Source organism: Sorex araneus, chromosome 2, assembly GCF_027595985.1.
Source record: "Sorex araneus isolate mSorAra2 chromosome 2, mSorAra2.pri, whole genome shotgun sequence".
Taxonomy (NCBI): domain Eukaryota; kingdom Metazoa; phylum Chordata; class Mammalia; order Eulipotyphla; family Soricidae; genus Sorex; species Sorex araneus.
In genome coordinates, this window is record NC_073303.1 from 135,647,740 (window position 1) to 135,789,608 (window position 141,869).

General features: G+C 51.0%; 2 protein-coding genes across 2 annotated transcripts in view; both read left to right on the plus strand.

Moving 5' to 3' along the window:
- The first annotated feature begins 501 nt into the window (after positions 1-501).
- Positions 502-82,312, plus strand: HACD2 (3-hydroxyacyl-CoA dehydratase 2). The gene is made up of 7 exons (XM_055128382.1): positions 502-670; positions 3,387-3,504; positions 18,740-18,758; positions 49,043-49,131; positions 74,460-74,581; positions 76,887-77,065; positions 81,631-82,312. The coding sequence occupies exons 1-7, from the start codon at positions 567-569 to the stop codon at positions 81,711-81,713; spliced, it is 714 nt and encodes a 237-aa protein (XP_054984357.1). The 5' UTR covers positions 502-566; the 3' UTR covers positions 81,714-82,312.
- A 56,679-nt stretch (positions 82,313-138,991) lies between these two features.
- Positions 138,992-141,869, plus strand: part of ADCY5 (adenylate cyclase 5) — a 138,499-nt gene continuing 135,621 nt past the window's right edge. Inside the window, exon 1 of the mRNA XM_004606669.2 lies at positions 138,992-140,125. Within this exon, the coding sequence (XP_004606726.2) occupies positions 139,145-140,125 (981 nt within the window). The 5' untranslated portion in view covers positions 138,992-139,144. The remainder of the gene's footprint in view (positions 140,126-141,869) is intronic.

A 141,869-nucleotide genomic window follows, 5' to 3' on the forward strand; every position in this document is an offset into this window, starting at 1 on the left:
TGTGTGCTGCAGCCTGCTACACGCCCTGTAGTGCCTCCAGGCCTTCCCAAGGAACCGATGGGCCACATGGGTGGGTCCCCCCGGCTGCCCGCGGGCCCAGGTCAGGTCACCCACCGCCTCGGTGCAGCGGTCACCCAGGGTGAGCCTTGTCCAGGGGCAGGGCGCCGGGTTCTTGGCATAGGTCTAGGCGCCCAGGGCCGCAGGAGGGGCCCGCATGGGGGGGGGGAGGGCGCGGTGGGGTCGGCCCCACGGGACGCTGGGGACTCGGCAACTCCGGGGCAGCGACACGGCGGCCTGGGGCCAGACGCCCGCGGGGGCAGGGGGAGGGGGCGGCACGCTCGGGCCTGGCGGCCCCCGCCGGCCGGGCCGACCCAAGATGGCGGCGCGACCCCTGACCCGGCGGCCGCCAGCGGCGTCGCTGCCCTCTTCCAAGATGGCGGCGGCCGTGGGCGCGGCCCGGCTCCGCCCCGCCGTGCGGCCCGCCCCCCGCGTCCCCTCCCGGGGCCTCGCAGTGGCCAGCGCAGGCGGCGCGGCTCGCGCGGGGACAGCGGGCACCGGGCATCGACATGGCGGCTCCGGCGGCCACGGCGGCGGCGAAAGGCAGGAAGAGGGGCCCGGGGCCGCTGGCCACCGCGTACCTGGTCATCTACAACGTGGTGATGACGGCGGGGTGAGCGGGGCCGGGGCGCGGGGCCGAGGGGCGCGTGCGGGCGGCGGGGCCGGGGTCGCAGGGCTGAGGGGCGCGTGCGGGCGGCGGGGCCGGGGTCGCAGGGCCGAGGGGCCCGTGCAGGCGGCGGGGCCCGGCGCGGGTCCGAGGGGCGCGTGCAGGCGGCGGGGCGCACGCGGAGCCCGGGCCGCGGCCGGGAGCCCTGGTCCCGCGTGGCGCGTCCCCCTCCAGGCCATCCCCGACCCGGGGCTGCTGCAGTCTAGTGCCCACACTTAGGTGTGGAACCCCGAGAAATCTCCTCCTCGCTTCCCGTCTCCGTTTCCTTCCTCTCCCCCGGCTGCGGTGCTGATGAGTTGGGCTTGGTTATCTCTGAAGTTCCTCCAGCCCTGCAATTATTTAATGCCTCTGCCTGGGTGAGGATTACAGGATCAGAGGCTTGTTACCTGCGCTTCAATAGCGTTCATTTGTCATAGTTCCTTTCCCCCTAACATTTTATCAGGAAAAAATATTTGAACATGCAGAAGAGTGGAAAGAATTGTGTAATGAGCTTCCAGTCGCTTTTAGTTTTAACATAGGTAATAGAAAATTGGGTTGAAAATACAAATAGTAGGGTGCAAAAATCAAAATACACAGTAAGCGGACAGAACGGAAGTACAGCAGGTAGGGTGCTTGCATTCCGTGTAGCTGACCTGGGTTGGATTGCCAGCACCTCAGGGGGTGCCGGAACCCCAGGAGCAGTCCTGATCTCAGAGCCAGGAGTAAGCCTGAGCACCCCAGGTGTGGCCCCCAACCCAGATTACCAACAAGAGCTGCAATCAGCATCTTCCCCCATCTTTCTCTTTCACCCTGGGTCGCCTCTCCGGAGGCAGCTAACTTTGGTATCCTTCAGATGTAGGTAGGATCCTCCATGCTACCCATTCTCTCCCCACCTCTCAACCCCCGTATTAAATACAAATGCTATTGGCATTAGCATTTCACCTTTTTTTTCCTTCCACCAAAGTATATCTTAGAAGCCCCATCTACCTAATTGCTGTTTTAAAGAATGGCCAGTGCTGGAACCTAGACTTGCTTTATATCACAAAACTTGTTCGTAGATCTTTATGTCTGGTTTTGAGCCATACCTGATAATGTCCAGGGCGTATTCCTGGCTCTGTGCTCAGGGATCACTTCTGGAGGTGCTCGAGTGACCATATGTGGTCCTGGGGGTCAAACCAGGGTCAGCCGTGTGCAAGACAAGTACTTTATCGCCATATATTATATCTCTCTATGGCGCCATTAGGAGATCTTGGTCTAGGAGCATTTCTCTTGATTCTTGATTCACAGGCCAGCTTATAAAAGGCCTGAGAAATTTAATTTTCAGAAGCACTGTAGAACAGAAATGTAATTTTCATGGCATTGTGCCCAAGAGCTTCCCTGCATTAAGTTTTATATTGATCTGACTTTCCCTTTCTGAATTGATTTTGGGAATTCAACTGAAGTCCTGCCTACTCTTGGAAAAAAATTAATCCCAAACTTTTATTCTCACGTTGTTTACAGATTTATGGAGTGGCGGATGGCCACAGGGCACCCCAGTGGTGGTCAGAGGCTGTGTCCATCCTGCTCTTGGATAGAGCGTCTTTTTTTTTTTTTTTTTGGCTTTTTGGGTCACACCCAGTGATGCACAGGGGTTACTCCTGGCTCATGCATTCAAGAATTAACTCCTGGAGGTGCTCAGGGATGGGCACCCTGCTTTTAGTTTTAACATAGGTAATAGAAAATTGGGTTGAAAATACAAATAGTAGGGTGCAAAAATCAGAATACACAGTAAGCGGACAGAACGGAAGTACAGCAGGTAGGGTGCTTGCATTCCGTGTAGCTGACCTGGGTGGATTGCCAGCACCTCACGGGGTGCCCGAACCCCAGGAGCAGTCCTGACCTCAGAGCCAGCATCCTCATGTGAGATGCTGGGAATAGAACCTGGTTCGGGTGCGTGCAAGGCAAACGTCCTACCCACTGTGCTATTGCTCCAGCCCCTGGATAGAACTTCTTGAGTAGGGCTCTGGGGACCATGTGGTGGCCAGCATCTAGCCTGGGCTCCGGCCATTTGCAACTTAGAGGTGGTGGTTGCGGGAACAGTTTGGGCCATACTCAGATGCTACTCCTGGCTCAGTGCTCAGAGGTCACTCCTGGTGGCCTTCAGGGAACCATCGGTGGTGCCAGGATCAAAATGAGGCTGGCCCGTGCGAGACAGGCACCTTGACTCTCCTCGTACAATCTCTCTGGCCCCTGTTTTCAATTTTAAAGGATGGCTTGCAGGAATGTGTATGATCTTGCAAGATAACTTGCAGAAACAGTTTTCACATTCTCTCTACCTATTTATTATCTGTGACCCTTTGACTGTACAGACCACGTACATTTTTCCTTTAACTCCTTTTTATTTCTCTTCTCTTAGCGCTCCTGGTACCTCATTTAGCTGCCCTAGGACCAGTTGAACTTGTCCCCTTCCTTTTGGCTTGTTCTCAACAGGCCAGGCTGTGAAAAACAGCTGTGGGCGTGTAAGCTGCCACCGGGGTCTGCACAGGCTTGCTCAGGTGCTCTTGTGTAATGTTTGGCGCCTTACAGTGACCTATAGTCCATAAATCCAGGACACTGATTCTTTGGGTCACCTTTAGCAATATCTGTTGCCACATCCCTCTTAATGCCTTCGTTCTTTCTATTGACCACTGTCCCTTTGTCCCAGGTGGCTCGTTATTGCGGTTGGTCTGGTGAGGGCATACCTGGCCAAAGGGAGCTACCACAGCCTTTATTATTCCATCGAAAAGCCTTTGAAATTCTTCCAAACTGGAGCCTTATTGGAGGTAGGTCATGAGATTAGTTGTTACTGATTTCTATATTTTAAAAGAAGAGTTTGCTACTAAATCGTACTGAAAAGGATCATGACTCTTCCGATGTGCTTTAAGTTTTGAAAAGTCGCCTCATGTGTACTGTAATATCACTACCCAGACTGTCTTTTTGACATTTTGGATCCAGTGAAGTATGTCAGTGCATTACCTGAAATATGTTTCATGTTCAGCTTCTAGCGGAAATCAGCCAAAGGTTGGGGAGGTAGCTCAAAGGGCTGGAGGGAGGTGAGAGCCCCAGGTTTGGTCCTCAGCACTGTATGGTCCCCTAAACATCGAGCCAGGGGCAACCAACCTTAGAGGGAAATATTACATTATTTCAGTTCTGCTTTGGGGCAGAGATTGGGGTTCGAAATGGAAACACCCGAAATATGGTGGTGGGAAGGTGTATTGGGGGTGGGATTGGTGTCTAAATATTAAATGTAATCAAATATTGTGAACTACTTTATAAAAGGAAAAAAATAAAAAAACATTGAGCCAGGAATAGTTTCCAACACTACATGCCGTGTCCCCAACTTGCCCCCCTCAAGTCCTCCAAAATAAGTAAGAAAGTGAAACGTGCTCCTGTGGGATTTTTGAAGTTCTGGGGATGTGACAGGAGGCAGCTCCAAGGCTGGGTGGCAGTCTTCAAGATGCATGTGGGAGGCTGCACCGGCTACCCCGAGAACTCCAGGCCTTAACCTCAGCCACCCCCTGGGCTTCACACAGGCACGGCAAGTGCTCTAGCACTGAGCTCCCTGCTGGCCCTCAAGGGTCATCTTAAAGAGAGCATTAGCACCCTAGATGGTTTCAGGGCCTAGACATACAGTGGACACAGTGAAGTTAGTGGCTGTAGGAAGTCAGATGTGATAGAGAGCAGTAGAGTCTATCTAAATGCATACAAACTTTAACAATTTTGTTAACAGAAACACTGATTTCTTTGTGTTAAGAGTGATGTATATCAAGTCAATCCCCTGGGTAAGTGTATATTAGGACTTCTGACTTGTAAGTGACAAACCCGGTTGCAGCTCTTGTCAGCCCCCTCTGCCCACGAGGGTAGGGGATACGTAGACGTATACTAATACTTGCAGAGCAGGGACTTTGTGGGACCACAGCCAGCGGTCCTCGGGGCCACTCTGGCTGTGCCTTCCAGCCACGCGGCCTTGGCCTTGGTACTAGCTCTCTGGCCCTGAGCAGAGACTTGACCACTGAGCCACCTTCGGGCCACTGGATAACTGGAGTTAGCTGCTGTTGATGCACGTGGAGGAGAAACTTCTGAAACCAAAGGCTCCAGCTCAGAGCGAGCGCCTAGATTGGCGTTGTCATCAGCCTCCGTTTCCATTTCTTGTCTCTCTCTCTGACGTTGCTCTGCGACCCTCCTGTACACGGGGTCTCACGTGATGGGAACAGCAGAGAGTTGATTCTTCTCAGCATCAGTGTCTGGTCTAGGGAAGAATGCTGATCTCCTAACTGACCAGTCCTCCTGAACAGCAATGTCAGTTAGCCTACTCGAATGCTGAGTCCCTGGCCAGCAGACTGCGACTTGTTCATAGCAGAGGAGCTGAAGGGTGGTAACATGTATGAAACCCTATCAGCAACGGTACTGTAAACCACAGTGCACAAACTTACCTAATAATAAACAGAAAAAGGGCTGGAGCGATAGCACAGCGGGTAGGGCGGTTGCCTTGCATGCAGCCGACCTGGGTTCTATTCCCAGCATCCCATATGGTCCCCTGAGCACCGCCAGGGGTAATTCCTGAGTGCAGAGCCAGGAGTGACCCCTGTGCATCACTGGGTGTGACCCAAAAAGCAAAAAACAAACAAACAAACAAACAAACAAAAAACCGGAAAAAAGGGCCTCATAAAGGCAGGCTGGTGGTGGGAGGCAAATGGGGCAGGGGGGCATTGGCGAGGGAAGTGGACGCTGGCCATCAGTGTGGGAACAGTTTGTGCCTGAATCCCATTCATGAATAACTTTGTCATTTCAAGGTGACTGTGTTAAAAAAGAAGGAAAAGAAAAGGAGAAAGGGGGATAGCTGAGGCACATGAGACAACAGAGCTGTTAGGATTAAAGAAAGAGTTTAGGGATCGTGATTTACTGGACTGGTACTGAGAGGAATCTAAGCCTGCAGTATCCCAGCGCCATGCCCACCCCAACCAGAGTGTCATCTGCTCCCCCGGCCCTGCACTCTTTGATGAAAAGCCCTCAGGTTTCTGAGTTGATCTTATATTCATTTTTATCTCATTTTCCTTTGGGCACAGCCAATTATGATATTTGAAAGAATATTAAAGAAAAATCATCTACCTCCATGAAATAAATAACCTCTTGCCTTCCTTTTTTCTTCTTTTTCTTTGTAATTTATTATTTTTTAATTATTTTAAGTTCCATGGTCAATAATTCGGGCTGGAGTGATAGCACAGCGGGTAGGGCATTTGCCTTGCATGCAGCTGACTTGGGTTCGATTCCTCCGTCCCTCTTGGAGAGCCCGGCAAGCTACCAAGAGTATCCCGCCTGCACAGCAGTGCCTGGCAAGCTACCTGTGATGTATTCAATATGCCAAAAACAGTAACAACAAGTCTCACAATGGAGACGTTACTGGTGCCCGCTCGAGCAAGTCGATGAGCAACGGGATGACAGTAATACAGTGATCCAATAAACCCCCCCCGCCCTTCTTTTGGCGGGCCAGCCACCCCCCGGTGATGCTCACGGTTACTCCTGTACTCCTGGCAGTGCTCGGGATCGTATGAGATAATGGGGTTCACTGTGTGAAAGTATAACCCACCTGGTGTACTATCACTGCGGCCCCAAAATCCCCTCAGTTTTGAAAGTACAAGATTCCCCCTTTTTTTTGCCTATCAGAAGAAAGATTTCAGTTCTGTACCTGCCTACCTTTCAGGAGTGGGGAGGGTGGAAAGAGCTTTCAGCTGTGGCTGCCTCCCCCAGACAGAGGACAGCGGGAGGGCTTTTGCTTTCATGCGGCTCTAGTGACTCTTGCTTCCATCCCTGACTTTCTCTCCCTATTACACACTTTAGACTTTAAAGAGTTCTAACAGAAATTTGCAAAAGAGTTTTAAAAAAATACTTTGGGGAGTGTGTTTTGTTTCTCTTATCCCCACCAAGAACCAATTGAATGGCAAATGGTGGATTTTGAAAAAAAGATTGTGTCAAAGGAAGTGGTACTGCCAGGAGTGTGAGGAAAAGACGTTGTGAGGGCAGCTGAGAGAGGGAACTGCACTTTCCAGATGTTGTGAGGGTAGCAGCAGACTCAGTCTTTAGCAATGGAGCAGATTTATTAAAACTTATTTTTCTATGGTGTCATTTAAGACATTTTTCATTGCCTGACTAACGGACACAGTGTAATGATGTAATAATTACATCTGTGTGGAGTCGGTTAGTTACAGGAAGTGATCCTTGTGGAACGTACTAGTGCTGGGCTCTGTGTCCTGTTGGCAAGAGAGGAATGAGCCTGCCGAGCTCAGCTTTCAGTGGGTCTCCACATACCCAGTGTCATTCTTGGATAATTTCATGGGATTTTTGCTTAATAAAGGAAATCAGGGCTGAGAGCTAGACTGCCGGCCTGAACACGTGCTTTTCTGGGCCCGTCCTAGTACTGCATCGCCTCCCGAGATGGTGTGCTAAGGAGCGACCCCCCAGGTGTGGCTGAAGGAAGCCCGGGGGGAAAAGGAAACAGAGATTACTTGTTCTAGGGAGAGGTCAGGTTAACCATATAGAAATCCGAGGGACAAGGCTCTTTGTAGAACAAACAACAGAACTTTGGGTGAAAACAAAGTATTACTGGCGACTGAGACACAGTACAATAAAGATGATGTGGGGATGATTTATAAATTAACAAAAAGTAGAATACAGAAAAGTCTCATGGGTCAAGAGGTTAGTATGTGAATAAATAGCATTTGTGTTGAATTTTTTGTAATCCTAAGGGGCATTAAGGTAGGCAGTAAAAGTATATTTATTTTATTATTATTATTTTTTTGCTTTTTTGGTTTTTTTTTGCTTTTTAGGTCATACCCAGCAATGCACAGGGGTCACTTCTGGCTCTGCACTCAGGAATTACCCCTGGCAGTGCTCGGGGGACCGTATGGGATGCTGGGAATTGAACCCGGGTTGGCCGCGTGCAAGGCAAACACCCTACCCGCTGTGCTATCACTCCAGCCCCAGTATATTTATTTTAAATACCATTTATTTAGAATTTATTTAAAATAACCACTCATGGATAGGTAAAATATGGTCTCTATATACACGAAATGAATGAATTATTGATACATGTTGTAACATCAGTGAATCTTAAGAATAATTATGCTCCGGGAAGGAGCCAGACACAAAAAGATACATGATTTCATTGATGGGAAACATTCCAATAGGCAGATCCGTAGAGCCAGAAAGAATCTCTGTGGTCCCACCTGCTGATGAGAAGAGGATGGCAGGGCCCTTCTCCCTCTCGTGGTAGCTGCGGGAGTCAGTGGCGCTTCACGGCCCATATCTGCCGGGACGCAAGGCGGGCACTCTGGCCCCGCGCTATTCCTTCGGAGCCCAAGAGTTTCTTTTCTTCTTTCTTTCTCTTCTCCTTTTTAAAAAATGGCCACACCCAGCAGTGCTCATGTTCAGGCTACTCTGGGCTTGGTGCTCGGGGCTCATTCCCAGCACTGCTTGGGGGCCGTGAGGTGCTGGGGGTCGCACCCAACCTTCCTTCCTGACTCACCCCAGCCCAGGGATTCGCAAGCTGGTGCTGTATCATGGCACTGGAGAACTGGATAAGTGTTTGAGAGAATTTAAATCTCTAAATATGTCTAGTTAGCATAGGCCTGTATTTGTATCAATCACATCTCTAACTACTTGTGCGTGTGATAGATAGTGGAAAAGATTGCAGTGTGTTAAGGGGCACTCTGTGGGACTGTACTGAAACAGGCCTTCAACATACGTCATCTCCGTACATACTGACCGTCTCAGGATGCTTAATGGGCCACAGGACACACTTTCCTTCCTGTTCTCTTCTAGAGCCGTCTGTTGTTTGAAGTCACCTTAGTCCTCCCCACATCCCCCTCCCCCCCAAAGAAAACAAAGGAAGAAAAAAAGTGAAGAAAAGAAAGAGAGAAAGCAGTCTTGTGGCCAGGGATGTAGCTTAGTGGTAGAAAGTACACCATAAGCCGTGCCCAGGCTCGAATCGGACATAGCTCGCTGCATGCAAAGCACGCCCCTTTGAGTCCGTATTATCTCCTGGATCCAAACCCTTCCTGGGAATGGGGAGGAGGTCAGGATGGTAGCGAGGATAGAACCCCTCGGTTTCCACATGCAAAGCCTGTACTCCAGCCATTGAAGCTCTCTCCCAGCCCTCTCTTGATCTTGTAAGGAAATATGTAGGAAAATTGATTTTGGATATTTCTTTAAAATACAGAAAAGTCTTAAAACCATGGAAACAGATTCTAGATGGCTATGTTCTGTTTTATTAATATAGTACCGGCTTCAGCTACATTTTCCCACTTTTGGGCTATACCTGACACTGCTCGGGGCCACTGTCACTGTTGGTCTAGGAACCATGTGGTGCCAGGGTTCAATCCTGTGTGCGAACCATGTGCTCCACTTTGAGCCGTGGCCCAGGCCCCGACGTGCGTCCCTTAGAGGGAAGTCAGGTTTGGTGGACTTGCCCTGCTGTCTGATGTCCCTCTGTGGTACTGACCTTCGTGGAAGTGCGCTGATTCCCCAGTGCTAATAACCTTGAAGGGGAGCTTGCGCAGGTAAGCTTTTTGCATGCTTTGAGCCTCCTTTGTTCTGCGGACTTGATTTGAGGAACACCCTGTGAGAGCCCTCCCAAAAGCAGGCGAATCACCTCGGAGATGTGACAACCAAGCCCGGTCGAACAGCTTCAAAATCAGAGTGAGATTCAGAGAAAGCAGGACTTGGGTGCACTCGCCAAGTGTCACAGCAGGCGGGGAGGGGGCCTGGGGAGGCAGAGCCTGGGACACAGTCCCCCCTGCTTGCGAGTCTGGCAGAGAGAAGCGAGTTGGTACCTGGTCAGAGTGGAGAGAGAGCTAATAGCTGCAGGAAGCAAAGTGCTGATGGGGTTTGGCTTTTCTTTCTTTTCTTTTTTTTTTAAACAAACTAAAAATATCTGTGTGTCAGGGCAGGGAGGAGGCCACTGTGCGGAGGAAAGGTGCTGCTGGATGTTCAGGACAGGCAGGAGTTTCTGGTCAGAGAGACAGCAGGGGGTAGGGCACTTGCCTTTAACGCAGGTAACCCAGGTTTGATCCCTGCACCTATATGGTACCCTGAGCACCACCAGGAATGATCTCTGAGCACATGGCCAGGAGCCCTGAACACCACAGGGTGTGGCCCCAAAAACCAAAAGAGAGAGAGAGATAAGGCTCAGGAATCTCCAGAGTTCCCTGTTTGGAATGTCAAAGAGAACATACCGGGGGCTTGCCAGAAATATAGTAGAGTGGGTAAGGCACATGGCTAGTGTACATGTGACCCTGATTCTATCCCAGGCACCACACATGGTTCCCCCAAACACAGCTAGGAGTGACCCCCAGACACAGAGCCAGGGGGAAGCCCCTGAGCCGCACCTTGTGTGACCCCAACCCAACAGTAAAAGGACACATTACAAAACATGTGCTGGGCACGTGGGTGGCATGGCGAGTCGGAGCGGCAGGGTGAGAGCACGGCCCCCAGCCTCATGGCGGTGCGGTGGGGCCAGTCTGTCTGGAAAACAGATAGGAAGGCAGAGAGCCTTCAGGGTGAGGAGAGCCACTGCAGTGGAGCAGACTGGGATGTGTTTCCAGAAATAGGCAGCTCCTAGAAAACCAGTTTGCTCACTCAGTCTGTGAAGTTCCACATAGGAGCTTCATTGTCAAGAAAATTGCAATCCCTCTGCACCTGTGTTAAGTTTTGTGTTTGTGTTTTCAAGTTCTGTGCTGTGCCTCAGCTCCGTTTCCTGCCCCGTTGCTGTGCTGAGCGCCATTCACGCCCTGGGCAGGGCAGCCGAGGGTCTCATACGCGCGTGCCCAGATTTTGTCTGCCTGGCATGAAGGGGGAAGAAAGATAAACCTGACGTTAGGAGTTTTGTGTCACTTTAGATGCTAGACTATTCAGCTCATGAGATGAAAATAGCGAGGATAATTATGAAACACATGGAGCTGCTTTTGCTTCAGGAAAATCAGTGGAAAGTAAGCAACCTGCTGCTGCGCTGCAGATGTATTCCCGCCCAGCGTCTGAGAGAGTCTGGAGTTGAAGGGAACGCCACTTACCGGTTTATATGCTTTTAGATTATTTATTGCAGTGCTGGAGTGATAGCACAGTGGTAGGGCGTTCGCCTTTCACATGGCCGACCCGTGTTCGATTCCTCCGCTTCTCTCGTAGAGCCCGGCAAGCTACCGAGAGTATCGCGCTCACACAGAGAAGCCTGGCAAGCTACCCGTGGCGTATTGGATATGCCAAAAACAATAACAATAAGTCTCACAATGAGAGACGTTACTGGTGCCCGCTCGAACAAATCGATGAGCAACTGGATGACTGTGACAGTGACAGTGATTGCAGTGCTGAGGACTGAGCCTACCCTAATCAAGCCGGGCGTTCTTTTGCTGTTAACCCCCATCTCTGGCCGAGTCTGTGTTTTGATTCGTTTGGATTTGGGGCTACTCCCGGAGGTGCTTGAGGGCTCCTCCCAGCGTGGAGCGTGGGGGTTCCACCTGGACAGACCGAGTGGAGCTGGGGGTGAGACGCCCATTCTTTCAGTGTGTTAATATTCCTCTTCCTAAAGCATAAAATGATATAGCCAGTGCGTAGTAACACACTTTAAAATGAATGCAGGTACTGTAATTTAGATGTTTTGGTGCCACATGTGGCGAGGCTCAAGGCTACTCCTGGCTCTGTGCTAGGGATCATGGCTTGCAGGACTTCGGGGACCATATGGGGTGCTGGGGATTGAACCCAGGTTGGCTGCAGACATGGTAGGCGCTCCTCCTGCTGTCCTTCCACTCTGGCACTGATGTTTTGAAGGTGGAAGATGCAACTTAGATAGGTTATCTTTTTTTTGTTGTTTTTTGCTTTTGGGGTCACACCCGGCGATGCACAGGGTTACTCCTGGCTCTTCACTCAGGAATTACTACTGGCTGTCCTCAGGGGACCATATGGGATGCTGGGATTCGAACCCAGGTCGGCCGCGTGCAAGGCAGACGCCCTACCCGCTGTACTATTGCTCCAGCCCCTGGATAGGTTATCTTGATTTAAACTGAAGTACAGAATTTTGCATTTGCTGTCGGAATGCTTGGAAAAGCAAACAGAAATAGTAATAACTAGAGGTTAATTGAGTAAAGCCAAAATACATTTCTAATGTCTCACAATGGAGACATTACTGGTGCCCGCTCGAGCAAATCAATGAACAGTGGGATGACAGTGCTACATTTTTCTAATGCTTATGCAAGTAGACTTAATTTTATTATTCTGGAGGCAGTGGGCAATTTGAGCCATATGCAGCGGCTGTTAGAGGCTGTTTCTTGCTCCGTGATCAGGAGTGACCCTTGGTGGTGCTCAGGAGAAGTTATATGGTGCCCGGTCAGCCACATACCTGGAAGGGGAGTGCCTTAACCCCTGTACTCCTCTGGCCCATGACTTTAGATTTTAGTGAAATTAAAACCAGTAGTGGTAATCACTGATTTAAAGGAGAAAACCCAGCAGTCTGCTGCCTGCACAACACTGATCTCCTCTAACTAAGGGCCAGAGCAGCTTCGTGACCAAACATACAGGAAAGACAAGCTTCCCAGGAGAATATAGCCTTGCGATTTGCCTGTACAGGGATAGAGATGGGAAGTGTCATGCAGAGTGGAATGAGTCAGAGGGAGGGGGACAGACGCAGGATGATTGCACTCATCTGTCCGGTATAAAAATCAGAGTCTGAGACTATTAGCCAACGACGGAGGAGTGGGGGCCAGGAGGACTGGTCTGTGGTTGGAAGCTGGCCACAAGTGGGGATGGGGCAGTTAGGACAGAGAAGGGACCACTATGACAGGATAGTTGGAAATGATCTCTCTGGACGAGAACTGAGTGCTGACAGAGGTAAGGGGCTATACATGCACCCTTTCCATACCTATGTTGTGGACCATAATGGCCCCCGAAAGAATGGGGGTGCGGGGGAGAAAGACGTTGAAGGGGGGAAATGGGTGAAGGGATGAGTGTTGGAACATTGTGTGACTGAAACCCAATCATGAACAACTTTGTGACTGTATCTCATGGAGTCAATGAAAATTACATTAAAAAAAAAAAAGCGTAGGCCCATCCAGACCAGAATAAGATAGCATCTACTTCCAAGGGGCAACTCAGAGCTCCTGGGTAGAACAGCTTGTCATGCAGAGGGGACACAGGTGCTTGCTGTAGGCCAGGTCCTGGGTGAGTGATCGCCATGGAAAGGCAGACAGGAAGGCCGTTTCACGCCTGATAGGGGCTGGAGCACGCTCACAAGAACACTGAAGACAGATGTGGCTGCTATAAGAAATGGGCTTGCCATGGGTCCTTCCTCTGGGCTCCCTTCGTGATTTGCCATGGCTTGGGGGTTAGACAGTCTCCAGCTCTCCCCTGGTTTCAGATTCTGTAAGACATGAGTTTCCACTGTTGGCTTATGGAACTTCAGCAGATCGTGTGAATCAGCATGTCACAAAGCTGCATGTAACCGGGAAGTAAGATTGAATACGGAAAGAAGCGGTATGGAGGAAGTCCTCCCCATTTCCCTGTTTCCTCCCTTTGGGGGCTTTGTGCTCGGGGAGCACTCCTGACGCAGCTCAGAGTTTCCTATGTGGTTGTTGGAGACTGAACCCAGGTCGGTTGTGTGAAAGGCAAGTGCCTTAACCCCTGTATTTTCTCTCTGGCCTCCCATTTCCGTCAGGCCAGGCGGAAGCTCTGAGTACCACCAAATGTGGCCCATAAGACAAGCCAAAATGAAGATTTCAAAGATTTTGATTTTCCAAGGGCTGCTCCTGACTCTTCTTTGCTACCCCTACAAAAGGTTTCTGAAAGCAGGTTTGGACTGGAGTCATCGAGAGCGCCCAGTGGCCACTTATTCTGCCGGGCTGACCAGGCAGCGCCTGCGCTCTGCAGAGCCGGGAATCAGCCGAGTATCCCTGGACAGGGCCCTGAGCAGAAATAAACAAATCAGTAAATGCATGGACACCTTCTTTTGCTTGTTTATATGCTGAATATTTTGAACTAGCTCAACGATGTGGTGTAGGATTCTAAAATCCCCACCTGTGTGAGGCTTGTCTGATGCCACACATGAAGGCACGTGGGCCGGGTGGGCTTGCAGCCTCAGTGCAGGGCTGCTCAGTGGAGACCAGACAACGGGGCTATTGGTGGAAACTCAGGTGTGTGGGGGGCACTGAGTTGAGTGTGCCCCATTTTTCCCAATTTGCTGCCCAGAGGAGTCCTTCCCTCCCCTCAGAGAGACTAGCGTTACTCTGGAGAAGCTCCTTCTCCCAGCGCCGGGGGAGTGGGAGGGTGTCTTCCATAATAAGCGGGTCTAGTCTAGTCGTCTAGTGGCTGTGGGGAACCACGAAAGCCCGAGCTCGTGGCCGGGTGGGGGAGTCGGGGTTGCTCTGCCGGCTCCCGGCTCCCTCCTGGAGCACCGGACTGTTCCCCACTCCTGTACCCCAGTACTGGGAGACCCCCCCAGCCCACAAACAGAAAGACGAGTCTAAAGAAGAAAATGCACCTGGGCCAGAGGCGTGCACCCCAGCTGTTGTGTTCACGCTTTCTCGGGGCTGAGGCCGGGCTCTGCCGTGAGCCCTCTCCCCATGCCGCTTCTGGCCTCTGCGTCGCCTCTTTCTAGACCAGGCATGGTTGGGGCAGTTGCAGTCGAAGATGGAATGCTGGGGCTAGTGATAATGTCAGGGCTAAAATGCTTGCCCTTGGGGTATGGGGGGGCTTGTCTCGCAGGTAGCTGACCTGGGCTCCGTCCCCTGAGCCCCACCAGAAGTGATCCCAGAGTGTAGACCGAGCAGTAAGCTCTGAGTACTGCTGGACGTGGCCCCCAGTCCCAACAGACAGACAAGAAAGGGATCCTCTTCAAAGCTGACTAGTATGTATTAAGTTATAAGTGGTGGTGTTAGTTCCTATTGCAGTGTTGCTCTTATAAAATACTAGAAGTTTAGCAGGTCAACACAACACTGGCGTGTTTCAGTTCGCCCAAGTTTGGCTGGATTCAGTGAGGTTCTCTGTCCAGGGTCTCAGGGTGGCAGCCACCAGGCCCTTCTTTGGAGCCTGGCAGCAGAGTGTGGCTCAGCCCAGGCATCTACTCCTTGTGGCTGTATGCCTGGGCTCTCTATTCTTTTTGCTGGCCCTGGGTCACACCTGGCTCCTGGTGTGACCCAGTCTAGTCCGTGCTCTGTCTTCAGAGCCCGCAGTGGTGTGTGGGATCCTTCCTGTTCTCTGAGTAGCTCCTAAGCTCCCCTTTGCTGATGGAGGAGGCCCGCTCTTAGACTCACCTCTGTACCTTCAAACCAGCCCATTTGGACAAGAGAGGAGCTCAGCAGGACGAGTGCGTCTTCACATGCAGGAGGCCCACATTCGACCCCTGGACGCTGCCAGGAGCAACCCTGGGCACTGAGTCCGGAGCAGTCCCTGAGCACTGCCGGGTGTGGCCTCAGACAAAGTCCCTTAAGTTGTTGCTTGAATTGAATGAGCAGTTCCCTGAAGGACAAGAACCTCGCTTAGCCCTGGAACTGAGGTCTTAGGAAATCAGTCTTCCCCTAGAACGCTGTCTCCACGGGCGTCGTGAAGAGGAACCCTCGGAGGGAAGGGAGATGAGGCAGTCTCAAGAGATTGATGCCCCGCTCTCCCGCACCCGGGTGCTGTGGGGCGAGTTGTAGTGGGCGGGTCTCAGTGCGGTGGTGGTGGTGGTATTTCGGTGCCTCACGGGAGGGTAGTGATTCTCACTCAGACTTTCTTTCTTCAGGGTACTTAAAAAAAATGTATATGTATATATGTATATATATGTATATATACATATATACATATATATATACATACATATATATACATATATATATATATTGGCAAGGGGTGGTTCAAAAGCCGGAAGGTTTGTTTCCTAGAGCCCAGTGAGCTGTGAGGTTGCCGAGGCTCAGGCAGGTGCAGTGCTGGGGAGGAGAGCTTCCTGGGAACAGCCGCCAGCTGCCCTCCAGGCCTCACCAGAACCTGGGATTTTTATTGCTGTTGTTTCACGGCAGGGTTGCAACACTGTTCATATTTGAGGGACTGGGGGTCACACCCAGGTGCTCAGGGCTTACTCCTTGCTCTGCACTCAGGGATCACTCCTGGCGGGCGTGGGGTGCTGGGGTCTGCTGCATGTAAGGCTGTACTGTGCCTTGCCCCCGACAGTACTCAATTTGGGGGGTTGGCTGTGCCCAGTGACACCCCACTATCTCCAGGTGTCTGAGGCCACCTCCTGCCTACCTCTCCGACCATAAGTAACATGTTTGTATTAGTTCCCCTCCCCCCCACACACCCATCACTGCTGTTGCCCCGGCAAGGGTGCCCTGACCCCTGAGCTCTTTTAGGGTAGCATTGTCACATTTCACGGCTCTAAGTGCCACCTGCCCCCGCACATAGTCACTCAGGTCACACGCCAGAGCTCGCACAGCACCAGGCTGTTTGGGTTCCCGGGTCCCAGCCAGCAGCCCCAGGCCTCACGGTCCCCCCCAGGCTGAGTCAGTGTGACTCGGGCCCTGCGGGGTTTCCTTGGCCTTCTGGTCCAGGCCTTTCTGAGACCACTGCTCTTCAGTTTTATCCTTAAACTGTCCTCAGGCTGTACACAGCTACTTGATTGTCACATTCATTGGTAGTTTTCTTTTCTTTTCTTTTTTTGCTTGGGGGGCTTGGCCTTCTAATCCAGCTTCTGTTGCTCACTTGGCCTTTCACACACAGATTGTGGCCTCAGAGCAGACAGGTTGTGTGTGCCAATGGATTCCCAGAGGCAGGGAGAGCTTATTCTTATTTCAGTTTATTTTATCTGGAAATTTATTCTCATCTCTGTCTTGTAACCAAAGAAATCGTTTTGACATTGGGTTCAGTTCCTCTCGGAGAGCCCCGCAAGCTACTGAGTGTATCCCATCTGCACAGCAGAGCCTGGCAAGTTCCCCGTGGTGTATTCATATGCCAAAAACAGTAACAACAGGTCTTACAATGGAGACGTTACTGGTGCCCACTCAAGCAAATCAATGAGCAACGGGATGACAGTGCTACAGTGATACTTACAAATCAAGACCATTATTTGTGGTGATCTTTCTCTGCACCTGCCTGCTATATTTCCCTGAGATTCTCACAGCAGTGAGTGTCTTCCCAGGTGTCAGAGCTCAGCGGGCTGATCGTGTGCTCTTGGTGCTAGGGGCCTGGGGTCAGTGCCCAGGGGCACCTCCTTGACCTCCTCTGAGAGTGATGCGCCGGCGTGGAGCTGGGGGTCGCCACTGAGCGCTGATCGTGTGGCACAAACACACAGGAGTTCCTTCCTGTTCCCACGCCGTCTCCCACTCCTGCTGTTGCTGCGCCCCGTGTAGCCACGCCCCAGGCCGCGGGCTTGTGTCACTTATTCGGGGCACACTGCCTGGAGACCTCACCCGCAGTGCTGAGCCTTGTGCACTCAGCTGTGCCCGGGTCACTCTGGGCACGTGGGCAGGCGCTCTGCCCGAGTACCATCCGCTCCCCTGTCGCCTTCCTTGGTTCAGATGCTGTTCTGAGCCTCAGTCCTCATGTTCCTGCCCTTGTCCGAGGTGGTTTCTGATCCCCCCCTGCTGGGCCCCCACTCCTCAGCTCCAGCCTCCCCGCGCAAGGCACGTGTTCCGCTCACTAAGCCTTCATGGCCCTCCCTGTCTTCTGTTCGGATTTTAAACATCTGTCTTGGGTCCTGTTTGTGGTGCCCAGGGGCTACTCTTGGTTCCGTGCCCAGTGGGGGAACCGGGGTGGCACTGGGGTGGCACATGGAAGGCCTTGGCCCCCAGACTTATCTCTCTCCACCTGACAGTCTCATTTTGTTTGTTTGTTTGGGGCTGGGTCACCCCAGCTGTGCAATGGACTTCTCCTGGCCCTATGCTCTGGGCTCACTGCTGGCACAGATGAGGGCGTCTGAGGGGCCGGGGGGGCTGTATTCTGGCAGCTTCCTGTGGGGGGCTCTCTTCCGCTCCGTGACAAGTCGTGTTTTTAAGTCTCAGCTTACCATAGCCGGTCCCTTCAGCTTACTACATTCTGCTTACTATATTGTTTATATTCCAGAATATATTTTTAAAATTACTTCATTTGTTGACATTGCAGCTTTCAAAAAATTTTATGTAAGTAGTCGCCAGCTCTGAATTTCATTTTAGGATACTGAGGAGGCATTATAAAATACTGCATGTGCTTAAACAGAGGTTGGGACTACCAGGGCTTGGCCCTGTTCACAGGTGGAAAGAGTGAGTCCTCTAGGCATACTTTGTCCCTCTGCCCTCCCCCATGTCGTCTTTTTGATGAAGCCGTGCTTGGGGCTTTTTCTGGACTCTGCACTCAGGATCACTCCTGGCAGGGCTTAAGTGGTGCCGGGGACTAAACCTTGGTCTGCCTGTTGCATGGCAGAAGCTACAGTTTCTGTCCAGCCCCTTTAATCAAAACTCTTATGCCTCACTTTCTTTTTTCTTTCAATTGTCTTTTAGTTGTTTTGTTTTGGGACCACACCTGGCGAGGCTCAGGGGTTCCTTCTGGCTCTGCACTCAGGAATCACTTGTGGTGCTCAGGGGACCATATGGGATGCCGAGGATTGAACTTAGGTTGGCTGCCTGCAAGGCAAATGCCTTCCCCACTGTACTGTTGCTCTAGCACCCGGTATCTCACTTTCATTCCATCATTTACAGCCTCATAAAGTCTAGAAGCCCCAGGCAAAATATACTTGCAGCTCTTACAGGGTTTTTATAGTATAAAAGAAGTCCATGGTATTGACTAGCCTAATGGTTGAAATGCACTCCTTAGGAAATCTTCCACAGATACAAACTAAAAATGAGAAAACAACAGAAAAAAAAATTTCATTTTAGTAAATAGTCTGTAGCCAAGTTTTAAAATGGAATGTTTGCTTTTTAAATTCACACTGCTAGCAAACACAGCCCTTTTCTTACTGAAAGCTTGTTTATATGAGATAAAACTATAATGCTATTGATCCTTACTAATTCTCTTTTTCCCTTTTTTTCCCTCCAGATTTTACATTGTGCAGTAGGTAAGTGTGGAGTTCACCCCTCTCAACCCCAATGATGTGTACTGGGAAAGTTTATCAGCTAATCGTTAGATATAAAATTACACAAGTTTGTCTGGCTTTGCTTCTAAGGTTTCGATATCATTGATATTTTGATATCATTGCTGAACATCTGGTATCATTGCCAACACTGGTGCTCTTCCAGTTTAAAGGGGCCTCTCCCACTTCCCGTCCCAAGGGTGCAGGAGCACCAGCAGCTCCTAGAAGTGAGACTTGCTGTTCTGGCCCTCCTGGTGTACGGTTGTGCAACTGGCACCTTCTCTTCCCTCACCTTGGACATGGGGGACTGTGTTCCTGGATACGAGGCAGATGGGAAGGTGTGGGTATGATGATTCGGGCAGAGGTCAGGCATTCCCGCCAAGAGCACAGACCATGTGTTCTGTGGGGTAGGAAGTGGCCAGACCCTGCCAGGCCTCGAGCTCAGGCATAGTCTGCGACGCCTCCAGCCCTGAAGTTCCCTGGAATTCCGTGCTGGGAAGTCAGCAGACCCCTCCCGAGTACGCCTGCAGAGGCAGCTGGGCCTGAGGCCTCGTCTTTCAAAGGGAGGGTTTGCAGTTGGTAAAGGGGAGGGTGGTCTGGACCGCGAGGGTCTGGAATTGGCAAGCCACATGGAACCACAGCGGCCAGTCAGGTCAGTTCAGGGACCCAGTGGGCACTTGCTGTGGCGTGGGCTGGGCGTCGGGAGTTCTGACGGGAGACTTAGGCCTCAGGGGACACTGAGGTCCCATGGTGGGTCTGTGGCGTCTCAGGGCCACCTGCGCTGTTAAGGTAGCAAAGCAACCTTTTCCCAGTGCAAAGGAGGCCTGAGGTCAGCATGTTGAGAATCGTATATTTCTATGTTTATTGGGTGTGAGAGGATAGAATTTGTAGCTCTTGTTAGATTCTCAAGGGAGTTGCTGTGATCTAAAACACTCTTGCTTTTTTTTTTAACTTTTATTTTTATTAAGATGTGATTCACAAAGATGTTCATAATAGAATCATTTCAGGCATGTAATTTTCGAGCACCAGTCCCGCCCCACCAGTGTCCCCTTTGCTCCCCCAGTGTCCCCAGGTTCCCTCCCATCCGCCAGCCTGCCCCCCAGCACGCATGTAGCAAATTTATTTCGTACTATTTGCTCCAGCAAAGCTTAAAGGAAATGGAATTATCGGAAAATGAATCAAAGTTGATTTGTGAGGATTGATTGCTAAGTGATTTTAGCCAATATAAGTAAGACATTAATTCATTATTGAAAGTGTATACAATCTCTCACTGTGCGAGGAGCAAATACTGTTTCCTCACTCTAGCAGGGGACAACCATGTGCATGCGAGTGAGTGTCAGGCGCGCCCCCTCTGGGAGGTTCCACCTGTCCTGCAGACAGGTGTTTTAAGACCTGTAAAGACCTGCACAGCAGGAGAAAACACGCTCTCGAACCCGGGCAATGCCTTGAGCTGACACGTAAACCTCAGACGCCTTTCCTTTAAATCTTTTTTTTTTTTTTAATTTTTTGTTGAATCACCATGTGAAAAGTTACAAAGCTTTCAGGTTTATACAATGATCGGTTATACAATGATCAAACACCCATCCCTTCACCAGTGCACATGTTCCACCACCAAGAATCACAGTATACCTCCCCACTCCCCACCCCCTGCCTGTGTAGCTGATGATTTTCACTTTACTCTCTCTTTACTTTGATTACGTTCAATATTTCAACAGGAAACTTACTACTATTATTTGGAATTTTCCCCCAACAATCAGACCTGCCGAAAAGGCAGCAATTGATAATTTGTTTTCCATTGCTGAGAATGAAGAGCATATGAGGTTTTGGATTTCTGGTATTTTAGTAACTAAGTCCAGAGAAATTTCTGCCAGAAATTGCGTCATTACAAGCTCGTACCTCTGTTTAGTGGGCCTTATAAGATGGCGGTCGCCACGCCGCTGCCGGGGAAAGGAAAGGCCGAGAGAGAAAAACCTTTCCCCTCCTGGGGCAGCCTGGGGCCATAGTTCAGTTCACAGTCTAGAGGCATTTCTGCAAGAGGCTGCTGGTGCCGAAAGTAGTTAGTTGGCCTCTGGGATCATGGGCGTTCAGCAACAGAGGGGCCGCTCGTGTGCGGCCGGTCGGGTCACATCTGGGCAGAGACTCCTTTAAATCTTTTATCTGAAAACTTCAAGGTGGAAAGTTTTGTCCTTTTGTCTCTTTTTAAAAATGCGTTTGAAGCATGAATTTGCAGATTGAGGACACATGTGGCCAGAGAGAGAGTTCTGGAACGCTTTGAGGCTGTGTATGCAGGTGTACCCCGGTCTCCTTTTTTTTTTTTTTTTGCTTTTTGGGTCACAACCGGTGATGCACAGGGGTCACTCCTGGCTCTTCACTCAGGAATCACCCCTGGAGATGCTCCGGGGACCATATGGGATGCTGGGAATCGAACCCGGGTCGGCTGCTTGCAAGGCAAATGCCCTCCCCGCTGTGCAATCGCTCCAGCCCCTCACCCCAACCTCTTCTCCCCGCCTCGTCACTACGCTGCCTCTGAGAACGTCAGAGGTGACTGTGTTCCCGAGGCATGCATGGGCTCCTGCTGTGTTCTGGCTTGGGCCCTACCTGGTGGGCTCAGGGGCCACCCCAGCTCCCAAGCTGGGGGGGCCACATGTGGTGCTGGGGCAGAGCAGACCCCTGCCCTCCTGAGGACTCGCTCTCAGGGACTTTTCTTTTAGGGGCCACACCCATGGTGCTCAGGGGTCACACGGGGATCACCCAGGCCCGCCGTGCGCGGAGGCGAGCACCTGAGCCCTGTGCCGTCCCCGCCTCTGTTGCGTTGTAATCTCAGATACGCTGTCTGTTTCACTCTCGGGGAGGGGGACTGCCCTGCAGGCATATGCTGTCGCATGTGAGTTATATGTCATGTGGGGCATACATGCTGTATGTCATGTGTGAGAGTGAGCCTAGCTCCCGAGGATAAGGTTTAGGAAATGCCAACAGAGTGCCCGATGGGGTGTTGAGGACTCCCCTTGTCACAGCTGCCCCAGGTCCCTGCAGGAGACCCTAGAACTAACTTCCTGTTCTAGAACAAAGTTGGTGCCCTCTGTGACCTGCTTTCCCTTCTTGCGGGATACTCGAGTGCACATCCTGAAAAGGACGCTTGGGCCCTACCAGGTGCTGCTCAGGAGTCCACTGTTGGTGTGCTTGGGGGACAGAGGGTGGGCTGCACCCAGGCAGGTGCCACTGAGCCCTGTACTATCTCTGTCTGCCTGTCTCTCTCTTTCTCCCTCTCTTTCTCTCTCCCTCTCTCCCCCCTCCTCTCTCTCTCTCTCTCTCTATATATATATATATGTGTGTGTGTGTGTGTGTGTGTGTGTGTGTGTATATGCATTTTGCCACTAAGCTATATTTTTTCCAGGCCTTAAAATGTTTTTGAAGCAGACCCTTTCCACTCTCATTCCCTGCTTTGCAAGACAGTTCCTCTCCCTCTCTTCTGCCGTGTTTGGGAGGGACTTTTCCCTTTGTGCTCATTTGTACTCCATCCCAGCAGCTGGCTTCTCTCCCCGGCCAGTCCCCCGCCCCTAACTCAGACTTGGATCAGCATCCGCCCTGCTGAGCTGGAGGATGCCTTCGCAGTGTGCAGCTCGTTCTTTGTTTTATTGAATCGCCACTAGATACAGTTACAAAGATGTTTGTGATTGGGTTTCAGTCATACAGTGTTCCAACGCCCACCCTTCACCAGTGTGATTTCCCAGCACCAGTGTCCCCAGATTTCCTCCAGTGCAACCCCCATGGCAGACAAGCTCCCTCCCCACCTCTCTGGCACACGCCCCCTCCCCGCTTTTCCTTTGGGTCTTCCAGTTCGCGGCACAGGCCTGAAAGGCATCTTGTACACCCCTTTGCCGTGCTTCAGCATGTGGAAGGGTCCCTCGGACATGCCGTGGCTCAGTGCCATGGTCCGGGAGGGCGTGGAACCTGTGTCGGAAGCTGCGAGTCCATGTTTCCCACCGGCCTCAGAGCTTCCCGGAAGTCAGTTGGCATCTTTCCTGCTCAGACCCTTCCTTCGAGGCCTCGAGCCCCTTCAGTACCTGCACCCTGACTGCGTCCTGCCATCCTTCCCTTTGCCCTGCCCAAGCAGCCTCAGCTCCTCGGGGTCATGCTCTGCCCACCCCTGCCTCGGGGTTGAGCCCAGGCCGCCACCCTGCCGTGCCGGGCCTCCTGTGTCCCTCTGCCAGCGGACCCCACAGCTGCCTGCTCCTCACTTTCCTGTCAAACCCCGAACCTCCCCTTATTGCTGACCCTTCCCAGTGTCCAGTAGTTGGCGCCTGTCCCTGTGTCCACAGTGATGCTGCCAGGTTGTTCTCTGGTTCAGTGCACGCAGGTGCCAGGGGCGGGGTCCAAGCCTCAGGCCTGTGCTGCAGTTGTAGAGCAGAGATTCTCTTACCCCCCGCCCCTGCTGCACCTTTCCCTGTCCTTTCTCAGCAGTGGCACTCAGCAGGGCACGCCGCACTGCTGGACATGGAGCTCGCCTTTTCGGGTGTTCCCTGGGGCAGAGCTGTGGGCATCATCTACTGCAGAGGCTGGCGGGCATTGGTACACGGGCATCCGTGGGGATTGAACTCGCAGCCTAGGACAGAGACTGGGGCTCCTGAGCCAGCCCCACGCGCCTCCCTGCGCTCTGTCCCCGGCCCTGGGCAGTGCGGGGCACTTAGCGGACACGGGATCACCAGCTTACAGTTTGTACGAGTCCCCAAACTTGCTTCACAGTGTTTTCAGGTTCTTCCGGGGGGGGGGGGCGTAATGGTGGGGAGGGAATATTAGTCGTGAGAGAGAAGCTGAATGCCCTGAACAAACACGATGACCTCCTGGCACCTGTGCTGCAAACCGTAATGCACAAAAGGGAAAGGGGAGAGAGAGCACGAAGGGAAGTGTCCCCAGGGAGGGAGGCTGGGGGTGGAGGGGTGGAGGAAGGGAAACGGGGGCCATTGGTGGTGGGAAATGTGCACAGGTGGAGGGACGGGTGCTGGATCATTGTATGACTGAAACCCAATCATGAACAGCTTTGTAACAGTCTATCTCATGGATATTCAATTTTTAAAAATTTTTTAGAAAATAAGATGTGGGGGCTGGAGCAATAGCACAGTGGGTAGGGCGTTTGCCTTGCACGCAGCCAACCCGGGTTCGATTCCCAGCATCCCATATGGTTCCCTGAGCTCCGTCAGGAGTAATTCCTGAGTGCAGAGCCAGGAATAACCCCTGTGCGTTGCCGGGTGTGACCCAAAAAGAAAAAAAAAAAAAAGAAAATGTGGAGTTCATGCCCAATTCAGTCAACATAATCAATGGCTGAATAAATAGCAGTACTCATTTTAGCATTAGGCTTAAGTGAATCCTGCCTCCCCCTGCTCCCCCCACCACGCACGCTCACAGGTACACACACACACCAAACACACATGCACCCGCCAGCTTATTTACTTTTGGATTGGAATGCTGGTTGATTTTCCTGTGACTTTCTGGGTTTTGCAGTCTGGGCTGGCTTTGTTTCAGATTGATTTATTGATCCCCTGCTGCCTGCCGCTTCCCTTCCCTTACCGGCACTGCTGTTGGGATGCATGGATTGTTTGTGGGGTGCCACCCTTTCCCCCTTATCGTGGTGCTTCCGCAGGACTCACGCTTCCTGGCCGCGGTGGTGGTGCCACGGTGCGTCAGCAGGGGAGGGCCCAGAGGGTGCAGAGAGCAGAGCTGCCAGAGTCCTTGCCATGCATGTGATTCTGCCAGGACTTGAACTCGCTGCCCTGTGCTCCGGGGAGCGTGCTCTGAGCCCTGAGCTCTCCTCCCAGCTGTTTGCAGGTCTCTCCAGCCTGGGCTGTGACTGGCCCAGGACTCCTAGGAAGTGGTGTTTGTGCCACTTGGTGGCTCTGTCTGCAGAGGGTGGGGTCAGTGGCCCTTTGCCTCAGGGGCTACTGTGGAGAGGAAGCGGCGCTGAGTGTGGATACACCTGGTGCTGTGCCGGGAGGGCAGTCTTGGGGAGGGCCAGCCAGCGACGTGGCAGCTAGTGCCTTGCGGTGCTTTGGGTTTGGGTGCTCGGGGATCACTCCCACCAATGTGCTCAAGGGGCAGATGTGGTGCAGGGGATCGGACTGGGGTCGGCTGGAGGTCAGGCAGGTGAGCCTGGTGGCTGTCACCTACCAACGAGTGTCATCTCAGAGCACAGTGAAGGCTTCGTCCTGCCCCAGCGTCCTGTTCGGTGGGTAGAGGGCATAACTCTCGCTCTTCCTGTCTTGCCTTTGCTCGAGGGACACTGTGGGTGCTAAGGGTTATCAGGGCCGCCTCTGGGTGTATGTCAGAGCTGCCTTCTGTTCAGGGTTGTGACGGCAGCAGCAGAACCGGTCCCCGGAGCGGGCCTGTGAGGGCTGCGCGAGGCCCCCCAGCTCGGCCCTGCTCCCCGTGTGTGGGATAGTTTCCATTCTGGGAAGGGTTCTGTTCTCTGTGTGAGCCTGCTCTGGGACACGTCCTTTACACGACTACAGGAAGAGTTGTCGTCTGTGACTCCCCTGGTAGTGTGTGTTGGCAGGAGCGTTATCAGCGTTCCTGGCTTGGGCTTAGAGAGATGTGGAGGGCGTGGGTGGGGGGTCTCCTTGTGGGGTCAGAGGTGCAGGCGGAGAGGCTGGTCTGGAAGCTTGGCAAGGTGATGTTTGAGTGCTGGCAGAATCCTACTTTGTTTTGGTTTTGGTTTGCCTTTTGGCCCCTGATGGTGCTCAGGGGTCACTCCTGGTGGGGCCCCGGGGTCCCAGGTATGGTGCTGGGGGTGGCACCCCATCCGGCTGCGTGGAGGGCAGCATCCTGCCCGCTGCACTCTTCCTCCAGCCCCGGCACTAGCAGACTCTTCATCTCCTTCCAGTAGACGGAACTTTCCGGAAGGGCTCTTCCTGTTGCTCCTGTGGGCAGGAGGCTGTGGTGAGGCTCGTGTCGGCGCAGAGGGTGACGCTGCAGACACCAGGGGATGCCGCCAGAGAGCCTGGACTGTGCTTGCCCGTGCGCGTGGGGCCCGGCTCTCTCTCCTCTGCTGGCGCTGCCCGGTTAGGCAGTGCACGGCCACCTCCGCCCCAGCAGCACGTGTTTGCACACTGCTTTTATCACAGATACGTTGAAATGGGGGGGGGGGGGCATGGTTCGGGAGACAACACAGTCCCCTCCCCCCAGACAGTTCTGCCTCACGACACAGACCTGGGAGTTCTCTCCCGCAGACAGCAGCCCCCTCTCTGTCGTTGAGAGGGGGAGGATTTGATTGTAAGGGAATCGCGGTTACTTACAGGACAGCGGCCCTGCCTGTCGCAGCAGGGCGAGCCTGGAGGGCGTGTTCTGCAGGGAAGGGTCTTTCCTGCTCGCCCGGCCACGCTGGTCTGTCACCCCCTGGGCTGGGTCTCGTTAGAAAGATGAACTTTCCAAACAGTGAAGGAGAGCAAGAAGTCTCAGAAACACCAACGCCTAGTCTGGCTTCGGTAGCACAGACAGAACGTGACAAAAGAATAAGTTGTCGTTGCCACAGGACAGTTTTATGTCCTCTGGTTGTTGTCAGTGTCTCATCACTTATGCTGGGACTCTCCCCTGTCCTCACTTGCGTTCACCAATGGGAACCTCTCCCCAGGGACCATTTGGGATGCTGGGGATTGAACCTGGGTCAGCCATGTGCAAGGCAAACACCCTAACTGCTTGTATTTGAGTTAATCTTAGAAGTACATGTTACAAAATGCACAGTTGCACCGGCCCCTTGAAGGGCATCTCTGAGAAGGGCCGCTTTCCCGCAGGCTGCCAGTGCCCAGCCTTGTGGCTTCTGCCCCCGCCCCCCTTCCTAGGATCAAATAGGGGACCAAATCCTAGCTGCCTGGGTGCAGTGGGGAGCTAAGGCGGCCAAAGACAACCTTCGCCTTCTTGCAGCCCACTTCTGTGGTTCAGGTCAGTGGGCTTGGCCCCCACCCTCACTCGGAGCCCTGTGTGGGGCCGTTGGCCGGCTCCAGCTGCCCTCTCCCGATGGGCCAGCAGCGCCCCCCAGACCTGCCCGGCTGCTCGCGCATCCTGCTGCCTCCCGGCAGAAGTTGCCTCGGAGAGGAAGGGAAGAGGGTTTTGGCACTCTGCATCTGCTCCTGACTCCCCAAGACTCAGTCCTGTTCTCTGAATAGACCCTGCTCTTTCACACCCCCGTAGTTCTGTACCAGCAGTTTCCTTTGCCGGGAACATCGAGGCCTGTGAAGTCGCTCCCTGCTCTGTGCGAGTGTGCGCGATGCAGGGAGCATCACGGCCTGGGTGCGTGCTCGGCGCCCATGGGCCCGAGCGGGCGGGGGGGCCGGGCAACCCAGGACTCAGCACTGGCACTGAGCATGTGCTAGGCTGCAGCCCCACGATCACTGCATCATACAGTCCGGGCTGGGTTCTGTGCCCAGCTGGGTTCCCCCACCCGACCCTCCTTGCTGGGAGATTGGGGTTTTAAAGTGGCCTGTTGGAGCAATACCACTCTTGGGAATATATCCCGGAGAGGCAAACAGGTATAGTAGAGATGGCATCTGCATTTTTATGTTCATTGCAGCACTGTTTACAATGACCAGAGTCTGGGAAAAACCAGAGTGCCCCAAAACAGATGGCTGGTTAAAGAAACTCTGGTACATATACGCAATGGAATATGTACAGCTATGTAGCTGTCAGAAAACATGAAGTCATGAAATTTGCATGTAAATGGATCAACATGGAAAGTATCATGCTGAGTGAAATGAGTCAGAAAGAAAGAGACAGACATAGAAAGATTGCACTCATATGTGGAATATAATATAATTGAGAAGTACAAGTTGGCAGTGATGCAATTTCTGGCAGATATTTTTCTGGACTTAGTTACTAAAATACTAAAATACAGAAACCCAAAACCGTGAGGCCGCTAAGTGCAGTCACTCAACCTCATACGTCTTCATCCTCAGCAATGGAAAACAAATTATCAAATACTTCCTTTTCAGCAGGTCCGACTTTGGGGGGAGACTCTCCAAACAAAAATAGTGAGTTTTGTTGAAATATTGAATGCAATCAAAGTGAAAGTAAAGTGAAATTTATCAGTTACACAGGCGGGGGGTGGGGAGGGAGGCTAGGGGTGTGGGGGAACGGGGTGGAGCTATACTGTGATTCTTGGTGGTGGAATATGTGCACTGGTGAAGGGATGGGTATTCGAGTATTGTATAATAGAGACTTAAACCTGAAAACTCTAACTTCCCACATGGTGACTCAATAAAAAAAATTTTTTAAAATAATAAAAATAAAGTGGCCTGTTGGTAATAGAGCATCCTTGCTGGGGGTGGTACTGCCCCGCTCCGTGGCCCATCAGGAAGCAAGGCTGAGAAACCCAGCACAGCGTTGGGAGCACGCTGTGACAGGTCAGTTGCCTTCCCTGGGGGCGTCAGGGGCTGGACCCTGCCTGGGTGAGACACAAACTGTGCACGTACCGAGGAGGCTGTGTGGGTGCGTGGAGGGAGCTTGTTTCAGGGACAGTCACTGCAGGAAGTACTCTTCTTCCTCTCCCTTTCGTGCATGTTGAGAGCAAAGCACAAAGCAGAGTTTGGGATGAGGTGCACACATGCATGTGGCTTTCCTAGAGCATGCACTTACCCGAGGTTGTCACTAGGTGGCACCCTTGTACCTCGAACCAGATTTTTCTCCAAGAAAGTTTTAGGACTTGAGTGAGGTTGGTTAATAAAAATAGCAGCACACCAGTAGCTGAAACGGAAGAATCAGTAAGTTCATCTGAGAGGAGAGGTAGATACTTTTTGGTCCCTCTGATGAGTTGATTATTAATATTTAAGGTAATGAAAAGATAGAACTTCTCATTTTAACCTTGAAGCACATTGTCGTGTGTGTGTATGTGTGTGTGTGTGTGTATGTGTGTGTACACGTGTATTTCTCCGCCTCTCCTGCCTTATCCCCGGGCTGGTTATTTTACTCAGGGTCTTCTACATGCAAGGCAAATCTTTCCCACGATCTCTGTTTGCTTAATTAAAAGCTGGAGGCAGGGCTGTGAGGAAGCTTACCGGCGGGGCCCCGTAAGGCGTGCTGGAGCCTGGGTTGGCCCCTGCACTGTGCAGGACCCTGAAGATCACTGGGGCAGCCCCTGCACACTTTGGCTGCGACCCGCAAACCGAAAGGAAAACAAGGCTTGACCTAGACCATGTGTCCCAAGTTCTTTGCTGGAACCATTTGTGACCGCCTGAACTTGGTGAACCTTTGTTGATGCTATTGATTTGCCTCTAAAGCAAGAGCACTCAGATGCAGCTGGACATGCCACCCAGAGCTGAGAGGACTTTGCTTCACCAAAAGTCTCAGACTTTAATTCTTGGTTAGCCAAAGGGTTATTTGATTCACCGGGCTGGAGAGACAGCTCTCCGTACCAGGGACCACTGGGTGGCCCCCAGGTAATGATTTGATTGGTTGGGTTTTTTTTTAATTTTATTTTTTATTGAATCACTGAGGTACAGTTACAAAGTTTTCATATTTGATCCACCACCAAACCCCCGCATACCCCCCTCCTACTCCCCCTCTGCCTGTGTGGCAGACATTTTTCACTTTACTCTTTCCTTGCTTTGATTACATTCAATTTTCAACAGGGATCTCACTATCGTTATTTGGAGGTTTTCCTCAAACAGACATGTTGCATGGCATCAAAAGATTGTATGTTTTCATTTTTCAGAAAAGGTTGCTCGGTTCAGAGCTGTCCCAGTCCCGCATCCCGGAGCCGTGCTAGTTGCTGCTCATTGTCGCCAGGGCTCCATCTGGAGAAGGTGTACTGGCCATACCTCCTCCGTCTGGATGCCCGGTGTTGCTGGCCCGGTCTCAGGTCCGGAGCATTCTCCGGCCGCGTTGCTTACAGAACGCCCGGCTTCTTCTCTGTTGAATGTGGCAAGATGGTGCCGAGGGTGGGTCGAGGACATGACTTCCGGCAGCCGGGGCGACCTGGAGGCTGGGCTGGCACCGCCCCACTCCAGTGTGGAGGGCTTTTTCTCTCTTAAAAGTTTTCCCTCTACTATTTTTTTACAGGGTGTGGGGGTCGGGGGTGTCTCACACTTGTGGTGGCACTCACACCCTTACCGCACAGATTCCGCCCTGCGTGGTGGCACGGGCAGGGCGGGGACCCCAGGAGGCAGGGCTGCTGCTGCAGCTGCACTTGGCAGGAGTGTGCTGGGGCGAAGGCAGGCATCGCGCCTCCCCCAGGCCTGACGTAGGGCCCTGTGGCAGGAGCGATGCTGGAGTGAGGCACTAATAGAGGGCTAATAGAGGGCCGGGAGCATCTGTGTGACAGCGGCGTGCTCTGTAGAGGGTTCCGCACATCTCCCGGGGATGCTTCTCTTTTCCTTATCATTCATAGTGAACAGCAGGCTTATTTTTTTTTTAATTTACTTTGGCTTACATTACTATTAATAATGGTTTTTCGTAGACCCCGACACCTCCCTCTCCCCCAGCCCAGTTATGTGGATAAGTTCTCCCATTATTAAACATCGGTCTTTTTTTAATCCATATCTTTGTATAACTTGGGAACTCATTTATTTTTAACTCGGGAGGGTTTTTTTCTAACCCTCTTTTTTTTCTGGTGGCGTTGGGAATCAAATCCAAAGACTCACATGTACAAGGCAGGTGCTGTACCACCAGGCCACTCTGTGTGTGTGTGTGTGTGTCCCAGACACCTCTCCTTTTTATTTTGAAGAGTATCCTGTTGCATGCATTTGCCAGTTTATTTATCCAGCCACTGGTTTTCTGGGTTTTTTGGATCACACCCAGCGGTGCTCTGGGCCGACTCCTAGCTCTGTGCTTGGGCTCACTCCTGGCAGGCCGTGGAGGGCCACGTGGGGTGCTGGGCGTGGGACCCCAGCTGGCTGTGTGCTGTCTCTTTGTCAGCAGGAGCCGGAACTCCAGGGCGGCCTCCCAGGGCTGACTGAGGTGCTGGCTGACTCAGTGGCCCTGCCAGCAGTCGCAGGTTGGCTCTCTGGTCCTGGTTCGAGTCAGTCAGGCCGCCCCGCAGAGCTCTGAGGCTGTGAGTGCCTGAGTTCCCCCGGGTCAACCTTGCGCACGGCAGGCGCCTCAGCCTCTGTGCCTTCTCTCTAACCCGGAAGTGGTGTTTAGCCTGTGGGTTTTAGTCTTTCTCTTTTCTTTTTTTCCTTCCCTTTTGGGCTACCCTGGCTCTGCATTCAGGAATTACCGGGGACCATATGGGATGCTGGTAATTGAACCCGGGTCAGCCACATGCAAGGCAAGTGCCCTCCCCACTGTGCTATCTACACTGGCCCTGTAGCCTTTCTAATTTATGTACAGTCTTGTCACGTGTTTCATTTTTTGCTTCTTGGATGACAAATGTTATTGTATATATTTCATATATCTTATTTATCATCTGTTTATCTTGATGGGGTATCAAATATTTGATATCTGGTATTTGATATTATACCCGCTTTTTGTTTGTTTGGGGCCGTACCTGGTGGAGTTTTTGGATCTAGCCTGCTCTGTATTTGGGGGCTGCTCTGTTTGTTGCCTGGGGCCATCACTCCCAGCATGCCACAGGGAACCCTGTGGGGCCGAGGACTGAGCTTGGTGTCCTTCCTCTCTGTCTGTCTGTCTGTCTGTCTGTCTGTCTGTCTGTCTGTCTCTCTCTCTCTCTCTCTCTCTCTCTCTCTCTCTCTCTCTCTCTCTCTCTCTCTCTCTCCCCCCCACACACACACACATGTGTATGTACAGTATAGTTGTTATTGTTGTTGGTCCACACCCAGTGGTGTGATGTCCAGGAGTTGCTCCTGGTTCTGCACTCAAGAATCTCTCCCGGTGGTGCTTGGGGAGTGGTGCTTGGGGACCATATAGGCTGTAAGGGATCAGGGTAGACTGCATGCAAGGCAAACACCCTGTCCACTATACTCGCTCTCTGGCCGCTATAAAAAAATATTTTTTTTCTCAGTGAAAAATTTACTTAGAGAAATATGATGGCAGGCTGGAGGAGGGGGGAGAGAGAGGAGAGAGAGAGAGAGATTGAGAGAGAGATCCCTTAGGTGGTGCTCCAGGGACCACTGGGATGCCAGAGATTGGATCTGGGTTGGCTGTGTGTGCGCCCAGTGCCCTACCTGCCGTTCTAGTGCTCCCATCCCCATTTTAGGGTTCTTTGTCTTTGAGGTTTGCTTTGGTTTCTGGGTCACTCGGCGGTCCTCATTCCCCTGACCCCAAAAGAGCCCCCACTATGTCATCGGGCTACACTTGCATGTTACAGGGATGAAAGTGATACAGTGATACAGTGAAGGGCCAGAGTGATAGCACAGGGGGTCCGGTGCTTGTCCTTAATACCCTGGCTCTGGCCCACTCTAATGCTGCTTTCTGGGGTCTGCTCCCCGCCTTCCCCCAGTACCACTTTCCCCACGTGGGCGATGCCACATCCTACCCACAGGGGGCGCTGGAGTGACGGTGAAGGGCAGTGGTGGCGGTTGGTGCATGGCTGCCCGTCCCCGTCTCTCTGGGTCAGGAACTCAGGAGCAGCCCCGCCGGGTGGTTCCGGTCTGACATGGTCAAGCGTGACCACAGCTCAGGGTCTGGCTTGCAGGTGGCTCGTGTCAGGGGACCACAACCGATGCCAGTGATTGAATTGGGGTCACCGTATTAAGGACAAGCACCGGACCCCCTATGCTATCACTCTGGCCCTTCACTATATCACTGTATCACTTTCATCCCTGTAACATTCAAGTGTAGCCCGATGACATAGTGGGGGCTCTTTTGGGGTCAGGGGAATGAGGACCGTCATTGTTACTATTTTTTGCATATCGAGTATGCCACGGGTAGTTTGCCAGGCTCTGCTGACTCTGGCCCTTATTCTGATTTTTTGTAGCGTTAGGTATCACATTGTGTTCATGTTAGCTTCTATGGTTTTGATCCACAAAGTGACCTGGCATCAATTTATGACACTTCTGTTCTTCTCTCCACCCCATCCCCACCCAACAGCATCTGACTTTTCCCTACAATTATGTAGGGCTGGAGAGATAGCACAGTGGTAAGGCACTGGCTTTGCATGCAGCTGGTCCCGTTTGATCCTCAGTAGCCCAGATGGTCCCAGAATGATCCCTGAGTGCATGCGGGAGTAAGCTGTGGCACTGCCAGGCGTGGCCCCAAACCAAAGACAAAACAAAGTAATAATTTGTGTAAGGGGGAACGGGTTACCACCATTGCAATGCTTTTAAAAAAGATTGATTTATTAAAGAGTAACAAACTATGATAGTGACGTATCTCAGTAAACACTGTGTTTCTATCTGATAGTTCTTGACCCGGCATTGAATCTCCACATTTTTTCTCCATAAAGATGTTTTTAAGTAATGTGCATGGATACCACATGTTTGGTTGAAAAGGGAAGCAGATTATTTTTGTTTCTGTTTTTGAACAGAAAATACTATTATGTTTTTTTGAGACATGAACTCTTTTATAGGTGATTCAGAAGATTTCCAAATTTCACTGTCTTACTAGCCTTTATGATTTGAAACATTAGCCTTTTGAGATTTGAAAGCATCATTAGAATAGCTTTCTTTTGTTTTTGTTTTCATTTATTTATACTTGGGTTTTCTGGACCAAAGAACCTAGCGGTGCTTAGGGATTACTCCCGGCAGACTCAAGAGTACCAAGTATGGTGTAGGGGGTCAAACCCAGTGCCCTGCCCACTCTGTTTTCTCTCTGGCCGCTGTTTTGGGGTTTTGAGCGACATCTGGAGGTGCCTGGAGACTGCTCCTCACTCTGTGCTCAGGGTCACTCCCAGTATCTTGGGGAACCATGTAGTCCCAGGAATTGAACCCAGGCCTCTGCAGTCAAAGCAGGAGTGTGGTTCAGCCTTTTCTCTCTCTCTCTCTCTCTCTCTCTCTCTCTCTCTCTCTCTCTCTCTCTCTCTCTCTCTCTCTCTCTCTCTCTCACTCTCTCTCACTTTCTTGCTCTCTCTTGCTCTCTCTCACTCTCTCTCTCTCTCGGTCACACCCGGCAATGCTCAGGGGTTACTCCTGACTCTATACTCAGGAATTACTCCCTGCAGTGCTTGGGGGACCATATGGGATGCCGGGATTGAACCTGGGTCAGCTGCATGCAAGACAAACACCCTACCTGCTGTACCGTCACTCTGGCCCAAGTGATTCGGCCTTTGCATGTCTCCCTGGCTCCAAAATAGCTTCCTTTGTGGGGAGTGGGGCATACACCCAATGGTGCTCAGGGCTACTCCTGACTCAGTGTTTGGGGTCACACTGGAGGTACCCAGGGGACCGTGCAGTGCTAGGGATCAAACCCAAGACTTCTGTATGCAAAGCATGCACTTCATCTTAACCCAATAGCTTCTTTTTAAATGTTACCTAATCCTACACTCTGGTGTGCTTTGACCTCCTAAATCCAAGCTAATTCCCACTAGATACTGGGTTAATTTCCTCAACTGTAAAGGAATGTCTGAGTTGATTGTGTTTGGCTGTGCATGCTGGAATTCAGAGCTTCAACTCAGCAGGGCCTTCGTTTCCCCATATACTCGGGAATGTCTCTCTGCTTGCCATCGTCCGAATGGGATTGTCCTTTGCTCCCGTGGGTAGAGGACTGTTGGAAGTGTCACATGTCACCTCCAGGCAGAAGGGGCTTTCCAGCAGGGCGTTCACGAAACTCAGCTTACTTTGCCGTAATTCAGAGGGAGCATCCTCTGGCTGCAGGGGCCCCAAGGAAGCTCGGGCTGGTGCAGGGCACACTGCTGCCCCACGGGAGACTTGAGCGAACGCGGGACCCGTGCACAGGGAGTGACTGGCACAGAGTCTGGGTGATTCGAGCAGCCTCCAGGCAGCCCCCCGGCAGCAGGTGCTGGCACTGGATTCCAGTGTTAGCTTCTCGGGATTCTCCGAGTGGGCATGAGAGGCAGAGACACGGATTCCCGGTCATGAATCTCAGCAAGCACTTCAGGGGCCTTTGTCCTCCCCCCCAAGGTCCACGGAATTATGGAGATTGAAATAAGCTGTCATAACTGGTCACAGTTCAGAGTCCCCCACCCTCCAAAGAAGAATGTTGGCCACTGTGTGTGAAACCCATTACCGGGGGCCGAGAGGCAGCAGAGAGCAGAGGGCTGGCCTGACTCGGCTGCAGCAGCCACGCTCACCTTTGCAGGCCTCGGACCCTGCCGGGCAGCCCTGAGCACTGCCGGCCTGGCCCAGTCCTCGCCTCCGGCCCTGGTGGTGAGTGGCATCTGCGCCTCCGGTGCAGTGAGTGGTTCAGTGGCTTGGGAGGCCGCACTGCACGCCTAGCTGCGCAGGCCCTGTGTGACCCCAGGACCCCAGCCCTGCGCCACCGGGCCCTCGCACTGAGCCACTGGCCTGCACTGCCCTGCACCACTGGGTGGACAGCCCCCAGATTTTACCCGTTTAAAAATATTTTTAATTTACTTTGGTTTTGGGCTCTACCTGGTGGTGGTGCTCAGGGCTTCCTCCTGACTGCTCCATTCACTCCTGCAGGCCCATTGAGTGAAAAGCCTTATTTCTACTTTGTTTTTGTCTTTGCTTTGGGGCCACACAGCAGTGCTCAGGGGTGACTCCTGACTCTGTGCTCAGGACTAACTCCTGGCGGTGCTCTAGGGACCCTGTGGGATACCGGGGATCAACCCCAGGTCAGCATGTGCAGGCAAGCACCCTGCCTGCTGTGCTGTTGCCCCAGGCCTTATTTTGAAAGTAATCTGTGTGAAATTATTTCCTGCACATTTAAAACCTCGATCAGAGGGCCTGGAGAGTCCAGCACGCAGGGTATTTCCTTGCACGTGGCCAAACTGAGTCCAGTTTCCAGCACCCCACGGACCCCCAGCTGATGATCCCTGAGCACAGAGTCAGGAGGAAGCCCTCAGCACTTCAGGCGTGGCCCCCAAACAGACAAAATTCCCTCCAATACTAAATTCAAAGGCCTTTTGTGGGGGAGGGATGGGTGCTGAGGACAAGCCTTGGGTCACCTGTGTAAAGCCTCCTAGTCCGGCCGCCCAGAGCGATTGTTCTTACCAGGGTGCTGTATACTTATGTGCATATATAGTGTTTATATATAATGGATAACGATTTTAGGATTGTGGTGTTGCATTTTGGTTTTGGGTTTTTTTTTTGCTTTTTGGGTCACACCCAGCGATGCTCAGGGGTTACTCCTGGCTTTGCACTCAGGAACTACTCCTGGCGGTGCTTGGGGGACCATATGGGATGCCGGGGATCGAACCCGGGTCGGCCGCGTGCAAGGCAAACGCCCTACCCGCTGTGCTATCGCTCCGGCCCCTGGTGTTGCATTTTGGGATTGCATGAATAAATACATTCACTGAGATACCACTTGACATAAATTATTGGAAAACTTTAGATAAATAACTCCATTTCAACCATGAAAGGTAATAAAAGTTATGTAATTTTTATTATTCATAGCTGAATAATTTTAAAGTAATATTTCATAGTTTGACAGAGTTTGATTTTGATTTATCTTCTACCGAGAAACAAAGAGCTTTTCACTCAGGGCCTGGGCTCTCCTCGCTCTTCGGAGGCCACTTGTTTATTTTAGGGGATCACAGTTGTCATCAGATCAGAGAAATAGCGGGTGATTGATAGGAAAATAGAGCGTTTTTTACAGTGACCATTTAAAGTGCTGTGTAGGTGGGGTCTTTTTGTACCTGAACATTCATTTGCCTATCATTTTCATCCTGCAGATGTATTCCACCTCTTTAGTTAAATTTAGCCGAGGAATTGTTCGGTTCAGGTTATAATTGCTCTTTCTCCGCGCTTCACTTCCCAGCCCCTGCAATGCCTTGACAAGCCTCACTCCCGCTGTGAGGGTCTGTGAGGGCGCGTCGGCAGGCAGCTGCCGTGTTCTGCAGGCCTCCTTGTCGGGGCTGCCCGCACCTGCTGGGCCCTGCCCTGGCCAGGCCCTCGCTGGCCTCCCCCTCAGATGGCTCGCCCAGAGTGGGGGTCTGCCACCTCGAATGGTTCTCAGGACGTGGCGTGGTGGCTCAGGTTCAGGCAGCAAGGCTTTGCTGCAAGAGAGTAGTAGTGCATCTGTGTGTGTGCATGCATGTGTGCGTGTGCTTTGATTTGGGGGCCATACCTGCTGGTGCCAGGGGGCGTCACTCCTGGCGGGGCTCAGAGGACCATTTTGGCCCCAGAGCTTCCTTCTTGCCCGGGTCAGTTTTCCGAATAATATTTTGGCGTTCCAAGGGTTTAACCTGGGCTGGCTGCATGCAGAGTAAGTGTCCTCCAGCCCCTTTCCTTCAAGAGCACCAGATGTTATATAACGCTTCCCACTTAGTGCCACTTTCACATTACCAGCCTCTTAACATAAGTACAGCAGTGAAGTTCATTTTTATAAGAAAGGGGGGAATGCCCCTTAACTCTGCAGCTCCAGCAGGCCATTGTGTTATTTCATCTTTGCAGGGATGATCTATCTATATGCATATGGAATTTTAAAAATTATTTTTATCACCAGTGTCTGTTATTTGTATTCTTGGGTTTTTTTTTTCCTTTAATAGAATTGTTTTTATATAAATAATCTCCAGGGTGGTCTTTGGGTGGGGCTGGGTGATTCTCTCGAGGGGGCGCGGTGAGCAGGCTGGGAGGAGAGTGGCAGTGAGGAGTCTGCCATGCAGCCATGGACCCTCCCCGGCTTCAGAGCACCCCGCAGTGCTAGGGCTTGCTCCTGGCGGGGCTGGGGGTTGACCTGGGTCAGCCACATGCCGGGCCAGGGCCCTCTCTGCTGTCCCTCAGGTTTTAGAGTAGTATGTTGGCTTTCTAGAATCCTTTTCAAAGAAAACCCTCGGAAGTTTGTGCAGGGTTGGAGATGGTGTTTTTCTGCTCCGCGTGGGGTATTTTTCAGTAGTTCTTTTCGAGGGACAGAGAGATAGTAAGCGGGTTAGGGCATTCACTCGTGTTGCATCCCACTCGTGCCCACACCATCTTTGGGCCGAGGGACAGCACAGCCGTGAAGGGACTTGGGGCTGGCAGCCTCAAATCTGAGCTGCGCACCATCTCCCGGGGGTGAACTGCCCCAGCTCAGCCTTCATGATGCCGCAGGCACTCCACGTGCCTCCTGCCCAGGCAGGTGAGACATCCCCAGCTCCAGCTGGTGCCAGGCCTGTACTGGCTCGGCTGTGTGGCGCCACACACAGGTTGTGGTCCCTCCCGCCTGGTAGCAGCGACCGTAGGACCTCGCTGGCCACTCTCTAGCTTTGTTTCAGCTCAGCCTGCAGAGTCCCCGACAGCCACCCTCCTCCTGAGGCCACTCTTCGGCCTGGCCCTTCTTGCTCAGTGCTTTTGGTGGCTCGCTTGAATTAGGGACGCTTGACAGGGACGCTGACCCTCAGACAGGAGGGCCTGGCCTCCACCCCGAGATAGCTCTTCTCACTTGTCCCTCTCGCTCTTGCCGTGGCAGATGAGCTTCATTAAGGAAAATCAATCGGTGGCAGTTTTGAGGAGAAAATTCAGACCTGAGGACAAGTCACAGTAGTCTATAATTGTGAGTGTGCGTGCGTGCGTGTGTGTGTGTGTGTGCGCGCGTGCGCGTGTCTTGCCCCATGGAACCTTTATGCACATGAAAAATGCCCTCTGTCACTGAACTGCTGCCGTGATTTAAACACAAGGGCCAGTGCTTCTCGTTGCTTTATCCAGCCTTTTCTTCTCTCAGAACGAGAGCCGTGATCTTCTGACCCGGCCAGGCCCAGATGCAGTCCTGGTGGGCCCTGATTCTCTCGCACACTCATCCGCAGGGAGTGTGCTGCTTTTGTTTTTATCCTGAACTCGTGCATGCTGCTGTGTGATGTGGCTCCATCACTGTCTTTCTTCTTTGTAGTGCTCACTTGGGTCTTCTTTTGGCTGTTGCCTCTTTACGTTGTGGCTGACGTGCCCTCGAGTCATCTTTGATGACTTCTTCCTTTGCCGGGAGGGGCTTCCAAAGCAGTCCTGGAGTTGGGTAACACTCGGGATGAGGAGCTTCCTCCCTGGCCCAGAATGGCCTCGGTTTGGGGCCCACGTCTGTGTTCAGAGGCTGCATGTACCTGTTCTGTGCTCAGAAGTGACCCCTGAATGGGTACCGAGGGATCACGTGTTGTACTGGGGATTCAAACCGGGGCCGCAGCTGTGTGCAAGGCAAGCACCGTGACCCCTGTTCTGCTCTGCCTCAAGCCCTTGGTTTTTTGATATGAAAAGTTGTTTAACATTTCTCTTGCATTTGCTGATGTTTTTAATTACTATGCGACATTTTATTGAGTGTGCTGTACTATTATGTGTCCCTTAATGGAAAATGTTTAGGTAGTTCTCATTTTAAATTTTTTTTTTTTTTTTGGTTTTTGGTTTTTGGGTCACACCCGGTGGTGCACAGGGGTCTCTCCTGGCTCATGCACTCAGGAATTACTCCTGGTGGTGCTCAGGGGACCATATGGGATACTGGGATTCGAACCTGGGTCGGCAAACACTGACCCACTGTGCTATTGCTCCAGCCCCTCATTTTAAGATTTTATTAGCACATTATGAGCTGATGTGTAGAGTTTTTGTCTTGGGGGTATGCCCTTTACTTATGTTTTCATCTACGATTCCTAATCCAAAGAATATGGATTTTTATTTGTTCAAACTCAGGGCTGCTGGGTCTGGGGAACGGTTGTCCCTGTAAATGCCGTGGGCACTGTGTGATTTGGGGGATAGAACCTGAGCCCTGCGTGCACCGCCTGGTCTGGCCTGTTGAGCGCACTCTCCAGCCCCAGGATCTTGGTGTCTTAAAGGACAGAGTGATTTCTGCTTGCTTTGAATATTGGCCTTTATCATATAGCTTATAAATAGTGTAATTAATTCCTAGTTACGTACTGACCAATAATTAGCCTTCTTAGAGAATAACCACAAACTTTTAAATATCAGTATTAGTTTTTCCTATATTTGTCTGTGTAAGCTTTGTAATTCATGGTTAACCTCTCTCAGACCTCTCTTTGTTCATTGTTCTGTGAATTGATCTCCTAGACTTTCTAGTGCTGACGTTTAAGATCTTAATCACTAATTACTGTATTTAAATAGCCCTTATTCCTTCTCTTTTAAATAAAGAATCTCCTCCATGGAACTCTTCTTTTTATAACCTTCTAGTAAAGTTAAACTTCATCTTCGGTCTTACTTCCCTATCATGTGGTTTGGTAAAACTCTGAAAACATGGTTGTTTAGCAGAAGTTTATTGTTTTGTTTGTTTGTTTGTTTGTTTGTTTGTTTTTTTCTTTTTGGGTCACACCTGGCAATGCACAGGGGTTACTCCTGGCTCTGCACTCAGGAATTACCCCTGGCGGTGCTCAGGGGACCATATGGGATGCTGGGAATCGAACCCAGGTTGGCTGCGTGCAAGGCAAACGCCCTACCCCCTGGGCTACCACTCCAGCCCCAGAAGCTTATTGGTTTGCTCAAGTGAAATCCTGTTATTCCTTTTGTCAAGTCTTAAGGTAATGACTCTACTCTCTAAACTTTATCTTTAGATCCTATGTTACTGACATCAAGTAAGTAACCGTTGAATTGGGTTCAGCCTTTTAAAACAGCTTTACATAAGAGTTTTCAGAAGTACATTGAGATCAAATTTAATAGCATTTTAAAATAGATACTGTAAACATGTTTTTCATTCAATTTTCTGGATAGTTATATATTGTTAACATAAGTTTGAAAAAAGTGACTGTAAATACTACTGTAAAGTGACTGTTAAAACTACTGTTCCTGGATCGAGCAGACACCATTGGGCTACACTAGCACGTGACAGGAACAAATGGAGACGTTACTGGCGCCTGCTCAAGCAAATCAATGAGCAATGGGATGATAAGTGATACAAGTGAAGTATAATATTTCAATTTTCAATTTTATTTGGACCTGACAGTTCTACTAAATCTCTCCCTTCCTTTATGTATTTTAAAAGCTTATGATGTGGGACTGGAGCAATAGTACAGCGGGTAGGGCATTTGCCTAGCAGGTGGCCAACCTGGGTTCAATCCCCAGCATCCCATGTGGTCTCTGAGCACCACTAGGAGTAATTCCTAAGTTTAGAGCCAGAAGGAACCCCTGAGCATCACCGAATGTGACCCAAAAAGAAAAACAAGACTTATGGCATAGTCTCTGGTGTGGGCATCTCTGTGCCAAGGTCGCAGTGAGCAGTTTGGAGGTCTAAAACACCTTGAATTCTGTGATTAGTAAAAATAATCAGATGACTATCCAAAGATATAATAGGAATTAAGGTGCATGTTTTACACGTAGCTGACTCCGGATCGATCCTGGCACCCCTCGATCCCCTGAGTGTTGCCGAGCATCGCACTAGAATCGCCCACACCCTGCCGGAGTGGCCATAACCCTCACTACAGGGCCCGAGCAGACCACGTCCTCCTGCCCCGGAGTTGAACCATCAATCCAGTTGGTCAGGAATTGCCAGGAGGGGGTGGTGATTGAGTAAGTGGCAAATTAATTTGATTTAAATTAATGAGATAAATTTGATGACAGTTTGCTGTTAAAACCAGAACTAAAGCAGAGGGATTCCATGACTTATAATGGACTCATTTTATCATCTTAGAGAATACATCTTATGGTTTTCTATTTTTATCTTTTTCAAAATGTGACACTCTTACATGTCCAGAAAACTTGGAAATCACATTTTTTCTGCCTATATTTTGTTCTCATTTAGACTTTTAGTAACTTTATCCTAAAGAGGTAGTACACCAAAAGTAAAGAAATGAAAAGCTCTTGGGAAGCTCTGAAACATCATGCCTATGAGACCCTCTCTTGAAGCCAGTTTATTGCTACTTTTTACATGAAAGAACCTTAGGTCAGGGTCAGAGAGATGGTACAGTGGGTAAGGCACACATAGTTGCCTCACACATAGTTGGCTGGTTTGGGCCCTACCCCCAGCACCACCAGGAGTGATCCCTTAGCACAGAGCCAAGTGGGGTCCAAAAACCAAAAACGAAAGGAAAAGAACCTCAATTAAGTGGAAGAGCACACTGCTAGTGGAAGACACTTTTAATAATTATTATTATTACTGCTGCCCATCTGAAACACACAACAACAACAAACCCAGAGACAAAAACTGTAAGGAACATCTAGTAAATCAGAAACTGCTATGGTCATCCAGGCAGTCCACCAGCATAAGGACCCAGCTTGGAAGACTGAGCCCGAAGCTCGTTTCTCTCGTGAACCGTGCGTCATGTCATGCCTGCCGGTGGTTCTGTTTCAGGCTGTTGGTTCTGAGGCAGGGTGTAGCGTTCTGCCTGAGCAGTGTGTGGGCCCTTCTCCCCTCCATTCAAGAATTTCTCCTGTGGTTTGAAAATGTCCTTATGAACTTTTCCTAATTTTGATGAGGAATATAGTTCCACTCCAGGGGATTTGAGTGTGGGAGGAGAGCAACATTCATGGGACACATTTGGAATTTGCTTTTATGTTTTAATCTACGGAGACTCTTTCCTCCAGATTTTAGGGAACATCGATGAACCATGCCGTATCTATCCATGGACTTCCTCTGAAAGTAACATTGCTGGGGCTGAAGCGATAGCACAGCGGGTAGGGCCTTGCACGCGACCGACCCGGGTTCGATCCCCGGCATCCCATATGGTTCCCTCAGCACCGCCAGGAGTAATCCCTGAGTGCAAAGCCAGGAGTAAACCCTGAGCATTGCCAGGTGTGACCCAAAAAGCAAAAAAAAATTAAAAAAAAAAAGAAGAAAGAAAGTAACATTGCCTACGTGGGCACAGAATTCCAAAGAGAAACACCTTAAATCGTTCAAGGACAGTTGGTGTGACTCAGTGAGTATGGCAGGTCACTGTTCCCTCCAGTGTCGCTGGCATGGATCACCCCTTCACCTGATTGCTAGAGGGGATAGTTGGCTCTCTTTGAAGACAGCACAAAAATTTTTTGAACAGGACTTTTGAACAGAAAAATCACCCTCAGTGATGGCCAGTAGCCGTCTCAGGGACACGCCTCATTCTCGAGTGACGGGCTGGGGTTGGGCTGTCCTTTCCTCTCTGAGCTGCTCTGTGGCACGGGCCCGATGCCTTCCGAGAGTACATCTGTATTTCAGTCCTGTTGGTCACTTGAGGGGAAACTTTTCGTTCAAGCCGGTGTGTCTCCCCACTGCCAACGTGTGAAATACTATTGGGCTTGACTTCTCGTGTTTCTCCCTGTTTGCCTGTTCCAGTTTCATGAAAAGTAAGCATGAGTGCACTTAGTTACACTAGGCTTTTCAGCGCAGAGAAACCAGCCTCTTTCAGTTGAATACACTTTTCAGAAAGGCCAACCTCAAATCTAGAGCTTATTTAGATGCTGTGATTTTGTTACTGATTTCAACCCAAGAAATCAGTTCCATTGTCGAGGCTCGGTAACCTCAGCGAGGTCGTGTGGAATATCTGGAAAATTGCCTTCTGCAGCCTCAGAGGCCCGGGCAATTTTCTTTTTGGAGGAAATAAGAAAAGTGACTCACCCTACTGTCCATCTATTTGAAAGCCAATCATCTTCTTTTACTCCCTCACTCCCTCTCCTCTCTTCATTTTGACCAAATATTTCCTGTTTACCTAAGATCAGCTTGTTCTAAGAGAAAGTATTTAAGAAAATTCCTGCTTTAAGATTAGAATTAGTTCAATTTCAAAACTATCATTTTTCTGGTGCCAAGTATTTAATACCTGGTTAAGAATATTATATTTCAATAAAAGAAAGTAAAAGTAGATGGAAGACTCAAGGTATTTTGCTCATACTGCACATCATGAAGCATTTTTCAACATGCTAGCTAAATTATTTACTAAAAGATTCGAGGTTTAACAAAATGAAAAATGTAGATGAGAAATACATTAACTTTAATTCCATTTTTTGTGCTCCTTTTATTTATTTAAATTTTTTATGGTGCTGGGGATCAAGTCCAGACCTCACAACATATGCAAGACAAATGCTTCCCCACTGAGCTACATCCCTGCCCCCTGGGGAGTGTAATTTATTTCTATTAAGACTTAATATTTAAGACAGGCAGGACTAGCACGATTGTCCAGTGGGTAGGGCATTTGCCTTTTACACCACTGACCCGGGATTGATTCCCAGCATCCCATATGGTCCCTGGTGCACTGTAGGAGTAACTTCTGAGTGCAGAGCCAGGAGTAAGACCTGAGCATCGCTGAGTGTGACTCCAAGCCCCTCCCCACGCAACAAAGTCACCAACATCCCTTGGTTTTATATAGAAAATTGGTATTGTCCCACTTTTTTCCAACTCTTCTTGCCCAAATCCAGTTTTAAAATCATTTTACTCTTTATTATAATTTGTAAGATTTGTAAATTACAAATTTATAAGTTTGTAATTTACACTGTGTCCTCCCTGTTGTTCCCATCATTGTCTGGTGTTAGTGCTGTATCTGAATGAATTCACTGCCACTTACTGGACCTTCTTAGTAAGTTCATTCATTCCTGAGTTCTTTCTTCTGCTTTGTTTCTTATTTGGCCAGATTTCTGTTCCTGAGGTTGATCTCTTAGGGCTTCTATTCCAGACTGTATCCTATTTAGAAGTGCCTACCTCTTGCCTGAGAACAACTTCCTGGCTGAGTGCAGCACTTGAGAGGACACCGTCCTTCCCTGGGTCTTTTGGTGTTGCTTTATTGTCCTCTGCATTGGCTGTGCTGACTGTGTGTATGTGTGTCTCCGTGTGTGATCAGGCCCAGAGCAGGGATTACACCCCATCATCCCTCTGATTCTACATAGAGCAAGTTCTGCCAAGCTACACCTTGGCTTCCCCTACACACACACACACACACACACACACACACACACACACACACACACACACACACACTTTGCCACCAGTCCCTCTGTTTAAAGTCATGCTCACTAAACATTTTGCTTTTCAGACCATCATAGTCCCAAATGATGGTCTATAGTATATCATAATAAGACAAGTCAGTTATCTTTAAAGTTGAACCTCTATTAGAAATAAATAAATTGACATTTTGGTTATTAGCAAATCTCTTGCCATTGATTAGGGTGAGTCTGTTTTCCAGGAGCCTGATTTTTGCTTTAGAACAAGTTGATTTTTGAAGTTGACTAGATCCTGGATCTGTCGCACCCCTCCTAATACCACAGCGATATTAAGCATTGCACAAACCATTACTGATCTGGTCCCCTGTTCCCTGGCAAAGAGGAAAGAACAGAAATGGAAGGAAAGTATTTCATGTATTTCAAAACGGAAAGACAGTGTCCTCTCAAGTGCTGCACTCAGCCAGGAAGTTGTTCTCAGGCAAGAGGTAGGCACTTCTAAATATTTCAGTATTTCAAGCTGATCTTTGAATTGAAAAGCAGGAAGGGGCTTGGTCTAGTGGTTAATAAGCAGCAAGTGTTGATTACTAGTCTTTTTCAGTTTTTCTTGTATTATGATTTGACTAAACACATTAACTTAGCATTTGAATCACCAAATGGCTTCTAAGCAGTATTACATATTATGTCACTAGATTTTTGTGCTTTATTTCTATGTTTATTTGTATGACAGCTTTGTTCACCTACAATTAACATTTTATATAATGTGACACATGTACAATTAATATTTCCACTTAAAAGTGTACCATTCAACATTTACAGAATTTTCAACTGTCACCACCTTCAATTTTAAAATAATTTTCTTGCCCTAAAAAGAGGCCTCATACCCATTAGCAGTCACTCCCAGTTTCACTCCTAATCTTCACAAGAAACACCTGTTCTACTTTCTGTCTCTGTAGTTTTGCCTGTTCTAATACTTTAATGTAAATGAAAGCAGGGCCTGAGACATAGTACAGCGGGGAGGGCACTTACCTTGTACACGGCCAGCCCAGGTTCAATCCCTGGCATCCATCTGGTCCCCGGAGCACCACCAGAAGTGATTCCTGAGTGCAGAGCCAGGAGTAAGCCCCAAAACTAGGTGGGGGATATATTTTATAGATAGATAAATATAGATATATGCATGTGTATGTATGTACATATATATTAAATATGTATGTACATATATATGTGTACACATATATGTTAAATCATCCATGCCTTTTTCACTGACTTCTTTACTCAGCATCATATTTTAAGTTTGTAGCACATATTTGTTTACAATTTGTAGCTTTATTTTTTTTTTATTTTTTAAAAACTTAATTGAGGAGCTAACGCAGTAGCACAGCGGGTAGGGCGTTTGCCTTGCACGCAGCTGACCCGGGTTCAATTCCCAACATTCCATATGGTCCCTGAGCATCGCCAGGGGTAATTCCTGAGTGCAGAGCCAGGAGTAACCCCTGAGCATTGCCGGGTGTGACCTAAAAAGGAAAAAAAAAAAGTTAATTGAAACAGTATTGTTTATAAAGTTGTTCATAATATAGTTGTTTCAGGCATTCAGTATTCCAGCCCCAATCCCACCACCAGTGTGACCTTCCTCCACTACTCTCCTCAGTTTCCCACCCTCCCCCCTTAACAGGCACAAAATAATTCATTTTATATTGATTGTTACAACAAAATGGTGAACAGAATTATGGCAAAAAAGTAGTTCATTTTTTTAAAAAATTGTGGAAATCTCTGACTGCCAAATGCATAAGTTAGAGATATAACAACTTTCCACAATTTTTTTTAAATGGAGTTGTTATATCTCGACTGGAGTGATAGCACAGCAGGTAGAGTATTTGTCTTGCACGTTGGTCGACCCGGGTTCGATTCCTCCGCCCCTCTCGGAGAGCCCGGCAAGCTACTGACAGTATCTCGCCCGCACGGCAGAGCCTGGCAAGCTACCCGTGGTGTATTCAATATGCCAAAAAACAGTAACAACAAGTCTCACAATGGAGACATTACTGGTGCCCACTCGAGCATATTGATGAGCAACGGGAGACAGTGCTATAGTGCCATATCTCACGTGGGGCTATTGAAGCCATTGTCCAAAGGTTTCTCTGAGCCATTGGCTGCTGGTCCATGAGCGTCTGTGTTACCATCTATTTATTGAGCTAGTTGGTTTCTTTCCCGTCTCATTTGCTGCGCTTCTGTTGACTGTGGGTGTGGGATTTGGAGCCATCTCCAGGGGCCCCAGGTCTGCCTGGCCAAGTCTTGAGGCTGTGAGGTGGGGTGTGTCCCTGGCAGGGGTGCAGCTGTGGGGCCCTCCTCACACTCCTGGCATTCCTGCTCTTCACTGTGACTGCGCCACATTCCATTCGTTCAGTGTCTGTGGGTGGGTATTTTAATCTCACCCACTTTGTGGCAAATGCGGATCTCTGTGGGCCCACTGGGTTTGTGTGCATGGGTATCTTAAGGTGAGTCTTCAGCATTTCGAGGCCACGACAGACTTTCCTAGAGCAGCTGCACCCTCGCTCATCCCCTCAGCAGTGCATCTGGTTCTGGTCTCCCCCCAAGCTGTGGTTGTGGTCTGCCTCGTTAGTTTCAAGTGACACAGGGTGAAGTAGATCTCATTAGGGTCGCTTTGGCTTGGGTTTGGGGCCAGACCCAGCAGTGCCCAGGGCTTCCTCCTGTGCTGAGCTTGGGGGCCTCATGGGTTGCGGTGAATGAACACGCAGAGGAAAGCACCCTGCCCGCTCTCCTGTGGCTGGCTCCTTACCAGGGTTTTGATGTGCATTCCTTGGATATTTAGCATCTTTGTTGAGTGCTTATCATCAGAAGCATGTTTTCTTTGGAGAAATGTCTTTTTAAAAAGCCTTTGCCTGTTTAAAAAAATGGTCACATTTGATTATTGATTTTATTTATATATTTCGTCACTTTATAATGAATTGTGCATATTATTTACAAAATACTATATAAATTTTGGGGGAGCAGAGGGAGCACATCTGGCAGCTCTCAGGAGTTACTCCTGGCTCTGCACTTATAGGCATAACCCCTGGCCATGCTAGGGGACCATATGGGATGCCAGAAATTGAACCTGGATCAGCTGTGTGCAAAGCAAATGCCTACTTGCTGTCGCATTGCTCCGGTCCAACAAACAATACATATTAATAATAATTTAGTATATAAAAATTATACAGAATGTCTAGTACAAAATTATATAGAATGATTATATACATAATATTTTAATATATTTTATTATTATACATAATATGTTTTGAACAAATGTGAATATTTTCATTATGTGAATGTATTCATAGAATTGGCCCTTTGTTGTGTGTCTTATTATTTGAGTACTGTATATTGTATTCTTTGGAAGTGTTTGCTCCCATCTTTAGGAGTTTTTTATTTCACTTAGTTGACAGTATCCTGGGGCTGAAGTGGTAGTACAGCAGTAGGGGCGTTTGCCTTGCACGCAGCCAACCCAGGTTCAATCCCCGGCATCCCATATGGTCCCCCAGCCAGGAGTAATTCCTGAGTGCATGAACCAGATGAACCAGGAGTAACCCCTGAGCATCACTGGATGTGACCCAAAAAGCAAAAAAAAAAAAAAAAAAAAAAAAGTTGATGGTATCCTTTCAAGAAAATAAGCTTTTAGTTTGGGAAAATTCAGTTCATTTTTTCTTGTACTTTTAGTGTCATATCTAATAAACTACAATGTTTTGCATTTGTTTTCTTCCAAGAGTTTTCTAGTGTAAGTTGTAATACAAAGAGAAAATGCTGTTTACAGATAATGGATTACTGAGTTAAGAAAGGCAGGGAATTTATATAATGGTGGTGGCTTCTCTCAAAATAGCAGTTGTGGTTGCAGAAATTGAAGAGAGAGGGCAGAGAAATGTTAACTTAAAGAACTTGATAATTCTGTAGAATAATAAAAGAAATGTAATATTACAGACTGAGGACACGGAGAGAATGCTGGAGTACTGTGAGCAATGCACCAGTGCTCAGTGCTGTGGGCAGGTGGAAAGAAACGGCCTCTGAAGAAATGCAGTGAACTTTAGCCTCGCCTGCCTAACCATTAGATGCTATAAAAGAGCTGGTGTCCAGCAGGTCCCAACTTTGATTTGATGTCAATAGGGTTGAGTTAGACCTTTCACAATTGCTTGTTCTTTTTGGAGACCCATATTCTTGAGTGAATCAGAAGATTAAGTGGTAGTCTCATTTGCTCTGTCTACATGATGACTCTAAGACGCATTGCATTTAATTGGTGACTTTTTAAAAAAAAAACTTAAAGGATACATAGGTACATGTGATTATTATAAATTTTTATTCATATTAATCTTAATCTTAATAGTGTTGTTTTAAGGGGGAAGGATTCCAGTATTAAATACGTAGGTAATATAGATATCTTGGCTTGAATTTGAATGTTCAGAACATTTTTCACCTGTCAAAACTTAGTGTGGTCCCTTTATTTACCCACCCTAACATTTCTTTCAGGGATCGTCCCATCTTCTGTCGTCCTGACTTCATTCCAGGTTATGTCAAGAGTTTTTCTAATATGGGCAGTGACACATAGCGTCAAAGAGGTAAGCATTTACCTGGACTAGTAGATCAGCATCACTACACAGCTCATTTCTTTCCTTCTGACATCAGTGTGATGGGAAAAAGGGGTTTCAGGACACACCAATACAGCCCAGCTGCTGTTCACAGGCCCTTAAGGAATTGGGTTGCCAGACGGGAAGTTTAGCCTTCTACCCCCTTGCGTGAGCACGTGCACCACACACACACTCCCCCAAATATGCAGTGTTGAAAGAGAAAATTGATCAGTTCAGTGATAAAGCCTAGAAATCTTTGTTTCCACGAGGATTATTTGAATAATGCAGGTATGGTCTACAACTCGGAGTTTTCTCATGCCTTGATCTCCTAGATGTCTTCAGCCCAGTAGCAGGATTGGCTGGGGGAGGGGTGTGGCATTCATTCATCCCCAGAGCACTCAGATCTTTGGGGAACTGGGAGAAACAGGCCCCACCGGGGTTCATGGACTTGCCAAATGGGTTGAGCCCCCTGCTTTGGGAAGTGTGTGCTCTGGGCTGGTGGACGCATAGAGGGCCCGTGGACACTCACTGTGAGCACCGGGCTGGGGAGAGTCACCACCGCAGGTGAATCCACAGCTCAGCTCGCATTTTCCAGTATTGAGGAAGGTGGTCATGTTCTGGTGGGATTTTTGCTTTTCAAGTCACTTATTTCTAGCGGATGTCACCGAGAGGGAGAAGTCTCCGCCTGGGAAGACTGACCTGCCAACAACATTCCGAGGGGCTTGTGAAGTGAGCATCTCAGCAGCAGCATCCCAGATTGTCTTTGTCTTCCTAAATCCCTGCCAAAACATTATCTTTTGGGGCACTGAGGGTTGTTTGTTTAATTTTAATAGGCCTGTAATTTACATACAGAAAAATGCACATAGGTAATGAATTTTTAATTAAGCTGACATTCTTATGTTCAAAAAAACAGTTTGAAGATTCACAGGAATTTGTTAAGTTTTCTCAGTCCTTAAAGATTTCTTTACTTTCTACTTTTTTTTTTTTTTCAATTTTTGGGATGTGCCTTACTTGCACTCAGGGATAACTCCTCATGAGACTCAGGGGACCATATGGGATGCCAGGGATCAAACCCAGTGAGCTCCATGCAAGGCAGATGCCCTCACTGCTGTACTGTCACTCTCTGACCTGATGTCTGTGATTTTTAAGCAGGAAGGATGTAAAACAATCATGTGGCTTTAAAATTTTTGGTTGTTGTTTGTTTTTGTTGTGGGGTTTTGGGTGGTTTTGTTTTGGTTTATTTGTTTTTGTTTTTGTTTTGTCTTTGGGCCACCCCGGCAATGCTCAGGGACTACTCCTGGCTCTGCACTCAGGAATTACTCCTGTGGATGCCCAGGGGACCATACAGGCACACCAGGATCGAACCCAGGTCAGCTGCATGCAAGGCAAACACCTTACCCACTGTACTATCTTTCTAGCCCCAACAGCCATGTAACTTTTATGTGATCACTCTTTAGAATAGTTACATTCCTTTAAAAGAATAGTTAAAGAAAAGCAAGAATCCCTAATACAACACATCACCCCATTGTTTTCACTATTAATTGGCTATGAAACAAGAAAAAGAGGTTTCATTATACCATCTAGCCTCTTCTTCAATTTCAAAGTTATTCTACAAAAATGTTTAAGCTATGTTCTTTCCTTTGCTTTTGCTTATATTCTTTTTCATTTTAACCTGCTACGCAGTTTTAACTCCCAAAAGTCTCAAGTGAGACTTTCTCTTTTTTCTTTTTCCTGAGCAACTCATTTACATTCTGAAATAGGTATTATGGGCTTTCAGTAATTAAATTACAAGTCCATGAAGATAGAACATTGTCAGCTGTGGAAGCCTTAATTGCTTTGCCAAAGCCACTATTTGTTGCCCAGGTGCTGACACTCCGCCTGATGGATTCCTCCCGGCCGCTGCTGCTCTTCTCTGCCCTGATGTCGCCTCTGCCTGTTACTTGTTCTGTCAGAGGCAGTGGATAGACACACCCATCTTCAAGGCGTGCAATTCTGTTAGCCATTTCGCTGTTAGCAATATTTGTCAGGATTTCTTAGACAGGTCATTAAGACTGGCTGGCTTAAAAGCTCTTATCTGTCTCTTTGGATTCTAGGGACGTGGTCCTGGCCACTGTGCCCAGTACAGGCCACCTGGCAGACGCACAGACTTGCCATTTATTAGGTGGTTTCATGTACAGTGTCAGATTTGAGCTTTACATTAATCAATAGACTTGTTGTATTTGCATATCCACACCTTTTCTCTGCATAAGAAAATTCAATATTTCTGCAAACGTTATCATACATTTCTCAAAAAAAGTTGTGCCATGTTTTCACTGTCTCAAAAAAAATCTTTGGTTTTTCTGGCCGTGCCCAATGGTATTTGCTGCAACCTTGAGGTGGTGGGCATGAAGCTACGGGCCACTGCAGGCAGAGCCTGTGCCCCAGAGCTTGGAACTGACCCCCACACCCCCTACTTCTGTTGTCTTTGTGTCACCTCTTCTTTTTATGTAAATCCTGTCATTTAGGTGATCTGCTCCTACCTCAGACTGGGTCTTGCCTGCATCACAGTCGTCCCTCCCTGTCCTCTTCAGTAAGGTTGGCGGCCTGCTCCCAACTGTGGGCTGCCTGCTTCTCCACAGCCCACATACAGAGCCCGCAGCCTGGCCTCTCAGAGCCCGCTGACACCGCCGCCTGCGCCTCAGGCTCCTCCTGGCCAAACGCTCTTTTCCTGATATGGCATTTCATATTCACTAGACTTCCGTTTGTTTGTCCTGCGTAGCCTTACATGTGGATTCCATGGTGTATTTCTGCCATTCTGTTTCCTGAAACATCCGCACAGTTGCTCTGTTTTCCTTTGAATCCACTTGCATGGTGGGAATCACATAACTAAAGATAAGGCTGTTGATCTCAGGGATGACTAGTTTGTAAAATAGATCTGACTCTCCTAACAGTGCTCAGATTCCATGCCATTCTATTCTCATTCTGCTTCCTTTCTACACATCTTACTTCCCTCTAAAGTGAACAGGAATTCTTAACTTTCATAGCACTGCTTTGGATTGAGACTCTTGCTCCCATAGTCTCTGCTCAGTCCCTTTGTCTTTTGACTCGAGTGTGAGGTGGGTCCTTCCTGTCACCTGAGACTAGACACTACCTTTTGAATAGTTAGAGTTCCTAAGTTTTGTATTTATGTGATGGTGGGAATCAAACCTCAGCCACGTGCTCTGCCACTGAGCTATGTCTGCAGCCCCGGCACATCTGTATCTACATCTACATCTACTTCTAAGAAGCCCTGTCGGGCCCCAAGAGAGAGTACTGTGGTTAAGGCTCTTGCCTTGCATGTGGCTGACACCGTTTGATTCCCACGGTCCCCCCAAACACCACTGGGTGTGGCCCCCAACCTCCACCCCAAAATAAGTCCTAGAGAACATGTATACTCACTCGTCATCTTAATCTGAGAGGATGTTATGTACAGTGTACGTTGCAGAACTAAAAGGTGCCAATGGTTCTTTCTTATGACCTGTAGTGACAGTGACTAACCCATCAGCTAGTCTGATGCCTTAACTGACAGTACATTAAAGAAGAAATTTTGCTCTCGATGCTCAGAAGCTTTCAAGGCCTTACTCTACCCATTAATAACTTTCCCATTTCTCTCCTTCCAAGGAGATGTGCCTGAGCAGACTGCAGGCCCTGGCACAGCACACCCCTTAGGGCGAGAGGTTGAGAATGGGAAATAGAGGAAATCCAGAGTCCTGGCAGACCCTCCCTCCCCACTGCAGCCTGTCCCCTGCCAGAGCAGCTGCTCTGGGCGCTTGGCCCCTTCCCTCTGGGTCTCTGTCCCTGTCTCCTTGAACTGGGACCAGACCAGCATTTTCCAAGTGAACTGCAGGGGGATTGCTCTGTCATCTGTCCTTCTCTCCAGCCCCCTGCAGCAACAGGGTGTAGGGCCCCTATTCTTCATTATCCCAAGTGGCCAGGTCAGACCCAAGTTCCTGGACAGTCAGGGAGGCCACTGTCCCTTTTTCTGGCCCAGCCCTCTTTGGAGAATCATCCTAAATCCTTAGTATCTTAGTCCTAAGAATTGCTCATCAGGTGACCCCGAAGGCCCATGGCACCTCCACAGTGGAGAAGTACGTTGTTGGGATCTCACTGTCACTTTAGCCAGTTGAAAATCTGTGATCGGGGCTGGAGCAATAGCACAATGGGTAGGGCGTTTGCCTTGCACACGGCCGACCCAGGTTCGATTCCCAGCATCCCATATGGTCCCCTGAGCATTGCCAGGAGTGATTCCTGAGTGCAGAGCCAGGAGTAACCCCTGTGCATCGCCAGGTGTGACCCAAAAAGAAAAGAAAAAAGAAAATCTGTGATCTAGGCAGGTAATTTGCATAAAACTTAATAACAATTGACCCTTGAATTTTTAATCTGGCATCATTATACTTAATTTTACCTGCCCAGTGGAAAATTTGAATATAACTTTTGATTCCCCAAAATTTAATTACTGCTATTGATTGGATGTTTTACTCTTAACACAAAAAAGTCATTTAGCACATATTTTTATTATGTACTATAAAATAAGTTAGAGAAAGAAAATACTACTTAAAGTGTCATGAAGAAAAAGTACTGTACTGTATTTATCCACTATAATTTTTTATTGTTCATTTATAAAATAAATTGATGTCTACAGGTACACCTACATCAGTATTATCTTGGATAATTGAAATTCTTAGCTAATAGAAACTCTTGCACATATTATTAACATTAGATACCATAAATGAAAGGGCAGTATGAAAAATCAGTCTATTACAGGAATGGTGATTCATGCCCGGATAGTTAATGGAGGTTCCCATGTGATGACCCTGGTGTTCAAACCCTTGATGTTTAAGGGTTAGCGGATGAGTCTGGTGAGCTGAATTCGCTCCCCTTTCCTGCCTTGCCCTTTGCCACCATTGGAGAGAGGAGTATTTTCCTGCATTTCTCTGGAATGTTCTGTGAGTTCTTCTGATTTCACCAGTCAACTGTTTCCCACCTCTTTCTGGAATGTTGCTAGACTCTGTGACTCTTAATTTCCCATTCTTGCCAAGTGCTCATCAAGAGGCTTAGAAAAATCTCATAATCAGTGTGTGGAAAAAATGTGAGTGACCCCCAGGGTTTTCTTTAAAGCCAAGATGCTGATGTTTGTTTGATGCACTCGAGTACGCAGAGAAGTCTGTTAAAGTAAGTGCTCATTCGGCCCTGACATCCGTCCTTGAGGGAGGTTGCAGTTACAATTTAGAGTTTGGGCTCTGTGAGGCGTAGCTGTGCCACACCAATAAATGGCATCTTGGACTGTGGGCCCGTGGTCCTGCCACCAGCTCAGCCCTGGGACTGTGCGTGGACACATCCTTGTTTTCCTTCTGCTCGCCCTGCTTTCTTCGTCCCGACTCAGACCAGGAGACACCTTTGCTCTTCTTGGTTCTGACCCAGCACTCGAGTGTTAAGATGTGAGTCCCCAGACGGATCCTCTTGGCGTGAGCTGTGCCCGTCGGGGTGGGCGGGTGCTGAGCTGCCGCTCCTGCCGTGTTTCTCCTTTTCAACCTGCAGGGCTTCTGTGGTAATCCTCTCCCGTAGTTAGTCGGCCTTTCTCCTGGAAAATCCAAGGCCTGGGGCTGCAAGGGCGGCTGACTGGGTCTCTGTCCCGTCCCGCCAGGAGAGATCCCTGAGCACAGTCAAAACAGAAGGAAACAATTTCAAGACTTTTTTTTTCCTGTTTGGGGGTTTATGGAGTATTTTGACAAAATTACCCAGAAACCTTATTAATTAATGTGCATTTCCAGCCCCACCCACACGTGGTAGAGACTCTGGACTAGTGCCAGAGAAGCATCATTGGTACTATGCGCCTCAGATAACTATGAGCATGCTCTTGAGATACTTTATCTTGTGCTGTAATTTTTATCTTCTTTTTTACAATTTTACTTCAGATTTCTACTTGATTTCTTGAAGTCTAACCTAATACCACTCTCTCTACCTCTACCTCTCTTTCTCTCTCTCTCTACCCCATGCCTCCCGCCCCCCCCCATTAATTTAAAGAAAACTTTAGGGCACCATGATTTACAAAGTTATCTGTGATTTAGTTTCTGGTTATGCAGTATTCCAACACTAATCTCATCACCAGTGTCCCCTTCCGTCACCATAGCCCTGGTTCCCCTACATCCCTTCTCGTCCCGCAGCCCAGGCTCGGTTCCAGCATCCCTCATGTTCCCCTGAGCCCTGCTCAGCATAATTCCTGAGCACACAGCCAGGAGCAGCCCTGAGGATCACCGGATGTGACCCAAAACGAATAGGCAAAATGATGCAAGGGGCTATGGGCTTTCTGGTGCCTCTCTAACCGTTCCAGGCCTCCTGGCTCCGAGGGCCCTTTGGAGACAGGCAGGTGTGGCCGCCCAGGGAAGGGGTGAGCTGTTCGGCTTACTCCCTCTTCATCCACAGGAAAGGCGGAAGCAGGAGCCAAGAGCTGATGCTGGGCTGACCCCAGAGCTGCCCCCACCCCATGAATGATCCCCTCGCCCTGCAGGAATGACCCGGAAGGCATTTCCAGCTGAGGAAATACTATGCGCAGTACCTCTAACTGTGCTTTCTGTTTGTGTCACCTTCCTTGGATGTGAATTTTTAGTCACTTGAACTGAGTATTCTAGAATCTGGAGGCCAGTCACCCGTAAAGGAAAGGTTCTGGACAGTGCTCTGTGCTTGGGACAAAGCAGTTTGCCTTTCTGAGCCTTGGCTCGCACTAGTGCCTTCCGTGCTGTGTAGCGGTGAAAAGAAGCGTCAGGAGAATAGATGAAAACAAGGTGGCAATGTTGGGAAATTGTGGTCTCTAGCATGCAACATTTATTATTATTATTATTATTATTATTATTATTATTATTATTATTATTATTATTATTTTGAGAAGCTTCTGGTTTTTTTTTTTTTTCTTTTTGGGTCACACCTGGCAATGCTCAGGGGTTACTCCTGGCTCTGCACTCAGGAATTACCCCTGGTCGTGCTCAGGGGACCATATGGGATGCTGGGATTTGAACCCGGGTCGGCCGCGTGCAAGGCAAACGCCCTACCCGCTATGCTATCACTCCAGCCCCTTTGAGAAGCTTCTGAATCCCTCATGAAGCACTTCACTCCAGAACAAGGGCCTTTATAGATGGAGTAGTTTTCTTTCTCACTCCTCTTTTCCTTCCTTTCATTCTTAAGGAAGCTGAAGTGCAGTAAAGCTCCATCCTTCCCTCTCAGATAGGTTCACTTTGTTCTCTAATTCTTCGCCACCTCTGTTGGCATCTGCCGCCGTCGCTGTGGGCCGAGTGCGCTTCCCTGTCTCTCTGGGCATCCTTCAACCTGGTGTTGCGAGGAGGCAGGAAGGGCTTATTCCAGCCCATGGTTCAGATGAGAGCGGGAATGCGTGGCACCTCTGGTGCTCGGCTAGAACATCCCTATGTGTCTCAGCGCCCAGTACCTTCCCTTCGCTGGCAATGCAGCTCCCAGCAGCCAGGACCGCCGGTACATTCGGTGTCTTTGGCCCATATGGACGCATCGTATCTAAAATTCTCCCTATTCCATCTATTCCTTTACAGATTGCTATTTTAAGTATTTCTGTAGGTGGATTTACATCACCTTCACTTTTAAAATTAGCACCTCTCCTAAAGGTAGAAAAACCTTATTTTTTGATTGCTAATCAGACACCATCAAACTTTAGACAGTTCTGAGATGAATGCTGTGGTACTTTATGCTTCTTCCACGTGTCGGTAACTAGCCCTGGAAGATTGTATGACTTCTCTCCTGGAGAGGGTTCACTTTTGAACCCTGGCCTAGGAGATTGAGCATAGGTGATTTTGGCAAAATCAGGTTCTGCGTTTTTCTCCCAGCTTTTCCCTTTCTGTCCCTTTCCAACATTTTCCTGGACCATGTCTAAAGATTCTACTTCAAAGTATTGAAAAATATTTAGATTCGTGTAGGTCCAGTGCATAGGTTTGATTCTGACATATTCCTTATCTTGGTTCTCTTTTAGCCCTTGAAACACTCACTAGAGTGCATCTGCTGTCCAAAATATATATTCAGGTAGTGCGATTCTTTGATTATTAAGTCACTTATGTTACAATAAGAAAAACACACGCATACAAAATCGCAAATCGCAGTTAAACACTTTCTCACTCTGCGGGCCGGGGCCACTGAGCTTCCTTTGCCAGGGAACAGTTCCCTCAGAGCTGGCTCTGCAGAGTCGGGAAATGGGCGTCAGGTGTCTTTAGTGCTCATGGTTTTCTCCTCTGGGTTCTCCCTGGCATGCTGTACCCCGCCCCATGCCAACCTCCCCACAAACACCCATCCACTCGGCGTCTCCCAACGTTTTCTTTGCACTCTCCCTCCAAGAGCCAGATTCCCACGCCCCTACCCCCACCCCCCGCCATTGCTCTGGGTCAGCTCCCATGTGGGAGGGAGCACTTCCTCCAGACAGCACCCCGGAAGGCTGCAGATCACCCTCCTGGGGCTCAGGCCGGGCTGCAGAGGCCTCAGGAAGTACCCCAGAGGCCCGGGGACCTTCTGAGCCCATCTGTCAGCCCGACATGGCGTCTTCCTTTCCTCCTCCAGAGCTCCAGGGCTGAGCTTCTCTTGGGTGTTTTGCACCTTAGTCTCACCCCGCTGCAGTTCACCCGTGTTCTGGATACATCTGTGGGGCTTCTACCTTGCTGCTGTCTTTGTTCCTGAAACTCGTGCAAGTTTACTGTTGGAACGCATCCTTCTCAAGACGTTCCTCCTGTGCATCTCAGTCAGTCTTCGTTGCTTCACGGGTGCTGCTTACAGAGAGCAGGAAGCTCATGAGAGCCAAATCTAGTTACTTTTTTACATCCTGAGATGAACAGATATGCTTGACTTCTGACATGAAGAATCTGTCATGGGAAAGAAATGAGAGTAGAGGAAGGAATAAAAAGTATTACCTTGGGTGTGAAATAGTAGTTTCCTAATAAGCACATGAAATTTTCTGGCTGAGAGCTAGCCAGAGTGGTGTTAGCTTTGGTTCTATGTCATCAGCTTGAACTAAAGAATGACATGGGAATACAGCCCTGTGCCACAGAACATGCTGGCATGCTCAGTTGCCAGTGGAAGATTAGTAATAAATGGATTCTGGCATTCGAACCAGTTTTATTCATGATTTCAAAATGAGATGAATCAAGATGCTTGCTTAGATAATTTTATACCCCAAAAGTAACTTTTGGGTCTATATATATTTATACACACACACACACACACACACACACACACACACGTAGTGATGGTAACATTGGTTTCTGACATTTTTGTTTTGATTGTTTCTACAATCCCTGCTCTACCCAAGTCAAATTTCTTTGCACCTGAGTCATGCACTAGTTGCTAGTATAGTTGCTAATAGCATATATGAACACATGAGCACTTGAAATGAGGTTGGTATAACAGAGGAACTGAGATTTAATTTATTTTTAAGTAGCTTCATGTTTCTCAGAGAGCCCGGCAAGCTACCGAGAGTATCCTGCCTGCACAGCAGAGCCTGGCAAGCTACCCGTGGCGTATTCGATATGCCAGAAACAGTAACAACAAGTCTCAAAATGGAGACATTACTGGTGCCCGCTCGAGCAAATCGACGAACAACAGGACGACAGTGATACGGTGCAATGCAGCTTCATGTGGGGCCAGAGAGATATCTCAATGGGCTGAGCCCATGCTTTTCATGCCAGAGGCCCAGGCTTGATCCCTGCCTGTACATGGTGGCTGAGCACTGAGCCAGGGAGTAGCCCCTGAATACCACCAGCTGTGACCACACAGCTAATCAGTCAAATAAAAACCAGCAAGTAAATAAATAGCCACATGTAACTGGAAGATGCCATGTATTAGACTGTGCCAGGATCACTGTAACACTAATTACCATTCTTTTGATTTTAGTCAATTCGGTTTTTGTCTTATGAATATGTGACTGTGAATTATTGAAAAAAAAAAACAAAAAAAAAACCCAAAAGGAATGCAAATAGTATACTTGAAGTGCTCTGTTCTCTCAATTCAGGACCTTCCTTTTTTGTGTTCCAAATTGAATTGTCTGAGAGACTGAGAGACCCCCCTCCCTGGCAGCTGTGGGGTGGGGATGTGTTCCCGCCTGTGCAGGCTGGCAGTGGCTGTTGGTGGGGGGGGGGGGGGGCAGGAGTCCTCCCTGCCTGCCTGTCAGGGCCCCCTCAGCTGCCTTTGGTGCTCCCACCACCCCTTCCCCAGATGTGCCTTGGGCAAAGCCATTTCACAGGCCTTTTCTCTCCTCTTTGAGTTCAAGATGCCTTAGGAGTGCAGTCAGTTGTTCTTATCCTAATGAACTCAGAGAGTCCCGTTTCATACTGTGAAAGTGAGATGATTGGCGTGCAGCGTGAGCATTGTTAAAATATGCCAGTAAAGTCAGGAAAAGTTAAAAATTATTGCCTATAAACTGCTTTTAAACAGGTGTGCACCACAGTACAATGAGTGGCATTTTTAAAGCATTGATTAATATTCATTTGAAAACTTTTAATATGTAGGAGGAGGAACTCTCTCAAATTATCTGCTCCTTCGCCAAAGCAGTCCTTTATATGCTGCAGCTTTTCAGCATAACCGCATTTTGCAGCATGAATATGGGGTATCAGATCGTTTCATTAAAGATGCACAAGTAGTCCCTTCGGCTTGCCGACAGCTGGCCTGCATGTGAATGCAGCAGGTTCTCTTCTCACCGGGAGCCTTGAGGACCGCAGACTGGCTCATCTGAGAGACCCTCCCCTCCTCTGTTCCTGTGAAATACACACACAATATAGGTGTGTGAAAGTGAGATGATTGGCATGCAGCGTGAGCATAGCTAAAATATGCCAGCAAAGTTAAAAATTATTGCCTCTACACTGCTTTAAACAGGTGTGCACCATGATGCATATACATAGTCCAGTTTCCTCCGGCATTCAATAACTTTTTCCTGCTTTCCCGTATCCAGAAGCCCTGTACAGGCAGAGCTCTCCCCATAAGCTGTGATATCTCATGGACAAAGTCAAGTGAAGCGCATTATTACTAAGTTGTCTGCATTTTCCAGAGAGAGGACCCTTTTCAAGCCTGAAGTGAAACTGTGGTGCACTTCGGGAACTTGTAAGATGTGACTTGATATTCTTGTGTGAGCAGCATGGATGCATGCTGAGATGTGCTTTATTTATATTCTAGAAGAGGGAAAACTAATTATTATATGTTTGATGCATTAAAGACTTCTAACTTCATATTTTTTTTTAAATGGGTAGCCTTTTTACATCTTACCCCTTTGATCATATTGTGTGCTAGAAAGAAATTACCAAAATAACCCAAGCTTGAAATTTGTGCATCTTTTTGCCTTCTCCCTCGGTGCAGTCTTGTTGGGCCAAATACAAGGAATATTTTGTTGAAGTCATTGATTCGATGAAAAGTATGTAAAAAAGTAATCAAACTAATAAGATTGCAAATAATACTTGATGGTTTCTGAAATGTTAGGGGTTTTCAAGTCTATTGCGATAACACAATAACACGTGTGGTGCTTTGCCCTCTGCAGCCGAGTTGATCCGTTGGCAGCAGGTTTTGCCTCCCAGGTGCCAGACAGCTCCACAATGAGCAGAGATGCAGGTACCAGCTCACCAGGGCAGTAGCAGCTGTCTTTGGCTCGGTCTGAACTTGCCAAAGGAAAAGCAGAAATCCAGTTGTTGTTATTGTTGCTTTTAAAATGTGAAATCCCCCAATTTATAAAACTGACTCAACTATCACCAAGGTACCATGCAGACCCAAGCAGAACTTATATGAACTGGACATTTGTCATGACTTTAATATTTTTAACTCTGAGAAATACAGCTTTCCTTTCAAGTTTCTCACTGAAAACGTGCAGTTCCTACAGTCACAGAATAAAAAGCACAGCACTTCAGGCTCCTTATAGAATTTTACATTCTTCTGACATTTCCATTCGGTTTCTGAACACGAGAAATCTTGTCCTGCGTGTTGGGAGACATTTGGGTCCAGCAGCAGAGCTTTGGAGCGTCTGCAGTGACTCTGCCCCGCTGTCCTGGGCCGTAGCCGCCCTGCTGGGAGTATTATCTTCCAGTTGTGTTGCTTCAGTTTTATAACCAATTCTGATGCAATCCCCATGTTTGAATTGGGTTGAAGGAAAGAGGCGCATGAAAGCTTTCCAGTTCACATGTTCTCAGGAGAGAGAATCACACAGAGCCGCAGAGTATCGGGAAGCACTGGCGGCACCCTGGAGTTGGTAGAACCTATTAAGCTCTAAACACAAGCCCACAGGTTCGTCCTCGTTTAACACTGGGCCAACAGAAGGCAAAACAGAAACGAGAATCATTATCTCGGTGATTGGGCTTGAGAGCACCCAGCAGCTCACAGAGAGCCCCAGCAGCTCGTACAGACAGTAGGACTTAGTTTGTTGAATTTTATTCTTTCACGGATTAGTTGCAGTTGTGGACAGCACTTTCCTAAGGACCTGATGTGTTTTTCTCGTCCTACCACAGCATCATAGACAAACGTCATGTCAGTTTCCATACGAGGAACTTCCTGTAAGGACGAGTCCCTCTTCTTCCGGACATGCACTCTGGCGCGCTGTCCCATTGCCGTGTGACCAGCGAGGCCGGTTGGCACCTACCCCCTTCTTTTCGGATTGTTTGGAAGTGGACCTGAGCGTATGATAGCATTAAAGTTGGGCTTTCCACGGAAACATATTAGCATTCAGAGCTGCATGTCTGGCTTGGTCACAAATGCATATTTTTGTAGAGTGCATGCTTTATACACTTTTTTCATTGCATGTTTGGAAGTCAAAGAGTTGATTTCATAACCAATAGCAAAAGGAGAAAAGTACTGGCCCGGTTGGTGACTATTTCCAGGAGTTAAGAATTACTCCCTAATTCCCTAAGCATTGTTTGGGGGTCAAAACAAGGGCAAAGGGGCCCAACACTCATATTTGTAGATCCCATTTTTTAAAAGAAAGTGTTTTCTAGATGTGTGCCCTATCATGGAATTTAGTAAATACTAAATCATAAAAAATGCTATCTACAGGAAATCGGCATGTGAATGAACTATTAGTAATTCAAATCTTGTTGAACTTCCACTTGCAGATAAATATTACATTTCAGTTTCTTATCAGCAGTGGAATTCCTTTTACAAGAATTTAGTAGATAAAAAAGCTTAATAAAGTCACCTCAAGGACCAAGCTTGTCATCATCAGAATGGCCCTGTTCTCCTGCCCAAGCCCCCGGCTGACCCCATAGGCCAGCAGCAGCCCCCTGGCCCTGGCCCTGGCCCTCACCTTACCTGGGGGTTGCCATGTCCCAGAGAGCACGCAGGTGGGTCACTGTGTTTCTTCGCTCAGTCACTCAGCCAGTGTTTATCCCGTGGCTTCCATTCTCCAGGAGCTGTGTTGGGCTCTGAGACGGGCAGAAACGGTCAGAAAGGGAGATAGCAGGACACGGCCAGAAGGCAGGGCAGGAAAGCGCAGGGATGGACGGGGCACGGCCCACTCAGGGCGGCCCTGGCACCAGCTCCTCAGGGGCCGTCCCCACCCTGCCCTGGTGCTCTCTGGATTGTGCGAGATTTGGTGAGTGTCAGCGGGAATTGGCTTAGCAGGCGCCCAGCCAGTATGTGTCGTGTTTAACAGTCCGATCACCTAACTTTTCTCTAAAAATTGACAGATTTTCACCCAGCTATTTGGAATTCTTTTCTACATCAGAGTTTTCAAGCGGATAGGTTTTTCACATAGAAATGAATATTTTTTTAACACATATTAAAATAGACTCAGTTAACTGCTAAAATTTTTTATACATAATTACTTTTATCTGACTTCAGGGACAATTATTTCTGCTAATGGGAGTTATTATCTTAATCATCATTATTATCCTAATCGAAAGCATTTATTAAAAATTTGATTTTGCCTTATAACTAAGTTAACCCCTCTTTAAATCAGCTTTGAGATCTGCCTGTGGGGGTCTCTATAGTGAAGATAAAATAACTGCTAATGCACATTCAGTGCCAGCATTAACCATTATAACAGTACCCTTCGCAAGTGCCCCTCTGAGTGTTGTGTTGTGTTGTTGTTGTTGTTTACTGACAGGTTTTGTTGTAAATGTACCTTTCACGTTGATTTTGTTTGTCTGGGCCCACACCTGGCTGTGCTGGGACCACACAGGGCCTACGCCTCGCTCTTCAATCAGGAGTCCCCTCTGAAGGGGAATGGGACCATAGGTGTCGCCAGGAGTTGTGCCGGGGTCGGCTGCATGCAAGGCAAGTCCCTGTACTATCTCTGTGGCTTAAAATATTCTTGTCTCTTTTATTTATTTTAAATCCAGGTTAAATCCTGCCTCTTCCAGTACAAAGATTTTGTATCAAAAATATTATCTCTAGGAGCCAGTGTTGTATTTGCATCTAATTGTATCCCCAGGGTGGTTGCTAAGCACTTAGGTGATTTTAAAAATAATTTTATTTTGAAAAATGTGCACAGAAGCTCTCCTGTTCGCTCCACTCGGCCACTGCAGCTCGTGCCCTCCCCTGTATCTATGCCAGCACCTGTTTGGCTCTGGGGCTGCCGTTGGCACTCAGCTTCCTTTGAACCCTGAGAGCAAGCTCTGTCTGATCACCCCAAACACTCAGGAACGTGTTTAGGCACACCCCAGGTCACCTGTCCACAGCCTCCAGCCAGCACCCAGGACACAGGTGAGATGACACGTCACCTTGGGGCTGCTCAGGCCTGTTCAGATCCACCCACTGTCCGAGCACCGTCCCGCCATCCACGTCTCAGGCACGGCCCGGAATTACTGAGAGTCTGTTCTGTGGGATCTGCCCACTGGTGTCTCGTTTATTTATTTTGGTTTTGGGGACACAGGTAGTTGTGCTCAGAGATCCTTCCCTGAGGGCCAGGGACCTTATGGGGGGCCGGGGATCAAACCTGGGTCAGCCACATGCAACCAAGCGCCCTCCCCGCTGTGCACAAAGGCTGACCCTGCAGCCCACCCTGTGCGTTCTGTCGAGGGCTGCCCCTCTCCTCCGCCAGCTCCATCTGCCCGTACTTGGCAGGAGTGCCCAGAAGTGGGGTCTGGCCCCTGTGGGGCACCCCAAGACTTGGGAGCACTGCAGCTGCTCGTCGTGTGCCCGCGGCCCTTAACCTCAGTCCCAGCTCATTGGGCCTCAGGCTTGCGTCACCTTGTCGTGGTTCGGAGTCGGTAGGAATGACTCCTGCCTGTGCCGGCCGCCTCTGTGACGATCGTCAGGTATTTGTGACACGAACGGCTGTCAGCTGCATCCCGCCATGAGGAAGAGGCATCCCTCCCACCCATTGGATTTTTTTCATTTTATTTCTATCATTTCAGACTCATGAATTCTTATAAGTCAGTCCATCATAATCTATCACTTGATGCTAAAATTGTTATTTGGTCAACTTTGGACTTGTCTCCTTTCATCAGGCATTTTCTTACTTTCCGACAAAAGGGTTTCTGTATTCTTGGACCCCCCTGCCCTGGGCTGTAGTCGGCCATTCTGTCCTTTGAGATGGTTTGAGGACCCTGGGAGGGGGTCAGGGCTCAGGTGGCTGTACTGCTGAGGTGTCACTGCTTTGGACCTCAGGAGAGGCAGCTGGAACATACACATGTGGTGTATATGTGTGTTCTCATACACAAGTACATACACCTTCATTACATATATACTGACAGTATTTATATAGCTCTATCTTTTATCAAGTCATGAGGTCATTCCATCCCTTTTTCCAAGACTCAGTGTTCATATTTTGGGCATTTTTTTTGTCTTTTTGAGGGGGTACCACATCCAGCAGTGCTCAGGGGTCACTCCTGGCAGTATTCCGGGGACCCCATGGGGTGTGAGTGCCAGCTTCATGCAAGGTAACCGCCCTACCTGCTGTACTGCTGTCCAGCCCCACACTCAGTGTGCTTTTTCCCATCCTCCCTCTCCAAAGAGCCCATTTTAAAGCCTGTGTCCAGGGGTCTGGCTCCCAGCTGCCCACCTCTCGGCCCCCCACTCCCGCCCCCTGCCAGCTCCAGCTCCACACGTCCTCCAGCTCCCAAAGTGGTGCTCCAGTGACTCTTAATCCCCCCTGGGCAGGTAAGTGGGTGGTCACTGCTCTGGACAACCAGGGCTTTGTCTCTCAATATTCCGTTTATTATTGTCTCTGTGTTTATGAACTTGTCTTAACTTTTAACTAAAATCTCTATATAATTTCTGTGCAGAGAAGCAGACTTTGGGGATGGGGAGGTCGCTGGAAGGGTAGCAGTATGCGCCCAACACCATGGGCCCTGAGCTCGGCTCCTGAGCCCTGTGTCCCCGGGCACCGAAGGCTCAGCGCTAGCCAACCCCACGCGTCACTGCATGTCCCCGTGAAAAAGAAAGAGGGGCCAAGTTTGTGCGGTGCTGGGGATTGAACCAAGACCTCAGATGGTCTCATCCCTGACCCGGAAAAGCGAGCTTGCCTTCTCCTCTCCCTCCCTCGCTCCCGGTGTGCCGTGTGCGACGTGCTGGGCACACCATCTGGGCTTGTGTGACTACACTCCAACACTGACACAGTGACAAGGTCGTTCCAGGCACGTTTCTCAAGCCATAGCCCTTTTGTTCAGGAGTGCATCATTGTGTCACAGGAGCGGTTAGGACCATGTAGTGGGAAAGGCCTCGATAGACATTTCCCTGTAGCAGATGGACAGATGCTCAGCATGGCCACTCATTCGGAAGTGCATGACCAGGCCACGGTGAGCCACCTCCCACACTCACTAGGGTGACCGCTCTGGCAGGAGAGCCAGTGACGGGAGACCGACCCAGGTCTGACCCCCCGCACCCGTGTCCCTCAAACCCTTCAGGACTAATCCCTGAGTGTGGAGCCAGGAATAAGTAAGCCCTGAGCACAGCGCGGTGTGGTCCAAAACCAAAAAGCAACAACAAAGAATTTGACAGAAACAAACTAAAATGATAGATATTGGTAAAGATTTGGAAAACATTACACAGAGTCAGGGGGAATGGAATATAGTTTAACCACTATGGGAAAGCGTGACAGTTTCTCAGTAAGTTAACTGTAGTTGTTATCATGATCCTGCAGTTCTGCTTCTAGGCACAGGCCCCAAGAAGTAAAAAGAGGGGCCAGAGCAGTAGTCAGCGGGGAGGGCGTTTGCCTTGCATGCACCCAACCGGCATTTGATCCCCGGCATCCCATAAGGTCCCCCAGCCACCACCAGAAATAATTCCTGAGTGCAGAGCCAGGAATAACCCCTGAGTATCACTGGGTGTGACCCAAAAAGCCAAAACAAATAAAAAGAAGTCAAAATAGCTTCTTAAACAGGCTCCTGTCACCCAGTGTTCCATGGCAACATTATTCATAATAGCAAACTGGAGGGAGGGTCAGAGCTATAGGACAGCAGGGAGGGTGCTTGCCTTGCACGTGGCTGATCCGGGATCGATCCCCGACATCCCAAATGGTCCCTGAGTATGGCAGGTGTGACAAAAAAAAAAAATACAAACATGGGGCTGGAGTGATAGTACAGTGGGTAGGGCGTTTGCCTTGCACGCGGCCGATCCAGGTTCAGTTCCCAGCATCCCATATGGTCCCCCAAGCACAGCCAGGAGTGATTCCTGAGCAGAGCCAGGAGTAACCCCTGAGCATCGCTGGGTGTGACCCAAAAAGAAAAGAAAAAAAAAGAGACACCCAAAAAGCAGGACAAAAGAACATGAGTATTAATTGTCCTCTTAATCAAGGAGTAAGTCCTCGTGACGAATAAACAAGTCCTTAGAGACGAAGCAGAATAGTGGTTCTTGGGGGAGGTGAGTGGAAATGGGGCCATTTACTGGATAAAGGGTTTGTGGCGATAGCAAGTTCTAGAAAAGGACAGTGGTAGACAACCTGACTAATAAACTTAATGCCCCTGAATTATATGCTTTGAAGTGGCTAAGGTGACATATTTTGTGTCATGTGTATTTTAGCACACATTAAAAAGGAGATTATCAGCTTTTTCAGCCCGTGTTCTTCCTTGAACACGGATCTCGCTCGTCTTTGTTTCTTCAAAGCTTGCTGCTTGCTACCACTCTGAAGAAACCTGTGTTCTCTCTCTCACAGGTGTTTCTGCCTTTCCCTTCTCACGTCTTCCTAAATAAGTTTCAGTAAAGACTTTCTTGCTTCACCAAAGAAAGAAAGAGATTATGGAGACATTGACACGAAACCTCTGCTTGCTCTCTCCGGGTGCTTCCCCGTCCCTCCTCATCTGTCCCACTGTGTTCTAGCTCTGCTGACCGCTTTCCCAGCACACTCTCAGTGTCAGCGGAAGGCTACAGACTGACATGGGGCCCAGGAAGGGAAAGCCAGGTTTGACCTGATGCACAATAGTAGCCACCAGGCTTCGAGCTCAGCCGCTGATGAGAGAACACGCTTTGGTGTTTCGGCCAGTGCTCAGTGAGACAGACACTCCCTTCCGGGTCAGGCAGGAGCAGATGCCAGACCTTGCCTCTCCGGTTGGCCCTAATCCCTTCCAGAAGAAGGGAACTTAGAGAAGGGACGGAGGGAAGGAATGCTTCCCGTGAAACAAGGCCAGGGGATTCTTTGGGATAGCCAGAATGACAGGCAGCAGGCTCCAAAGTGCTCGGGAGAGTTGGACCTCCACAATAGCCGCTTTCTCCTGTGGCTCCATCTGCTCTTTGCGTAGTGAAATGACAGCTTTGGATGCCTGGTGCTCCCGGAGCCTTTGCGGCAAACATACGAGGCTGTTTGTGTGTGGAGGATTTTCTCCTCCACCCAGTTGCTGCTCCAGCTTGAGTTGCTGTGTAAACTGCCTTGGCAGGGGTACACAAGCCGCCCACACCCGCACCGCCGCCCGCCCCCGGCGCATATGCGCAGTGAGTTCGAGGGTCCGCCCAGCACCCTGTGCCAGGCGCGGGGAGAGTCCCCGGGCAGCACTGCCGGGCTGCCCTGTTGGGTCATGAACATGAGGCTTCCGACGTTTGTGACACCATGACCTAAACCTTGTCTTTATAACCCAAGAGGAGAGAACCACATCCCCTCTCTCTCGGTCCCCATTTCCCTTCAGAGGCGGTAGGAGGTGTTTACATGCTTTGGGGAAGGATGGGCTCACCCAGCAGTGCTCGGAGCTACTCCTCACTTATTCATGCCATGCTGGGATCAAACCTCGGACTTCCACTTGCAAAACACATGCCCCAGCCCTTTGAGCAAGCCCTAAACAATTTTAAACAAGAACAGTAGCACTGTCATTCGTTGTTCATCGATTTGCTCAAGCGGGCACCAGTAATGTCTTCATTGTGAGACTTGTTACTGTTTTTGCCATATCGAATACACCACGGGGAGCTTGCCAGGCTCTGCCGTGCAGGCGGGATACTCTTCGTAGCTTGCCGGGCTCTCCAAGAGGGGCAGAAGGATTGAACCCGGGTCAGCCCCTACCCACTGCGCTATCACTCCAGCTATTTAAAAAAAAACGGGGGGGGGCATTATGATTTAAATACCATACAATTTATCCATTTTCAATTCAGCGCTTTTACAGAATATTTACCAGCTGCACAGCTATCCCTTAATGCAGCTGTGGAAATCTCCATCACCACAGTGAGCTCCTTCGTGAATTCCCATTCCCGCACCCAGTCCCTGGCACCCGTTAGGCCGACTCTGTCTCTCCGACTTGCACGTAAGTAAGATTAGGCAAGTCTGTTTATTTGGCCTCCTGCACCCATCAGTTGTATTGCGTAGTGATACACCAGTGTTTCTTTTGTTTATGTTGCTGAATAGAATTCCTTTCTAGAGATGTATGTCACGTCTTATCTGCTCATCAGCTGCTGGACTGATGAGCAACTTTTTAAAAGAGTTTTTTTTTTTAAGAGTTTCTGGGTTTGGCCTTTCAGCTATCAGAACTAAGTGATGTTGCTTGGATGGTCTTGCATGCAAACTCTGTGGACTTATTAAAACTTTGGTTCTTCCTAATTAACAAATACCATGTTTCCAGTCTCCAATTTTAAAAGCTGCTGAACTGAACTGAGTTTTTTTAGTAATCCTAGTTCTTTGACCCTTAAACAAAGTCTCCGGAGCCACACAGGCTTTACCCCTCACTTTTGTGAGACAGTATCAGTTCTGCATCACTGGCCTTGATAAGGAGACTGCCACAGTACTTAGAAAAATGTTCCCAACCCCTGCTTTCATTTAAAACAAAACAAAGAGAAGGAAATGCAGGTACTGTTCAATAAAAGGATTCGCATTATCCCTGCATCCAGGAATGATGCATCTCCAGGAGTGTTCCCTGAGCATGGCTGGGTGTGAGCCGAAAGTCACAGACTCTCCTTGCATGTTGCCAGTCCCATATGGTTCCCAAGCATCACCAGACCACCCCCTACCTGAAAGAGTAGAAGCATTCTTACAGTTTACCTGTTTTTCTTTCCCAGCTGAAATAAATTCAGTTTCTGCAAGTTTCATCCTTCTTCATATTGTCGGCTGCTCTTTTCCAAAACCAGCTGCTGGACACTCTCCTCGGAGGCTAGCTGGCGGCTCTCCCCCTCTGTAGTCTCCTCAGTGCTCTCAGTTCCGGTGTGTTTAGCGCCGGACACACAGCCACAGACCCTGTGTCGGGACCCAGCCAGGAGAAACACCCTGTGACCTTTATCCAGAGCCGTCGGTACCTCTCATGCACCTCTGGTCTCTTGAAGCAGTTCACCGCAGGGCCCTCCCGAGCGACCCCGGCTGGCCCCAGAAGCAGCCCGGGCTGAGACCATTGCGGCGAGCTTGCTCTGTGCAGCACCTGCCCCAAACCCCAGGCCTCTGGGATTCTTGAGACAGCTCTGTTCTTCATCTGCGCTGACACCATCTTCCTAGTCAAAGTCACATACAGCTTTACCTTTAGAGCCTTCCGTTTGCTTTTTTTTTTTTTTTTTTTTTTTTTTTTTTTTTTGCTTTTTGGGTCACAACTGGCGATGCACAGAGGTTACTCCTGGCTCTACACTCAGGAATCATCCCTGGCAGTGCTCAGGGGACCATATGGGATGCTGGGAATCGAACCTGGGTCGGCCGCGTGCAAGGCAAACGCCCTACCCGCTGTGCTATTGCTCCAGCCCCCCTTCTGTTTGCTTTTTATTATTATTATTATTGATCTACCATGAGGTACAGTGACAAAACTTTCATGGTTGAGCTTTGATCATACAATCATCAAACGCCCGTTCCTTCACCAGTGCATGTTCTCCACCACCAAAATCCCTAGTATTTCACACCTCCCCCTGCCTGTGTGGCAGACAGTTTGCGCAATACTCTATTTCTCTACTCTAGTTACCTTCAGTATTCCAAGACCAGTCCCACCATTGCTCATACCTGCCGAAAAGGCAATGCTAGACAATGTGTTTTGTATTGCTTGTTATGGATACAAGATAATGTCATGCAGCCGCTCTCTGTCACTGTCACTGTCATCCCGTTGCTCATTGATTTGCTCGAGTGGGCACCAGTCTTCATTGTGAGACTTGTTACTGTTTTTGGCATATCGAATACGCCACGGGGAGCTTGCCGGGCCCTCCCATGCAGGTGGGATACTCTTGGTAGCTTGCCTGGCCACTCTCTAGGAATTCTAAGATTTTAATAATTAGGGTCTGAAGAGATCGCTGTAGCAAGTTGCTCGGGTCCAAGATTCGTTTGTGTGTCTCTGGATCATGGCTGTGTGGGAGTTTAAGTAGACGATGGCCAGATGTGGCATCATCTCTCAGTCCCATCGGGACCAGGGAAGAAGAGCCCACTCCTCCCCTGTCCCGTGAGGCCTGGCATTTGCCATCACCGCCACCCGTACCTGGAGCTTGTCGCTGACTTCTAGAAAATGGTGCCGCCGGGGCTCCTAGAGAACAGGCAGAGGGACGGTGCCTGCCCCGTCTGGAACATTCCAGCGGAAATGGCCTATTGTGAAGTCCAGGGCCATCTCTGCGGCAAGTTGCTTGGGTCCAGGGTTCGTTTGTGTGTCTCTAGGTTTTTCCGTTTTATCTCACTATTTTTCTTAAGTTAAAATGTGATAAGATATATAACATGAAGCTTGCCCTTTCATCCATGTTTCCGCATACAGCCAGTCCTGTCAGGGGTCTGGTGATGCCGCCCCTTCATCGTCCACCTCTGGCACAGTTCTCTTCCCGGCTGGAGCTCTGCGCCTGCAGACAGCCAGGCCTCCCAGCTGCAGCCCTGGGAGGAGAAGCATACACACTATTTGACCTTGCTTGTTTAAGCAGCGTACTTTATTTAGTATCTACACAACTCATCCATATAGTATAAGGACTTCGTTTATGTGTGCAGGAGTTGGGGGGGGCTACACCACATCCAGCAGCTCCCCAGAGAAGTGGTGCTCAGGAACCACGTGTGCCTGGGATCAAATCCAGGAGTGCTCCCTCTCCCTCAGAATTTCATCCCTTTTTAAGGGTGAGTAATTGTCTTTTCTGTGTATATGCCATATTTTCAGCTATTGGTGGACAGTTAAGTGAACCTTGGAAAGCTGTCTGCACCTTGGCGAGCATTTATTTACTGAATCACCGTGAGGTGCAGTTACAAAGCTGCTCATGGTCAGACTTTACTACTACAGTGTTCCAGCATCCCTCCACCAATGTACATTTCCCACCCCCAGCCCCCTTCCCCGCCGCCTTTCTCTGTGGAGCTCCCCCCACCTCCCTTTTGGGCATTATGGTTTGCAGTACAGGTACTGAGAAATTATGCTCTTTGTTCCTTGCCTACTTTCAGCACTCAGTTCTTATCCAAAATGATCATTTCCAACTAAGCTTACAGTTTTAACCAATTTCCTTCTGCCCCTGTTTGTTTGGTGTCATTGGATAATTATCTGCAGGTCCTGTCACCTTGATTTCTGACTGGACCCTCTCTGACTAAACGGTGCTACATTTCCAATTGATCTGAAGATTTCATTTGTGCAAAATGGTCGTTTGCCCCATCCTCAGTCTTTTAAAATTGTGCCATGATCTTCACAGCCTTACTTTGAGCCCAACGCTCTCCTACTCTGCTCAGACCTGAGAGTTGGTTGTGATTCCTCCGATTGAGGTCCAGCTGGGGAGGGGCATGAAATCAAACAACCTCTAAAAATGGGTCTGAGTGGGAGATTGGGGCTGGGGGTGCCGTTGGCTTGCGTAGCTATTCGAAAGCCTTAAGGATTCCCTGAAACTAATGCCAGCTATTCAAAAGCAGAGAACTGAGTCCTGGGGTGATCTGAGTAGAAATGAATTCACAAATACTTATTTTGTTTCACACTTATTTTGCTCTTACTCACTCATGAAAAAAACAGAACTTTTGAGAATTAAAAGATGAATAAAGCACATTATCTGCTTTCAAGGTGGTTATAATGCAAAATATTAGAACTTCTTATTATAACTCAGGGATCTTTAGCCCAGAGCTGTAAAAACATATCTCCTTAAGATGAGAAGGATTACAAAATACATCAAAAAAGTAAAGTATGCCCTGAAATGATATATTAGTGCAGATGGGTTTTAAGCAAAGATTGGGGAAAAGAGTGAAAAATGAGACATGAAAGCCTTAGAGGTATTTCGCTTTCACTTCACTCTGGCTAATATGAGTGCCAGGAAAACAAAAAGTTCTCTTGCTCTTGACGGTATAAAATTTGGATTATTTTTAGGGAATAGTAACTATGCATTTATGAAGTTCTTTGTCAGGGCAATTTAGTTAATAGGTATGTAAATGACTACTTATTTCATTGTGTAGGTGGATTGCTCCATGTACACTTTCCAAAGGAGAATATAAGTGCTAAAAACTATTAACATTGCAAATGCAAAGAAGCAAAAGTTAAGGTTAGCAAGCCGCACCTTTGCTGTGCTGGGCGTTCAGAGAGACAGAATAGATCCATTATGTCCTAGAAATGGCTCAGATTGTTTTGAAATTCTCATCCAGATCAAACTCTAGCTGCACTTTTGTTACTCGGTTTGAAGGGCTGGGGAGGTCACTGTACTGAGCTTGCTCAGTGCTTACTGATTCTGCCTGTCGGGGATCACTCCTGGCAGTGCTGGGGTACTGGATGTGATGCCAGGGACAGGATTGGGGTCGGCTGCACGCAAGGCCAGCCTTACCTCCTAAACTGTCTCTCCAGCTCCAAACTGCACTGTTTGGATGCAAGAAAATTTAACTCGGGGTGCAAGGTTGTTTTTTATTATTGGTTGTCAAGTACCTAGGCCCATATTAAGCCTGGCTGATAGGGAGGTGGGAAAATGTGGAGCTTAATGCCACAGGAATAAATTTTCATGTAAGATTTGCACCCTAAGACATCTTATAAGACCATCTCCCAAGAAATCAAGTAATGAACTATTTATTTAAAAGATTTTTTTGCAGGGGTCAGACCCAGATTCAGTCCCCAGCACCTCATGAGGTCCCCCATCAGGAGTTACCCTTGAGTGCAGAGCCAGGAATAAGCCCCGAATTCTTGGGGTGTGACTCAAAAAACAAAATCTTTTTAAAAGTTTAAATAAACAAAATGGTGGTTTTTTTTTTTTTTTTTCTCACTTGAGGCTGTAGAGAGAACTCAACAGACTGAGTATGTGTTCTCTATGCAGGAGCCTTGGGATCAGGTCCTGACACCATACAGTTCCCAGGTGCCAGTGGAAATGACCCCTGGCCACAGAGCCCGGAGTGGCTCTAAAGCAGAGTGTCTTGGTAGGGCAAAGCACACAACATGAATTAAGGTTGGTCCCAACAACATACACACACCCCAATTAAAGAGTTTCATGAAAGACTAGAAATCCCACAGTTCTGTGTCTGACCACTGTGACCAGCATGGACATTGCTTCAGTCCTCCAGTTAACGCAGGCCAAGTCTATAGCCCCCGTGGGAAGATAAGGGGTTCCTGCCTTATACATCAGCTCTTACTCTCTTCCCTTCACTCAGCCCACACAGGAGGCTTCAGAGGTAGTTAACCACCACATTCCCTCTGAAGATGCCTCAGATTCCTCCTGGTCATGCAAAAGCGACTTAAAATTCTTGTTAATGGGCCTTGGGTTTTCACCAGCTTGCTCTTCTCCCAGTGTGAACTAACTGAGAGAATCCCCAGTCAAGCCAGCTAGTGAACATGCAAAAACTCGCCCGTCTTGTTTGTTTCTTCTAGTGGCTGTGGCTCAGTTAGTGTCCATCCCTTAGCATACTGGGCTCCTTCCTGCACTCCCGCTCGCCGCGTTCATGCGGTGGTCATCTCAGGCACGTCTTCCTTGGGGCTGTGTTCGCGCCTTGGCTAGAGAGCAGGGACTGTGGGTCCGACCGCTGCCAGCCCGGCTCTTCCAGGAGCATCGCACTCTGGAAGCGGTTCATGTGTTGCTTCTGCTTGTGTCTCCCTCAGGTCCAGAGTGAAGACAGTGTCCTCCTGTTTGTCATCGCCTGGACAATCACAGAGATTATCCGCTACTCTTTCTATACGTTCAGCCTTTTAAACCATCTGCCTTACCTCATCAAGTGGGCCAGGTAAAGATGTTCCTGGAATGAAGACTAACTTTTGAAGTTGTCCATGACATTGCCTCCAGTTTCTGGAAAGAAGGTTGTATGAGACAGGGGCTGGGTAGAGGTCTGGTTTGTAGGTTACATCAGGTAAGGGTCTCTATTTAACTTTGATTAATGGAAGCATTAGTTTACATTCTTTAAGCTGTAAGGTTTTTCTTTTAATTGGATCAATTGCTCTCAGATAAATTGTTGGATAAGAAATTTGATGGAATGCCTTTTTCTGTCCATATAAAGTTTTGCTCATGATTCTCTGCACTGTGGTATTAGACCAAGTCTAAGTCACTGGCTCTTGGTTTGCCATGACACAGTCACTCTCTGGCTGGCAAATTTTAATTTGGTGGTGAGCAGACGTGTGGGGGATTGTGTAGGGGAGGGTACTAAAGTTTGAACCTTCAATCTGATACATGCCAAGTATTATGCCCCCAAACTTCATCCCCAGCCCTTAGGGTTTTTTTTCTTTTGGATTTTGGCCATATTTGGTGGTCCTGGGAGATGCTCCCGCCTCAGTGCTCACACTTGGGCTGCCACTTGTGGCGCTCCAGAGGCATCCTGTGTGCAGGCATGTACACTGCCTGACCTGTGACGCTGCCCCTCCAGCCCCTCCAATGAAGTTTAATTAATAGCAAATGTTACGAAGCAGTTTTAGCGTGTTTTTATTTTGCTCTGATTATTTTTGCTAGTATATTTGTTATGAATTAGGTTTAAAAAAAAAAACAATACTAGTTCATTGATCTGCATTAATCCATGACACAGTTGAGCAGTTTTCTAAGTTAGGCGAGACTGTGGGAGGGAGAGAAAGGAGAGAGACATACGTTGCCCTGGTCTAGTGCTGGGCTCGCTGAGGGAAGGGCCGGTCCCTGGCTGTGTGGGCGCAGTTTGTTCCCACACTGATAAAGGATGCGAGTGCCATTTTCCTGTTTTGTTTTGGTTTTTCTTCTTTCCTTCCCGTGGGGTTTCTGTTTTGATAAAAAGAGCGGGAGGGAGGGAGGGAGGGAGGGAGGGAGGGAGGGAGGGAGGGAGGGAGGGAGGGAAGAAAAGAAAGAAAGGGAAAGGGAAGGAATGAGAAAGCTGGAGTGGTCCCCGGGCAGCGGGCGGCTGGTGTGAAGCTGTGTGCATGGCGCAGCCCTGCGTCAGGAGGAGAAAGGTCCCTGCGGCTGTTCCCAGGCCTTGGGAGACCCCCTGCCCACCCGCTCAGCGTGGCTGCAGGGGCAGTGGCTGGTGTCCCCAGTTCCTGCGCCGTGTCCCTGGCCGTCACAGAAAACTGCCGTGCGCCTGGCCCCCTGAACGGATGCTGTGCTGCCCGCAGACGAGCTCCGTTTATTTCATAGCGTGGCCATCTGGATTCTTTTTTGAAAGATAGATCATTTCCTTTCTAGTGAAAAAAAAAAAAACTACTAATCTTGCAGAAAGCCAGGGAGATGGTGCAAAGAGCTGGAGCACACGCCTCGTGGGCGTAAAGGCCCATGCTCGGTGCCCAGACTGCTCCTCCCTCAAGCATCAGGGAGTGCCACCTGGTGCCCTGGCACTGCTGGGCCCAAACATCACTGTGTCACGGCTGAGCTTTGAGCCATCTCACCCATTTGGCCAAGTGGGGCCAAAGCACTGTTTGAGAGGCCTCCTCCCCTGTCAGAAAAAGTGGTGTGGGTTCTGTCGTGTGATTATAATTATAGTTTTTTTAATTTTTAATTGAATAATAATATGAGCAAAAGCTATTATGAATATTATGAATATAATTCTTTAATTAGCATGTATTTCACTTTTCACAATAGCTTACACAGACATTGGTAAAATTGTTGCAACGGACACAATTGGATATGCTATTGTTTTTTCTTTTTTTCTTTTCTCTTTTTTAGTCCACAGACAACTGTGGGATGTGGGTTGAGGGGGTTCCTAGACACCACGCTCCAGACTCCTTCCCCACAGCCCCCACGGCTCCCCTGCCCGGGGCTGTGTGGACCATGACTGAGCCCGTCTCAAATGCACTTGGCATCACTTTGGATCTTTTAGGGACTTATTTTGAAAAATTATTTGTTGAATCAGGACAAATCCTGGGTCTGACTGAACACATTTAATTTCCTTTAGAACATTCAGGAACGTGTCTGCTGTGGGCCCTTTCCAATAAATGCTTTGTAAAAGTCTGAATTTAAACCGTGGGGAAATAGGAAAATCTCTAGATAGTAGCTTTCTGAAGGACCAGTACTGTCAGAGGGTGGGGGTGCATCTCCTGCTGGCTCTGAGCCTCAGTAATGGATATTTTGTTTTGTTTTAGGTACACACTTTTCATTGTGCTGTACCCCATGGGCGTGTCAGGAGAGTTACTCACAATATATGCTGCTCTGCCCTTTGTCAGACAGGCGGGCCTGTACTCCATCAGTTTACCTAACAAATACAATTTCTCCTTTGACTATTATGCATTCCTAATACTGGTAATGATCTCCTACATCCCACGTAAGTAAAGAATTATGCATGTATATCTACGTATGATTTTTTTAACTGTGTTTTTTCTTAAATAGCTGGAATTAAATGTCTTTGGTTTTTACATTTTATCCAAGTAAAATCCAACATATTCGAAATGCACTGGTCTTTATTGAACGGGTGGCTGTCAGGAAATTTTCTCTGTAGTAATTGAATAAAGATGAACCCTTTTCAGTGCAGCTGCCAAAATGTAGCCCTTATTCATGTGTGGGTTTGAAACAGTGGGTACCAGGAGAGGTCAAGCATATACAGAGCAAGAGTACTGAGTGGAAAACAAAACAAAACCAAGAAAAAAAAACCCAAAACCCATTAATGACTGTGCCTCGACTCTCTCCTGAGAACAACTGTAAAAATATTTTTGTGTTGTTTACTGTATCAGAAAAGACAGTTGCTTCATTTTTAAAGACTCAATACTAGTTAACAAGAAACAAATAACAAAAAATATATATATACATATATATATATATGTATGTATTTCTTATTTCCTTGTTTGGAAATGAGCATTGAGGCCATGTGAAGGAACATGCTGTTCCCTTCAGGACGACTTCCAGATATTTCACTCGAACAGCTCCAGGTTTAAATATTCAGATTACCAGAGTGCCTGTAAGCTTTCTTTGTAACTGAGAGGCAAAGGCCACTTTTGAGGTTTTTATGGGGTGAGTCTTCTTGGCCGAGGAAAAGAGGGTGAGTCTGTTTTTTGCATCCTAAAGCTGAGTTTAAGTCTCTGATTGACTTCCAAATACCTTGTTCTACACAAGGTCCTGTGCTAACATTTCCTCTTCTTTGGCCATTTCCGTAGCCATCAGGTTCATCTATACAGTTCTATACTCTTCCTCAAATCTCAGGTTGGATCCAGACAAGAGAGTTGGCTTTTCCTTCAGCCCACACCCTGAGATGAGTGAATCACCCTAATAGTCATCAGCGACATGTTGTGTCCCTCTGTGTAAAATTGCGTTCCATGCACTGTGAGAAAAAAAAAAATCCAGATTTCTTGTGGACATTTATCGTGGAGAAACTCTTGGATCAGTTCTACTCCATGATTCATTTTCCACTCTTAATTAGTTATCAAGTCCTCCTCTGTGGAGCCTGAACCATGGTGGCTCAAGGCCATTTCTCTGGAAACATAAAATGTAGTTGATTTTTTAAACAAAAGATAAATGTGGAAGAGTCTAAAAATGTAAGCCACAAAAAGATGAAGTTTGGGTTTTCACCTTTCTAATTTTGCTCTCTCGGAGCCGCATTCTCCAGTTTCCAGAGCAACAGTTCCCAGTTACAGCCCTGCCAAGCCCAGAGTCGCAGGTTATATTGAGGTGGGGGTCCGGGTGCCTAGGAGGTGGCCGTGGTGGGGGGTGATTGGACAGGCGGCGAGAGACAGTCAGAGACTGAGCCCGGCGCAAGGCTGCCGTGTTGACAGAATCGCGCCCTTTCCGCAGATGCTCCAAGACTCCCAGTCAGTCGGGGGGACTGGCTTGTCCCTCCTTGTCTTTCTGGTGCCCCGGTAGCCAGTTCGTGCCCACTGTTTGCCGCCAGCCTCCGCCCTCCTGTGTGCAACGGGCTCCTGAGGGAAGCAGGTGCCGTGCAATTTCCCACCTTGGCCGTCGAGAGGCAGGAGAGAAAACACCAGCCGGGGCCCAGCTGCCTTTGTGTGACGTGTGCTTCATTCCCTCCCTCCCCGCACACCCACCCCTTGTCCCCCTCTATCTTCAGCCTCCTCTCGGTGAGGAGACTTTGCTTGATGAAAGCCTAGAGAATTTCTGTCTCACGGCAGCGTAACTCATTGAACAGGAATAAACAGTTGATTTCAAAGAAAGATAAAAAGATTCCAGTGCCCTCTGAATTCTAAACACACATGCACATGCACACACACGCACATACATCCACGCGCACACACGTATAGACACACACACACACACACACACACACACACACACACACACACACACACACACACACACCCAAACATGGCAGCTCAGACCAACTCTCTGCTGCAAATCTCTTTCATCGTTGACAGGTTCCTGCTGTGCTTCTGGCCTCCGCCAGTTGCTCTGGATGTTTTCAGTAATTTAGGTTGTTAATACTGAGACCAATTTGTACCGTTTATCCCAGCCAACTGCACACTTCCAACTTTCCAAAACTGTATTTATAAGAAGAAGCCCCAGAGTTAGGAGGGGGCGCTGTGGGCCAGCAGTCTTTGTGACCAAATTTGGTTTTCTTTCTTCACTTGTTTCTTTGGCGCTTCTGTAGTGGGGGCCTGAGGCTAAACATGGGTTCCACGCGCAACACCTTCACTTAGGGCCCTCGCCTGGGTGCCTCAGGGTCCCCGAGGACAGGCTCCCGGGGGTCCTCAGCAAGGCACCCCTGGTCTGCTCTGCTGCTGCACTCACACTAGCTTCAGTGCTGTGGGCTTCAGGAGATGCCCATGTCCTGCTTGCAGACGGAGACAGTGTCCAGGGATAGGGGGAGGATAGGAGGAGAGGCAGGTGGAGACCACAACCCCGAGGAGCTGGTGGCCCTGGCTCAGCTTCCCTTGGGCATCGAGAAACCCAAAAGCTTTTTTTTTTTTTTAAATTAAAGAACTGTGATTTACAAAGTTGTTGATAGTTGAGTCTTAGGCATATATTTCAACACCAGTTCCACCACCAGCATCACATCTTCCCTCCCCCAGTGTTACCATACTCCCTTCCCACCCCCACCTGTCAGCGTGAGGCACATTTCAGGCTCCCAGCGGTTGCCGCTTGGACCCCATGTGTTGGTTTGCCGAGTCTGTGCCTCGGGGTATGGAAAACCAGGCACTCACGGGAGCTCAGCGTCCTGCCCACCTCCCCCCTGACACAGGGCCCCGTGAGGCCAGCTCCGAGTAACTACCCTTCAAGGTCCAGGAAATGGGACCTGCCTTGGACCCTCTGCACTGGTCCCTTTCCAGGCTGCCAGGCCGCCCGCTCCAGCAGTGACAGCCAGCACCCCGTGACCAAACCCCCAGCTTTCTTCGCTGCACAGTTGCCCTTTACTGGAAACCTAGCTGGGAAGATGCCTAGCCCCACATTTTATTTTAAATGATTACAGTTAGCATCCCTTATGGTTTGATTATGTCTTCACTTCCAGTTTCCCCTTAGAGAGCCTGCCCAGTTCTCCGGCTTCTCTACCAAAACAGTTTGCTCGCAGTGTACTTGTGTGCACAGGCTGGGCCTGTGCTGCACCCCACTTCCTGCCCGCCGTCCCCTGCACGCACACCCACTGTCTTGGCTTGCTAGTGTGGAATTTGGCCAACTCGGAACTCACTAAACACAAAAGACACTATCAGGGAAGACTTGGCAGTGGCAGAAATCACCTCCCCAGGAGCACGGGTGCGACTGTCTAAGGAAACCGAGACTGTTGCTGTTGCCCAGGAGAAGGAAGGCTGTGGCCGCCACCCTGCGTAGGGCACGGCGTCCGTGTACCAAGCCCTGGGGGGGGGGGGGCTTGACCTGGCGTTTCCCATGGGACTGTGGCGCTTGGGCAGGAGGTTCTGGCCGAGGGAGACTGGCACGGAGCCGTTTTCACATTCCTAGCCCCATAGGTTGATTGCCAGTGACCTCCCGCCCCTCTTTGCATCTGTTCCTGGGGAGGCCTCGGCCCTCCCCACCCCCATCCTGAGAGGAGGGTCCGAATACCCAGTGCCAAGGTCCAGCATCTTTCTGCAGGCCCTTCTCTATCAGCACACCTTCTTGTCGCGCAGATGCAGTGCTCCAGCATCTGTGCCCCACTGTGCCAAGTGTCACCTTCCTCCAAAGGACTTGTGGGAGGCCCCCAGGGCGGGGAGGGGACGGGTGGTGGTGAGAGGTGGGAGCAAGCTTAGGCCAAGCAGGGCCCAGAGCCCGGTGGGGACTTCCGCAGGGATCTGCTGTGAGACCCCAAGCACGGTGCCTGCCCTGTCCGAGGCTTCAGTGTTCCCTCTGTAAAGCAAAAATGATAGCTCCGTTCCACATGCTCGTCCACTCTGTTGAGGTGGACTCCGAGGGTAAACATGGAGATTACCCTGAGCACAAGAAGTGTTTCTTGGTGGCCGTAACGGCTGTGACAGCAGAGTGGGTCACTGCCCGCTCACTCCCCTCCCCTGGCCGTCTCGGTGCTGGGCACGAGGGTGGTTGGGAGCCAGAGAACAGAACTCGCAGTTTAATCCTTAATTTTAGTGTTGATTTGGGGGCCACACCCAGTGATGCTCAGGGGCTACTCCCGACTCCACACTTAGGAATCACTCCTGGTGGTGCTCGGGGAACCAAACCCAGGCTGGCCAGGCAAACGCCCTCCCCACTGCACTGTCCCTCTGGCCCAAGAATGTTGCAGTTTGATTTACTGTGGCGGGCCATACCTGGCAGTGCTTACAAGCTACTTCCCCGCCTCCTTGCTCAGAGTTGACCCCTGGCATTGCTCAGGGTACGAAGGTGCTGGGGATTCGAACCAGGGCTGCCACATCAAGACAAGGGCCTTAGCCCCTGTACTGTCTCTCTGCCTGAAACACTTAAATGACCTCCTTAACCATCTCTCTCCTTTTTTTCCAGTTTTTCCCCAGTTATACTTCCACATGATCCACCAGAGAAGAAAGGTTCTTTCTCATACTGAAGAACACAAGAAATTTGAATAGCTCCTGCGTCCTGCACCTACTCCTTTCTCCTCCCTCCCAAAAACAAACAAACAAACTTTTCAATGATCAAAAATGCTGCAGACTTTTTGAGTTCCCAGTCGTTTCATAGAAAATACATAAGAACTATTTTTAAAATATTAAAAAAGAAGAAGAAACCAAAATCCAGTGTCACCTGGGCCTGGGGTTTTATATTTAAAAAAAAAAAATCTGTTCCATGAAAGATCCTGACCAATCCATTTCCGCATGCTCTTTCAGCCAGAAGTTCTAATATTTATGATGGCACTAGAAAGGGATTTGGCGCTTTCTACCCTCCTGTTTTCTTCCTGATAACTAGAGCTCCGTAGCGCTCGCTGCTGAGAGCCCCGGCGGAGCTGGCTGGCCTCGGTAGAGAGCCCTCCTCCGTCTGCAGTGTTCCACGTCCCTTGACAAAGTGCTTGACTGCATGCTGGAAACGACTTGTATTTTTGAAGCAGCAAACTCTGTTCTTTGGAATGCTCTAAGGTGCATCATGACTGGGACCTTGCCCTTCCTAGCTAGTGAATGAAATATGCAATGTATATGTCTGTGAAGCTTGGGGTAGACCCAGAACCAGAAACCGACTCAAACCCTTTCATCTGTTTTCAGTCGAGTGCTTGCTGCCTGACGCTCATTAGTAAGTGTGTGTGCTTGGTCCGAGAGCCTGCGGCCTCACCCGCCGTGGGTAGGACGGTCGCTCTCAGAGGGAAAACATGTTCGAGTGAGAGATGGCTGGCTGACTCATCACGCTTCTCAGAACACCTCCTGTGACTTTTCTCATGTGTGGGTCATTTAGAGTGCCTGTCATTACAAAGCGCGGGGAAGGACTGGCTTCTGAAATGAAGCCCTTGGGAACGTCAAAGATTAGGCCTTTGACACCTTTACTGTCTTTAGGTTCTCATCTTGTCTGTGCAGATCCTGCTCCTGGCTGGTCTAGTCCCCACCGGGTTCTGGACCCAGAAGCAGGGAAGGGTCAGTTGAGCTCAGAGCGCCGCGCCCTCATGCAGCCAGGGCAGCGAGGACGTGACAACAGCTGTCAGGCCTGCACGCCTTTGCTCTCCCTGCTTGCTAACCTGCGTGTTCAAGACTGTCAGAAAAGAATTTGGTGAACACATAAAGCCCAAGTTTAGATACACGTTAGATTTTAAACAGTGTTCTCTGTGGAGCCTTTCTTTTTTTCTCTTTTAATTGGTTGATCTTGAACATTTGAAGTCTTGTTTACCAGCTTACTGAGTTGTTACCACTTAAAATATAATTGCTAACATCAGCAGGATATCATAGCAGAAGATTATTTTTTTTTTTTTTTTTTTTTTTTTTTTTTTGCTTTTTGGGTCACACCCGGCGATGCTCAGGGGTCACTCCTGGCTCATGCACTCAGGAATCACCCCTGGCAGTGCTCAGGGGACCATATGGGATGCTGGGATTTGAACCCGGGTCGGCCGCGTGCAAGGCAAACGCCCTACCCGCTGTGCTATCACTCCAGCCCCAGAAGATTATTTTTTTAATGTTTATTTTCATCAACGTTTGAAAATACGATGAAAATGAGAAGAGACTGCATTTGTAGGGTGTAATGCAGGCGGATGTCTAATAGATAATTTTTTTTAATCGAACATTAAAATTCCACTTCTTTAAGTCAGCACTCTTCACTTGGGCTTGTTGCGATTAGAATCTATTCTTGTATTTAATAAAATATGTGGGAAATATTTTTCATGCTTTTTCTAATTTTCCTAAGTATATTTCTACTATAAAATGGAAGCGATTTGGGTTATATTGTTTGTCTTGGTTATAAGTAGTAGAACCCTAATTTCCTAGTTAGGGGTCATTTTTGGAAGCGAGGGAAGAGGGAATAAAGAATGCAGGTTTTCCAGGATTGCTGGATCAGGGATTTTATTCAGACCTTTCTGTTAGAATTTGCCAGTATGAAAGAGAGTGTCAGCAGCTGAGATAGCACGTCAGACTGGAGCTGGCAGCAGGCACACAGCAGGCAGTGCCCATCTCCAGAGGGCTCGGGGCCGAGATGGTATTTGTCACAGCCCGAGCCGCATGCCATGGCACATAGACCACCAGTCCCTCCCAAGTGACTGGCCCCCTTGTCTCCAGCTAGCATGAGTTCATGTCCCCCGTGACACTGCGGCTGTCTTTCCGTGAACGGAGACCACCTAACACCACCCAGCAGCGTATCTTCTTACCCAGCGTGGCGGAGGGAGGTGATGTTTGGGCGGGGCCACGTCAGCTGGATCCATTTCCGGGCCGTGGTCAGAGGCCCAATGGGATGTGTCAGAACCCCTCTGGGCCCTTCCTGGGCAGCGGCTCTTTGAGCTCCTCAGGAGTGCTTTGTAGACACGGCTGCTAAGCTGCATCTTGCTGTGTCTGCTGAGGTGGGGAATCTTCATTTATCATGGACTGACCGTTATCAAAGGCACCATGGAGAGTTAGTCATAAACTAAAGCACCATCCTCCTAGATGAAAACATTCTCTGGACCAAACTTCCAACAAGAAGGGTTTAGAAGATAGTTAAAGAGACACGTACCATTTCCATGTGTTTTGTTTGTTTGGTTTGGTTTGATTTGATTATTCATTTATGATAAAAGATTGGCATTGATGTGGTACAACCTGTAAATTATTTTCAGTTCTGTTTCAGGGGGAGAAAAAAAACCTTCAAAATCAGTGCATACTACTTCTTTGAAATTTGGGTACAAAATTATACAACCACATATATACCCGTTTTTTGTATTTTTTCTATGTTGTGAAAACCAAAATTGTAATTTTATAAGTCTTTGATTCACTAAAATTATATAATTTAAATGTATTTTTTGTATATTTAGAAATAAGGAGTTCAAAGACCATGCTTAACTTTCTATGCATGCATTTGAAGCTGTTTTAACCTGATAATGTTAATGTAAAACTAAGTTGTATTCCTAGAAAAACTGATCTGTGTTGCATTTCAGAATAAACTGGTGTGTGCACTGCCTGAGTTTAAACACTGTCCAGTGAGTTGTGATTTTTCACATTATTTTGACCTGATTCTGCGTCGCTCTCTTCCAGGAGCTTTGCTTTATAGTCTCTGGATCTTGGCCGTTGATGAGATTACATGGTACGGGAGCAGTTTGTGGGTGTGACTGCCAAGCTACTGGGAAACTGGGGATCTGGGTGGAGGAGGCCCAGTCCCGATCCAAGCAGGCTTAGAGATCTCAGCATGGGTCCCACAATACCTGAGTTCTTCTGCCAGTTCCCTCATGCGTGACACTAGCACATGACACAGACGAATGGAGATGTTACTGTTGCCCACTTGAGCAAATTGATGAAAAACAGGATGACAAGTGACACAGGTGATTTTGACCTGAGCGTGGTGTTGGCTGAAGGTAGGGATACATTTCAGCCTGTGAAAAGGTTTAACATCTTTTTCTACAGTTCAGACTGGTTCTGCCCAAGAAGAAAAGCAGGGATGGGGGATGGGCTCAGTGGAAGAGCATGTGACTTGCTTGGGTGGGGCCTGGTGCACCAGTACAGCATGACCCCGAAACAATGATGATAATGAAGAAAACTAAGAAGGGGCCGGAGCAGTAGTGCAGGGGGTAGGGTATTTGCCTTGCTTGCAGGCAACCCAGGTTCAATCCCAAGCATCATATAGGGTCCCCTGAGTACCACCAGGAGTAATTCTGGAGTGCAGAGCCAGGACTAGCCCCCGAGCATCGCTGGGTTTGTGCCCCCACACCCCTACTCAGAAACAGAAAAGTAGACAGTTTAGAGTAAGAGGTTCTCAAAAGTCCCTTTTCCTGGGCCAGGAGGAAAGTGTTGCTTGCGTTAGAAGCCTCCTTGCATTCTCGAGGTCTGGGCCCGGCCTGGCACGGAGGGTGTAGGGCAAGTCCATTGGCACAGTAGCTCTGCAGTTGTAAATTAATCAGTTCAATATTACCATAAACTGGGATACCTCGGTAAAAAAAAAAAAAGATTTAATAACCATGTGAATAGGAGCTGGAGAGGTAGTATAGTGGTTATGACACACACCTTGCATGTGGCCGACTGGGTGTGACCCCTGGTACACCATGTGGTCCCCGAAATTGGCCAGGAGTAATCCCTGAGCAAGAAGTAAACATCCCGGTGTGGCCAAACCAGCCCTCACCCCAAGGAAGGGGGAAGAAACATGTCAATAGCCAGAAAGTCTAAACAGTTCATCTGTAACAGACTGAGCCCCGTTTCCCAGCGTTCTTTCCGTTTAACTTGTTTTTATTGTTTTGTCTCGGGAGGGCCACACCCAGCAGTGCTCAGATCTTACTCCTGGCTCTGAGCGTACGGTCCACTCCTGGTGGTATTCGACGAACCGTCTGTGATGCTGGTGATCTAATCTTGGTTGGCTGTGAGCACAGCAAGTACGCGACCTCCCCAGCCACAGTCTGACGCGGTGCTGGTGCGCCCCAACGGTGGCTCACACCTGAACGTGGCTTAGTTAACACCAATGGCAGCATCAGTGTCAACGTGCCACTGAGGAAAATGATGCCCCATCGATGTTTGCTTTCTATTAGGAGTAGATATGACCCAGGACCTCGTCCTGAGAAAAATGCCCCACGCAGAGCAGCTTCCATGCCGTGCAGTGCCAGCAGCAAGCGGGGCGAGGGAGGACATGGCCCCCCCAACCTGCTGGGTCCTACCACCCGGCTTCTTTAGCCCAGAATGAAAGTGGAGTCGGCCCGGGAGCAGGGCACCCTCCGTGTCCGCCCTTCTGTGCCTCCAGAAGCACATGGAGCCCCTCTGGTTCCCACAGTGTGCCAGCAGATTGCCCATGAGCCTCTGTTCCCGGGGGAACACTAGGATTCTGAACGCTCCGGTGTCACCAGCACAGTGACTCGAATCACTTCTCTCCCCTACAGAGGCCAGTCTGTGTCAGTTATTTACGAAAGGAAGTTGTCTCAGCCGAAACTAAGAAGGCAGGTGGTAAAGTTCTAGTCCACCTTAGGGTGGTGACGGGAACCAGGGCTTCCTAATTTGTCGTCGTCATATTTTGTGGCAGTTATGCCTACTGTATTAACACAAGCTCTTGCCTGAGAAACTGGTGCAGTTACGAGACCCATTGCACACAGCATCCCAGCTGGGTGGGTCTGTTCTGCTTCACGAGAACAAGGGCCAGTTGGCCATTCTTCCTGTTCTTAGAACACACGCAACCTTTCAGATAGATTGGCAGGTTGTCATACAGTTCAGCGGTGAGAAACAGTTCTGAGTAGCTGTTACCAAAACTAGTCCATACCAACTAAGGTTCCCTCGCCTGCCTCTGGATGCCAGTCGGGGAGAGCTGTTTCGTTTGGATGATTGAATCCTTCCATCGAGAGCTACCCCTCAGCTTTACATGGAGAGCCTCTCTACCCAAACTGATCTCTTCCCCAGCTCTCCCTGAAATCCACCCAATTGTTCACGTTTGACAAGCTGAACTTCAGCATCTGAGGCGGGGCCCCTGTGGCATCCAATGAATCTTTGTTTTGAAAATGATGTTTTCCGTCCACTAATTCCAGAACACAGACTTATTACCACATCTGTGCTTCCGCATCTGCCTGGAACCTTGGTAGATGCAAGCCAGATGTTTTTCCAGATGCTGCTTGAAGTCCCAAAAGCCATTTCCGCCTCCGTCCTGCTGTGCCTCAGCCGTCCCACTAGGGGGCAGCGCCTCCCAAGTGATCGGGGCTGGGAGGCTGAGGCCCCGGCACACAGCGTGTGCCCACAGAGCCAGGCAGGCTGAAAGGCCCCTAATGAAAATTAGTCACGGATCTTTATTGTCCATATAAAGCGAAGGCATTCAGAGGCATCTTCTGAGGGGCTCCGGAGCAACACTTGAGAGAGGAGACCGCAGTGTGGATGCTGTGAGGCCCCGCCTGTTCTCTCTCTTCTGCAGAGCCTTCCCGACAGTGGCCCTGGGATTGTGAGCACTCGGGGGCCTGCTCGGGCAGGTGTTGGTGCTCCTGACCCACAGGGACTCGGCCTGTGAATATCGAAACATTCCAGGCGCCAGTTCCCACTCTCCTGTCTCCGGATATTTTTGGAGCGCGGCCTGGGCCGTGAGAAAATGTCAGGCCACCTTATAAGGCTGCGTCTGGCCTGAGAATGCTGCCCTGCTGCGTGGTCAGCACCCTCTGTGGGTGTGAGTTAGCTCGAGTCCTGCTCTGTGGATTTTCTCACAGACGGAGACTGCTGCGGTCTGTGCCAGGGTTATTCCCATTCTCCAGCACGGGTCCTCTCGAGAGCCGTTTCTGAAGCACAGCAGCCCGGCCCGCGCTCGCCCGGGGCCCATGGTGGACACCGCACCCACACGGGGGCAAAGTGCCTGGCTGGGGCAGGAGGCCGGGGAGGAGAGGAGGGGCTGGGGCCTCCCAGCTGGAGGGCAGGTCTCCTCCTTCCAGACCTCCCTGCCTTCCCTCAGAGTGCCCACTCAAGCGCCTGGGGACGAGGGAGGCAGCAGTTTCCAAATCTGCTCTAGATGTTTTTGTTTTAAGACAAAAAAGGAGGGTCTGGAGTGATAGCACAGCGGGGAGGGCGTTTGCCTTGCACGCGGCCAACCCAGGTTCGATTCCCAGCATCCCATATGGTCCCCTGAGCACCACCAGGGGTAATTCCTGAGTGCAGAGCCAGGAGTAACCCCTGTGCATCGCTGGGTATGACCCAAAAAGAAAAAAAAAAAGTTTTGGCTTGGGGGCCACACCCAGCGATGCTCGGGTTAATCCTGGCTCTGCATTCAGGAATCTATTTCAGGACTAAGGTGTCCTGAAGTTTGAGCCAAGTCCCCGCCCCACGGGGGCTGGGCACAAGCTAGACTCCTGGCCACGCCCTGTGGGGGGTCCCCAACAGCACCGCCCCATGCCTTAACCTCTGGCACCTCCTGGAGCGTGCTCTAGGACGCAAGCGTGGGGGCCCCTAGCTAACACTGCAGGGGCGGGGGGCTGAGAGGAAAACACCACAATAAAGTGTGGGACCCCGTCACTGCCACAACAAAGTGACGGGAAATGACTTGCTGAGTCGCATGAGTGGCTTGTTTTGAGGAGAGGAGGGTTGGACCTTACCTGGCAGTGCTCAGGGCTTACTCCTGGCTCTGCTCAAGGATCACTCTTGGTGCTCAGAGGACCATCTGCTGTGTTGGGAACTGAGCCAGGATGGACACCACTCATGGCAAGTATGAGTCTGAAGTCTCCAATCCCAATTTATGTTTAGTTAAATTTGAGTACTAATCTTGAGGTGCCAACTTTCCTGATCAGGAAACTTTAGCTCACCCAGAAAAAAAGTAAAAAGGGGGAAAAAGAAAAGAGCTGGAAGTTAGCTTGGAATCTGGAAGGTTCACCTTGCCTTTTGCTTTTGTTTGTAACCAAGTAGCTTGGCGGCTTGAAGGCCAAGCAGTAGGCTGCCGGCTGGATCCTCCCATTTGCAGCTACCTGGTGGGGACAGAAGGGGTCCCTGTGGAGGGTCCTTTGTCTGGGCCCAGCCCCCACGTGGCTCTGGTTTATAGCTTCAGCCTGTGAGCAGGGCAGCGGGTACGCCCCGGTGCCTCCACCCCGGTGCTGGAAGGCGTCTCCGGGGCTGCTTCGAGAGCCTTGCTCGAGCGCCAGGCCTCCTGAAGCCCTGGGTGTCGGGAGATGCTTCTTCCACGCTTCCCTCAGATGTGGCCTGTTATCAGGCAAGATCTCCCCTCCCCATGGGGCCCCTGAGGATTGAAGCATTATTCAGGCTGCAGAGAGGAAACACCAGCTGCAGGGACTGGGGGGCCCAGACTCACTTTCCAACCCCTGCAGGGCAGCTGCAGCCCCCAAGCTCTGCTGGCCTGCATCTCTCCCTGCCCAGAGTTCACCCACGGTCTACAGACTCTGCCCTCTCACCACTGCCCACAGCTCTCCTCGTGCCCCTCGCCCTCGCTTGCCCGGCTGGCACAGTCCATGTCCCTGTCTTATTCTGTGGTGTTGATTTGTCTGTCCTTCGCAGTGCCACCTGTGGCCCAGCAGCTGGCTGCTGGCCCGCAGACAGCTGGCCTGGGCCCGTCCCCAGCACACACATGGTTCCCCTGAGCCCCGAGTGATCCCTGAGCACAGAAGAAAATGTTTTAAAATAAATTTCTTCCTGACTGATGACTGTGTTTGCTCTGAATATCTTTTTGTTTTTGTTGTTTGTTGGGGGAGCCCACATGGCTACACTCAGGGCTTAGTCCTGGGGGGGACGGGGAAGCCCATGACGTTCTGGGGATCAAGTCAGGGAAGCATTTTAACCGTGTACCATCTCTCCAGCCCCAGGCAACCTGCCTTATAGTCCCCGGGCAGAGAGGGGCGTGAGAGGCAGTGAGTCAGGGCCCCCTCCAGATGGTCCCCCCCACCAGCCTCAGTCTGTCCTGCCCAGGCCCAGTAGCGGTTCCCCATTTGACCCTGACCCTAGCGTTCTCCTGTCCACCTGTCCCCCCTGTCCCTGCTGTCCAGGTCTCCGTGCCCTCCCTTCCCGCTGCAGCCCGTCTGGCTGAGAGCTCTGCTCAGAGGCGCCATGACGTTGCTAGGAAGCAGCTTTTGGCCTTTCAGGGGGCGGCTTCTGGCTGAAAGCGAAGTGCAGTCCTGCTGGACGTGAGAAGTAAGAGCAGCCTGGGAGGGGCTGGAGCCATAGCACAGCAGGCAGGGTGTTTGCCTTGCACGCAGCCAACCCGGGTTCGATTCCCAGAATCCCATGTGGTCCCCTGAGCACCACCAGGAGTAATTTCTGAGTGCAGAGCCAGGAGTAACCCCTGAGCATCACCGGGTGTGACCCAAAAAGAAAAAAAAAATGAGCAGCCTGGGAGCAGGGACCCACCTGGTCCAGAAGCCCCGGCCCTCCACCTGCCTCCCTCGAGGAGGTGTTTGCCAAAGAGACAACGGTAAGGGCCAGATAATGCAGAGGTTCAGGCGCTTTTCTGCACATACTTGAGCCTGATCCAATGCCTGGTTTTGTGTGGTCACCCAAGCTCCACGAGGAGTGACCCCTGAGCCCAGAGCCAGGAGTAAGCCCTGAGCACAGCTGAGTATGACCCAAAACCCATTTTAAAAAAGGAGAGAGGCAGTGGGTTGGAGCAGGGAGAGCATTTGGGTTCGATCGAATGTGGGTTCAATCCCCAGCATTCCATATGGTCTCCCAGCACCCCCAGGAGTAATTCCTAAGTTCAGAGCCAGGAGTAACCCCTGAGCATCACCAGATGTGACCCCCAAACAGAAGGAGAGACACAGAGACACAGAGAGAGACACAGAGAATGGCAGGGTCTGGGGGGCTCCACAGCGGGGCTGCCTTGTGGCACAGCACCCTGAACTCCTCGGCCGAGTGCAGCTTTGGTGGCTCTTGGCTCCCTGGCGCCCACAGAGGGTATGTGAGCCCAGGACAGTGCGGTGGCCCAGTCAGCACTCCCACAAGAGAGTGGCCCAGACACCACCTCACAGCAGCGAGGGGCGAGGGAAGATAACGCAAACCAGCCATGGGCAGCTGGCACCTGTGGGTGCAGGGGGAGAGGGCACAGCAGGTAGGGCACCCCATAAGGTCCCGCGAGCCCTGCCTGGAGTGACCTGTGAGCAAAGAGCAGGAGTAAGCAGGAGCATGACCAGGTGCGGCCCCCCAAAAAGCAACAGGGGCTTCCTAAGCCAGCAGCCCCCACTCCGCCACCCTCCCTTGTCCCGGCAGGCACTTTGCTCTCACAGCTGTGACGTGGTGGCAGGAGCAAGGCCGGTACACCATAAGCCAACTCCAGGGACAACCCACAGAGATGGGGTGGCGGCATGTCCACACGGGCAGGCAGCTCGGCCCTGACCCCGTCCTCCCCTCACTCCCTCCCTCTTGGGGTCTCCGTTTTGCACCTTGGCCAGGGAGGCGCGTAAAAGGGCCTGGGGTCCTCCTCAGGAAGATCATCCCAGGAATTTTAGTTTGTTCTGTTTGATTTGGGGGCCACGGCTGGCAGTGCTTAGGACTTAGTTCTGTGCCCCAGTGCCTGGCAGGGCTCAGAGACCCTGTGTGGTGCCAGGGATTCAAACAAGGTATGTGCAATGCGCGTGCCTTACCCCTGTATGTCTCCCCAGGCCCCTGGTAGCTTGCTGGGCTTTTTCATTGCAGGAGAGGCCTCTCAGCCAGCTCTCAGGACTCTGGGGCTGTATCCAGCAGTGCTCGGGGACCCTGTGGTGTCGGGGCCCTAACTCCAGCATGTCCCCTGAGCCTTGAGCTGTCCCCCATGCACTGCGTTGTTTTGCTTGTCTAGGCTTTTCTTATGCCCCTGGCCAGCCGTGTAGCTGTCTCTGCCTGTGCCCTGACCGGGAGGTTCTCAGAGAGACTCAGACTTGAGGTGGGGGGTGGGGAGCGAGCAACAGGCCAGGTAGGTTTGGGGGCTTCTGGGCTGGATATGCTCGTGCTCAGGGCAGCACAGCCAGGAGAGGCTGGAGGGGCAGGTCCACAGGCCTGGGCATCCCTGTGGTCTGTCTGTCTGCTAAAGGCGAAATCACTGGTGGCTCACCACCCCCCGCCCCCACTGTCGGCTTGAGACTGTCAGCCCCTCCCCCACTCTGAGTGACTCAGAGTCCCCTTCCACCAGGATTTGGATGACTGGCAGAGTGGATTCAGGTGGTGCTAGTGAGGAGACAGAGACACACAGAAGGGTGGGCCTGCGCTGTGCCTCCCACCTGGCCTCCCACGGCAGCAGGAAGGTGAGTTTGAACCACGCACCACAGACGCCACACCCAGATGGTTTCCCCCCACCACACCGGCCTCCTGCCCCCCTGAGTCCCCAGACACAGGAAGAGAGGAGCCTCACTCGGGATGAACGGCATGCTTCCAGCTCAGTGCTTGGGGACCGTGCGGTGCCAGGGATGGAGCCCAGGTCCCCCGCGTGAGACGCATGCACTTCAGCTATCAAGCTGCCTTCCTGAGGGAGACTTTTAAATTAGGTTTTATTTCAGATTGGGGAGCCAGAGCCAGCTGTGCTCAGTGCTCACTCCTGCTCTGCTCAGAGCAGAGAGTCCTGGCAGTTCGGGGTGGGGGGGGCGGGCGGAGCTGGAGATCAGGCCTGATTGCCCGCATGCACACGTGCATACTCTGATCCTGCCTATCCTTCCCATGCCCTTCTGTCCCCTTGGGCCAGGCTCCCGAGAAGCTTACGACCCAGCCACGGGCCCCAGCCTGGATTTCTGGCAGCCTGGGTGCCGGGTAAGGGGGCCGCCGTCTGCCCAGCCCGGGCCTCCAGCTCGGCCCACTCACTAGGAGCGCATCTGACAGGGATGCTCACAGCCCCGGGGGGCTTCTCTGCCCACTCGGTGGGGGTGGCACAGGAGCCAGGCAGAGACAGGCTGATGGTCACTGCCACGCCTAAGCAGCTCCATGTCTGTGATCTCAGCTGCTTGCCCTGCCCCTCCCCACCCCCCGCCCCCCGCCGGAGCCCAGCTGAGCTGCCCCAGAACTCCCCCGCCCCCCGCATCACAGCAGCCAGCGGACCACTCCACTTCACTCCATACCCGAAGGAAGGAGCTGGGCAGGAATGGCCAGCGGCCTCTGACACCCATCACCTCTGCCTCCATCCTGCACCTGCCCCACCGACGGAGACGTCCCAGAGCTGCAGGGCGTCTCCAGCCCCTGCCGCCACAGACCCGGGCCTGGCGGGGTCAGGCCAGGCCCAGGCACGTCATCCTCCCCCACAGCTCTCCTCTGGAACGTCCAGTGTTTTCAGCTGAGACTGGGGAGGAGGTGGCAGAGTGGGGACGCTGCCCAGGGAGCAGGGAGTAATGCAGGGGAGGACGCCACCTGGCCCCCAGCAAGGGCAGTGGGGAGATGACCCCCAGGGTCAGGGAAGTCCTACAACTCAGCCTTCCAGATCTCTGGGCATGCTCTCGAGTCCCCCGGGAGCCAGGCAGCAAGCAGCCTCCCTCCCTCCTGCCTGGGTGCCCAGCCCACTCACATGGACACCAGGGCCGGCCCAGCCCCTGGCCAGGTCACCCACTTCATTGATCCGGGGGTCTGGAGCGATAGCACAGCGGGTAGGGCGTTTGCCTTGCACGAGGCCAACCCGGGTTCATTCCTCCATCCCTCTTGGAGAGCCCGGCAAGCTACCGAGAGTATCCCACCCACACGCGAGAGCCTGGCAAGCTCCCCATGGCATATTCGATATGCCAGAAACAGTAACAACAGGTCTCACCATGGAGATGTTACTGGTGCCCGCTCGAGCAAATCGATGAACAACGGGACAGTGCTACAGTGCTACAGTATATCCTTAGGAGAGAGATCACTGCAGCTGGGCTGAGCTGTGCCCTGTGTCCAGCCTCACATTGGGACCCTGAGGACAGGCACAACTGCGATCCAAGGCAGAGTGCCCGCTGCCCCACTGCCGTCAGGGCAGGGCTAGTGTAGCCTGAAAGTGCGTGCCCCTTCTTCCTCGCCCTCACCCTCACTCACCCTTCCCCTTAACTCCCCATGGGGTCTCTAGAAGCCCGAGAAGTTTGCTGTCTAGTGGGCAGAACCTCCTGGAAACCGGTACCATAAAGCAAGATAATGAGACAGAATAAGATGATATTCTAAATCACTGCTTCCACAGTGGCTAATCCCTGCCCACGGGAGCTGGTGTACAACAGCCTGGGGTGGTCGAGGCCTCTGGTGCAAATGGAGGGACAGTTTCTTTGTGCTCACTTAACAAAGGTAGATTGCCAAGGATGTGCTGTATCTTCTTTTGTTTCAGGGGGAGGGAGGCACGTCCAGCGCTTGTTCCCAGCTCTGTGCTTGGAGGACCATGTGGCACTGGGATTGAACCAGGGGCTCCTGCATGCAAAGAGCTCTCAGTGCATTCCGGCCCCAACCCAGCAGTAGCACTGTCACACTGTTGTCCCATTGTTCATCGATTTGCTCAAGCGGGCACCAGTAACATCTCCATGGTGAGACCTGTTGTTACTGTTTTTGGCATATCAGATACACCATTGGTAGCTTGCCAGGCTCTGCCAGCTGGGTGGGATACTCTCGGTAGCTTGCCGGGACTCTCTGAGAGGGATGAAGAATCAAACCCGGGTCAGCTGCATGGAAGGCAAACGCCCTACCCGCTGTGCTATTGCTCCAGTCCAACCCCAACAGTACTTTTTTTTTTTTTTTTTGCAAAGTGGGAACTAAGTCACATCTGTTCTGTTGTTTTTGTTACTAAAAACTTTAAATTAAGAGAGTTTGCATTAAAACAAATTTTGGGGCCAGAGAGATAATTCAGTGGGTGGGGCTCTGGGTATGGACCCCAAACAGAAACAAACTAATCTTTAGGTGGGGACTCGCTCAGTAGGGCTGGAGCACTGTGAGCCTTGGATGCTTGAGGCCTTGAGCTCGAAGCCCAGGACTGCCACGTGCAACCCCGGATGACCAGCCTGCCAGGCCCAGTGACTCTGCATCCCTGAGCTCCCAACTATCAGCCTTCACCGCCCGCAGTACCCCCAAGAGTGGCCCTGGACACTGAGCACTGCTGGGGAGCACCCCGCCCCACCCCCACCAAATAGAAATAAAGACACGTATTTCCTTCTCTAAGGGATAAAAGATCTGGAGCTGCGGCAGCCTGAGGTCCTGGACCTGCAGGCCCACAGAGCTGGAACTCTGCTCCTTTCTTGTGCCTGTGGACTGGGGGGTCACCTGCATGGTTGTGGTATGCCAGGATGGGTGCTGTTGGGCAGCAGGCCTGGGCCCTCAGGTGCTGCCCCCTTTCCAGCTGGGGTCTCTGGTTACCCCCATCAGAGCCTGAATTCTCTTGGATTTCCTCCTGGACACTGGGGGTATATAGGTCACCTCTCAGGGGACGCCCCTAGGGCCGGGAGACGGCCAGTGCCCCCGGCAGAAAGGAGGCAGGACTCCTCTTCCACTTGGTTCCCATTCATGCATTCCTCAATCTCCCTTTCCTCCTCCCCCCACGCCCTGTCTAGTGCCCTGATGCAGGGTCAGCCCACAGAAGTTACTATAGGTCTGTCAATGCAAAAAGTCAATGTGACTCAATGACAGCGCTTTTATTTATATATTTATTTTGGCTTTGGGGTCACACCTGTGCTCAGGGCTTAGTCCTGCCTCTTGCCCTGGTGGGCCACATGGGTGGGGGAGGAGCAAGGGCTCTGCCCACTACACTATCTCTCTGGCATCCCAGCAGTGATCTTCTCTCTGGCTTTGCAGTGCCCTGGGGCCTCACTCAGGCAAAGTCAGCCCTTTGTTCTTGAGCTTCCTCCCAGCTCTGCTGGCTCTGACAGGATTTTGGCCCCCAACAGTGGTTACGAACAACCTGTCTGCACTGGTCTCTGGAAGGCTGGGAAGGTTGGGAGCTTGGGAGGTTGGGAGGATGGGAGGTTGGGAGATTGGGAAGGTTGGAAGGTTGGGAAGGTTAGGATGTTGGGAAGGTTGGGAGGTTGGGAATGTTGGAAGGTTGTGATTTTGGGAGGTTGGGAGGTTGGAAATTTTGGGAGGTTGGGAGGTGAGAACGTTCTGAGGTTGGGAAGGTTGTGAGGTTTGAAGTTGGGGAAGGTTGGGAAGTTTTGGAGGTTGGGAGATTGGGAAGGTTGAGAGGTTGGAAAGCTTGGGAGGTTGGGAAGGTTGGGAGGTTGGGAATGTTGGGAGGTTGGGAGGTTTGGAAAGTTAGGAGGTTGGCAGGTTGGGAAGTTGGGAAATTGGGAAGGTTGAGAGGTTGGGAGTTTGGGATGTTGGGAAGGTTGGGAAGGTTGGGAGCTTGAGAAGTTTGGGAGGTTGAGAAGGTTGGGAGGTTGGAAAGGTTGGGAAGTTTGGGAGATTGGGAAGGTTGGGAAGGTTGGGAAGGTTGGTAGTTTGAGAGGTTTGGAAGGTTGGGAGGTTTGGAGGTTGGGAAGTTTGGGAGGTTGAGAGGTTGGAAAGTTGGGAGTTTGGGAAGGTTGGAAGGTTGTGAGTTGGGAAGGTTGGAGGTTGGGAAGTTTTGGAGGTTGGGAGATTGGGAAGGTTGAGAGGTTGGAAAGCTTGGGAGGTTGGGAAGGTTGGGAGGTTGGAAATGTTGGGAGTTTGGGAAGGTTGGGAAGGTTGGGAAGATTTGGAGGTTGGAAAGGTTGGGAAGCTTGGAGGTTGGAAAGGTTTGGAGGTCGGACGGTGGGAGGTTGGGAGGTTTGGAGGTTTAAAAGTTTGGGAGGCTGGGAAGGTTGGGAGGTTGGGAGGTTGGGAAGTTTTGAGGTTGGGAGTTTGGGAGGTTGGGAAGGTTGGAAGGTTTGGAGGTTTGGAAGGTTGGGAGGTTGGGAGGTTTGGAGGTTTGGAAGGTTGGGAGGTTGGGAGGTTGGGAAGTTTGGGATGTTGGGATGGTAGGGAAGTTTGGGAAGATGGGGAGGTTGGGAAGGTTTAGAGGTGTTGAGGTTGGGAATGTTGGGAGGTTGGGAGGTTGGGAAGGTCAGAAATTTTGGATGTTGGGAGGTTGGGAGGTTGGGAAGGTTTGGAGGTTGGAAAATTAGGAGGTTTTGATGTTGGGAAGGTTGGGAGATTGGGAGGTTGGGAAGGTTGGGAGGTTGGGAAGATTTGCAGGTTGGGAAGGTTGGGAGGTTGGGTGGTTGGAAGTTTGGGATGTTGGGAAGGTTTGGAAGATTGGGAAGATTGGTAGGTTGGGAGGTTTTGAAGTCGGGAGGTTGGGAAGATAGGCAGGTTGGGAGATTGGAAGGTTTGGAGGTTGGGAGGTGGAAAGGTTGGAAGTTTGGGAATGTTGGGAGGTTAGGCAGTTGGGAGGTTGGGAGATTTGGAAGGTTAGGAGGTTAGGAAGGTTGGGAGGTTGGGAAGTTTGGGTAGGTTGGGAGGTTGGAAGGTTGGGAGGTAGGGAAGGTTGGGAGGTTGGGAATGTTGCGAAGGTTGGGAGGTTGGGAGGTAGGGAGGTTGGGAAGGTTTGGATATATGGAGATTGGGAGGTTGGGATTGTTGGGAATTTGGAGGTTGGGAAGGTTGGGAGGTTGGGAAGGTAGGGAAGTTGGGTAGGTTGGGAGGTTGGGAAGATTGGAAGGCTGTGATGTTGGGAGGTTGGGAGGTTGGGAATGTTGGGATGTTGGATGGTTTAGAAGGTTGGGAAGGTTGGGAAGTTGGGAGATTTGGAAGGTTTAGAGGTTTTGAAGGTTCGGAGTTTGAGAAGTTTGGAAGGCTGGAGGTTTGGAGGTTGGGAGTTTGGGAAGATTGGAAGATTGGGAATGTTGGGAGGTTGGGAGGTTGGGATGGGTGGGGATTGGGAGGTTGCGAAATTCGGAAGGTTTCGAAGTTTGGGAGGTTGGGAGGTTGGGAGGTTGGGAAGCTTGGGAAGGTTGGGAGATTGGAAAGGTTGGGAGTTTGGGAAGTTTTGGAAAGGTTGGGAGATTGGTTGGTTTGGAATGTTGGGAGGTTGGAAATTTTGGGAGTTTGAGAGGTTGGAAGGTTGGGAGGTTGGGAAGGTTGGTAGGTTGAGAGGTTGGGAAGTTTTGGAGATTGGAAAGGTTGTGAGGTTGGGAGATTGGGAAGGTTGGGAGGTTGGGAGGTTGGTAGGCTGGGAATGTTGGGAGTTTGGGAGGTTAGGACGTTTGGGAGGTTGGGAAGGTTGGAGGTTGGGAGGTTGGGAGGTTATGAAGTTAGGTGGTGAGGTTGGGAGGTTGGGAGATTAGGAAGGCTGGGAGGTTGGAAGGTTGGGACAGTTGGGATTTTAGGAGCTTGGAAGGTTTGGAGGTTAGGAAGGTTGGGAGTTTGGGAGGTTGGGAAGTTTTGGAGTTTGGGAAGTTTGGAGGTCGGAAAGTTGGGAGGTTGGGAGGTTGGGATGTTTGGGAAGTTTGAGAATGTTGGGATGTTTGGAGATTGGGAAGGTTGGGATATTGGGAAGTTTGGGAGGTTGGGAGGTTGGGAAGGCTGGGAGGTTGGGCGTTTGGGAGGTTGGGTAAGATTGGAAGGTTGGGACTTTGGGAGGTTTGGAGTTTAGGATGCTTGTAAGGTAGAGATTTTGGGAGATTGGGAAGGTTGGGAGGTTGGGAGGTCGGGATGGTTGGGAAGTTTGGAAATGTTGGGAGGTTGGGAACGTTGGGAGGTTGGGAGATTGGGAGGTTGGGAAGGTTGGGAGGTTGGGAACTTTGGGAGGTTGGGAGGTTCAGTGGTTGGGAAGATTTGGAGGTTGGGTGGTTGGGAAGGTTGGAAGGTTTGGAGGCTTGGAGTCTGGGAGTTTGGGAAGGTAGGGAGGTTGGGAGGTTCAGAGGTTGGGAAGATTTGGAGGTTGGGAACGTTGGGAGTGTTTGAGGTTGGGAAGGTTTGGAGGTTGGCAGGTTGGGAGGTTGGGAGGTTTGGAAGTTCAGAAGGTTGGGAGGTTGGAAAGGTCGGAAGGTTTGGATGTTGGGAAGTTGGGAGGTTGGGATGGTTGGGAGTTTGGGAGGCTTGGAAGGTTGAGAGGTTGTGTGGTTGGGAGATTGGGAGGTTTGGTTGTTGGGAAGGTTGTGATGTTGGGAGGTTGGGAGGTTGGGAGGATGGGAGATTGGGAGATTGGGAAGGTCGGAAAGTTGGCAACATTGGGATGTTGGGAATGTTGGGAAGGTTTGGAATTTAGGAAGGTTGGGATGTTGGGAAGAATGTGAGGTTGGGAATGTTGGAAGGTTGGGAGGTTTGAAGGTTGGGAAGTTGCGGAGGTTGGAAGATTGGGCGGTTGTGAGGTGGAAGTTAGGGAAGATTGGGAGGTTGGGAATGTTGGGAGGTTGGGAATTTTGGAAGGTTTGGAGGTTGGGATGTTTGGAAGTTGTGAAGGTTGGGAATGTTGGGAGGTTAGGAGGTTGGGAAGTTGGGAAGGTTTGGAGGTGGGAGGTTGGGAATGTTGGGAGGTTGGGAAGTTGAGAAGGTTGGGAAGTTTGGAGGTTGGGTAGTTAGGGAGGTTGGGAGGTCGGGAGGTTGGGAGGATGGGAAAGTTGGGAGGTTTTGAGGTTGGGAATGTTGGGAGGTGGAAATGTTGGGAGTTTGGGAAGGTTGGGAAGCTTGGCAATATTGGGAGGTTGGGAAGCTTAGAGTTTGGAAAGGTTTGGAGGTCGGAAGGTGGGATGTTGGGAGGTTTGGAGGTTCAAAAGTTTGGGAGGTTGGGAAGGTTGGGAGGTTGGGAAGGTTGGGAGGTTGGGAGGTTGGAAATATTGGAGGTTGGGAGGTTTGGAGGTTTGGAAGGTTGGGAGTTTGGGAGTTTAGGAGGTTGGGAAGGTAGGGAGGTTGGGAAGGTTTAGAGGTTTTGAGGTTGGGAATGTTGGGAGGTTTGGAGGTTGGGAGTTTGGGAAGGTTGGGAGGTTGGGAAGGTCAGAAATTTTGGATGTTGGGAGGTTGGGAGGTTGGGAAGGTTTGGAGGCTGGAAAGTTGGGAGGTTATGAGGTTGGGAAGAATGGGAGGTTGGGAGGTTGGGAGTGTTGGGAGGTTGGGAAGATTTGCAGGTTGGGAAGGTTGGTAAGATTGGCAGGTTGGGTAAGTTGGGAGGTTTTGAGGTTTGGAAGGTTGGGAGGTTGGGAGTTTCGGAGGTTGGGAGGTTGGAAAGTTTGGGAGGTTGGGGAGGTTGGAAGTTTTGGATGTTGGGAAGGTTGGGAAGATTGGGAAGATTGGTAGTTTGGGAGTTTGTGAGGTCGGGAGGTTAGGAAGATTGGCAGGTTGGGAGACGGGAAGGTTGGAAGTTTGGGAAGTTTGGGAGGTAGGGTGGTTGGGAGGTTGGAAGTTTCGGATATTGGGAAGGTTGTGATTTTGGGCAGGTTGGGAGGTTGGGAGATTGGGAAGGTTGGGAGGTTAGGAAGGTTGGGAGGTTGGGAAGTTTGGGTATGTTGGGAGGTTGGAAGGTTGGGAGGTGGGAAGTTTGGGAGGTTGGGAAAATTGGGAAGGTTGGGAAGTTGGGAGGTTGGGAGATTTGGGAAGGTTTTGCTATATGGTGGTTGGGAGGTTGGGATAGTTGGGAATTTGGGAGGTTGGGAAAGTTGGGAGTTTGGAAAGGTTGGGAGGTTGGGTAGGTTGGGAGGTTGGGAAGTGTGGAAGGCTGTGATGTTGGGAGGTTGGGAGGTTAGGAATGTTGTGATGTTGGAAGTTTGGGAAAGTTGGGAAGGTTGGGAAGTTGAGAGATTGAAAAGGTTTGGAGGTTTTGAACATTCTGAGGTTGGGAAGGTTGGAAGGTTGGAGGTTGGGAGCTTGGGAGTTTGGGAAGGTTGGGAGGTTGGGAATTTTGGGAGGTTGGGAGGTTGGGACAAGTGGGAGATTGGGAGGTTGTGAAGTTGGGAAGGTTTTGAAGGTTGGGATGTTGGGAGGTTTGGAAGGCTAGGAAGTTTGGGATATTGGGAATGTTGGGTGGTTGGGAAAGTTGTTTTTTTTTTTTTTTGCTTTTTGTGTCACACCCGGCAATGCACAGGGGTTACCTCCTGGCTTTGCACTCAGGAGTTACTCCTGCCGGTGCTCAGGGGACCATATGGGATGCTGGGAATCGGCCGCGTGCAAGGCAAACGCCCTACCCGCTGTGCTATCGCTCCAGCCCCGGTTGGGAAAGTTTGGGAGGGCAGTAGGTTTGGAAGGTTGGGAGGTTGGGAATTTTGGGAGTTTGAGATGTTGGTAGGTTGGGAGTTTGGGAAGGTTGGTAGGTTGAGAGGCTAGGAAGGTTGGGATATTGGGAAGGTTGGGAGGTTGGGAGATTGGAAAGGTTGGGAAGTTGGGAAGTTTGGGAAGTTTGGAAGGTTTGAGAGGTTGAGAAGGTTGGGAGTTTGGGAGGTTGGAAGTTTGGCAGTTCGGGATGGTTGGGTAGTTGGGAAAGTCGGGAAGTTGGAAAGGTTGGAACGTTGGGAGGTTGGGAACATTGGGAGGTTGGGAGGTTGGGAAAGTTGGGAGGTTGGGAAGGTTGGGACGTTGGGACGTTGGTAGCTTGGGAAGGTTGGGAGTTCGGGAGATTAGGAAGTATGGGAGGTTGGGAAGGTTGGAGGTTGGGAGGTTATGAAGGTTAGGTGGTGAGGTTGGGAGGTTGGGAGGTTGGGAGGTTGGGAAGGTTGGGAGGTTGGGAAGTTGGAACTGTTCGGATGTTTGGAGCTTGGGAGGTTGTGAAAGTTGGGAGGTTGGGAGGTTGGGAAGTTTGGGAGGTTGGGAAGTTTGAGAAGGTTGGGAGGTTGGGAGGTTGGGAGAATGGGAGGTTGGGAGGTTCGGAGGTTGGGAAGTGTTGTCCTATTGCCTTTGCCTCTGGGTTTTGATTGCTCGCTGGAGCTCACATCCCCGCCCTTGCTTGGTTGATGAGGTGTCCCTGACCTCAGCCCACCCTCACTCGTGCCCATTACGGGTTTTGTTTTCTTTTGGTGAGGGGCTAGTGGGGGCTCTTCCTGGCGCTGAGCTCATGAGTAACCATCGGGGTTGTGCCAGAGTGACCCCGGGTGATGGCAGCCGCAGCCTCTCTGAGGCCCTCTCTGCCCAGGCAGCAGGAGCATGGTGGCGCCCTAGGAGGGAAAGGCGCCAGCAGCAGGCGTGAGAGAGCAGGAGCCGAGACTGAGAAGCTGTGCTTGGACTTTCCTCAGCCCCTGCTGCCAGAGTCTCACACACCCACACATGGGCACAGGGCCACCCGCCTGCCCAGAACAAAGCTGCTTGCTCTCTCCTGCCCAGTCCCAGCAACCCTGGCCCCAAACTTGACCCTCATCCTCCGGGTGCTCCAGCCTTGGTAGGGTTTATCTGTCAGGTCACTGAAGCCCCTTTCCTGCTGCACAGGACCTGGTGTCCCTGTGACATGTCGTCAGCCCATGGTGGGCACCAGATATGGGGGATCAGGATATGGGGGTCAGGATATGGGGGTCAGGAATAAGGATCAGGACACAAGGATCAGGATATGGAGATCAGGATATAGTGGATCAAGATACGGGATCAGGACACGGGGATCAGGACACGGGGATTAGGATACGGGGATCAGGATATACAGGATCAAGACACGGGATCAGGCCATGGGGATTGGGACATAGGGATCAGGATACGAGAGTCAGGATATAGGGGATCAGGACACGGGGATCAGGATATGGGGATTAGGACACAGGGATTAGGATATGGCGATCAGGACATGGGGATCAGGATACAGGATCAGGATATGGGGACTAGGATCTAGGGGGCATAAGGATATGGGGAACAGCTCGCAGTGAGAGCACAGGCCTCTTCCCACCAACTCCCAGCTCTGCCACACCCTATCTCTCTATTTTTCAGCCCTGGGGTCTCCCTGGCTGCTGATCACAGGTTTTGGCTAGATTTGATGCCAAATTGTTCAAATTGTTCCTGCTGGACCAGGTGGACACCAGAGGGACCAGTGTAAAACCAGGAACCCTGCACGAGCTGTTACCTCAGAAGGTAGAAGTAGCCTAATCCTTCCTCCAACCTCTCTTCCTTCCTCCCTCCCCCTCCCTTCTTACCTTTCTTCCTACTACCCTTTCTCCCTTCCTTCCTTCCTCCCTCCCTCCCTCTCCCACCTTCCCTCCTTCCCTTCTACCCTTCCTCCCTCCTTCCCTTCCCTTCCTTCCTTCCTCCCTCCCTCCCCCTCCCTTCTTCCCTTGCTTTCTTCCACCTTTCCTTCATCCCTTCCACCCTTCCTCCCTCCCTCCCTCCCTCCCTTCCTCCCTCCCTCCCTCCCTCCATTCCTCCCTTTCTCCCTCCCTTTCTCCCTCCCTCCCTCTCGTCCTCCTTCCTCCCTCCCCTCTCTCCCTCTCTCTCCCATCCCCTTCTCTCTCCCACATTACTGTGAGTAACACACTTTAGTGGTGGATCTCATATACACTTGCTCACAGAGTGACACCAGGGATGCCTCACTGTTATGCCACCAGGGAATCCCAATGGCAGTGGCCCAAGGTCACTCAGCATGGGGGGTTATGCTGAAGATCTTACTTGTCACCTCTTGCCACTGGGCTCTTCCCAGACCCAAACCTTCCCCCTGCCCCCCAGCCCCTTGCCAGTCATCCAGACTGAGGGTCTGTCAGGACTGCCTAGGCACAAACAAGTCCCCGGGGCTCAAGCTCAAAACTGCAAACTTACCCCTGAGTCATCCACCCTCCCCACCCCAGCCCTGCCGACTCGATGCTGCTCTGGAATCTTCCACCGTGCTCCCACTAGAGTGCTCCAGAGGAGAGCTCATACCCTGGGCCGGCAGGACCAGGCTCCCTGGAGCTGCAGGTTCCAGGGGCGATGCCTCGCCAGCCCTGTGCCCTGCTGCTGACTCCGGGTCTCCTTGGCCATGGCAGCACCGTGGTCTCGGCCTGCTGGCACACGGCCTTCCCTGTGCTTCAGATCCCCTCCCCTCACTCTCTCCTGCAAGATCACTGCCACTGGAGCTGGGGCCCAGCCTACATCCAGAGCCATCTCACCTTGGGATGAGGTCATCTTCACCTTCCGAGATGTGAAAATTAGATCTTAATCCTTAAATATATTTGCAGACCTGACACCCCAGGAAGGCACATGCACGGGGACCCGGCTGGGGTCTGGCCGTCTCCTCAGTGGGGTGGGGATGGCATGATTCAGCCCACTGCACTCGCTTCCTTCCCATCCACATGGCGTGCCCCACAGCCCCGCGTGGGCCAGTGCCTGCAGAGCCCTGAGACCCGCACACGGCTCTGGCATGTGAGTCATGGCTGCCAGCCTCCACCCTTCTCGATGCCTCTGTGGAGAGAGCTAGTGCAGCAGGGAGGGGCATGCTTTGCACACAGAGGACCCCAGTTCCCTCCTGGGCACCGGGTATGGTCCCCTGAGTCCCTTAGGAGCAATCGTTGAGCACAGAGTCAGGAGTAAGCCCTGAGCACTGCTGGGCATGACCCAGCTCCAAAAAAATAAGATACTCTCAACTTGGTCTAGGGGCTGGAGAAATGGTACCGAGATAGCTTGCCTCATACACGGTCAACCAGGGGCCAACCTCCAGCAACCTATATGGCCCCCCAAGTCCTGCCAAGACTGATCCCTGAGCACAGAGCCAGGAGTCAACCCTAAACACCATTGCGTGTGTCTCTAAATCTGAAATAGATTAATTAGATATATGACTTTCTCTGAGCTTTACCTACCACCCACACCCCGCGACTGCTCCTCCCACAGACTCTCTAGAACCTTCTTCTTCTTTTTTTTTTTTTTTTTGGCTTTTTGGGTCACTCCTGGCTCTGCACTCAGGAATCACCCCTCAGGGGACTAAATGGGATGCTGGGAATTGAACCCTGGTCGGCCGCGTGCAAGGCAGACACTCTACCTGCTATGCTATCGCTCCAGCCCCTCTCGAGAACCTTCTAACCTGACTACAGGCCCTGTAACAAGAGGGCCTGAGCATAAACTGCCCACCCACTGGCTCCTTTATGTATTGGGGTGGGGATGTCTGGTGCTCGTGAGCTGCTTCCAGTTCAGTGCTCAGGGGATCGCGTGGTGCCAGGGATTAAACTGAGGTCAGCCAGACGCAAAGTAAATGCCTTAACCCCCCCATTATGTCTCCATCCACCCCCCTCACTTATTTACTTATTTAGGTTTTGGAACCATATTCAGAGGGATTTAGAACTTGCTTCTGGCTCTGTGTTCAGGGATCACTCCTGGTGAAGTTCAGGAATTGAATGACTGAAACACCTTCACCCCTGCACACACTCTTTCTCTCTGGCCCACTGGCTCCTTCAGATTAAAAAGCAAAAAATATCTGAGTCTGATGCTTGGTACTATAGAAGCAAATAGGCAAAATGAAAACAAAAATCTTTAAAATTATCTTTTTAAAATTTTATCTCTTGCCGCATGCCTGGCTGTCTTCCCCGGGGCCTCTCGGAGGGGATGGGCTCCAGCTTCCCTCCCCACCCCGAGCAGAGCTCCTGGCGGCCGAAGACCATCGGAACCTAGCTACACAGCCATGCTGGAGGCCCCTCTCCACACGTTCGGACAGGCCTCATGCATGAAGGTACCGGCAGAGGAACCCAGGTGTGTGTAATTCCATCAACGGCCAACATCCAGAGACTTAAAAGCAAGCTCCCAGATATCTTGTAGCCTACTTCTCCCTCTGGGAGAAACTGGCAAGCTTCTGAGTATTTCCTGCCCACATGGGACAGCTTGCAAGCTTCCCATGGTGTATTCATATGCTAAATCCAGTAACAAGCTGGATCTCATTCCCCTGACCCTGAAAGAGCCTTCAGTGTGACATCCTTGGGAGGGCCGAGTCGAGAGAGACTTCTAAGATCTCAGGCAAAGGACGAATGAAGAGGTTACTGAGCCCGCTCGAGAAATTGACGGTTAACGGGGATTCCGTGATCGTGATCGTGATCTTTATTACAAATTAATTTTGGTTTGGGGCCACGTCCCGTACTGCTCAGGGAATCACGTGGGCTGGGGTCCAAACCGGGGTCTGCAGAATGCAGAGCGTCACACCAGCCTAGGGCTCTTGGGTCTCTTACTCATCTGTCTCCAAATAACCTTGTGAAGTCAGACACACGTATCTTGGGGTGCCAGGTGGGAGCTCAAAGGGCTGGAGCACGGGCTTTTTGCATACTGGAACCCTGGGTTCGAGTGCAGTCTGTGGCCCTCAAACAAAGTCGTTGCGACCAGCAATAACTCAGCATCAGGGCGAGATGGAGCAGAGTAATTTCATCGTCAACAGCCGAATGTTCCTCCAGTCGGTTTTGTGGGTTTGGTTGGGTTGGGTTTTCCCCCGGTAACATGGCCTTTCTGCTTCGTCTCTCCAGCACCTGGCACAGCGCCTGCCGCAGGAGAGCTGCCAAGGCCCGAGGCTTCAGGGGGAGGAGCAGCCTGCAGGTGAGAATGGAGATGCGGGGGCACCTGACACACTGTCTAGGGACACCCAGGAGGGCCTGGGGTTGATGGGACCGGGAAGGCAGCCTCGGGGTGGGGGTGCCGAGTGGGACTGAGAGGGACAGAGAGCAGGGAAAGCCCTGGGCCCGGGGCCTTGACACGTCCTGCGACTCGCCCAGCCGAGAGACACCTACTTGCCTACCCAATGGCCGGTAAGGTGCAAGCACGTCATTCACCTTTGTCTTCATGGCTGGTTGCTCTCTCTGGCTAATTACCGTGGAGCATAATAGCAGTATGTATATCATTATGCGAAGGATTAATTTTGTTATTAGCTTTGTTTAATTATACGGCTCGTGTCTTTTCTGCTAAGTCTTCCCTACATGCCAACAAAAACAAACAAGCCAGAAAGGGAAGGAAGAAAGCTCACCTAGAAGAGAATGTGGGCGCGCCTGGGGGGCCCTCCAGCCTGGAGCCAGTCTCCACCCAGCCCAGCACAGGCACGGGCCCAGCATGGACACACCAGGGCCTCGGGGGCACCGTACACTGTGGTAATTGGGTTTAGGCAGAGTTACTATGCTGAGCAAGAGAACATTCGACCCTGAGAATACAGCATGTGTATAGAATAGCCAACCCGTGACAGAGCATCATAATCACCATCATTATCAATCATCATCATCCCGTTGATCATTGATTTTTGGAGCAGTCTCAGTACCATTTCCATTCATCCTAGCCCTGAGATTTTAGAAGCATACATACATATATGAGGACACTCCACCCAGTTGAGCCCTGTGTATGTATATATGTATAGGAGTACATCTGGCCCTTGGCCCTGTGTGAGGCAAATGATAATGAAGTGCTCTCCACTCTCTCCCTCCCAACCACCCTCCCCCTCCCTCTCTCTCTTTCTCTTTACCCCCTCTCTCTCCTCTCCCTCTCTCTCTTTCTCCCTCTGTCCCTCTCCCTCTCTCTCCCTCTCTCCCCCTCCCTCTCTTCCTCTCACCTTCTCCTTCCCTCTCTCTCCCTCTCCCTCTCTCACCTTCCCTCTCTCCCTAACCCTCTCTCTCCCTCCCTCTGTCCCTCTCCCTGTCTCTCTCTCCCTCTCTCTTTCTCTCCCTCTCTCTCTCTCTCCCTCTGTCTGTCTGTCTGTTTCTCTGTACTGGGGAGCTAGTGTTGGGGTTTGGGGTGCCAGGGATTGACCCCAGGCCATTGAATCACATCTGCCTTGAGGCTGTTTCTTTATGTTTTGCCCTGGGAGCACAGACAGACTGCCTGGCCTTTGCCTGGCTCCCAGTGGTACCCAGAAAAGTCACTCAGACACTCTCAGGTGGGGCCAAGACTGGAAACATTTAGTTTGTTTGGGGCCACACTGACCTGCACTCCAGCCCTTTGGGTCATATCTTCAGCCCCCAAAAAAGTTCTTTTCTATTTTCCTGTGGAAGAGGGATTTGGGCCACACCTAGAAGCGCTCAGGAATCGCTGTTGGCGGCTGGTGGATTCAGGGATCCAGAGACCCCGTCTTTGTATCTCTCTGCTGCCCCCATGCCAGGAGACTGCGGGCTGTCTTCCCTGTCCGCCCTGTCCCTGCCCCCACCCCTCCTCACCTCCCCCTGCTCTCCTCTGAGCCCGAGCTCCTCCTGTACCTAGCATCCAGCCAAGCTGGGCAGAGTGCCCCCATGGGCTCGCCAGCCTGTGGGGTCTTTCCGGGACCTTCTCTTCTTCTCTTGCCCCTTCAGAGGCCCGAGCCTCAGTCCCCTCTGGTCACCCAGTCCTGCCCACGTCACCTCCCCACATCCCTCCCGGGGCCCAGCTTACAGGGGCTCCAGGCTCTCTGTAACCATGGGGGCAGGGAGAGGTGGCGTGGAGTGGAGGGGTGTGTGTGTGTGTGTGTGTGTGTGTGTGTGTGTGTGTGTGCTGAGGACAGCCACCTGCCTTGTGGAACATACCATGCCCTTGTGTGTAAGCTGGAGCTTTGGGCAAGCAGATTTGGAGGCTGTTTTCTGTTTGGGGGCCACACTCAAAAGCACAATAGTTCTGACTCCAAAGTGCATGAACATCTCTCATCCTCCTAAGCGCACACCTGGAGATGCCAGCCATGGACGCTGCCCGGCCTCCCCCCCACCCCGTGCCTCCTGGGCCACCCCCTGCATGTCCGCTCTCCAGCAGCCTCAGCTCTCCTTCCCCAACCTTCTTCCCAACAATCTTCCATGCAAGAAGAGGCCCCAGGGGCTGGAGCAATAGCACGGCGGGTAGGGCGTTTGTCTTGCATGCGGCCGACCTGGCTCAGGCTCTCCCCAGCCCGGCCCAGACGCCGAGCATGTACGGGCTGTGCTCTGCGGGGCAGGTTCCATGAGCCCCTCTGCAAAGTCCAGTCCAGAAGGGCACGGAGCTGCCGTGCTTCTGGGTTCAACCCAGCCCTGGAGCACTCCTTCCTGGCTACAAGTCGGAGGCGTGAAGCCGGGCAGGGCGCTTGGTAGAAGGGAGAAGCAGGGCCGAGACTGCCTGGTGCTGTTGGGCCTGTCCTCGCCCAGGAACTGCTCAGCCGCGTAGGAATTTCACAGGGCTATGGAATCCTCTCGCCGTGGACTCCTCCCCAGGGCCCCAGCCCTCCACTCCCCAGCCCTGCCGGCCCCAGTCTCCCTGCGCCCCAACCCTCCGAGCCCCCTTCCCAGGACGTCAGATTCTTCGGCTCCCCCGCAGTGTGACTCCAGATAGCTGCACTGCTCAGGGGTGCCTGGGGAAGTTCTCCGAGTCACACTCCCACATTCCCTGGACCTTGGGCGCCAGAGGGGGACACAGCTGACAACGCGTGAGGGCCACGAGGTGACAGGATGGAGCCCAGGCCCTCACACATACCTGGGTGTGCTCTGCCCAAGAGCTCCTATCCTCTGGCTCATCATGCATTGTTTTTTAAAAAGGTTCGCACTCATATGTGGAATATAAAGTAGCTGAGAGGTACAAGCTTACAAATGTTGCGATTCCTGGCAGACATTTCTCTGGACTTAGTTACTAAAATACTAAAATACAGAAATCCAAAACTATGCTGCTGCTAGTGTGGCCTCCTGACCTCATATCTCTTCATTCTCAGCAATGGAAAACAAATTATCAAATGCTTTCTTTTCAGCAGATCGACTTTAGGGGGGAGAAACTCCAAATCAATAATAGTGAATTTTTTTTGTTTAAATATTGAATGTAATCAAAGTAAAGTGAAAGTAAAGTGAAATTTACCAGTTACACATGCAGGGTGGGGGGCTGGGGAGGTGGGGGGAAGGGGGGAGGTATATCGTGATTCTTGGTGGTGGACTATGTGCACTGGTGAAGGGATGGGTGTTTGAGCACTGTATAACTGAGACTTTAACCTGAAAGCTTTGTAACTTTCCACATGGTGAATCAATAAAAGAATTTTAAAAAATAATAAAATAAAATAAAATAAATTGAAGAAATTTAAAAAAAAAAGGTTTTGGGTCCCACTCACCCAGCAGTGCTCAGGACTTACCTCTGGCTCTGCACCTAGGAATCACTCCTGGCAGTGCTCGGGGAACCATATAGGATGCCAAGGATTAAATCCGGGTTTAACTGTGTGCAAGGCAAGTGCCCTATCCACTGTATTATTACTCTAACGCCCTACAATTCATTTTTATCTCCCCTTTCCTCTCATCTAGAACACTGAATAACAATATAAATCTAGTCAGATACTTCACTAAGAGCCAAGAATGTAGTTTTCAAGGGGCTGGAGCAAGAGTAAGCAGGTGGGGCATTTGCCTTGTATGTGTCTGAACTGGGTCCAACAACCACATCCCATATGGCCCCCTGCCCCCACCAGAAGTGACCCTTGAGTGCAGAGTCAGTAGGAAGCCCTGAGCACTGCTGGCTGTGACCCCCCGCCCCTGCCCATAAAAAAAGAGAAAAATTAGTTTTCAATCTTTTTCTTGTTTTTTTTTTTCTAAGCAGGAAACCCTTTTTCCAAAAAATGATAATAATAATAATAATAATAATAATAATAAAATCTGAATCCCGAGCTGTGAGGCTGATAAATGGAAAAGAGCTTCTGATTGACACAAGGGGAGGGGAGTTCCCAGGTGGCCCAGGAGCCATCCTAAGCCAGGATCAGATTGGATCCTGATACTCTGCGGACACAGGAATCCAAGAAGGGGCCCGGGAGGAGCAGGATGGGCCCCACAGGGGCTCGGAACTTCCGCCTTGCATTTGTGTGGCCCTGGGTTCAAATTCCCGATGCTAAGTGTGCCAGAGCGGTGCCGGCAGCATTGCTCTCTGCCCTCCACGGCAGCCAGCTGTGTGGGAGCACCATGCAAAGGGCCGCGCCTCAGTGAGCCCCACAGACCACAGGGGGACGTGAGAAGAAGGCAAGGACAATGGCCAGGTGCGTGTGAGCCCGGTGACAAGAGAGGTCTCCGTCGTTGTCACTGTTTGGGCCACACCTGGCAAGTCCTGTAGGATCAGGACTTACTCCCGGATCTGTGCTCGGGGCGCTGCTGGCGGGGTTTGGGCGACCCTAACAGATTTTCCCAGGCTGGGGGTGTGTGAAGTGAGTAGGATCTCTCTGCCATAGAATCTCTCTGGCCCCTAAGAGCACATTTCTAAAAATCTCAAGAAGGGGAGGTGCCTGCGCCCCACCTGAAGCTCACGGACAGTGCTCTGGCCGTGGGGAGCACGGCAAGCATCACAGTGCTCTGCAACTGTAGTCTTTTTGGTTCGTTTCTCCTTTTGTTTTCATCTGGGGGCCATACCCGGTGGTGTGCAGAGGCTGTTCCTGTTTGAGGGCTCAAGAGTGACCCCTGATGGCGCTGACAGGGCCATGCGGCTGCCAGGGATTAAACTCATTTCAGCTGGGCAGGAAAGATAGTCCAGTGGGTAGGGTGCTTGCCTTGCACCCAGCCAACCCAGGTTCGATTCCCAGCATCCCACATAGTCCCTCAACCTAGCCAGGAGTGAGCCCCGAACACCTGTGGATGTGACCCCCCAAAAACAAAACTCACTTCGGCAGTACTGCAAGCTAAGCAAATGCGTCACTGCTCTCTACTCTCTCTGGCCCTGCAGTGATGCCTATCAAAATAGTTGTTGGGTTTTTTTAAATCCTTGCATTCAATTCCCAGCATCCCATATGGTTCCCCCAGAGCCCCATCAGAAGTCATCCCTGACCACAGAGCTAGGAGTAAGCCCTGAGCACTGCCGAGTTTGGACCCACTCTCCCCAACACAGTATGACTCAGTGCCATTTGGGGGTTCTGTGTGATGCATTTCTCCTCCATGACATCTAGCACTTCAGTGTGCTGGGAGACACTCAACAGAAATTGGCAAAAGACGTTGCATAAGCTCACGTATCTACAGATCTATCCTTACATTTCCCCAACATCCCCACCTAGGGCTGTGCTCAAGGCCTGTCTCTTCTGTGCCGCTTACCGGCTCATGTCTTCGGGGAGTTTGCTGAGCGTAAACTCTGCATCTGGAAGACAGGCCATCTGGAGCAGGAAAGGGTGGCGTCCTTTGAGCTGGGACTCATTAAACTTCCTAGCCCCAGGGACCTGGGTTTTCTGTGGGCCGTTTCCTTCTTGGGATTGTTACCATAATTTCCTAACTGGAGCGTTGATGCTACTAGCGACCAGTGCAGGGCTCCAAGGGAACACATTCCCCGTGACCCAAACCAGGGTCTCACCTTTCCCACGCACCCCGCAGCCGTGCTTGTCGCCAGTGGGCGCGAAGGGCTGGCCTGGAGCAACATGGTCTGTCAGCCACGTGCACAGCCACTCCAGCCACACGCAGGTCCCATCTCTCTCGTCCGGAGTTCGTGCCAGGCGTGCCGCTCACTCACTTGACCCGCACAACCAGGAATGACCAACCAAGAGACTCTGGTTCTCAGAAGAACTTGGGATTCAGCCGAATATAAATTTGCAAAATATTTTCATGTCATTTCCAATGTTATTAACCAACATGCTTAACTTACTGCCCATCCCCTGAATGAATGAACCTGGCCCATTATGTTATCAGAACTTCACCTGTATAAACGCATAGGATTCTCAAAACTGCCTTATAATTTGGTATTATAGCTCCCCTTTTACTCATTTACTTGTTTATTTTGGCTAAGTTTAGGGTCTCATCCAGGAGATCAGCAGTGCCAGAGCTCAGACCCAGGCCTGCTGGGCACAAGGTCAGCCCTTCGAGCTGCTTCCTGGCCCCTTGCTTATTTAGTCTTCGGTGGCTGGGCCACATGGAGTGGCCTCAGAGGCTGCTCCCAGCTCCCAGGCCTCGTCCTCAGGGGTCGCTCCCAGCTGCGCTCAGGAGATCTCTTTGTTTGATCCTATTCTTCTTCTTCTTCTTCTTCTTCTTCTTCTTCTTCTTCTTCTTCTTCTTCTTCTTCTTATTGCTTTTTAGGTCACACCCAGCAATGCTCAAGGGTTCCTCCTGGCTCTGCACTCAGGAATTACTCCTGGCAGTGCTTGGGGAACCATATGGGATGCTGGGGATTGAACTCCGGTCGGCCACGTGTAAGGCCGTGCCCTACCTGCTGTACTATCGCTCCAGCCCCTGATCCTACTCTTTGCTCTCGGGCCACACTTGGCGGAGCTCAGAAGCTGCTACCAGCAGTTCTTGGCGGTGCTCAGAGCATGTGGTGCTGGGTACTAAACCCAGGCCTCTCAGCCCGCTGGTCCTGTCCCCAGGCCTGGCCCCTTATCTTTTATTTTATAATTCCTCTCCTCCCTCCTTATGTAACGCCCTCAGCATTGTCGCAGTAACAGGGGCTGGAGGCCCTGGCTGTGATGCTCCCGGCAGCTACCCATGATGGCTGTGGTGCCCACCAGGGGCACTCTGGTGCTCACACGTGCTTGCCCATGGTCACATCTCTTGGTCATGGTTCTTGCTCACTGCTTCAGTTGGCTGCTCACCAGGGGTCACACCATTTTTTTTTTTAATCACCGTGAGATAGTTACAAACTTTCATGTCTAAGTTACAATCACACAATGATCAAGCACCCATCCCTCCACCAGGGCACATTCCCCACCACCAATATCCCCCGTATAACCCCCCTTTTCCACCCTCCCCCTGCCTCCATGGCAGACAATATTCCCTATAATCTCTCTCTACTTTTGGGCATTATGGTTTGCAACACAGACACTGAGAGGTCATCATGTTTGGTCCATTATCTACTTTTGGCACACATCTCCCATCCCAAATGATTCCTCCAACCATCATCGACTTAGTGATCCCTTCTCCATTCCAGCTGCCTTCTCACCTCTGCTCATGAAGCAGTCTTCCAGATATGGGGCAATCCTCCTGGCCTTTGTATCTATTGTCCTTGGGTGTTACTCTCCCATTCTGTTACTTTATATTCCATAGATGAGTGCAGTCCTTCTATGTTTATCCCTCTCTTTCTGACTCATTTCACTTAGCATGATACTCTCTATGTCCATCTACTTATAAACAAATTTCATGACTTCATGTCTCCTAACAGCTTCTTAATATTCCATTGTGTAGATGGACCAAAGTTTCTTTAACCAGTCATCTGTTCTAGGGCACTTGGGTTGTTTCCAGATTTTAGCTATTGTGAACAGTGCAGTCACACCCTTTTTGTGGTACTTACACTCACCCGATTGTGCAGTTGTTGCAAGTCACTTGTGGTGCCAGGGATCAGAGCAGAGCTGCCAGGATCGATTGCAGTTGGGGCATGTGGGACACCAGGGCTTTGAACTCATGACCAGATGCTTGCTCCATCATTGTACTATAAGTCCAGGCCCACAGCCCCCATTTTAGGTTCAAGAAAACTGAAGCACAGAGGGAGTACGAATCTTAGCTGTGTTTGAAGATGTGGCCCAGACACTGGCATTGTTGATGCAAGTCTTGAGTTTGATCCCCAGCACCTCCCCACATGCAGGTGCCACGCCGGCAGCACAGCTGTAGGAGTCTTGACACCACAACCAAGTGTGACACCTTCCGTCATTGCAACACAACAGAAGCAACAGAGGTAAGACAAGGAGCTGGGAGAGAACAGTCTGGGCTGAGGTTCCTCAGCTCTCCTCATCATCACCTCCAGGTAGTCTCTACTCGGCTTGGGCACTGAGTGAGGTCCTCCTGGGTGTGGAGGGAGAGTGCAGGCATGGTGAGGAGCATCAGCTTCGGACTCAGACCTCCCTGGGCGCCGCCTCCAGCCTGGACATATGCTCTCTCACTCCCCACAGCAACCACAGGCGGCTGTCAGCTCAGGGCTGTGCGGGCAGCCTGCTGGGCCATTTCCTCGGCCGCAGCTCCCACCCGGCAGTGCTCTGGGCTTACGCCTGACTCTGTGCTCAGGAGTCACCCCTGCCTGGCAGAGCTCAGGGAACTTATACTGTCCTGGAGACTGAACCAGAGTTGGCCATGTACAAGGCCAGTGCCTTCACCACTGCACGTCTCCCTGGCCCTGGAGGAGCTCATTTCAATCCTCTAGGGCCAATGTGTGTGTGTGTCTGTGCATATAATCTACCATGGCCAGGGGCATCTTCCTCCCCTGCCCCACAACACTCAGGGGTTACCTCTGGCTCTAGTTCTACACTCAGAAATTACTCCTGGTGATGCTCAGGGAACCATACGGGATGCTGGGGATTAAGCTCAAATCAGCTGCATGCAAGGCAAGTGCCCTACCAACTGTACTATCAGTCTGACCTCAGGACACTGCATCTTTCTTGGTGGCTGTGCCCTTCAGTAACTGCCCACTCCCAGCTGGCACTGGGGATGTCAGAGTGAGAGCACCCTGTGGGAATGAGCAGGAAGAAGCGGCCCTGCCTCACAGTGCACCCCATTCATCCCTAAGACCATGGCAGGGATGCGTGAGACCACAAGGAATGCTCAGGCAGCCAACCCAGGGCTCTGGCCCCCGCAGGCTCCTGGCTGTCTCTACCCAGACCTGGCAGAGTGATGCAGCCATAACCCCGGTGAGATGCCCCCAGCCTGCTCTGGATGGCAGGGTTGGAGGTTTGGCACATCCTGTCTGTGCTCCTGCCAAACCCCGCACAGACCATTCCCAGGAGAGGCTGGTGGAAGGGCAAGAGCAAGTTCAAGAGTGCTAGACCACACATTGGTGGAGACAGCAAGCTGTCAGTGGCTTCCTGAGGCTTGTCAGCAGAAAGCAACATGCGACTCTTTAGGGAGCTTGGCAATGGTGGCGGCATCTGCTCAGAGGCAGGAGCAGAGAAAGAGCAGGGGACAGGAGGACCCAACCCTTGGCAAAGCACCACATGCCAGGCTGAAGGCCAGAAGAGAGGGGGTCAGGGGGAGAAGCCCCCGCCCCGCCCCAGTCAAGTCAGGGATCTGGCTCCTGGTGCCCCCAGCAGGCCACAGTCGCCTCCTCCTTCCCAGGACCTGCACAGAGGGGTGCAGCCAGCGCCCCACAGATACAATCTTCATTATCCCCAGGACGAGACAGCTTAGAGAAAGCAAAGACACAGAGCCTGTCTGTTGAGTTGCGTGACTTTTTTTTTAAGTGATTGTGTATGACTGTATACATACAGGATAGCTTTAGAGGGGGTTTTAATACAAGGCAAGGAGAGGGAAAACGAGCTATTATTCAAAATAAAAAGCTGTATCAGGGGATGGCTTTGTGGCAAAAGTAAGTACCTCGCAAGCAGGAACTTTTGAGTTCAACCCCTGGAGCTGCCCATGTAGGTAGCAGGGCAATGCCAGCAGCTCTGCCCCAGAGAGATGTGCCACCTTCAACGCACAGCCGCTGGGCTCAGCCTTAGGAAGGGCTGTGATCCCGGAGAGGGCCGCGGCTGAATATGGGCGGGCAAGCAAGTGTGAGCACACGAGAAATGGGAAGGATCCTTTGGAGACCTCACTCAGGTGTGCGTAGGTGGGACAGGGTCACTGAAACAACATCCGCAGAGGGAGAGGGAGACCAAAATGAAAAGCTGAAACAGACGTGAAATTTTCCACCGAAGTGTCATTGCAAGGGAACATTGGGTTTGTACATGTTGCAAATGATCTCAGAGTCTGGGTTAAGTCTACCAACGTGCATAGCTGCACACTCTTTTTGATGGTTTGTTTGTTTTGTACCCAGCAGTGCTCAGGAGTTACTCCGAGCTCTGTGGTCAGGGATCACTCCTGGGGGCCAGCTCTGGGGACCATACATAGAACCAGGTCTGAAATTTGGGTTAGTCACATGCAAGGCAAGTGCCCTTCCCACTGCACTCTCTTGCTCTGTAGCACTGTTATCCTGATGTTCATCAATTTGCTCGAGCAGGCACAAGTAAGTCTCCATTGTGAGAACTTGTTGCTGTTTTTGGCATATTGAATACACCACGGGGAGCTTGCCAGGCTCTGCCGTTCGGGCAGGATACTCTGGGTAGCTTGCCGGGCTCTCCGAGAGGTACAGAGGAATTGAACCCGGGTTGGCCGTGTGAAAGGCAAACGCCCTGCCCGCTAGCTCTATCCCCAAATTCTTTTCTTTTATGATGAATGCATTTAGGATTTACTTTCTTGGCAATTTTCCAATTTGTTAGCATTATTAACTGCTGACAGCCAGCTATACAAGTTAAAGTTGGTACCTTTTGTCCCCTTTACCTATTTCTGTTTGTATCTATAAGTTTTTATACATGTGCTGGTTGATTTGTTTGTTTTGAACCACCTTAAGATACACAGTTACAAAGTTGATCAGGATTGGGTTTCAGTCATACGTATGACTCTTCCCCAGTGTACATTTCCCACCCCCAATGGCTGAGTCTCCTTGCCATCAGCCCCCACCCCCAGCCTGCTTCTAGTGTGCTGGATTTGAAAACTTTTTACTCCATATATAAGTGAGATCATACAGCATTGGTTTTTCTCTGCCTGGCTTATTTCACTCACTATAAAAGTGCCCTTCAGTTCCCTCTACGTTATTGCAATCAGCAATATTCCCTTGCTTATAATTAAGTAGTATTCCACTACACAGCCATGCTCTACATAAAGTTGTTTCGGCCAGCAATGGGCTACATTTGCTATAGTGGTTCCTGTGCATAGCTTGACTGTTGATAAGATTATACCAAAGTCTGTGTAAGTATATTCTGATGTTTGCACAACAATGAAACACCTGACAGTGCCTTTCTCAGGATGGATCTCTATTGCTAATGAGTGCAAGCATGACAGCATACAGGTGTATATGGAAGGTGAATATAGCAATTTATTTACCCTTTGTCTTGGTTTTATAAATTTTATTGAAGTGTATATACATATAGAAAAGTGCGTGTACTAGCTAAGGGCATCCCTGGACTCAGTCCCTCCAGACACTCACTCCAAAAATTGCATGTACACATGTGCAGCAAGATGAAATCTCACAAAATGCACCTCCTGTGTAATCGTGTCCAGATGAAGAAAGGAAGCATGACAACACCCCAGGATGGTGCCCCTGTCAGTGCGAGCCCCCTGCAGGGGGAACCGCCCTGGGCTGCCTCCTACACGGTTCTGCACACGGCAAGTGCTCTCACGCCCGTGTCTCTGGGACACTGTCGGATTCTCCCCTGTGCTGTGCTCTGTGACTGCAGTTGATGAGTCCCTCAGCGTGAAAATACTCCAAGTTATTTGTCCATCTTGTTGCTGAACCTTTGAGTTGCCACTGGTTTGGGATTTTGTTTGTTTGTTTTGTTGGTTTGTTTTGGGGCTACACCCGGCAGTGTTCAGGGCTGACTCCTAGCTCTGTGCTCAGGGATCACTCTTGGCAGTGCTCAGCGCACCAAATGGGGTGCTGGGGATTGAAACCAGGTTGGCCCTGAGCAAGGAACGTGCCTTTCTCACTCTACTGTCATTCTGTCAGTTTGATTCTTAAAAATAAGTTCTTAAAAAGTCTGATTAACAGTACTGTAAAATAATTTTTTTAAAAAAAAGTTCGAGGGGGGCAGAGTGATAGTAGAGCCGGGAGGGCCTTTGCCTTGCATGTGGCTGACACAGGTGGTTTGATCCCCAGCCTCCCATATGGTCCCCCAAACACCGCCAGGAGTGATTCCTGAGTGCAGAGCCAGGAGTGACCTGAGTGTCACCTGGTGTGACCCAAAAAGAAAAAAAAAAAAGAAGTTCTTGGGTCAGAGAGAGTGGAGGGATCAGGCACTTGCCTTGCATGCAGCAGATCCCAGTTTAATCCCCATCACCACATATGTCCCCTCAGCCCCAACAGGGCGATCCCTGAGCACTGCCAATTGTAACCCAAAAAGAAAAGCAAAGAAAAAAGAGCAAAGCTGGAGATTTGAGTTAGTATAAGGTTAAGGGACTTGCCCTGCCTGTGGCCCACCAGTTCTTTTTTTTTTTAATTACTTTTTTATTTTAGTGAATCATCATGAAATACAGTTACAGACTTACAAATTTTCGTGATTACATTTCAAGCAAAGAATGTACCCATCCCTCCACTAGTGTCCATTCTCCACCACCAATGTTCCCAGTGTCCCTCCTGCAACTCCCACCCCTTCCCACCCCCTGCCTCTGTGGTGGACACATTCCCTCTTTCTCTCTCCTATTGGGTGTTATGGTTTGCAACACAGGCACTAAGCAACCGTCATGTTTGGTCCATAGCCTACTTTCAGCACGCATCTCCCATCCCGAGAGAGCCCTCCAGCCATCATTTGCTTGGTGCTCTATGCTGCATCCCACCTGCCTTCTCCCCCAGCACACGAGATCAGCTTCCAAGCCATGGAGCGACTCTCCTGGGCTTCACCCAGTCCTGTCTGGCACCACACAAGCTCCCTCAAGCACCATCAGAGAGAGACCCCTGAGCACAGAACCAGGAGGAAGCCCTGAGCACTGCTGGGTGTGGCCCCAAAACCAAAAGGATAGAACCCGACAGTCCCCTAGTCTAGCTTTAGTGGGTGCTGCCATGGTCTCCGCACCCTCCCGGCAGCGAGGGGGGCTACTTGATGCTCCCCACATCACTTCAGGGTGTGGAGGGGGATTTCCCCCCAATTTATTGGGATTTGACGTCATGTTCTCCCACGACTGTTGAGGAGAACCTCTTCCCAGCACTCTGGAACATGTGGAACCTACTAGTCTAATTTCTGTCCTCAACAGGGCTGCCGACAAATTGGCCCCACCCTACCCCACCCCCAGGATTTTAAATTTCACAGATGAGTAAATTTCACACTCATTCATTGTGAAATGAGGAAAATGTGGGGGTTCCATTGCAGTGTTGCCAATAAAAACAGAACAATGAACCATCTGTGGCTATCTGCAGCTCTAGGCATGGCCCTGCCAGAGATCGGGACATGCGGGTGAGTGGGTGAGTGAGTGAGTGGGTGAGTGAGTGAGTGAGTGAGTGAGTGAGTGAGTGAGTGAGTGAGTGAGTGAGTGAGTGTGTGTGTGTGTGTGTGTGTGTGTGTGTGTGTGTGTGTGTGTGTGCTGGGGCCAAAGCAATGGTACAGCAGGTAGGGCATCTGCCTTGCATGCAGTGGACTCGAGTTTGGTCCCCCGGCATTTCTTACGGTCCCCTGAGCGCCGCCAGGAGTAATTCCTGAGCTCAGAGCCAGGAGTAACTCTGAACATCACAGGATGTGGCCCCATAAACAACAAAATTTTGTGAAAAGAAGATCGCTCTGCAGGCTCTACTTCCTTGAGTGTCTTGGGCAGATGAGAGACATTCATTGGGGGATCGCATGGGGTACCAGAGCCAGCAGCTGCATGGAGGGGCTTGCTGAAGCCCTAGATGGCGGGCCAAGGTGCCTGAGGTCCCCGAGACCCAGCCTGCCGCTGCCCAGTTCCCTTCCGATGATCCAGCCAAGTCCAACCTCCCTGCATTCAATTCTTTCCTGCTTAACGTAACAAGAGCATGGCTAGCCTGCAATTCAGCCTTGACAGATACGGTGGGTACATTGATGGCACAATTTCATGAGATAAAAAAATATTTTAATTTTAATTTTAAGCCCCCTCCCCTCTTCTGTAGAGTTTACGGCTGTGATGACTGGGGTGGACACGCTTGATGTGGTGCTCACTGGGGATTACACCCCTGAGCTGCAGGGTGTGAGAACATTTTCATTTCTTTATTCTTTTTTTTTTTTTTTTTGGCAGTGCCAGGGGTTGAACTCAGGACCTTGTGCAAGCAAGCTAAGCATTCCCATCACTGAGCCCCATTCCTGGCCCTTCACTCTGACTGTGGCACATGCTGGGGCTGCACTCTTTCCTCGAGTCCGCTGAGGTGTCGCTGGCAGTGGCTTATGGCATGGCATCTTGGGCTTCGAGTGGCAGCACCGGAGACTGAACTCACAGCCTCAAGTTGGCAAGGCAGGCACTTGAGCCACCAAGCCAATTCTTGGCCCCTCAAATAAAAGATTAAAAGATGTTTTACAACCAAAAAAGAAAGAAAGAAAGAATGAAAAACAAAGTTGGAAGGACATAGTTCTAAAAGAAAAAAAGAAGCATCTGCTTACTTTTTATTAAATCAGTCCCATAAAACTCCATGTTCCTGTTCTCATTTTGCCAGTGGAAATGTCAGCTCTGGTGCTGGCTCGAAAGGAAGGAGTGAGCTGGGAGCGGAACTAGAAGGGGTGGCTAACGGCCCCCGAGCTGCCGTGAGGAAGTGGAGCGTTCTGGCAGACCATTTAATGGCCACTTGACCCTGGAGCACTGGAGTCTGGAGAGCGTCTCGAATGCCACAGAGCACACCATCTCGTGGCTTTCATGCTGACCGAGTTGGGGTCATGGAGCATGTCTGATGAGAGGGCGTGTTGGGCAGCAGTGCCCTGGCCGTGTCCCAGGAAATAATTGGAGTGGCCGTTAATAATACTTGAGTTGCTAATAAAATACAAGTCACCTTTTATTTCATTGGCTTTGGGGTCATACCAGCAGTGCGCAGGGCTTACTCCTGGCTCTGTGCTCAGGGGTCCCTCCGGGGGGACCGTAGGCATTAGTGGGGATGGAGTGGGGCTCAGCTGGGCACTAGGCAACTCCCTTCCCCCACACTGTTTCTCAGGCCCAGCGTTGGGGATTTAAAGGGTGGAGCTCAGCTGTGGGCAGCGAGGTCTCCAGAATGCTGAGGCTGGGCCCCAGAGGCCTCTCCACCACACTTCCCTGTTCTGCTCACAACTGGAGGACGAGGGTCAGGTAGAGCTGGCCCAGGGCACTAGTGGAAGCGGCAGTAACTGAAGGTGGGCTGGGGAGCAGGCCTGGGCAACAGGAGAAAGAGGAGGGATCGAGGCTGGGGGACGGGTCTTAGCTCTCCCCTCCTCTCTTTCCTCACATGTTATGCTGGAAAATTTCCATTATACACAGAAGAGGGCAACTAGTACATGGACGCTCCATGGACACATCGGCCAGTGACATAATCATCAACCATCAACTCATCGCCCAGTGATTTTTTTTTCCCCCTGCTTTTCGGGTCACACCCGGTGATGCTCAGCGATTACTCCTGGCTCTGCACTCAGGAATTACTCCTGGCAGTGCTCAGGGGACCATATGGGATGCCGGATATCAAACCTGGGCCGGCCGCATGTAAGGCAAACACCCTACCTGCTATTGCTACAGCTCCAGCGATTTCTTAAGCCTCTGATTCTCAGACTCAAGTAAGTCCTGATGTTTGTGTAGCTGAACAAAGTGACAAAATATTAATGTCGGCTTTTCTCCTTACCCATTTATTTTAAATGAAGTCAATGTGAGGAATACAGGCAAGGAAACGGCCAGGACAAGCAAGAGAGGCCCACGAAGGAAAAGAGACTGCACATGTTTGCTCCAGCTGCAGACAGGACACCAGGAGGGCTGGGGGACGTTAAGCTCAGCCTTGGGTCGCCTCAGTTTCTGGGAGCTGGGAGTCTGGAGTCAGGGCTGCCTCCGCTGGAGATTGGGCAGGGAGCACTGCTGATGCAGATGCTCCCCCTTGCCCTGCCAATAGTATCTGCCCTGTGTCCTCACATTCCCAGCCATCTCCGCTGAGCCTGTCCATACCCACATTTCCTCTTGCAATTGGGACACAAGTCATACTGGATTGGATCCCACAGAATGCTTCATCTTGATTATCTCTGTAAAAACTATCTCCGAATGAGGATGGGGTGGGGCTTGACCGGGATTCACTGGCACAGATGGAATGTGTCTTAAAGAAATATCAAAGGTGGGCTGGGGGGATGGCCCAGGGTCAGGGCTCATGCAGTGAATGTCAAAGTCCCTGGGATTAACCCCAATTCTGCATAGCCTCCAGAGCACCACTGGATGGAATCTCACTCTTTTTGGGGGGTGGAGGTACCCACACCCAGCGATGCTCAGGGGTTCCTTCTGGCTCTGCACTCAGGAGTCACTCCTGGCGGTGCTAGGGGCACCATATGGGATGCGGGGATGGAACCCAGGTCAGCTGCCTGCAAGGCAAGTGCCCTCCCCTATATGCTATAGCTCTGGCCACCTCCCAACACACATCCAGCTACTCAGAGGTGGAGGTTCTGCCCGTTTCCACTGCCTCTGGGAGACCCTGGCGGGGAGCTATGAACTCTCCTTCCTGCCCATTACCCTTTCTTGCTCTTTCATGTTAAGTTCAGTTTGTTTGTTTTCATTTGGGGGCCGCATGCAGTGATGCTCAGGGGCTACTCCTGGCTCTGTGCTTAGGAGTGGCTCCAGGCCGCGTACGGGGTGGGATGGACGCCATGTGGTATTGGGGAGCAAACCCAGGGCTCCTTCTTGCAAATGCGCTATACGCTATCTCCACTGCCAATTCTTCCTCATGGTGGATTCTTTCAATTTAATTTTATTTGGGAGGATGTGCGGTGCTCAGCGCATACGACTGACTCTGGGCTCAGAGATCACTTCTGGGGTGCTGGGTGGACCGTCAGCAGTGCTGAGGACTGAACCTAGGTTTGCCACATGTGAGACAAGTGCTTTACCCCTGCGTTACCTCTTGAAGCCCACAAGGTGGGTTAAGTGTCGGCATGTAGGGAGGTGAAATGGGTTTGTCTCCCTTACTGACTTCTGGAGCTATTTCCTGCTGACAGAAGTTGACTATTTAGGTGCTGATAAAGTTGGGATCAGATTTTTTAGTCTCTTTCAAAAATGTTAGTCCCAAGGGGCCAGAGCCAGAGTATGGCATGGCCAACCCAGGTTCGATCTCCAGCACCCCTGAGCACCACCAGGAGAGATTCCCGAGTGCAGAACAGGAGGAACCCTTGAGCGTCCCTGGGAATAACCCCAAAACCTATCAATAGCTATAATAATAAACTAATTTTAAAAATGAAAATGTTAGTCCTGGGCCAGGAGATAGTGCAGGAGGTAAGGTATTTGCCTTGCATCTTGCCGACCCATGTTGGAATCCCCACTTATGTTACCATCCCTTAGCCCTGAGCACAGAACCAGGCAGGGCCCCTGAGCACCTCTGGGTATGGCCCTAAAAAACAAGAAACAAAACAAAACAAAAACTCAAAACATTTGTTCTTTACCTGGAATCAAAAAAACGCACAGCAGGTAAGCTGCCTGCCTTGCAAACAGCTGGCCTAGTTTTGAACCCTGGCATCATGTTTGGTCCCCTGAGCCTTCAGCACAGCCACGAGTGGCCCCAAAACCCAAACAAAGGAAGACCTCGGTACTTTACTGGAGCATGTTGACATACAATAAATAGTATGTATTTTAATGCACAATTGGCTAGTTTGAGAAATAAAATCAACATTACAATCATGACAAAAATCAGTCCTTATTCTCAAGGTTAGGTTTTTCTTTTTGGATGCTGTGAGATACACAGTGACAAAGTTGTTCGTGATTGGGTTCATCACACCATGTTCCAACACCAGTCCCTTCACCAGTGTACACTGACTCCCACCAATGCCTCTAGTTTCTTCCCGTGTCCCAGCAAGTTTTTATGGCAAACACTTTTCAATCTCTCTGTCTGTCTGTCTGTCTTTTTAGGCATTGCGGTTTGCAATATAAATACCGAAAGGTTGTTATGATATCACGTTATCTCCTTCCAGCACTCAGTTCTTGTCCAAAGTGATCATTTCCAACTATCACTGCCACAGTCCTAACTGCCCTCTCCAACCCCCGCCCCTCCAGCCCCCGCCAATTTGTGATAGGCTTCCAACCATGGATCAGTCCTCCTGACCCTGTTTCTACCGTCTTTGGGTATTATCTCATATTACGTCTTTTTATATCCCACAAATGAGTGCAATCTATGCCTGTCCCTCTCCTTCTGACTCATTTAACTCCACATAATACTCTCCATGTACATCCCCATATAAGCAAATTTCCTGACTTCATGTCTTCTAGCAACTGTGTAGCATTGCATTGTGTAGTTGTACCAACATTGTATAGTTGGACTTAACATGCCAAGGTTTTTGATGCTCCTTTTGTGGTCAATCCCTCCTGCACTTCCTCACGCCTTGTCATTCCTAGGCAACCACTGATGTGTTTCCTTTCACCAAAAATTTTCATTTTCTAGAATTTCTTACCACTGTAAGATTATATAGCTTTGGGATTAGAGCGATAGTACAGCAAGTAGGGCATTTGTCTTGCAGACAGCTGACCCAGGTTCGATTCCCAGCATCCCATATGGTCCCCGGAGCACTGCCAGGAATAATTCCTGAGTGCATGAGCCAGGAGTAAGCCCTGTGCATTGCCAGGTGTGACCCCAAAAAAGCCAAAAGAAAAGTTTATGTAGCTTCTACTCTCTTTTATCTGCCTTCCTGTTTGGTTTGTTTTGGTACCATACTTAGAGCAGAAGAGATCATACATGGTGATGCTGAGGCTCAGACTGGGCCTCCCACACGCAAGTCATATGCCTGGCCCATGGGCCTTTCTCCCGACCCCTTGTTTGCCTCGTTCCACTCAGTGGAACTACAACTATTTTGTGTTTGGTTCAACTTGTTGGAGGTCTCGATTATTCAGTCCCTTTTGCTACTGGGAAGTACTCTATTGCATGGGCATATCACCATTTGTTTATATTTTCACTTCTTGGTGGATATGTGGGCTGTTTCTAGTTAGACAGAGAGCTGCTATAAATAACATTTCAACATTTTGCATGAGTATATGCTTATATATTTTCATTTTTCTTGATTAAGAGCTAGGCATGAAATGGATAGATTATATATGTCTACTTAACTACTTTTTTTGGGGGGTGAAGGGTTGCACCAAACTGGCAGTGCTCGAGGTGTACTTCTGCTCTGTGTTCAGGGGCCACTCTTAGCAATGCTTGGGGACCAGATACAGTCCCAAGAATCAAACCGGGGTTTCTGTGTGCAAGACAAGTGCTTTAACCCCTATACTATTTCTCAGACCCCATTTACTTGACATTTTAAGCAACTGCCAAGGTATTTCTTCAAGGGATTATACCATTTTTTGTTCCCTCCAGCAACTCTTGTCATCTATATCCTAACATTTGGTCTGTTAAATATCCTTTAATTTTAAATATTATAATACAAGTGTACGGCACTTTGCCTTTTCGCTTTGGTCTGGTTTGGGGGGCTGCTCCCAGCGTGGAGCTCAGGGGTCATCCCAATGGTGCCTGGGAGAGCACATGTTGCTGGGGATCAAATCCAATGTCCCACATCCATGGCATCGCCCTGACCGCTGCCCCTTACTGTGATTTTAATTTGCCTTTTCCTAATGACTAATGATACAAAGTATCTCTTCATGTCCAGATGTGATATTTGCACATCTTATATTTATATATCTTTACCACTTTGTTGAACTATCTGCTTAAATCTTTTGTCCGTCTATATTGAGTTGTTTTCTCATTATTGAGTTTAGAGAGTTCTTTATACATACTGCATGCACACTTTATCAGCTGTGTGATCTGAAAATAATTTCTCCCTGTCTGTGACTTGTCTTTCCACTGGTTTAATGTCTTTTTAAGAGGAATACTTGGGCCGGAGCGATAGTACAGCTGGTAGGGCATTTGTCTTGCACACGGCTGACCTGAGTTCTAATCCCCAGCTTCCCATATGGTCCTCTGAGCACCGCCAGGAGTAATTCCTGAGTGCAGAGGCAGGAGTAACCCCTGAGCACTGCTGGGTGTGACCCAAAAAGAAAAAAAAAAGAGGATTGCTTGCCTTTGGTTAAGTGTAATTCACAAAACTATTGCAGGGATTGGAAGGTGGTTGGAAGAGAGTATGAAGCTGAAGCTGGCCTGTTAGATCGCTGGTACCACACGATCACCTCCAGGGAAGCCCTGGAGTGCTCAGGCCACTGCAGCAGTGGCCTGGCTAATCCACAGCAACACAGAACTCAAGCGGCCCTGAATCCTTTGTCCCTTACACTGAGTCACTAGCTCAGTTGGCAAAGGATTGCTGAAAGGTGAGCCCAGACCTCCTGAGCTCTCCTTGGGAACCCAGCCCCAAGTAAAGTTTAAAAACTGCATGCGTAAATTTGAAAAACAATACAGTATAGTTTTGCTGTTGCAGCAAAGAAATATTTTAACTCAAGGTCACAAAGAATGTTTCCTTATGTTTAATTTTATAATTTTAGGTTTTCCATTAAGGCTAGGATGCATTTTCAGTTCCTTTTTGATGTGTGTATAGTATAAGCCAGGGGTCAACAAATACCCGGGGATGCTCCTGGGTCACTCCTTGGCTCTGTGCTCAGGAGACACTCCTGGAGGTGCTCCGGGACCTTGTGCAATCCAGGGATCAGACGAGGGAGATCCACGTGAAAGCATGTGCCTGAGTCTCAGCACTGTCTCTCCAGCCTAATGAAGTTCCGCTTCAAAGGCCCGATGAGCACGGATATGAAGCTTGAGAGCCATACAGCCCAGATGATAAGTGGTCCACGCTGTCAGGTTTTGCAAAGGAAGGCCAAGACAGTCAGTGAACCTGGCTGAGTCTCACGGAACTTGACAAAGACAGGCAGTGGCAATATTTGGCCAGACCTTTTCATTACATTCCCTGAGCCAGATAAAAATCCTTGGGCAAGAGAAGCTGCCCACTCATCCCTGCCTGGCCGAGAGGTCCTTGATGACCTTCCTGCTGCCACGTGCCCTACAAGAGGAGTCAATTATCCTCCTGCCACCCTGCTTTCTTCAGTGCTTTTAGGCCTGTAAACAGGGACATACTGTAAGTGGGGACATATTCCTGCATGCTCCCAGAGAACAAGTCCGAAGTCTGACTCAGAAAGCTGTTTACATGCCAGAATTTCCAGTGAACAAAGCAAACTATTAGGTCATTTAACTTCATTTTCCCTGCCTGCTTTGAGCTGACAAAGGAAGTCAAGAAATGTAGGTCAAGGTCTGTCCCTAATGCCATGTGACATTGATCAAGGCATTCCACCCCCTTCTGAGTGTGTGAGGGGTGGAGGTAGGAGCAGGGACTTGGGAAGAATTTCCCCGAACACCCCCAGCATGATTGAGTGGCTAACAACAAGACAATACATTTTCTACCCACCTGCTTTGTGCTTACCATTTCAAAGCTGCCTGCTCCTTGCATCTTAGAGACTGCTTGCTCTCGTTTTCAAAGCACTCTACAAATGCACGGTATTGTGACTATTTTCTCTTTTTAAGTAATTCTAGAAAGCTCAGTCCCAGCCTTTCACAATCTGTCACTGTCCCTTGGTGCCCCTGGCTGTTGCCAGGGAGAGAGATTATCTCAGCTCGGGGAAGGTCGGCCAGCACCGGTGTGATCTCTCAGGCGCTGGCCTGCTCCCCCCGACCCCAGCTGCAGACACAAAGATGGGCAGAGCACTCTGAGGCCGAGCAGCGAGGAGCATCAGCACAGCCCCAGCTCCGCGGCCGCTCTCCTCACCACCCACGCCTGCAGATCCTCGGCAGGCTGCCTGCAGTCTGTCAGAACCCTGAAAGAGGCAATGTCTCTGAGTACCGACCTCATCTGCATGGCCCTGGGGCCCTGCTTTGAACACAGCAGAGATGAAAGAGCGCATCTCCCAGACTAGACACAGAGCTGGCACACTCCCAGCCCAGACATAAAAATATTTATCACAGTCATCCGTAAATGTATGCAAGAGCTCGAGACCCAGAGACACATCTCATGCCATGCCAACTTCTTTAAAATGTATCTGAATTTGAGGAGCCAGAGTGATAGGACAGAGGGCAGAGCACTTTCCTTGCATGTGGCTGACCCGGGTTTGATCCCTGACATCCTGTACAGTCCCCTGAGCACCACCAGGAATGATCCCTGAGTGCAGAGCCAGGAGTAAGCCCCTTGAGCATCGCTGGGTGTGCCCCCCCCCCAGATAGAACAAAGGTCTGATTTTAGGTAGTGGTGGTGGGGTCCCAAGAGAGCAGGGCTGTCCCCATTGATGCTCCAGCAGCTGGATCCCAGTTTGCTCCCAGTCAGTGCGGGAGGGGCTGCAGAGACATACCGGGGGAGTTGCGTGCAGGGCTGCAGGCTGAGGAGGCAGTGTGAGGGTTCAAACCTGCAAGCACCTCCGAGCCCCAGCCACTCCCCAGTCCCAAACACCTGATTTTTTAAAGAATAGATTTATTCACTCTCTGTCTGGGGCCACATCTGACTGAGCCCAGGGCTTACTCCTGGCTCTGTGCTCGCACGCAAAGATGATCCCTATCCCTGCACTACGCCTCTGACCTGGATTTCTGGGTGTCAGGAGCGGCTCCAATTTTGTGTTAGGGTGAGTAGTTTGAAAGTGACTTTTACCTGGTGTTCCTGACGGCACAAGTCATCAAAGGCATCAGGAGGGCCACCACCGTGCATGCCTGCTGGGGACTGCACTCAGAGGGGTGACTTGCCAAGAGGCGACAGAGCTGGCCTGGAACCCGCTGGTGTTAGGACTACTCCAGCCCTCCCGCGCACTTCCCTGGGGTGCACTTCCCACAGCACAGCCGTAGCCCAGAAGAACAGCATGCTGGCTGCCTCTGTACCACCTGGGTTGGCATGACCTTGCCAGTGTGACTACAAGGCTGTTGGGTGGGAGGCTCCTGCCCCGACTCACAGACACTCAGGGAATCAGCCCGAGTATCTCCTCTTCCTTTTCCTCCGTCCCTTCCCTTTCCTTGTTGCTGCTGTGATGTCGGGGCGGGGGTGTTATACACTAGGCTTCATACACTGGGAGGAGGGGTTTGTAGTGTGCCGGGGGCCTCCACACATGCAACGCCGGGGGCTCACAGTGGCAGCCGCTCCTCTCTTTGTTGCTGGTGCTGGGAGTCACAGCGATTCGGGATGGTGCTGGGGTTGAACTTGTGGCTCACACATAAGGCACGTGCTCTCCCGCTGAGCCCGTCCTCCATACTGTGTCTTGTTCTGTTTTGTTCCAGAAGGACTGAGCGTCCCCGAGTGTCCTGGCTAGTAATCTCTCCCAACAGAAATAGAATTCCAGGGCTGGAGAGATAGGACTGGGGTTAAGACTCGCCTTGCACACAGCTGACTCTGACTCAATTCCCCGCACCACATATGATCCCCTGAGTACTGCCAGGAGTGAGTCCTGAGCCCAGAGCCAGAGGTGCCCCCTAGACATATGAAATAGGGATTCAACCATGAAAAACTGCATGGAAAGGAAAATTATATACATAATCCAAGGAAGCCGTCAGAATATTGTGTCAGGTCCTTACCCATAGCGAATTCTATATGCAAATAGTGTTTGGGATAATTTGAGACAGGGAGTGGGAAAATGAACTCTGAAGAATATGGGCGTACTGGTGGAACAAAGATCGAATGAAGATGTGAGGAATCTGCATATGTGTGCACATGTGTGTGCATGTGTGTCGCCAAAAGGAGTGTATACCGTCTGGGTGGGGAAGCCTGACTTGAACTATAGAAGCTGAAGTTCATCGAAGCTGCTTTCCAAGGTTGTCTTTGACTTTTCTAATGAAAAATTAATAGGCACTTACTTGCTGCTGTCTTTAATCACATTTGCTGAGACGAGAGCCTGCCAGCCAGCATGGTTTGCTTTCACCAGCATCCATCGATTCGGGAGCAGCAAGGGTGCCATTTTGGCTCAGCCGTTGGAGACAGAAGCATCCTGTCTGTTTCCCAAGTCCTTTCTGCTGCTGCTTCCGGGTTTGGGGCCAGCCAGTGATGCTCTGGGCACGGGCTGCTCCCAGTGGTACCCGGGGACTGTGCAGCCCTGGGTACTGATCCCAGAGCTCCAGCATATACTCCTGCCTGTCGAGCCCAGGAGTCTTTCTCTGTCCCTACCCCCAGCCCCCCAAGGCCTAAAGGACACTGGCCCCTCGATGAGTGCAGTCTTATTGGGAAATGCCTGGGAGAGGGCTTAAGCGGTCGGTATCGCTCATCTCTGCAGATGGGCCATCCTCCACATCTCTCTCTGATTCCCTCACCTCTGACTTCTCGGGGGTGGCATCTTGCCAGCATATTTCTTAAACGTCCCCCCACTCCTAACTCCGAGGCAACTGTGCCCGGTTGAATTTTCTGCTTGAAATAGGTCATCAGTTTATGTGTGTTGAAAGAAGAAATGACTCATGGGGATGCTCCCAGACATTTAGGGAAGAGGAATTTGGGAGAAAAAATGCAAGAAACCTAGTCAAAGGCAGAACAGAAACAAAGGTAAAACAGGGAGGTGGGCATTAGCGCCCACAAGGGAGGGGAGTTGGCAGGCCAGTAGAGGGATATCAAAGGGCATGGCCTTGGAGGGGCTGGAGCATATGACAGCGGGGAGGGCACTTGCCTTGCATGCAGCTGACTGGATTCGATCCTTGGCATCCCATATGGTCTCCTGAACATTGCCAGGAGTAAACCCTAAACATTGCTAGGTGTGCCCCCCAAACTAAAAGAATAAAAAAAAAAAAAGGTCCTAGCCACAAATGATGTCCCACCTACCCCCCAAAGCAACTGAAAGCACCTATTAGTCACTCCTTCAGCTGAAGGCTTTAACCGCCTCCATTAAAATGCAAATGCCAACACCTGGGAGAGTGGCAGCCTGAGATTATCAGCTTTTTCTAACTCTGCCCACTCTGAGCTCTCTCTCAGCATATCTCCTGTTCAGGCATTTGGAAGAAATGCAAGGGTCTAGAAGAATGGCTGGCTGCAAACTTCTTACCATCCATGGCTTTAAGCTGAGGAAGCCTGGGGCTGGGACGGGGGCGTGGGCGGTGTGGGTCTGCTGCCTCGCTGCTCTCAGAGCCCCCAGATGAGCATGGAGGGGCCTCCCTGGGGCCTCAGCCTCTGGCTGGTGGCTCAGGCTCTGGGCCACATCCCTCACGGATCGCCATGCTTGAGATGCCAGCTGTCCATCCTGTTAGCTACTCTATGTCTGGGGGCCATGATAAAGAGTTTTGGTTGCAGGCCCACACCTGGCAGTGCTCAGGGCTTACTCCTGGCTCTGCATTCAGAGTGCTCCTGTGGGGCTCAGGGGCTCAGTGATGGAATAAGGTTGGCCACATGAAAGGCAAATGACTTCCCTGCTGTACTACAGCTCTGGCCCAATAAGTTAGTTCTCTATGAGAGAGGTAAATCATGTCGTTTGTTTGTTCATTTGGTTGGTTGGTTGGTTGGTTTGGGGGCCACGTCTGGCAGTGCTCAGGGGCTCTTCCTAGCTCTGTGCTTGAGAGTAATCCATGGTAGTCCTCAGTGGAACATTTGTGTCAAGAATCAAACCAGGCCATAGCCGAGATGCTGGTAAGGCAACTGCCTTCCCTCCTGCTCTCCCTGCCACCGAGTCATGCCATTTGAAGTATTGGGTGTAGTCTCAAAGCACAAATCTCCAGAAAAACCCACACACTTTGTGTCATTATAATTGTTCCGGGAAAGGGCTGATCTTCCAGGTTCTTTCACCTCAAGAGAGCATAGAGTTCTTAAAATTCCTTAATTTCATGTAAAGAAGGTCATTATAGGGCAGACCTTTCTTGGGTAGATCTTCGCTTCGGACAAAGTTCCTTCTTTACATCTGTGCCTCCCAGGTCCCAGTGGCTGTGGCAGTGCCCACTGCCAGATGACCGAGAGCATCCTCCTCTGGGTTAGCGCCTGCTCTGGACACTTCCTCTTCATGGCTGACCTTGCCTGGGCATCAGGGTGGGAGCTGGTGCTGAGTGCTCACACACTGACTCGGTCAGAACAGACCATGCATCTGTGGTTATTCTCCCCACCACTTGCATGACATATAATTTATAGGCCGTAAAGTTTACCAGCTGCGGGGCCAGAGAGACAGTCCAGCGGGTAGGATGCTTGCCCGGCATGCGGCTGACTCGGGTTCCACCCCAGGCCCCACACTGACCCCCTGAGCAGCACCAGGAGTGATCCCTGAGCTCAGAGCCAGGGCTAAGTCCTGAGCACCACCAGGTGTGGCTCCAAAACGGAAAAAAGTAGGAAACAAAGTTTACTCCTTGAAGTGTGCGTTTCAATTTTTTAGAACCATACTTATTAAGTCGCACAGTTATTGATGTAATAAATTCTAACATATTTTCATGATTCCCCTCAAATAAATCTCCTACCCATGTTATATCTCGCCCGATTTTTCCTTCTCCCGAGGCCCGGGCAATTTACTACTCTACTTTCTGTCTCCAGATTTTCTGTTTTCATATTCAGGCATCACTTATTCCAAAGCAGCCTGCCAGGCTGGAGTTTCTTTGGGAGGAAGTGGCCAAAAGGGCCAGACTAGTGGTGCTCAGAGATTACTCCTGAGTCGGTGCTCAAGGTTCATTCCTGGCAGTGCTCTCCGGAACATTTGCAATGCTGGGGACCCAGGGTGGGCCGCATGCAAGGCAGGCACTGTACTCTCTCTCCAGCCCCGGAAGTGGTGGAATTTTAAGCAGAGGCGTGACAACCTCTTCTAGGGATATTTCTAAATAGTCTAAAATCTTGTTCTTTAAATTATGGTTCGTGAATCTATACTGGCCTGAAAAGTTTCTGGCAGTTCCCCAGTCAGGCAGATTAGTGCATTTGGGGTCATTAGGATGCTACATTTGGACTTTTGCTTTTAGGAGGGGGCACACTTGACTGCGTTTAGGGTTTACTCCTAGCTTTGTGCTCAGGGATCACTTATGGCAGGTTTGGGGACCATATGGGGTGCTGGGGATCAAACCCGGGACAGCCACGTGCAAGGTCAGTGCCTTGGCCCCTGTGCATCTCTCTAGCGCTACACTGTCTTAGCTGTCAGCTGGTCTGCAAAGTATTTCTCCCATTTTCCCAGTCTGCAGGTGTACACAAAGGTTGAAGAATTGTGTTTTAGAGTGTTAATATTCTATATAAAGTAACAGAATGGGAGACTAACACCCAAGAACAGTAGAGATAAGTACAGGAGGATTACTCCACAGCGTAGAAGCTGGCCTCTTATGCTGGGGGAAAAGGCAGCTCAGATAGAGAAGGGACAACTAAGTAAAGGGTGCCAGGAGGGCCCGTTTGGGATGGGAGACGCATCCTGGAAGCAGACTATAGACCAAACATGATGGCCACTTAATACCTCTATTGCAAACCATAACACCCAAAAGGAGAGAGAGAGCAAAAGGGAATGCCCTGCCACAGAGGCAGGGTGGGGGGAGGGAGGCAGGGTGGGGATGGTGGGAGGGATGCTGGGACCATTGGTGGTGGAAAACGGGCACTAGTGGAGGGACGGGTACTTGACCATTGTATGACTGAAACACAAGCACGAAAGTTTGTAAGTCCGTAACTGTACCTCACGGTGATTCACTAATAAAAAAATTTTTTTTAAGTGTTAATATTCTAATTCTCAGTAAGGAATTATTCTTCCAAAAAGATACAGGAGAGTGAAGAGGTCTGTAAGGGTGACTGGGTGGCTGGGGAAGGGAGGGGCCACCCCTGCAAACTAAGTAGCTATTTCAGAGAGAGGTGACATGTCCTTGGGCCAGGCCCCTCTAATGACATAGTGAGGACACAATCTGGAATCCTGGCACTTTCATTACGCTGACGCCTTGCCTTCTTTCTCTCTGATTTCTTTTCACGTGAAGACTCTGCCTCCTTTATGCAGGAGCGACCCCTCACTGGCACTCCCAGCCAAGGGCTGCTTCTCCTCCCTGCGGCCCTCGGGGGCTTCCCCTGTATCTGGCCCCTGCACAAGAGAACTTTGCTTTTCCAACTTCTAGATCCAGAAACTCCTGCTCCTGCCCCACCCCCCTTTCTGGCCCTAGTCTTTGTTTTTTTTCTTTTTGGGTCACACCCAGTGATGCTCAGGGGTTACTCCTGACTCTGCACTCAGGAATTACTCCTGGTGGTGCTCGGGGATCATATGGGATTCTGGGAATCGAACCTGGGTCGGCCGTGTGCAAGTGCCCTACCCGCTGTGCTATTGCTCCATCACCCCCTCGTCTTTGTCTTGATTTGTTTATTTCTTGTTTTCTTTCTCCCTCGTCCTGTTGGCTCTGCAGCTGTCGAGTGAGGGAGCTCCTTGAGCTGTGGGGCTTAGGCCCTGGCACAGGAACCGGCTGGGTCACACTCTCCCCATGCACTTCAGGGCTCACCCCAATTTGTGGTCCTCACACTGCAGTTTGCTTGTCAAGCCTGGGGTCTGAGCAGCAGAGCTGCAAGGGTCAGCTGCAGGCGGCAGCACCAGGGATCAAACTCCGTCTCACACGCACTGTTCCAGTGCTCTGGACCATGAGCCATCTCCCGCCACCCCCATCCCTACCCCACCTTATCGTCTTGAAATTGAAGTGCTCCAGAACCCAGCCCACCTTTCCATCTTCACCCACCCCTGTCATTCCCTGGCACTCCCTCCCACTTCAAACGTCACTCCCTCACTGTCGCCGGGTATCGGATAGGTTGATCCCACCAACTCCGAGGCAGCTCCTGTGTGCCAGGCATGATCAGGCTAAGCTCTGAGCACAAGAATAACTTTGCCCTCAAGTTCAGGGGACTATGGAGACAGTTCTGAAAACAAGTCAAGATGATACAATGTGACAAGTGCTAGAATAGAGCTGTGAGCAGGTGTGTGGGAGCCAAGGAGGAGGCAATTCTGAACCGCTCAGGGCGTGGGGAGGCGCCGGGACAAAGCCTTTGATGGGTGCTGTGAAGGAGGTGGCACCGGCCTCTCTTGCCTGTGAGGGGTAACCTGATGACACCGGGCAATGGACAGTGCGAGCAGGCAGGCTCGAGGGACATCTTCCTGGAGAGCTTTCAGTAGGGGTGTACTGCAGTGTCCCATAGGCACGAAGCAGAGAGGAGGAAGTAGCCTGGGTAAGGGTTCAGGGGCAGGTTGGAAGGGCAGGGCCTGTAGGACTTGGGAAAGGGGAGATGGTAAAAGATGAGGGCAGGATTTGGAGAGATGACACAGCGGCTAAAAGCTTCTAAGCACTGATGGGTGTAGCCTTCCCCTCTGACCTCCCTGAAAGACCAGGGTAGGAGGCAGGCCTCCGGAAATCGGGACAGGAGGGCAGGAGAGATTCCCACACTCCCAGTCAGGGAACATGGGGATATTGATTTCAACCACGTAGAGAAACGGAGTGAGGAGCAAGCTTCCTGGGAGACACTGACTCTGGGTGCTGACGGACAGCAAGGAGCATCCCAGGGAACACTCCGGTGCCCACGTTTGGGAGTGGGAAGTGCCCCGGGGCAGAGGATAGCGGTTTTGGGAACAGCATAGGGAAGGAATACAGTTGACCCAACAATTCTACTTGTACAGTTATTTCCTTCTGCCATGTCAAGGATCAAGCCTAAATTTTCATACATACAAGGCAAGTGCTCTACCACTGAATGACAGCCTGTGAGCCAATATTTGATAACTGTGAAATCTATATATCTTTATTTGATAAACTGAATTTTGATGTCAGTGCAGGGAATTAAACCTAAAACTTCATGGAGCTTCTAAGGATAAAAGGATGTGTGTAAAGATTTATTTATAAAATGCTTATTGTCTATAACTAGCGAAAGTTTATGTACATACATGTATATATACCTATATACAAACAGTGGAGAAATTGTATACACTTATGATAGTGGGGAAATGTTCAACAGTACGGGGTAGGTTAAATAAATGTGCTATATACTTGGATCAAAGTTTAGGCAATATGCTAGATTATTTATTTATTTTTGTGGTGCTGCAGACCCTAGGCCTCACACTTTTTTTTTTTTACTTTTTTTTTGGGGGGTCACACCCAGCGATGCACAGGGGTTACTCCTGGCTCTGTACTCAGGAATCACCCCTGGTGGTGCTCAGGGGACCATATGGGATACTGGGAATTGAACCTGGACTAGCCTTGTGCAAGGTAAATGCCCTACCCGCTGTGGCTGTGCTATTGCTCCAGCCCTGTAGGCCTCACACTCTTAAGTGCTCTACCACTAAGCTACACCCCCACCCCTGAAATGAGTATTGTAGAGCAGTGGTGAGGAATCTTTTTTCTGTCAAGTGCCACTCGGCTATTTGTGACATCATTTGGGCAGACAGGCCCAGGCCGCCAACGAGAAGCACAAGTGCCTTTCCCATCACAGGACAGGTACAGACGGTCCCTCTTAGAGAATGCTTATAGGTGTCTTACAAGTAGGAAAATGAACATTCTGAAACCACTTATGAGTAAAAGTTCAATATTTAGTTAAAAAAAAGTAAGATGTTAATAGTTCTTTAGGGATGACAGGATTGTGAACGTGCTTGATCCCAGACTTTCTGCATTTCTATATAGAGCTTTTGTTATGATTAATTTTTTTGTTCTATGGGGCCACACCCAGCAGTGCTCAGGGGACCGAGTGATTCCCGGGATCGCCCGGTCTGTTTTGTGCAAGGTAAGCTCTGAGCCCAGGGAGCGCTCCTGACAGAGCTCAGGGAAGCATATGGGGTGCCGGGACTCGAACCTGGTTCAACCACATTTAAGGCAAGTTTCTTACCCGCCGTACTGTTTCTCCAGCCCCTGTGGTGGGACTTCAGACATAAGCATATCATGAAGAGGAATGACTTGGGGAGTTCATGGAAGGAAAGAGGATCAAGGACAGAGCCCAGTCATCTTGGCCACCGGGCCAGTCCCTGCCTCTCCCCATCCTGGGTGCCCACGTCATATCTGCCAGTTGACCGAAAGGTTGACTTATGACTTACCAGCTATAAACTGTGGACCTTGGGTGCTTGGCCGACTAAGTCTCCATTTAGTCCTCTACAGTGACAAGGAAAACATGGTCCTCAAAATAGTTGTGTAACAGTCAACCCTCCCTTCCTCTGGAGCCATCTTCCCTGGCTTCAGCCACTTTAGACTCCCAGTCTCTCCTGGCCCTCCCTTTGGGAATGCCTCCCGGCTCTGAGCACTCCCAAGGCTGTCTGCCGAACACTGTGCCCTGAAGTGGGGTGAGTGCCTGGCCCCTGCCCACCGCCCAGGGCCGGCTGCACCCACTTTGCAGAGCAGAGCTCTCAATGTCTGGTGACGGAGTTCACCAGTGCTTTTTCCGACTTGGCTCGCAGATGACTCAAAGGCTTGATTGCTCAAGGGTAGGTTGGTTCATTCAGATCTCTGGAAATTTTTTTCTCCTCCCACTTTGCAACTCTGGCCAGGTTTATCTTTCCTATCTGTAGCGAAATGACCTAAAGAGAAGGGGAGCATCTTGGAGCCTCAGGCGCCCAGTCAGAGCAATTCTCCTTCCCTCGGACAGAGGTGCCAGCTCCTCGCCCCCACCCCCGGACCTCCGGGATCCGGCAGCGACACCTGCCCAGGTTCTGCGGGGCTCGCAGTCAGGTGCTTCTCTGCCAGGGGAACGGTGCTCAAGCCCGGGTACTTCTGCACCCTGCCCGCGCCTCCCGGCTGCGCATCCTTCCCGCCGGCGCCCAGACAGGGGCCCGGAGCAGGGCAGGGGGCCTGCGATCCTGGCCGGAGGAGTGTTCCCCGAACCTCAGTCTGCGAAGAACCGCACAGGCCCCGCTGCCCCTCCACAGCCCAGGTCGATAAGGGGGAATCAGATGAGATTCCCCGTCCCCCAAGCATGAACGGCCGAAAGGCTTCTCACAGACCTCAGGGTGCTCCGGCGGGCTTCCTTCGGGCGACCCCCACCGGAGCGTGGCGGCCCGCCGCATCTCGTCTCTCCGCGGCCCCGTGCGTGTCCGGGCCTGGCCCCCGCCGCTCTGGGGGCACCGCTGCCCGGGCGGCCCCGCCGGGCCGAGACCGGCCCAATCGGCGCGCGGGGCTGCAGCCTGCCGGCGCCGGAAGCGGCCAATCCCGCGGGGCCGGGGCCGGGGCCGGGGGCGCCGCAGGGGCTGAAGTTGGGCTGGATGGGGAGGAGGGCGGGGGCCCCGGGGGATGCCGGAGAGGGCGGCCGGCGCGAGGGGCGCGCGGCGCGGCCGGCTGGGCTCGGGTCCCCGTGCTCGGGCGAGCAGCGGCGGGCGGAGGCGCAAGGCGGAGAGCGGCGGGCGGGCCCGGGCCGGGGGACGCGCCCCCCGCGGCCCGCGACCCCCGCGCCCCGCCCCGGGGCGGCGGCCTAGGCCGGCGGCTAGAAGCCCGGCCCGGCGCGGCCGCCGCAGCCCTCGGAGCCGCAGGTCCCGGCCGGCCCGCCCGGCGCGGGAGGGGCGGCGGGAGGGGAAGGGCCGTGCCGCAGGAGGGGGGTGCGGGCGGCGCCCCCCCCTCGGGCTCCCGAGCGCTCGCTCCGCCCGCCGCCCCCTCCCCCGGCCTCTCCGCCCCCCCATCCCACCTCCCCACCCCTCGTAAGGAAATAATGCTGGCAGGCGCCCGCACCTCGCAGTCGCTCGCCGCGCGCCGCGGGGACAGGGCGCCCGCTCGGTGTCCGCGCCGGGACCCCCGCCGCGCCGCCTAGGCGGCCCCGCCAGCCCAAGGACAGCGCCGGGCCCCGCGCCCGGCCCGCGCCGCGGCCGCCTCGCACCTCGGGGCCGCGCCCGCCGCCCCCTCCGCCCAGGACGGGGGTGCCACGATGCCCCGCCGCTGCGCAGGGCCCCGGGCCGCCCCCGACGTGTGACCCCAGCCGGGTGCCCCTGCTCGGCCGGCCGCCCTCCCCTGGGAGACCCCCGGCCCGGGCCCCGGGGGAGGAGGCAGAAGACGCCGCCGGGAGGGGCATGTCCGGCCCCAAGAGCGCCAGCCCCCCGGGCTACGCGGCGCCCGCGCCCCGGGGAGGCCCGGAGCACCGCGCGGCGTGGGGGGACGCCGACCCCCGCGCCAACGGCTGCCCCCACGGCCCCGGGGGCGCGCCGGCCCCGCAGCCGCGCCTGGCCGGACGCTGGCGCGGCGACGACGGCGGCGGCGGCGACGACCCCCTGGCAGGGGGCTTCGGCTTCAGCTTCCGCTCCAAGTCGGCCTGGCAGGAGCGCGGCGGCGGCGGCGGCGGCGGCGGCGGCGACCCCCGCGGCGGGGGCAGCTCGCGGGCGCCCCCTGCGGGCGGCCCCGAGGGCCGGCCGCGCCCGGGGCCCGAGCCGGGCCCGGCCGAGGCGCGGGGCCGGGGCCGCGGCCCCGGGGACCCCGAAGCCGGCGCCGTCGAGGCCCGCGCGGGGCCCGGGGAGGCGGGCGCGGGCGCGGCGCTGGGCGCCTGCTGCCTGGCGCTGCTGCACATCTTCCGCTCCAAGAAGTTCCCCTCGGACAAGCTGGAGCGCCTGTACCAGCGCTACTTCTTCCGCCTGAACCAGAGCAGCCTGACCATGCTCATGGCCGTGCTGGTGCTCGTGTGCCTCGTCATGCTGGCCTTCCACGCCGCGCGGCCCCCCGTCCAGCTGCCCTACCTGGGCGTGCTGGCGGCCGCCGTGGGGGTCATCCTGGTCATGGCCGTGCTCTGCAACCGCGCCGCCTTCCACCAGGACCACATGGGCCTGGCCTGCTACGCACTCATCGCCGTGGTGCTGGCGGTCCAGGTGGTGGGCCTGCTGCTGCCCCAGCCGCGCAGCGCCTCCGAGGGCATCTGGTGGACCGTGTTCTTCATCTACACCATCTACACGCTGCTGCCCGTGCGCATGCGGGCCGCCGTCCTCAGCGGGGTCTTGCTGTCCGCGCTCCACCTGGCCATCGCCCTGCGCACCAACGCCCAGGATCGCTTCCTGCTCAAGCAGGTAGGCCCCCCAACCCCCCCGGCCGCGGGGACCGGACGGCGGGCGGAGTGGCAGGCTCCAACCGGCCCCACAGCCCCGCTGTCACCGGCTAGAGTGGAGAGAAGACACACGGCTGTCCCCTGGTCTGGCCCTCCTGGTGGAGGACCCAGGAGGGCACCTCTGGCCCAGCCCTGTTGGTTGCCCGAGGGGCGGGGATGGGGATGGGCGCCATCCCTGAGCAGGGACTGACAAGTTTGCTTCAGGAACTAAGAGGGTCCCAAGGCCTCGTTGCTGCCTTCAGCGGAGTGAGCGGGAGCTGCCCAGGTGCACGCAGGCGTCATCCCCTCTGGCCCCTGCCCCAGTGGGATCTCAGGACCCTGCATCCTGTGCTCTTTGCTTGCTGCGAGGGGAGTGGGTTTTCACATGTCCCTGGGAGAATTCATCAGGTGAGCCCGGAATGGTGGGCTCCTGGGGAAGGAAAACTTCCGCCGGGTTGATGGGTGGCACCACGGAGGCTTCTGGGAGAGGCGCGTGCTTGCTGGCACAGCCTCCTTCTTTGGCAGTGCCCTCGACTGCGCCCCTGGGCCTCAGCCGCTGAGCCCTGCTGAAGTGGCTTGTTGGTGTGAACTGTGCTGAGTCAAATAGGCCCTTGGAGCAGGTTGCCCCCCTCCCCGCTCCCCACTGCTTGGGCTCAAACCCAGGTCCTCACACATGCCGGGCAAGAGCTTTTCCACTGAGCCTCACCCTCCCTGGGCACAGCCCACCCAGTCTCTGGGGCTCTGTCTCCCCCGAGCGCCCTCTTGCCGTCCTTGCCTGCCTTCTCCCCACTCCCTGCAGTTCCTCGCCCGCCTGGGTCCCCATGAGTCCAGCATCCTCCTCCTGAGGGGTTCGTCCGCACCCCTCGCTCCCCGCGCTCGGTGCTCTCTGCCAGCTGAGTTCTGGGGCAGGCTTCTGGGCACCAGGCTCTTGCTAAACCTCCAGGGTGCTCTGTGACGGAGAATGGGGCCTCCAGCGCCCCCCCCCCAACCCCGGGGCTAAAAGTTTTTTCTCCCAGAGAGTGAAGGGCCGCCAGGATGTAGCTCAGTAAAGTGCAGTTTCTACCCTGCCTGGCCTTGGGGGTGGGGATGCGGGGATCAGCCTCTGGATCGTCTGACACACAGGATCACGTAGAAGCACTGTTGCTGGTAGGGAGTGAGAAGGCTGCTCTCCTCCCCTGCTCCAGCCTCCTCTGCACCCTCACCTCCTCCGGGCCCGCCAAGGGGCTAGGGCTCGCTGGTTCTGCGGGAACTTGCTCTCCATCCCCGCAGCCCCTCGGTGCGGCCGTCCTGAGTGAGGACGCCTGTTCTCCACCCTCTCTTCCTTGTCTCACGCATTACAGGAGTTCTTCGTAGGGAATTGGTAACTGCTTGCCAATTCATTTGGGTTTCCGTGAGTGGAGATGATGGGGCTGTTAATGCTAAAGTTTTTCCTAGCTTAAAAGAAAAAAAGTTTTTGGAGATCAGCTTTGAACTTGAGGGAGAAATCTAAGGAGAGGTGATGGTCTTAAAAAAGAAGCTAACTATTCCCGTGAGTGCTTCTGAAGGTTCCCACTCCTTTGACCTCAGGGCCTGGGTCTCACGTGGAGGCTGGGTCTCGGGGGTTATTCCAGGCTTGAGTGGGAGGCAGGTTGCTGGGGCGGAGGGAGGAGTCATCCCTGCGGAGCCTCGGAGATTTCTGGGAGCACTTTTCCGCACCACGCTTGGCAGGTGGGGTCTGATGCCAGGTC

What these genes read in the sequence shown, in the direction of transcription:
- HACD2 (XM_055128382.1), top strand. Translation starts at nt 567, where the DNA reads ATGGCGGCTCCGGCGGCCACGGCGGCGGCGAAAGGCAGGAAGAGGGGC. An exon ending in AACGTGGTGATGACGGCGGG is followed by an intron (nt 671 to 3,386) that starts GTGAGCGGGGCC and finishes CCTTTGTCCCAG; the next exon opens with GTGGCTCGTTATTGCGGTTG. An exon ending in TACCTCATCAAGTGGGCCAG is followed by an intron (nt 74,582 to 76,886) that starts GTAAAGATGTTC and finishes GTTTTGTTTTAG; the next exon opens with GTACACACTTTTCATTGTGC.